The following is a 144,179-nucleotide window of genomic DNA, read 5'->3' on the forward strand; positions in this document are numbered from 1 at the left end:
AAAATACTAGTAGAGACCCAGAGGGACCATTACAGTTTCCATTAAAACCAATAGAATTCCCATTTTAACCAGTAAAACCATTACAAATTCTAGGAGGGTTTCTATTGGGGGTTTTTTTCAGCTGGGTAGCTCTTACGTGGTTTGATCGAGAGGTCCATGCTCATCACATACAGCCACTGTAATGGTGACAATCAACACTCTTAGTAATCTTTACTTCCAGGTGTTTGCTGTGCCTCGTGTTGCTATGTATATTATTATTATTATTATTATTATTATTATTATTATTATTATTGTTGTTGTTGTTGTTGTTTTTATTATTATTATTATTTAAATCAATATCAGTTTTTCATAATGCATGGCTTTTAGGTTGCCACTGCAACCCTTTATTCACTTCCACTTACATACGCTGTTATGTCATTTCTGCCCCTCCACACTGAATCAGAATCACTGTAACCAAGCAAGCGTTGCAGGATTTAAATATAGAAAATGCTTTACACATGGGGGGGGGGGGGGGGTTAAAAGTGAGCCCTGAAACAGTGACTTGAATTATTTAAGCATCTGTATTTAGGGAAGCCTCTGTTTTTGTCTTGGTCATAAATACTGTATGCTTTATACATGGTTTCAAGATACCTCTAGAGCTCAGGAGTTGCACCAGATCCTCTAGGGTCTCTATGCTAAATGCAGAAGCGGTACATTAGTCATTAGCACATATAGTACATTGGCCAAACTGCTGCATGTTAAAATAAAATAAAAAGTAGAATGATATAAAGATGAGATTATAACCAGCAGTGAGTGGACAGGACAGGATAAAGCAGATGCGTGGATGCAATGTAATGAATAAAACCCTTGGTGGTGTGCTGTTAGAGGAAAATAATCAATGTTCTGGAGGTGTGAAGCGAAGTTACTATACTATTACTGCAAAGGCTATACACTTATAAAAGCAGTGTTTAATACCACAAGGATTCACTCATTTTTAGCTGATTTATTATTAAAGAACACCACTTTGTGATTTTTATCCATTTATAGTTACACTTGTGGAAGATCCATGAGACAAGTCTGTACCTGTTATCACTTACGTTACAGCAGCTACAAACCTTCATTCTCTCTTTAATAAGGGAAACAGATGCAGCTTGGGATGTTACAGAGAAACCGTGAAACACAAAGACTGGCCTGTGTTGTAAAACTTTGGAACTGACTGTAACAAAGTGCTGACACGAGAGACTCCTTCCATCAATGTGAAATATACCGTATGTCTACTTACTGAAAACTTCCCCATATCAATGCTTATACGCTTTTCGTCGTCAAATAACGTTTTTTTATTTTTTTTTTATCTGTTTATTATTAGTCTTAGATTATGACGAGCGTCCAACATACAAGTCCCTGTGAATGAGTTGTTACTATAAAACGATAACGTGTTAGAGCGAGCGCATGAGTATAGACTGTGATTTGCCTTGTAGTGGTCGGCACTACTGTCAGAGCTGCTGTTCAATTGACCTTCAAATGAATCCAATCCTTCAGACCTTCAGATTCAAGAATTTAATGCTTGAAGACTGAATAATCTGTGAGAATAAATGTGTTTTTAAATGGAAAGCACTGCATGATGATTGCTAGTCTTGGGACAGCAACAAAAATGGCCTGATTGAACTTTCAAGATCAGTCAGTGCGTTTACACGGACAACAATAATCCGATATTAACCCGATTAAGACGATACTCTGATTAAGAAACTAGCATGTAAACAGCGATTATTGATGACCTTAATCCGATTAAAGTCATACTCGAAGTAAACACAAATGGAATTAAGACGTGTGGAGTACTCCTGTTTTAGTCGCGTTATCGACGTGTATAACAGACGTGTACACGCCTTAATCACGCTATTAACATCGTGTGAGAGTTTTCACCGCATTGTGCGACAGGACACGTACACACACGACAGCGCTCAACCGTTTGACGGCAAACAGTAGAGCACGACTGCGTCCCCCCGTACTTACCTACTATATAGTAGGAGGAATACACGTCTTTTTATATACTATATAGACAGAAGTACGCGGTTTGGGACGCAGCCCACGGCTTCAAGCAGTCGTCTATTTGCACGTACAGCACGACAAATAATTAACCGCACTTGAAGCGTTCGTAAGATTAAAAATGAAACACCCAGAACTGTATACGGTTCCATAACGAAGATCAACTGTATGTCGATACGTGAAATTCTGGAGGGACGTCGGACGGCGTGGCGCGGGGACGTAATGACGTGTGCCGTTAATCCATCTATGTTCTATAACATGTACAACGAGTACATGAAAGGAGTATTCTAAAAGCGACTCATGTAAACACCTCAATCAGAATACTGTCTTATTCAGAATAAGGTCAATCATTAGATTACTGCTGTCCATGTAAACGTAGTTTGAAGGTTTGAAGGTTAATGTGGAAATGGTTTTAAAAAAATTGCCTCGTTAGTAACCAGATAGTACAGATGTAATGATTTTAGAGGGAATGTGCTGTTCCCTATATTGGGCTAGCTCATTTGCTTTTTTCAAAAAATACTCCAAGCAACATTGAAAAAAAAAACAACAACAGTGAAGTAAAATCCCATTCTAAGTGCTAATTAATAATTGAACTTAATACTCCTTCCATTTAAAAAAAAAAAAAATTGTACTATTAGCTCACAACTCACAAAGTAACATTTTGGGATTTTGTAGATCACGTAGATGAATTTGGAGCAAAGAAAAAATTAACCACTACTTTCACGACTCATTCTCCAGTTTAGGCCACACCCACATCGGATTTATATCCAAATACAGACACAGATATTGTCACTGCTTTACACACAATTCTGCTTGTTTCGTGTGACCTGACTTTCATGCTAGTCCAATTGTATTCACGTTTGGTCTTCTTAACGGTTTAAACTTCAAGTCTGGTCAAAGATTTAGCTTGGTGCTGTCATGTCATGTCATGTAGAGCTTTCACTAAGCAACATTTGTTTTGTTTGTATTGCAGTCACTTACCTGAGCCAATAAACATGGAGCCATCCTCAAGCAGTCAGCAGTACGGCGCCAAGAAACGCGTCAAAATACACCCTGATACAGTCACTGTAAAATATGCCACGCACTTCCCTCAGCCGGGGGATGAGGGCTATGATGATGCACCCTCCTTTGAAGACTTTGGCTCCTTTATAGAAAGCAACCCCAGCAAGAGGCTGGTGACGGACTCTGGCCACGGGAGGACTTTCTTTGGAACTATGGATGTGCGTTCCAAATCATCAGCAGAGCCGAAGGATAAGGGAGTAGGCGGCCAGCTGGCTAGTTTTGGTGAGGCCTCTGTGTTAGCGTCACGGGTCACCTGGGGAGCGCTCTTCGGCGCTGCTGTGGCCCACGGGTGTGTAGCTCTGATCACACGTCTCGCAGCCGATCGCTCCAAAGTGCCCTCATTAGAGCTCATTTTCATCCGCTCTGTCATTCAAGTGTTGTCCATATTAGTGGTCTTGTACAACAAGGAAGCCCCGTTCGGTCCTAAGGGATACCGTTTGCGGCTCTTCTTCTACGGGGTTTGCAACGTCATTTCCATCACGTGCGCCTACACATCATTCGCTATTGTCCCACCTAGCAACGGGACCATCATGTGGAGAGCCACGACGACAGTGTTCAGCGCCATCTTGGCCTTCCTGCTTCTGGACGAGCGCCTCGGATACACGGATATAGTCACGGTGGTGGGTAGCCTCTTCGGGCTGTGCCTGGTCATGATCCCTAACATCGCCGATGAGGAGAAATCACCCCTGGGTTTCTGGAAGGAGGCGTTCGGCTACACCATGACGGTGATGGCCGGGCTCACGGCTGCTCTTTCGATGATCGTGTACCGCGCCATCAAAGAGCGCGTCAGCATGTGGACGGCGCTGTTCACATTCGGCTGGACGGGAACCGTGTGGGGAGCGTCCACCATGTTCGCCATGCAGGAGCCCATCATCCCTTTGGATGGCGAGACATGGGGCTACCTGATTGGCATCTGCATCTGCTCCACCGTGGCGTTTCTCGGGGTTTACTACGCCCTGAACAAGTTCCACCCTGCTCTAGTGAGCACCGTGCAGCACCTGGAGATTGTCGTGGCCATGTTCCTGCAGCTCGTCGTGCTGCACATGGTGCCATCCGCTTACGACATCTTTGGCGCGTTGGTCATCATGATCAGTGTGTTTGTTCTCACAGGCCTCAAGCTTTACTGGGTGGGGCGAGCCATTCGACAGGATTACCAGGAGATCTTGGACTCACCGATCAAATGAGAATGCCGTTGTTGTATCCGTGTTTGTTTGTTTGTTTGTACTTCCGTGTACAGCATGTAGGTATGCGACAGTGTGTAAGGCAGTGTGTGTGTGTGTGTGTGTGTGTGTGTGTGTGTGTGTGTGTGTATTACAATGTTTCCCGAGGCCCCCCCACGCTTCCTCAGGCACTCTAAATGTGCAATCGATGAATGTCTTAATATTCTATTTATTTTGTATAGTGTTGTTGAAAGAGTGCCAATGATATCATGTCTTCGCTAAGTGTTGATGTGTAAAATAAAGTTTCAAAAAGATCCATGGTGTCTCGCTCTGACGGCATCGATTTTTGTCCTGATTTCGATTTTCATATGGTTTTGTTTTAGACACTTTCAGATATTCTGCAGTTTTCCCCCGGATCACCAAATTTGCTGTTAAACCAATTAAAGTTCGCCAAATACAGTAGGATTCCTTCCTCCCTCCCTTCCTTCCATCTTCCAGTGATCTTAATGGATGTAAATCCCATTAAGAGGATTTTCCTGCGTATTTCAAAAGGCAGTGAGAACAACAACAACAAAAAAAAAAAAAGCCTGGCTGAAGCTTTAACCACCATTGATTTTTCCTCGCTGACATTGTCTTGTGAGACTTGCAAGGCAATCAGTAATCAGTGCATTCCCTGGGCGAGAGAAGGTGAAGAATAAATAAAGATTTGTCGATTGAGATGGAGGAACAGGTCATGAATATTTCCTACACCCTGGTGTTGCTCTTACAGAGTGCTAAGAAAAGAAGAAAAGAGTGCGAATAATGATGTTTTTGCACTTACAACTTGCAGAGACCCATTTAACAGTAAAATAAAAGAAAAAAGAAAAAAGCACAGACTCCTCAATACAGATTTATTCTTTCATTTATTTATTAATAGCTATTTAGATATTTGCTCAGACTGTAGAGCGCTTTATTCATGAACTCTCCGATCATTAGATCCAAGCTGACATTATTTACAGAGTGCTTATTTTTGTGCTGTTGTGATCGTGAGAAAATCCGTACGATTCACGTGATGAGTCAAACAGGATAATAACTGATAACGACACCTCCGGGGTTGGGGGTTCGATTCCTGTGTGCACTGGGTTTGCATGTTCTCCTCGTGCTTTGGGGGTTTCCTCCGGGTATGCTGGTTTCCTCACCCAGTCCACAGACATGCATTGTAGGCTGATTATTTCTAAAAATGTCTGCAGTGTGTGAACGTGTGTGTGAGGGTGCCCTGCGATGGGTTGGCACCCTGTCCAGGGTGTCCCCTGCCTTGTGCGCCGAGATCCCTGGGATCGGCTCCAGGCTCACTGCGACCCTGCGTAAGATGAGTGGTACGGAAACCGGATGGATGGATATATTTACAAACACCCTTCTTCTGTTGTTGTTTCCACTGTAAAAGAATTACAGTCGTTTTTCTGGAGAGCTGCACTGTTTGGTGATTTTCCCTGCTCTAATATAAACCTGGGCTTGGAGTTTAAAGTTAAACTGATCTTGACTGGGAGAGAGAGTGTTCATCGTGATGCTCGCTCTACCATTTAACAAGGATCTTTGTGCTGTGATGCTTTTGGGAAACTCTGCCCTGATGATCAAATAATGTGTATGTAACTAAACAATGTATATGTCTTGTCATGTTAGAGAGAAACCAGAAAGCACAAGCTCTTTCCCGTGACACTGGAGACTCCTTCCATGCGTGTCACATACACGTCACCTCCTTACAGGAAACGTTACCATATCAACATATGCATTTTATTTTGTTAACCAACAGCACATTTTATTAATCCATTTAGTATTAGTCTTAGATTATGTGGAATTCGTGGTTACTATAGAAACAATAATGTATTAGAATGAGTGCGTTGATATAAAGCCTCCTGACCAATCAGAATCGAGTATTCAACAGCACTGTGATATAATGGAGAATAATTATCCAGCAAAGAGTTGCACACTACTGACATAGGCGTTATCATCAATATTGAGTGAGTGTATATATATATATATATATATATATATATATATATATATATATATATATATATATAGTTGTGTATATATTTATCAAGTGTGTGTGTGTGTGTATATATATATATCTCCTTGGTGTGTGTGTTTGTGTGTGTGTACATATATATATACACACACACACACACACACACACACACACACACACACACACACACACAAAAGACAGCCTTCTTTGCTCATATGTACCAAGGATATATATATATATATATATATATATATATATATATATATATATATATATATATATATATATATATATATATATATATCACCTTGGTACATATATATTTTGTACAAAAATACTCTGATCTCATGGATATCAAACAATTCCAAATAAAACAAATATCTTTGTTAAATATAGGTGTTTGTTATGAATACAATTTTTCACACCCTTCTTTGCTCATATTTACCAAGGGTGCCAATATTAGTGGAGGGCGCTGTACACCTCAAAGCTGTAGAAGAAATGAAACATTTAAAATGAATACAAATTCCAGATGAATGATGCAGTGCCATCTGTGCCTTGAACCATAATGAAGCTCTAAACGTTGAATGAATCACAGATCCATGACGTGCTGGTCTTCCACTTCCTCAATGGTGCATTTGGGACAATCCCCCCCCCAATCAATACTGTCTCAAACGCTTGTGATTCGCTGAAACATTTGTCATTTTCCATTTGCAGAGAAATGAGTCACTTCAAGATTCCCCAAACATATTACAAACCATGTACGCTGGCAGAATCAGACTCTCACAGCCTGCTCATTAGCTCCAACTCAGATGATGGATGTTGCAGATGAAATTAGCAACTCGCTTTAATAAGCTGTTTGATAGTTTCTGTTGCAGTCCTAATGCCACTCGATGAGAAAATAAACTATTAATGATGTCTTTTTTTCGTTCTCAAATGGAAGTTGTACTTTGTTCTCAACAAACTCCAGTGATAACAAACTCCTAGCTAAGATTTCAAGGGGTTTTGCGTGGGTGCAGGCTTTGCCAAGAAACAAATTAGACTGTGTGAAGCATATTTTGAACCACCAAATGATAGACTGGATGCTGATGGCTTTGTGGAGGCTGTGGCTCAAGTGGTAGAGCAGGTTCTCCACCAAATGTAGGGTTGGCGGCTAGATTCCCGGCCCACATGCCGAAGTGTCCTTGGGCAAGACGCTGAACCCCAAGTTGCTCCCAATGGCAAGCTAGCACCTTGCACGGCAGGTCTGCTACCATTGGTGTGTGAGTGTGAGTGTGTGTGTGAATTAGACTGAGTGAAGACACTTGTAAGCACACATTTGAACCACCAAATGATGGAGAACCAGTGTGAAGCGCTTTGTAGAACCTCTAAGGTTTAAAAAAAAAAAAAAAGTGCCATATAAGTGCAGACCATTTACCATTTGTGGACATCATGAACACGTGCAGATGAGGACACCATGGGATGAGTTGGATAAAAAAAAAGTCAATATAAAGACAAAAAACATTCAGCTTTGCAAGCCTCTAAGGTAGAGCTTTTTAGTTCTACGAATGTCACAAAGGTTTCTTCAAAATGTGGTTAGTCTGCTTAGGCATTAAAATGTTCTTAAAAAACGGCCAAAATCCTGGTGTCTCCAAACTTTTGACCTACAGTGACAGTGAAAAACCCATGGAGATTTGATTTATTTGTTGTTGCAGTTTGAATACGGAAGAATGTATATATAGAACATACAGGACCATGTATATTGTCAGGAATATACACACAGTCACCGGGAAATTCCGTCACGACCAAACTAATAACTAAAAACCCACTGAAGACTTGACTATTTTAATAAAGAAAAACATCCATCCATCCATCTTCTATAGCCCTTTATCCTTTTCAGGCTCACGGGGAAACCTGGAGCCTATCCCACTGGGCATCGGGCACAAGGCAGGGTACACCCCAATAAAAAAAACAACTGCTTCCCTTTCTCACTATCTAACCAGACAAACAGAGGGTTTGTCTCAACCAGTTCCCTAGTTCAGCAACTCATGAATCAGTATATCGTGTACATGAGTTTGGGCACTGGTAAAGACCCTGGCTCACTACACATTGGGACACTGAATGTTATGTTATATAAAATTGTTAGCTTAATCACACGCACTTCTGTCATAACATGTCAAGCAGGATCATAGGGTAGCTAGAAGATCATTTTTTTAATCATTAAACACTTAAAGTGGTTAGACTCAAACAAACCGTATATAGAACGTCAAATAAAGTAAAAAAAAAAAATGTAAGTAATCATGTGAGAGCTATAGCAACGATAACAAGCTACTTACATTTGTAGACGAAGCTGGCTGAGAGTTCGTCCGCCATTATTTTTTTAGCCGAGAGGCTTCAGAAAAAATGACGTCATTTCCCGTAAAGGAACATAGTGAGCATCGATTTTTTGCGGTGCACTGTGGGATTTTTTAGGGAGTGAACATTCCGGTGAATTGGAAGGATTTTGCAATTGAGACAGCCCTTAAAATAGCCGCCTCCCTGATCGATGCCCTGACTAACTAGGGAGCTGATTGAGACGCACCCAGAGACAAACACCCAAACCCAATAAAAATGGCAGCCAAGCCCTGCACCCGGGTGACTCGGATAACAAACACGAATATTTACACTGTAGAAATATATACAAATATCCAGGACCAAATTGAAGGGGGCAGGCTAATGACAATATGCAATAAACAAGCTTAGGGTCATATATCAAGCAGTGAAAAAGTATTATAAATCACAAAGCACAATCTTAACACCCAAGCAAATGAGCCAAAGGCTAGGGTGTTCACTCCAGCGGTGAATTAAATGCTGTCACATTGATGACATCAGCACACATCCAGGTGGTGGGGGGAGATACATCGGGAATCTGAAACACACGGAGGAGACAGAAATACAGAAAGAACACAAACCAATGTGTGTGGAGAATAACAGCTCAAAATTTGGAAAGATTATGTCCCTAATAAGATTTGAATGATTTATTACTCCTTAAGCCTTAACAACATGGCAGGGTTGCACGGAGAAAGTCACCACTCTCCAAAAAGAACATTGCTGCCCATCTGCAGTTTGTTAAAGATCACGTGGGCAGGCCAGAAGGCTGTTGGAAAAATGTTTTGTGGATGGATGAGACCAAAGTAGAACTTTTTGGTTTAAATGAGAAGCGTTATGATTGGAGGAAGGAAAACACTGCATTCCAGCATAAGAACCTTATCCTATGGAGGTGGTAATATCATGGTTTGGGCCTGTTTTGCTGCATCTGGGCCAGGATGACTTGCCATCATTGATGGAACAATGAATTCTGAATTATACCAGCGAATTCTAAAGGAAAATGTCAGGGCATCTGTCTGTGAACTGAATGTCAGGAGAAAGTGGGTCATGCAGCCAAGTCGAAGACAGCGACCAAGTCGAAGACAACGACGCTAATCACACGAGTCGTTCTATCAAAGAACGGTTAAAGAAGAATAAAGGTAATGTTTTGGAATGGCCAAGTCAAAGTCCTGACCTTGATCCAGTAGAAATGTTGTGGAAGGACCTGAGGCAAGCAGTTCATGTGAGGAAACCCACCAACATCCCAGAGTTGAAGCTGTTCTGTACTGGGGAACGGGCTAAAAGTCCTCCAAGCCGACGTGCAGGACTGATCAACAGTTACCCCAAACGTTTATCTGCAGTTATTGCTGATCACGGGGTCGCACCAGCTACTGACATCAAAGCTTCACATACTTTTGCCACTCACAGATATGCAATATTGGATCATTTTCCTCAATAAATAAATGACCAAGTATAATATTTTTGTCTCATTTGTTTAACTGGGTTCCCTTTTATCTACTTTTAGGACTCGAGTGAAAATCTGATGAAGTTTTAGGTCACATTTACTATGCGGATATGTTGAAAATTCTAAAGGGTTCACAAACTTTCAAGCACCACTGTAAGTTACTATGAGATTATAAATTACGGTGAGACTATAAGGTAATGAAAGTCTGGAGTTGATATTTGACAGACTTAGTATCAGTCGTAAGGCAAATGTATGCTATGTCCTAAAAGTGCCTAATTAGCATATCTAGATTGTTTTATTTTTTATTTTTTTTAAGTTGAATTAAATACGTTAATACAGGGTTTATAATATAACCACAATTTTAGCAAGACTTGAATTGACATTTTAACAGTGTAACAGTTTAGGGATGTGTGAGTGGAAAATTCATGTATCGAATAATTGAACACTTAAATAACTTTTTTTTTAGCGTAGCGGTTACATGGCTACTAATTTTTACTAGTTAAGCAGTAACTCAGAAACGTAGTTGTCTAGTCAACTAGTTATCCTTTCAATAGCTGAAGCAAAAACTGTTTCAGGACATTACAATTTTGGGGGTCGTTTTATTTGTGCAGCAAAGCCCACGCCGAACACTTCAGTAAACAACCACACACTGACTCCACATCACACTTCTACCACCAGTTTCTGCTTTTTTCTGCTACAATGTTAATGACAAAGATAAATAAATCAGTGCAATAAATGTGAAAAAGGACAAATTTATGTATCATTTTATACTACTTAAGGACGTACCAATTTTTAAAATGCAGCTGATTAGCTGAAGCTAATCCCGGCTGAAATGACCGATTCTAAACCTGTCTGTAGCAGCTTCGGGGAGTTAGCTCTCCACCATGTTCAACCACAGCATAAGTAGCATCCACAAACGAGTCTGGATCGGCCTTCAGGCTCTAATCTAGCTGAGTGTGATCGGATAGTGATGTGCAACCCGCGGCTCCGAGAGTGCTCTTTCGCACATTACTCTGATATAATGCAAGGGCTTTTAGCTTTTTTTAAAAAAAATATTATTATTATTTAGCTTTAAAGGGATTAAAAACCATTTCAAGGACACCTCTTCAAAAAGTGCGAACAGTCCATTAAGGCAAAATAATAATAAAAGCCTTGTGCACATGACTGTAGAACTCCCTTCATCTAGTGTAAAATATTTTCAGACTAATTAAGTATATTTCGCCTGCTTTCTTTTGCATGTGTCTTGCTGTTCTCTCCACCACCCTGAGTAGTCGACATCCCCACGAATGACGACTAGCTTGTGTATTAATAGTCTATGCAACCACTACTATGTGATGGATCATATTTCTCCTAACATACAATACATACTATTCGAATATTTAAATATGCCAAATAATCTATGCTGTATTCATAGCCTTTTTTTTTTTTAACACTAAATGGCATTCTTTGTTGCATAAAGCTTAAGACTCCCTTGTTACCTCAGCTAATTTATTGTGCATGCTATCATCTACAGCCTACGAGCAGTGTTACAACCGCAATAATGAAAATTACCTAGTGTTGCTTTCTCAATCAAACTTTATTGAGTCGTTTCAAAACTCATTACAATGAGACCTTTACGTTTACAATTTAGAGATATACATATCTGTAACGGTAAATACACAAGATATGCAATTGATTCACACATATCATTTATTTACATGTATTTACAAAATATTTACCAAAACTTCAAATCTTTAATAAAGTCCATGGGTGCTCATTTTTTGTTCTTCTGTCCATTGTCTTTTGCTGTTTTGAATTCACTCACAATCTGTTTAAAATGATCTCAGCAGCGATATAACCCCCCCACATTTTTTGTCAGTTTTTCTTTAATCAAAAATCCCATACATTATCCTTTTTTGTTGTTGTTGTTTTTTGTTTTTTTATCTTCATTTATGTTTATGTCGAATCCTAGGTTTTTAATTTTTTTTTTTTTGCCCTGAGCGTGAGCATTGTATTAAAAGATGATGGATAGTTGACAGGGCAAGTTTTCCTACTCCACGCTGATGGGAATGCCATAGTGCTTCTCCACATGGTTCCTCCAGGTGGTGCTTCACAGCGCTCGGTCTGCTGTTGTGGTGAAACCAATCACTCAGCACAATGACGTGCTAAATACAGCAGCCTTCTTTCTATATCTAGAGCTCTCAGTTTCTCGCAGTATGAACAGATATTCGGATTGAATTTTAATGACCCGATTTATATTTTGAAGCATTACGTTCAGGATTCGGAAGCAGGAAGATGTCTGAGCAGTGGGTTTGTTTTCTCTAGTTTTCTGACAGTGAATGAAAGGTGTAATACAATTAGCATTTTTATGCACTAAACCACACACACTCAGCCTGTTGGTTTAAATTTAATGCTTATGTCTAGTGTGTAGCAGAGTGTATGAGTGTGTGTGTGTGTGTTTATGGTGAGCAGTATGAAAGGGAAAGGGAGGGGTGCTGTAGCACGAGTACAGTGGCTCCATCTGTTTGTGCAGGAAACAGATTGCATCCTGAAGTGTGTCATGCAGCCCTCCATTCAGCTCCCTCGACTGTGACTCAAAACAAATTACAGGAGTACATGTTTCCACTGAGGCATCCGTTAAACATGGACACAGTGCGTTACAAAGGAATCTGTTATATACTGGATAGGGTTTGAACACTGACGGTGAGGTCTCGGTTTGAGACCAGATACCACCACCCATCCATCCAGTTCATAAAAATAACAAATATCATCGCAGTTGTAAAGCGACCTCACTCTTTATATCCATTCAGGATGAATGTCGTCATATGTTAGCAGTTTAGATGTCTATTACCATCAGCAATGAGCAATTTAGCCATGATAACCAGCATTAACCAGTACAATATTTTTTTAATGATCAGATTTCACCCTTAATTTATCCCAGTTGATTTCTGATTTTCTTACAAATATTTTTTGTAGTGGAAATTTAAAAAAAAAAAAAAAAACATATTTCTGCATGTCAATCTGTCCTACCTTTCCTACCATTGCGCAGAATTATAGCTCTATCCATCGATCCATCCTACCATTTCGAAAAAATCCTACTGCTTCGCGTCTGTGACTACGTGAAATAATTCAGTGCAACTTTGAAGAAGATTCTTATTAAGCAATGGTAGGATGATTTTACAGTGCAAAACATCCTACTGGATTCCAAGTCCACGTGTGAGTAGTAAAAAATGATGGGCGTGTTGTTCAGCCTGACAAAAATTACGCAATCTCGATGTGCGCATACGAAGTAAGCCCTGGAAGGATGAAATGTCAGGACAGCAGACTTTCGCACTGGGAACTGCCTTGGGCCCCGAGAAGCCCAGGACTCCCTAAAAATTCAAATGTTATATATTTTTAATAATTAATGCTAAATAAAGCATGCTGAACATTTAAATATCGATGTTAAAACACTGAAATGAGGGCCTCGTTTCTATATTTTGCCAAGGGCCGCCAAGTCATTAAATACGCCTCGTCTGCAAATAGGCCTTCATATACAGTATAATCCAACAGATGTAAACGTACATACCGAATAGAACCAATATCGAAGCCTTTGGATGTTGTTAGAATTAAAATGTTTATTTCACCATGAAAACAGAAAAGCTTGTAGTAAAACTCAATTTTTTATTGTTTAACCAAAAGAAAAAATCATTGTTTTTGTCATATTCCAGAATAAAATCTGATGTAAATCCATCAGTAATCAACATTTTGAGAAATTCCTCTTTGATATCCTTCTAATTAGTGATATTTCATGAATAGATAGCGGGTCATCTATAAACCGACATTTTTGGTTTTAAATATAGAACATAGGAAACTGACATGCCTATCATAATAACATGTACAGTGACATACTGTATAGATCAGGAAATTAGCTTTGGACATTATGGATTTTCTGCGACCCCAAGCCCTGACCACTCAGCGTAGGACCACTGTAACAATTGAACATTTTATTAACATTCATCTGTTGAGTTTTGATATTTGTATTACTACAGGTTAAGAAAAGATCATTAGCAAGATTACCAAAATTCTGAGAAACGACTGAATAAAGCAGTGCATATGAGAATATAATCGTGGGTATCATCTTAAAACTTGGGTCAATCTTGATGGTCCCTATAATGAATCTCTTCTTTATTCGCTCATACCTGACAAAATTATCCAGGAAATTGTCTAACCTTCATATTTTTAAAAATATACTTGATGACGGTTAACCATGATTCTACCACGATGACTTCTTTACTGTAGAAATATCGTACCTCCATCTTTCCATCGTTCCAATGTTAGATGGAATAAACTTCTAACGTATAAATGTTCTCCTTGTATCAAGGATTTTTCCTGAAAAATAGAACAGCAATAAAATACAATAAACACGTTGTAGTGTTAACCAGTTTTTCCAGTGTCTTAACATCCGAAAAACACCACATACAGGGAACGACCCACTAAATTACGCAATGTCCGGTTGGGTGAGCTATTACATTAATAAGCGGTCTTTACTGTGTGCCAGAGTAAGACATTTCCAGAGATGACATTTAGAAAAACCCTTACCCCCCCCCCCCCCCTTTTTTCTTTCAATTCGGCCACAACTCCGAAAGAGAAAGGTTTCAGGGATTTTTTTTTTGGTTTAAAAAAAAAAAATTCCTCTTTCAGTATTAGGTTGTGGCTTTTGATGCACACAGAAGCAGCAGATATTAAATGATACGAAGTGTATCAAATCACATCAAATATTCCTGATATATTGCTTCTTTAAACTGAAACATGAAATGTTTACGTTAGATCTTCACAGAGGTGGGTCGAGTAGCCAAAATTGTACTCAAGTACAAGTAAAACTACTTATAAAAATAATTAACTTAAGTAAGAGAAGAAGTATTAATGTAAATAAAGACTTGAGTAAGAGTAATAAAGTATCCCATGAGAAGACTACTCAAGTAGCAAGTTACTAGTTACTTAGGACCGGATTAAAATAAAGGGAAAATCCTGAATCTCAGACTGCACATCTCTCCTTGAAAGTCAATCTGTTCTGTTTATATGATATAAAACCTGGGTTCAAGATGAAGCACCATATCCCAGTCCTATGATGGGTAGAATAACACAGAACCTGTCATTTTCAACATAAAATCTCTCTCACACACACACACCGCAAAAAAAATAAACATTTTCTCACCCGTTGACTGTCTTTATTTTCACAACATATCAAAAACACAAACATGTCAGCATCTGCATTTAAACAAGATATATATATATATAAATTCAGGATATAGATATTAAATGTATGAATTTATCCCTAATGAGTAAACCAGAGGCGACAGTGGTGAGGAAAAACTCTCACTCCGTGAGACGATATGAGGGAGCAACCTTGAGAGAAACCAGACTCTAAAGGGAATCCGTCCTCATCTGGGTGACACCGGATAGTGCGATTATAAATAAATACACCGCTTCTATAAATGTGCTAATACTACATGGTCAAATAGTGCAGGTGTGTAACCAGGAAATTCATTACAGTTTCTACATGAAGTCTGTTTTGTTCAACTTCTCCACTGATCACTGATGGAGACTTGAGTGCAAAACTGATTGTGGTAATTACAGTCCTAAAGCTATCGTAGTAATTGCAGTCCTTGCCATCATAGCATAACTGTTCATATGAATTGAGGTCCAAAGCCATGTTTATGGTTTTTGTGGTATCATCATCAGTAATCTCAATGATCTCTAGACTGCACCGTGTGGGACATCCTCAGCAGCAGCATGTGACTTCCAACTGATGAGAACTCCAACCAGAAGTAGGGCATCCGGATGGATCAGTCAGGTCCGGAGAGCAGAAGGGGTAAGGATCACTGGCATCTCAGGAGTATCATGTGTAGCTCGACAGAGAGAGAGAGAGAGAGAGGGAGGGAAAGACAGGGAGAGATTATTAGGTATGGTTATTGTCCTGTAACGGCTAAGGATAATGTACTTTGTTTGAGTGCAAGCAGGGACTCCATCAAGACTAGCTATGACAGTGTAACTAAAAGGGAGAGTCAGAAGGTAACACAGACATGAGGGCTCTCTGGGACATAAAGCAGCCAGCCCCTCCACCATCAACAAACCTGGGTGAAGGCGTGAAATTGGAGCCTATGTTTCCAGCCTGGACTTAAACACTGAGACTGTGTCTGAGTCCCGAACACTAATTGGAAGGCTGTTCCATAACTGTGGGGCTTTGTAAGAGAAAGCTCTTCCCCCTGCTGTAGCCTTCACTATTCCAGGTACTAACAAATAGCCTGCACCTTTTGATCGAAGTAGGCGTTGCGGCTCATAAAAGACCAAATGTTCGCTCAGGTACTGTGGCGCGAGACCATTCAGAGCTTTATAGGTCAATGGTGGTATTTTATAATCGATGTGAAATTTTACTGCTAGCCATTGCAGTGTGGATAAGATCAGGGTGATGTGGACATATCTTCTGGTTCTAGTAAGGACTCTTGCAGCAGCATTCTGGACTAACTGGAGCTTGTTTATGCTCCTATGGAACATCCAGACAGTAAGGAATTACAATAATAATAATAATAACATAGAGGTGATGAACGCATGAACTAATTTTCTGCATCATGTAGTGACATTATATTTCTTAACTTAGCAATATTTCTGAGATGAAAGAAGGCTATCCTAGTCTACATGAGCGTCAAGAAGGCTATCCTAGTCTACATGAGCGTCAAGAAGGTTATCCTAGTCTACATGAGCGTCAAATGAAAGACTGGAGTCGATAATCACACCAAGGTCTTTTACTGCTGCACATGATGAAACAGAAATACCATCCAGAGTTACTATTTAACCAGAAAGCTTACTTCTAGCTACACGTGGTCCTAGTACAAATACTTCTTTCTTATCAGAATTAAGTGAGAGGAAGTTAATAAGCATCCAGTGTCTAATGTCCTTTACACATTCCTTAACTTTTTAAAGCTGGTGTCTGGCATGTGGCTTTGCTGAAACATACAACTGTGCGTCATCAGTATAACAGCTGAAGCTAATTCCATGTTTACGAATAATTTGACCCATAGGTAGCATATATAAAGAAAAAAGCAGTGGGCCTAAAACGGAACCTTGTGGAACACCACAGTATTTGAGGGTTAAATGTGAGTTTTGCCCTAAATTGAAGAATTTCTTCACAATGTTGCACCAAGCTTACACAAATAAATACTTTATTATTATTGTTATTTATATTATTTATGCTATTTTCAATAGTTTAGCATCACCTATTTGTATAGCTTCAATAAATTTCAAATATTTAGATAAACAATCATTTTAATACGACTCTTTTATCATTTCGTCATACTGTCACAGCCCAAAAGCAACCTTTTACATGTTCATGGTTTTATTTTCTTCTAAACACATTGTTTTTAAAATAATATGCCTTTTTTAAACCTCACCATCACACCATTAAACACACCATTATCACGCAGTAAACAACTAAAAGTCTGCTGTGTGTCACCCTGTGACATGTAAATACATTTATAAATAACATTTAAACAAATACAAAAATCAAAAATCAAACCTAATCTTTTCCATTAGTAACAAAAAAGCATTTCAACGAAAGGCTATACTTTGACAGACGTACATTTCAGCCAATGAGAGTAACGAATCCTGATGGGCAACCAATGAGAATCGACAAGGACTGGTCTCTACTGGCAACGGAGGCGGAATTTCTCACGCTGAGATACTCTGGATACTGGAAAACCGTTTCTCTCAAGTCCCGCTTCCTGGGTTATATGACTGGCTATGGTGTCCGACTCTCTGTGATATGATTGGCTAAGACAATCCAGAGTGTGTGAATATAGCCTATCGTAATGCAAGAGGCGGGATTTGTCGTTCAGGGAAAATAACGTTGGAAAAGCTTCCCATAAAGGCGAACGGTGAGCGTTACTTCTACATCAGCGGAATGGTGCTAAATGTCTTATACACAGAATTGCTCAGATAAACCGGATAAATAACATATAAAACGATTTATCTTGCAGGTAAGGTGAGTGTTATTTAATTTTCTGCAAACCTTTATTTTGCTCTTTGGCTTGTTATTTTTTTTTACTTGCTAGCTCTGGAAAAGCGCTGGAATGCTAACAGGTAATCGGTATTGGCCGTATTACAAACGCGCTCCTTACTCTATGTTCGAGTGCACTACAGAGGGCGCGTCATAATGGTGTATGCGCCCTATCTAGTACACTATATATGTTAATCTCAGGCGTTTAGGATGCGGTTCGTGGAAATGTCTGTATTGCTAGGACAAACGATTGGAAATTGTATTGAGGGGAAAATGTGAGGAGTAAAATTGAGATGATTTTAATTCAGGCTTTTTGCTGAGAAATAGTTTGGTTTATTATTATTATTATTATTTTTTTTAGGACAAATTAGAGGTTTAAACAATGATGCTGAAGGAATAATTGAACTCGGAAGCTGAGATTTGTGTTAGCTAGGTTAAGTTAACCTGACTAGCTTTAAGGCATAAGGAAAATAATCATGTATAGTGTCCTAAATATCCTGAAAATGTTAAATAATTATAATAAATAATAAATAGCAAAAGCACAGATACTAAGTCTACGAAGGCTCAGCACACAATGTAGAAAAAACCCCCCCAGTACTTTCATTTCATCATCATGGCTGTAAATAATTCTTTTTAATTTGTAAATATATGTATGTAATAATAATAATAATAATAATAATAATAATAATCTGATCATCTTTAATCAGCACCCTTAACTAGGATATGTATTTCAATACTCAATTGATTTTGCTATTCAAGATGCCACAATGTGATTTATAAATCAATTCATTACGCATATTAATCTCAATTCTTTTTTTTCTTTTTTTTTTTTTTTTTTAAAAAAAAAAACCTATTCATATTTCTTTTAAAATGTAATTTCTCTCCATCACAAGAAACTAGTATCTTACGTCCATCCGGAAGGTTTAAACCTTAAGCCGAACCTAAACGTCCCTCGTAAAAGGTTCTGCCGTCGTCGTGATTGTCGTGATTGTCGTCATGATCCGCGTCTCAAATCAAAACCGTCTCGTCTTCCGTACTGCAGATACACTAAACAGAGCTGCGGATGAGTTTGAGGGGTTTTTATAAGTCAAAAACGAACCGCAGTAGGAAGATTGCTCCGTTTTCGTACTCGCTGACCGTCTAAAATTGTACACAGGTATGCGATCTGAGACAAAACGTTCGCTTCTCGAGTTATTTTGGCATCGTTGACTTGTTGTCCCCAGATTAAATTCGCCTCTAATATGTCCCGGTATGACGTGTAAATCCGAAAGTACGCTTCAGTTCTTACGCGTATGCTAGGAACGGATTTTGACGCAAATTTCGTCATCGGAAGCATACGATCTCCGCCCGATTTTTCCATGCACACATGCGCATTTAATTCTTTAGCACTATTTAGTTGTTCCACAAGATGGCGAGAGTGAGCCAGGGCCGTTGATTCTCAAGGTAGTCGGTGAAGAGATAAGGATTCGCATATGGGTGCTGATTGTGGCGAGAGATTGCCCAATCGTTGTTCTTCGTGTTGTTGTGATTCTTCTTCGTTGTCGTCCTTCACATCAGAAGATAAGATAAGATAAACTTTATTGATTTTTCCCTGGTTACAGCAGTTCAATTACACACACACACACACATACACACAAAAAAAAAAAAAACAGATAGGAAAGAATACACATTAAATAGGAATACAATTGAAAAAATGTCTAAAATATATATACGATAGGAATAGAAAAATAAGAATAAAAGTAGTAAACAATGATGATGATGATAATAATAATAATAATAATAATAATAATAATATGTACATTATGAACACCTCAATGTATGAAGACCTGTGTTACTGCTCTGTACTGACTCCTGTAGGTCAGGAGCGGTAGTGCAGGTTGTGGTTATGCATGTGTGTATACATTATGCTACGAGACTATACGACTGTGCGAATACGCTAGCGTACACGTTAAAAACAACTAAGTATACCAGAGGCTTAATACCGCTACTGGTTGTAGCCAAGCAGCTCCATACCACGATGCTCCCACCACCGTGCTTCGCTCTGGGCTTGATGTTCTTCTTCTTTCTCCAAACATGCCGTGCTGATTTACTGCCAGAGAGCTGTGTTTTCGTTTCGTCTTTTTTTTTTTTTTTTTTTGGCCCTCGTTCTAATTTTACACGTGCTTCAGTGATTGTAGCGGAGGAGGAGTGTCGTGTGAGGAATAGGAATGGAGATGATTCGTCACTTATCGTTCTCCGTCACCGTCAGTCCGAGAGCCTGTTGTGAAACTTCGCGCGGTTCACCTGAGACGGAGACGATCAGTCGTGAACTTTCATGCTGCGTATCGTCGAATTGATTGTACTCGCAGGGACGTGAGATTGCCGTCTTTTAATTGCTAAGGAACTGCGGCTTTTTCTCTCCGAGCGTCGTTTAATAGCCTTGTTCACGAGAACTTCTCCTTCAGCGTGATAGAAGCTTGTCATTATCTTCGTCACGTCGCTGATATCCGGAGTTGAAGAGGACGTTTAAGCGTAATCGTGTGAACTGAGATAGCGATTAGCGGCAGCTCGGTTTGTTCCGGTCGTCCTTTCGTCGAATGTACAGAGCCGTAAAACAGATGGTGGTTAAACCGAGAAGTTTAGTGATCGCGCTCGACTCATGAATCAGAAGTACCGAACCTTCGGTATGTTTTCCTGCGCTGAGCGTTTCAGCACCTTGTCTGTGTTCGGTACCATCTCTGAGACCCGTACGTTCGGCTCCAAACCGCACGTGTTACACCAAACCGTCCGTTCTTCCATCCGCGCTCCTGTTATTTCTTTTTACCGAGCACACGGTTATCCAGCTGATAAACCCGGTCACGTCTGTGTTTAGTCTGTCAACAGCGGTTTCTGTTCCATCTCTCCCTCCCTCTATCCCTCCCGCTCTCGCTATCCCTCTCTCTCTCTCTCTCTCTCTCTCTCCCTATCCCTCTCTCCCCCCCTCGCTCTCTTTCTCTACACCTCTCTCTCTCCCTATCCCTCTCTCCCCCCCCTCGCTCTTTCTCTCTCTACCCCTCTCTCTCTCCCTCTGTCTCCCCCCTTTCGCGCTCTCTCTCTCTATCCCTCCTGTGCTCTCTCTCTCTCTCTCTCTCTCTCTCTCTCTCTCTCTCTCTCTCTCCCCCTCCCTCTCTCTCGATCGATCTCTCTCTCTCCCTCCCTCTCTCTCGATCGATCTCTCTCTCTCCCCCTCCCTCTCTCTCGATCGATCTCTCTCTCTCTCCCTCCCTCTCTCTCTCTCTCGCTCGCTCTCTCTCTCTCTCTCTCTCTCTCTCTCTCTCTCTCTCTCTAACTGAAGCTGGCTCTCAGCAGGGCTTCCACACACACGTGCTCAGGTTTAGATGAGGCTCCGGTGGTTTGTACTCCGACCAGTGAACTCCACGTGTCAGTTACGCTGCTCACAGCGACACGAGCGCGTTTTCATCTGACTGATTTTGATGATAAGAAGATAAAATAGCGCTCAAGTCACTTTTTTTCTTTTCCTTTCCATGCCTCTACCATCCGAGAGCGCGTATATACAGTCCGTGCAGGGTTTCGATTTTTAAAAAATTATTTTATCTTTTTTTTTGGCGAATGTTGCTGCCAAAAACAATCGATTTTGCTGTGGTTTTTTTTTTTTCCGTTTTTTTTTTTTTTTTTTTTTAAATGTGTGAATTAATTATTTTTATTTTTGCAGAAAACTACTAGACAACACAATCTCCCACGAAAGATCACAATCTCCCAGGAAAAACGTTTCGCACGGCCTTGTAGCCGTACTCGCGTTCAACGCACGCGAATCGAAGACGGTTTTGGATGAACGGGCGTCGTGATGACGTCACGCATCTGCGGAAACTTTTAAAAATCGCAAGCTCCTCTGAACATTGCAGCGTTTACTCGATTTTACTGAACCTTTATTTAACCAGGAAACGCTCATGAGATCGCGGATCTCTTTTTCAAAAGCGCACTGCCCGAGATAGGCAGCAAGCGCGTCGTTTCAAACGTAAAACAAATTAAAAAGTCAAAAAGTACAGTCAACAATCAGCTTTCGTCATTAACGGAGGATCTGGTGTGTCCTGTTGCGTAAGTGATCAGTGGACAGATTCTGTCGAATGTTGTTTCATGACCATTAAAGCCATCAGGCACTGGTTAGCGGTGGATTTAATGCAGAATGTTGTTCACGTTATTGTTTTTTTTTTGTTGTTGTTGTCATGTCACGTGACTTGTTAATTATTCCAGTCTATTCTACACACCACCATTTCAGAAGTTTTAAACTCGTATTAAACCATCTCCTTTATGTTTTAGATGTAATGAGGCTGCTGCGTCATTACACTTCATGGTATTATATAAACCGTCATTCGGGGTTCATTTATCGCACGTCATCGGTTCTGTGTCTCTGTTCACGTCAGGGTTTATTCGTAATTGCTTGCTGTTGGCGTGTATAGAAACACAAATAATCCTGTTAAACACGTGCTGAATGAAGTAACACGCGGTACGTTTACACAGCCAATAATAATCCGATACGAACCCGATTAAGACGATACTCTGATTAAGAAACTAGCATGTAAACAGCGATTATTGATGACCTTAATCCGATTAAAGTCATACTCGAAGTAAACACAAATGGAATTAAGACGTGTGGAGTATTCCTGTTTTAGTCGCATTATCGACGTGCGTTACAGACGTGTACACACCTTAATCACACTATTATCGTTGTGTGAGAGTTTTCACCGCATTGTGCGACAGGACACGTACACACACGGCAGCGCTCGACCGTTTGACGGTAAACAAGAGAGTACGGCTGCGTCCCAAACCGCATACTTACCTAGTAGGAGAAATACATGTATCTATGCGACGATATAGACGGTAAGTACACGGTTTGGGACGCAGCCCACGGCTTGAAGCAGTCGTCTATTAGCACGTACAGCACGACGAATAATTAACCGCACTTGAAGCTTACGTCAAATTAAAAATGTATAAACTGTATACGGTTCCATAACGAAGACCAAGTGTATGTTGATACGTGAAATTCTGGAGGGATGGCGTGGCGTGGGGACGTAATGACGTGTGCTTTAATCCGTCTATGTTCTATAACACGTAAAACCTGAACAGGAAAGGGGTATTCTAAAAGCGACTCATGTAAACACCTTAATCAGAATACTGTCTTATTCAGAATAAGGTCAGTAATTAGATTACTGCTGTCCATGTAAATGTAGTCATTGAGAACAAACAAGTGCCTTCTGTGGAAGTGGAGACTTCGCTGTAGTTTCGCCCTTATTTCGCTGTTTAGTGCTGAGTGCCTGGGTCTTTATCTCGAGATGGCGTGTACGTGGACAGCTCCCTACTGAACGGACTGAGTGAATATTACACTGCCTTAACCCTCTTGGGCATGGAGTTCACCAGAGCTTCACGGGTTGCCACTGGAGTCCTCTTCCACTCCTCCATGACGACATCACGGAGCTGGTGGATGTCAGAGACCTTGTGCTGCTCCACCTTCCGTTTGAGGATGCCCCACAGATGCTCAATAGGGTTTCGGTCTGGAGACATGCTTGGCCAGTGCATCACCTTCACCCTCAGCTTCTTTAGCAAGGCAGTGGTCGTCTTGGAGGTGTGTTTGGGGTCGTTATCATGCTGGAATACTGCATACTGATCATGCTCTGCTTCAGTATGTCACAGTACATGTTGGCATTCATGGTTCCCTCAGTGAACTGTAGCTCCCCAGTGCCGGCAGCACTCATGCAGCCCCAGACCATGACACTCCCACCACCATGCCTGACTGTAGGCAAGACACACTTGTCTTTGTACTCCTCACCTGGTTGCTGCCACACACGCGTGACATCATCTGAACCAAATAAGTTTATCTTGGTCTCATCAGACCACAGGACACGGTTCCAGTAATCCATGTCCATAGTCTGCTTGTCTTCAGCAAACTGTTTGCGGGCTTTCTTGTGCATCATCTTTAGAAGAGGCTTCCTTCTGGGACGACAGCCATGCAGACCAATTTGATGCAGTGTGCGGCGTATGGTCTGAGCACTGACAGGCTGACCCCCTACCCCTTCAACCTCTGCAGCAATGCTGGCAGCACTCATACGTCTGTTTCCCAAAGACAACCTCTGGATATGACGCTGAGCACGTGCACTCAACTTCTTTGGTCGATGCAGACATGGCGAGGCCTGTTCTGAGTGGAACCTGTCCTGTTAAACCGCTGTATGGTCTTGGCCACCGTGCTGCAGCTCAGTGTCAGGCTCTTGGCAATCTTCTTATAGCCTAGGCCATCTTTATGCAGAGCAACATTTCTTTTTTTCAGATCCTCAGAGAGTTCTTTGCCATGAGGTGCCATGTTGAACTTCCAGTGACCAGTATGAGGGAGTGTGAGAGCGGTGACACCAAATTTAACACACCTGCTCCCCATTCACACCTGAGACCTTGTAACACTAACAAGTCACATGACACCGGGGAGGGAAAATGGCTAATTGGGCCCAATTTGGACATTTTCACTTAGGGGTGTACTCACTTTTGTTACCAGCGGTTTAGACATTAATGGCTGTGTGTTGAGTTATTTTGAGGGGACGGCAAATTTACACTGTTACACAAGCTGTACACTCACTACTTTACATTGTAGCAAAGTGTCATTTCTTCAGTGTTGTCACATGAAAAGATATAATCAAATATTTACAAACATGTGAGGGGTGTACTCACTTTTGTGAGGACGAACGAGCGCAGCCTACACGGAGGTTATTTTAGTACACCCCTCGTGTGCCGCACTACACACGGAACTTCCCCCGAAGCAGTAGAAATCCCACGTCCGTGTGCTCGTCAGGGGAGAGGAAGTCCACGCGCCTTCCTGGTAATTGAGTAACAGTCAGAATTCACACACTTTTTTCAGAAAATACACCCAGGTGGTGAAGGGCATGGCCAAGGTCACAGCATGATGACCGCACAGCTCTGTCTCTCCTGTCCTCTATATATCATGGTTCCAAGCTTTCAGACATCGTGTTTATATGTGTACCGTCAAGCACTTTAACGAGGTCTTAAAACACATCGGTGACATGTTCAGGCTGTAACGTTCCAGGAACGTCGGGCGTAATGACACGCACACCTGTCCTGCCGAGCTAGGACTGAGTGATCATTGTAAATGAGCGTTTATATATCTGTGTACGTACAGGTGCGTATCAGGAAGTTAGAATATCGTGGAAAAAAGAATTTTTGTTTCCTGTAATTGAATTCAAAAAGTGGAACTTTTTCATATTTTCTAGATTCATTACACAGGAAGTGAAATGTTTCAGGTCTATTTTTATGTTTTAATCTCGTTGATTATGGCTTGCAGCTCATGAAAATAAAAATCCAGTATCTCAAAATATTAGAGAGATGATGGTGGTGATAATAATAATAATAATAATAATAATAATAATAATAGCAGAGAGAGATGTGCGTGTATGAATTACGGCGTCTGTAGTAATAACGAAGCTGTGAGTTTAACTGTATGTTGCTATGGTTACAGTTGTTTATAGGTAGCACGTTCATTCAGAGCAGTGATTAGACTGACCGGAACTCCCTGTAGTATACACGGTTTTAACGCACACCTTCCAGCCAATCACGATCGAGTATTCGGACAGACCGTAGTTTAAATAAAGTCATTCCCTCGCCAGTGTTTTTCTTTTTTAAGTTAATAAGACACACGCACAAAAAAAAAAAAACCCGCACAAAAAAAACCCCAGAAAGTCCTGAGGACTTTCCCACGGTGGAAAACCTCCCGACCGTTATCAAGCGCCGACACTGGAGACTCCTTCCATAGGCACGCGTGTTCCTGTAAACCTGCTGCGGAATCAAAGAGGAAGAATTATTGTCCGAGCTACTGTTATAACACACGGATATCCCCACCTTCTGACCAATCAGAATCCAGAATTCCGCAGCGCTCTTTTCAAAAGGCGTTGTTTATTTGGGATTCGTGACGTCTCCGACCAGAATGAAGTGTTTATCGGCGGTGAATGATAAATAAACTGGTTTATAGTAAGACGTCGCGAGGCTCAGTGTAAAAGTGGAAATTCAGGTTCGGTAAAGAAATTTAATTTCCATCTGGATTGGGGGGGGATTTATTTCCTGAACTGCAGGTCTCTTTGATTTTAAATGTGACGGTGCGATAACGGTGGAAACATGTACGTGAAGCGTTACCATAGTGACATCACTGGGCTTAAGGCCAACCTTCAACGTACAATACAATACACTAATAACAACGTCGCTTTTGTGTACGGTTGGAAATGTGTGTGCGTGTGTGTGTGTGTGTGTGTGTGTGTGTGTGTGTGTGTAGGGGTGAGGCCTGTTGCAGCTGGTGAACATTGTAGTTTCTGTAATTATCCTCTCTCTGACAGGTCTCTCCACAACCTCTCATTAAGGTGAGAGAGACGGCCATGTTTCTTGAGGCCCCAAATCTGAGTTGAGAGGCCAAGGCAGGGGACAAAGGGATGAGGGGCGGGGCAAATATTCATACAGGCCCTGTTCCCTCTAGGGCAGAAATTTCATATCGTGATTTCAGGCTCACGATGGATTTTTTTTTTTTTTTTTTTTTTTTTTTTTCCATGTTGGTTTTTAGGAGTATTTTTGTAAAGTTACTGAACAGAATCACCAAGCTAATTTAATGAAAATATAGCTCTATTAGGAAACATAACCTCAAAGTAAAGTAATAAGACCCCTAAAGGCTTGGACCCCTAATAATAAGACCCCTAGGCTTGGACCCCTCAACCTATTAACATGGGCTAATGTGGGTTGTGATTTCCACCAGTGTAACGAAACGAAAAACAATTATAAATCTTGGACCCCCTGGCTGTGCTTCACAGAGCCCTCAGGGTTCCCCGGACCTCAGTTTGAGAACCAGTTCTATAGCATGTAGCTCTCCAACAACTTGATCAGTCGGTATCCGTGTTATTTTGGGTAAACAATGTTTGTCATCATAAAGATGGACGTCAAGTTATTATGTTTAAAATCAGATTTTTTGGGTTGTTTTCCGGAATTCAGTTGGACCGACCGCAACACATTTTTACTGACTGTCCTCATTATCAGTAGGTGTTGGTGCATTTACAAGTCTGTTGTTGGTACTCCTTTATTCTCCCTCCTCCTCCTCCTCCCTCCCTCTCTCCCTCCCTCTCTCTCTCTCTCTCTCTCTCTCTCTCTCTCATGTTTTATGCTGAACTCCACATCCTGTTCTGTTCAGCTGATCAGGACACTGCTGTGACGTGGCACTTGTTTCTCTCTCTGTCTCTCTCTCTCTGGGTTACAGTGCATATATTCACACACACACACACACACACACACACAAACAGCAACAAAAGAGAGAGCAAAAATATAAATGATCACTCTGTGCAGCAGTCAGTCAGCGCTGTGTGTGTTTTGTGTCACACGTTGCCTTTTATTGTTAAACATACGCTCATTATTCTCTGTGTTCTTGTTGTGACACTTGCGCTGCCTTATTCAGGCTTTTCCTGGCACCTGAATGAGGTGATGTAGAAGAGGGTGCGGTGAGATGTAGAAGGGGGTGTGTGGTGAGAGAGGTAGAAGGGGGTGTGGTGAGAGGTAGAAGGGGGTGTGGTGTGGTGAGAGAGGTAGAAGGGGGTGTGGTGAGAGAGGTAGAAGGGGGTGTGGTGCGTCGAGAGAGGTAGAAGGGGCGGGTGCGTCGAGAGAGGTAGAAGGGGCGGGTGCGTCGAGAGAGGTAGAAGGGGTGGGTGCGGCGAGAGAGGGGTTGAAGGGGGGGTGCGGCGAGAGAGAGGGGTTGAAGGGGGGTAAAAGAGGGTCCCTCCTTGGAGCACTGTCGGTAGGTACTCACCCCTGCTGATTGGGAACACTCCACAAGCCTTGCCATTTCAGAAATGCCCCGACCCAGAAATGCGCCGTCGTGTGGTCATTACGATCGGACCTTGTCAAAGACCTGTCCGGTTCTCCCGCATCCAACACGTAGACCATGAGAACCGACTGTCCGTGTACCGTCTAATATTTCCCAGACCTTGACATGCGCCATGGCAACTAACTAATAAACATTATTCACTTCATGTGTGAGTGGTCGTAATGTTTAGGCCCATCGGTATACTATGTCTTACACACATGGGATCCCATCTCTGAACACCACTGCAGAACATCTGTACGGAGCTGGATGAACAATTAACACCATTCTTGAATGATGGAAGATGACCTTTGTGTTTAATTGGTTGTCTGTAACACTTCTTTGAAATTATGAGTCAGTAATCAGTATATAATATAATAATATACAATATTATAATAGGGGTTTGCTGTTGATCACCGCTAGCTACTTTTTGCTTCTTTCAGGACGCCGCTGCCTCCGTTTCGCTCCTTTCAGGACGCCGCTGCCTCCGTTTCGCTCCTTTCAGGACGCCGCTGCCTCCGTTTCGTTCCTTTCAGGACGCCGCTGCCTCCGTTTCGTTCCTTTCAGGACGCCGCTACCTCCGTTTCGCTTCTTTCAGGACGCCGCTGCCTCCGTTTCGCTTCTTTCAGGATGCCGCTACCTCCGTTTCGCTTCTTTCAGGACGCCGCTGCCTCCGTTTCGCTCCTTTCAGGACGCCGCTACCTCCGTTTCGCTTCTTTCAGGACGCCGCTGCCTCCGTTTCGCTTCTTTCAGGATGCCGCTGCCTCCGTTTCGCTTCTTTCAGGACGCCGCTGCCTCCGTTTCGATGCTTTCTAGGATGCCGCTGCCTCCGTTTCGTTCCTTTCAGGACGCCGCTGCCTCCGTTTCGTTCCTTTCAGGACGCCGCTGCCTCCGTTTCGTTCCTTTCAGGACGCCGCTGCCTCCGTTTCGTTCCTTTCAGGACGCCGCTGCCTCCGTTTCGTTCCTTTCAGGACGCCGCTGCCTCCGTTTCGCTCCTTTCAGGACGCCGCTGCCTCCGTTTCGCTCCTTTCAGGACGCCGCTGCCTCCGTTTCGCTCCTTTCAGGACGCCGCTGCCTCCGTTTCGCTCCTTTCAGGACGCCGCTGCCTCCGTTTCGCTCCTTTCAGGACGCCGCTGCCTCAATTTGGCTACTCTTAACCACTTTTAGGACACCAGTGCCTTCAGTTAGCATATTTTACTCTCATTTTGGATACTGGTCTTTATTTTATTTTATTTTATTTTATTTTTATTTAAATTAAATTAATTAATTAATTTATTTAGGGCCTGGTTTAGGACACCAGTGCCTCTTTTAACACAGGTTCTTACTGTAGCTTGTAGGTGTTTTTAGTCATTTTTAGAATGACCGAAGTGGGGGAAAGACCAAGAAACCAAAACAGTTGTGGTTTCAGAGAGCTACTGCATTGCTTATGTAGTCTTGCTTCACATGCCGCTTGTTTCACTTCTCCATTTTTTGTTAATAATGTTCACTTTGTTTCGCTTGAAGTTACTCAGACGGACAAGACGGCGTCAAAGGAAGGGAGTACCATCGTTCTGCTGGATTTATACTCTCACTGGAACACAGGTAACTACTTTCTCTAGCACAAACTGCCATGTTGGCATCTTTTTACACCATGTGTGTGACTGATTTTATTTCATTAGCACCGTCTGTGTTGGATGTGAACAGATACGGAGTTATAATAATGCACGTGTGTGTGTGTGTGTGTGTGTGTGTGTGTGTGTTTACCCTGCCGCGGCACTGATTCACTTAGCGTAGCAGTAACGGGTCATTCACAGGGACTTGTACAGCAGACGCTCCACATAAACAGATTAAAAGCGCGTGTAATCATTGATTTGATGAAGTTTTCTGTAAGGAGATTAGCATTTAGCTAGCATTCATGGAAGGACTCTCGAGTGTCAGCACTTTGTAGCGATCAGCCGTGGTGGAAGAGGAATAAAACACTCCGTCAAATAAGTAATCCACCTCCGTGTGAGAACGGCGAGTCCACTCCGTGTCAGGGTCGTAACACACCGCTCTGTCGTTGATTTGTTTTATATTAACAGCTCACACACTTTTACGTTTAGCTTAATAACAGTGCCGTTTGGGGCGTGCAGTAATTGGACTATAACCGCTACGAGGAACAGTTTTGAGCAGGTATTTGTAAAGAACTTGGGAATTTAACGCTCAGACACCAGCGAATCTCCTCCCGAGTGCCGATCGATCAGCGCTGCACTCCTCGAACCCCCGTGATTTCAGGACATATTGAAGATGTTTGAATTATTTAGTTACCTATTGGTGTTCATAAAAAGGAGTGAATTTTAATTTGGCTCCAGAAATCTGAGTTTTGAGTCTTCCGTTATAGTTTTCCCTCTATTTTGGGTTTATTTCTTTATTCTTGCCCAATTATTTTGGTTTATTTCTTTATTCTTAGAGTCAGATTTCTGGTTTGGAGACAGCTGTGGTCAGGGTGTTTTTCTATGAGCGCAGATGGAGAGATGCACTCATTTCCTATATAAATGTTTAGACAAAACTTCTCTAGAAGTTCCCCTGAAATCAAAACTTGTGTTTCAGAGTGTGTGTTAGACACCAATATAACCTAGGGAAAAAATGATGTGTAGTTTTGGAGATGTTCTCATTTGAATGTTGCAGCTCGTCATTTCCAGGAAGTTTCGATGACTCATCCTGTACCTGTGCTCCGTTTGTCCAGTCAGACGCTTCCTAGAACGTATATGTCCTACCCACGGGGTCGTATCTAATTCTACAGTATTAGCACATATGGTTCACCTGTGCGTTTTTTTTTTGTCTCTGCCGTGTCGTGTCGGTGTACGTGGAGATAAATCATCCGTATTTAGCTGCTACTTCATACAGTGCCCTCCATTAATATTGGCACCCTTGGTAAATATGAGCAAAGAAAGCTGTGAAAAGTTGTGTTTATTGTTTAAACTTTTGATCTTTTATTAAATAGGATTCACAAAAATACTCTGCTCTCATTGATATCAAACAATAGCATACACTACACAGGTTTACCCCCCCCCCAAATATTGTTAAATATATGTGTGCAACAATTATTGGCGGTACTTTTCCATATGGCTACCGCTCTGTGTGCACCAAAACCACCGCTGGTGTTTATTACCAAAAAGCTCTATTTTGGTTTCATCTGCCCGTAGAACCCGATCCCATTTGAAGTTCCAGTAGTGTCGGCACACTGAAGACGCTCGAGTTTGTTTTTGGATGAGAGTAGAGGCTTTTTTCTTCAAACCCTTCCAAACAACTTGTAGTGATGTCGGTGACTTCAGATTGTAGTTTTGGAGACTTTCTGACCCCAAGACACAACTAACCTCTGCAGTTCTCCAGCTGTGATCCTTGGAGATTTTTCGGCCACTCGAACCGTCCTCTTCACGGTGCGTTGAGACGATATAGACACACGTCCATTTCCAGGTCGATTCAGAACGTTTCTAGTTGATTGGAACTTCTTAATTATTGCCCTGATGGTGAAATGGGCATTTTCAATGCTTGTGCTGTTTTCTTATAGACACGCCCCATTTTGTGAAGCTCAACAACCTTTTGCTGCACATCACAGCTATATTCCTTGGTCTTACCCATTGTTGTGAATGACTAAAGGAATTTGGCCTATGTGTTACCTCATATTGACTACGTTTACATGGACAGCAGTAATCTAATTATTGACCTTACTCTGAGTAAGATGATAATGTGATTAAGGTGTTTACATGAGTCGCTTTTAGAATACTCCTGTCATGTTCCCGTTTTACATGTTATAGAACATAATTAGATTAACAGCCCGCGTCATTACGTCACCGCGCCACGCCGTCCGACGTCCCTCCAGAATTTCACGTATCAACATACAGTTCGTGTACGTTATGGTACCTTATACGGTTTTGGGTGTTTTTATTTTATTTTTTGCGAACGCTTCAAGTGCGGTTAATTATTTGTCATGCTGTACGTGCAAATAGACGACTGCTTGAAGCCGTGGGCTGCGTCCCAAACCGCGTACTTACCGTCTATATAGTAGCCGAGATGCATGTATTTTTCCCCACTACAGGCCTATAGTAGGCAAGTACGCGATTTGGGACGCGGCCGAACTCTCTTGTTCGCCGTAAAACGTAAAACTGCCGTGTGTGATCGTGTCCTGTCGCAAAATGCGGTGAAAACTCACACGACGTTCAGAATGTGATTAAGGTGTGTACATGTCTGTAATACACGTCCATAACGCGACTAAAACAGGAGTACCCCACCTGTCTTAATTAGATTATTGCTTACTTAGATTATGACCTTAATTAGATTAAGGTAATTAAAAATTGCTGTTTACATGGTAGTTTCTTAATCAAAGTATGGTCTTAATCGGATTAAGAGTGGATTATTGTTGTCCATGTAAACGCAGCTATTTATACTGCTGTGTAACAGGAAGTCATGGTTGAACAATTTCCTGTTCCTAGTCAGCCAGGTGTATTAAAAAAATGTTAAATATCAATTGGAATATCCTTCAAATATATATTTCTCATATGAGTTCATCGGGGTGCCAATAATTGTTGCACGCCTATATTTAACAAATATTTTTTTCTAAATACAAACCTGTGTTGTGTTTGCAATAGTTTGATGTCCGCGAGAGCCGAGTATTTATGTGAACTTTTTTGAACAAAAGATTAAAAGGTTAAACGATAAAGACAATTTTCTCCAAAGCCGCCTTTGCTCATATTTACCAAGGGTGCCAATATTAATGGAGGGCTCCGCTAGTTCTCTGAGCTCCTTCCAAGTTCCTTTAGACTCTTGGTGTATCTCGAATGCTATTGGCCGTTGTGTAGGTCACTTTGACATTCAGAAGAAACCACTCCATCATGTAGAATCAAATCACGGCTCGCGAGACATTTCGTGGGGAATTTAAAGAGTCTTTCAGTTCCTTTTTCCATGGGAAATTTAGTTTGAATCTTACTCAATGGTCATATTTTTATCACACACACACACACACCGGTTTTCTCTCCTGATACTGTGTTAGCATATTGAATACCTGTAGTAGCGTATGAATCTGGAAGCGTATACCTCCTCTCTAACTCCGCAGTAGACGCCGTTTTATTTTGGGTAGTATTTTTCTGCCGTTATTAGGTTTGTGGTCACAGCTGTGGTTACTTTTACGCTTGAGCTCCTCACACCACCAGATGCTTGAACTGGATACTGTCTCGCTCGAGTTCACTACAAAGTGGGGGAAAAACATGGACGCCACTCTGAAAGAGAGGTCTTGTTTGTTCTGTCAGAGCACCAAAAGCTCAACGAGTTGACGTTCGAGATATAAGCGAAGGCGATACCGTGGCTGTAGGGCGGCATGCTGGTTCTGTGGGTCGCCTGGTCTCCTCCCAGCTCCCGGGTCCTCGGGGCATCTGTACTCAAATCCCAGGATAAACTCATCGAAAAGTACAAGCGGTTCTTTCTCTAACGTGGACAGTCCGAGCAGACATCTCGATCGAGCTCGGGTTTGAGGCGGACTGTGCGAGTCGTTTAGGGGCGTTCTCTGTCGGTCGCCAGAATGACTAGAAATCATCATCGATTGAAGTTGCTTGTTATTCTTAAAGAATTCTGACGTGGAGGCTGCATTGTTGATTCTTATTCTGAGCGCTACGATGGGAGAATGCGTAGTGAATGCGTAAGAGTGGCAACCAATGGAAAAGAAGCTTACTGCCCCCTTCAGGTAAATATACAGTGGTATAGAAATGAACCTAAATGACTAATATTAATGCTAACAACAGCTTTTAAATCCATAGCGCATGTATAATTTATCGTACATGAACACACCAAGGCAGATCGCTCTTACTTAACAAAATGTAATACTAAAGCAAGTCTAATAAATACATAAAAAAATTCATAAATTTAGTCACAAGATTGCTATCACAATCCCCCCCCCCTTACAAAAAAAAATGCTTATTGTAAGAATTGGATTAAACGATCCGCCAAATTACTGAATGTAAGAAATTCATGGTTTTCCTTCCTCCCTCCGTCCATCCCATCCCCCCCCAATTTGGTTTTGGCCGATTCCCACCCATCATCCAGCCCTCCTCTATCACACAACCGCTAGCATCCGGGGAGGCTGGAGGCTAAAGGTACGCTCACACACAGTTATTTTATCGCTGCAAGTCGCCAGTCGCTGTACTATGAAGTCGCCAGTAGGTGTTCCTATTACTGGTTGCCATAGTAACATTTATCAGTGGGTTGCGCGACCTGCATTGCACTACTGACAACAAACCAGCTTTCTTGCCGCTAAAATGAAACACTCTGGAGAGAGTGTATAAAACCCAGCAGTGTGTGTATATATCAAAATATATATATATGCATCATATCCATGAGATGAAGGAGAAGCAGCGTGAGCCATCTTCCTGGGTCCACGAAACAGTCCGGACTCGCAGGCAGCATCAGGTGCGCTCTTCCATCTTCAATCCCATCGGTACTCGCTGCACCAAGTCACTCGAAATTTGCATAAAGTTCAACTTCTCCGTGTCGCCGGACACGCTCGCATGTAGTCGCCAGCTCCGATTGAAAACGAACGGTCTCCGGTCGCTTCGTCACTGCGCCTCGCTGTATGTGTGAACGTACCTCATCGCGTGCTTCCTCCAAGACGCCACCGCCACCGTCGTTTCCACCCAGACAGCACGGACAGTTCTGCTCCGGAATCAGGAACCGAACTTGCTAAGGCTTTTCTGTCGCGCCACTTACGAGACGCCTTCAAAAACAAATCGTGGTTTTTACTGAGGAAAGTGCCATGTTTGTGTGGACGAGAGGGGAATTCGTGAGAGAATGCTTTTAAAGATCTTCATGAACTCATGTAAACAAATTTGTTCGCTTTTATACCAGTTCCAGTAGCTGCAGTGTGAAGTTTCTTAAATGTCGCTGTCGTGATGTAATTTATGACCGCCGTTTAACCCGACTTTTTAGGACGTGAAGTAGAAACTGAGCAACTGCTGGAGTTTCTGCGTAACGATACATCAGGACACCTGCGTGGCGAAATGTAGTGTAGAGTAGCTGCAGCTCTAGATTTGACAGGAAGTGTGCAGAGAGAGAGAGAGAGAGAGAGACTTTTTTTTTTTGTTGACTTTTTAAGACCCCTTTAATGCATCAGTTTTGGTATATTTACATATTGTCCTTTATCTTTTATTATTATTATTTTTGTAAAGAACTAGAGCTGCAACATCGAATCGATGAAAATCGATTATTAAAATCGTCGTCAACGAATCTCATAATCGATCAGTCGGTCTGCGCGCGGCCCGGGGGAGATTTACCCATCACGTTACTTCTGTTCAGAAAACACGCTTCAGAGAGTAAATAAACTAAAGTCGTGTCCCAAACGACGTGCTGTACACTTACACTATGCACTATGTACTCCACCGTCTAGCGTGTGGATTTTAGGAAGGTAGTATGATCTCGGATACATCACTAGCGGGTTTTTCACTAACCGGAAGTATAAGCCGCTTCTAGGCGTACGCACGCTAGCGTTAGCAGACACCCCGAATCACAGACCATGACTTTCTTCGGTTTACTTTCCGTCAGCGTTACCTTTTATTCCCAGCATGACCTCAGTCTCCATCAGACGGAGGAGAAATCGTCACGTGACTCTAAGGCAGGGAGCATTTTATATTAAACACCGCGGAGATCGAACGGTGCTGCACGAGCACAAACTTATGTTTATATCCAAAATGCCCCGCCGTGTGTAAGGGGCAGGGGGGACCGGTGCGAGTAGCTCAACAGGTTTAGTGTAATCCGAGTTTATCGTCATTATACGCTGTATTTGCGCGCTTGCAATATAACCGTTGTCGTTCATTATAACAGCAGTGAAGTGTTAGTGACGCGGCCGCGTTGCTGATCACGCGCGGTGCAGACGCGGCGATACACGGTGTAGCGCGAGTAAGATCTGTAACGTCTCATTAAAACACTGATCAAAAGTAAACAGAAGTCAAATAACATTCCTGAAGGCAGTGAAGTGAGGTTTTCTTATTAACTTAGGGCTGGAGTCTAATTCCGTGCTTTCTGTGCATCAATAAAAAAAAAATTACGCATAAATATTTACATACAATATAAACTAAAATAAGAAAATAAAATATGTGTGTGTATATATAATATAATTTATTCATTTATTTTGCACAGCTCTGCGTGGGCAGCTGAGCCGTTTATGCCTGATCTCCCCACACCCAGAACACCCCAGATGGTGGTGGCAAAAACGCTGTAGCTGCTGTCGCCATGTTTACACTTAAAATTTCTATCCAGTGTTTGGTTATGACACACAAACCTGTCTGCGGAAAGACAGGACGCGCTTCACCACAGAGCTTTTACAGCCGAGCGAAACATCCGCCGTGGGGCTGGCGAACGCTCCGAAGTGGGCCAGTTCCTTCATTATCAGCTGGTTTCTAATGAAGAGGGGCACGTCAGAAACGACGACCCGCGTCGCCGGGGAGGAAAGAGGGGTAACGTGCAGCATGACGCCTTTCAGCCATTTTCCATTTTTCAGGCAGCGCACTGGCGGATCTTTCCTCCTTTAGGAAGATCACCACCGCTTTGTTCATTCGGGATGCAGAGTAGACGTTCTCGCACCCGACCTGCTCTCCCACCGCCAGCAGAACCTCCTCCACCTGCTCCCCGTTCTCCGGCGCACACCCGGCGCCATGGCGGAGCGACAGCGTCCCGCTCACTCTCACCCGCTCCCAACTTTCACCGGCTACCCATACTCACAACTTACACGTTCGGTAATTTAAATGAACGAAAAGCAAAAAAGACACACTCGCTGAAAACTTTAAGACGCCACACCGTTCCCACGCGCTGCACACACCACGCTCACTCCCCCACCGCACACGTGCAGAGAGAGAGATGCATACCAGGAAAATAAACTCCGTGTACTCAAAGGTTTGAGGCGGACCGTACTCCAGTCGCGTCCACGTGAGAGCGGATCGATAAAAGCCCGAGCGCCGCCGCGACACCCGACTGAAAGCCACCGATGGCAGACCCCGACCTCACGGGACCGTTACGGATCCAGTAGCAGCCACGGGGACGCGTAAACACGGCACGCTAACGCAGAGAAAACCACGCGGGCTTGATGACGTAAGCAGAAAGAAATCATTGTTCTCACGTCGCGGATAAATCACATCATCTGAATTTCTTAAGTCTTGTCCATGTCCCATAATTCTAGTGGGAAGGATTATTATGATCTCTTTAACATAAAGTGTAAACGGGGCCGAAAGGCTGTCGAGGCGGTAATCGTGAAATCAAGGCGAGTGTACTCTGGTGCGTTCCTTTTGCTCAGCACACACACTTGTGCATCTTCTGACCTGAATTTTACATCACTTCAGGAGAGCAGGTGTGTGTGTGTGTGTGTGTGTGTGTGTGTGTGTGTGTGTGTGAAATATTCCGTTTTCACTTATGCTTCTTTGTTTCTCTTTCCCATTCGCTCCCTTGTGTCTTGAGCACACACTGACGATTATTTTTAGACAAACAGTTGTGAATTTCCACCCCCAGAAAATTTCATCGTTATTCATGTGGGTTTTCTTTTTTTTTTTTTTTTTTTTTTGCTGCATCTGCCTGTTTTTCATTGCAGTCAAAATCCTCCGAGTTCAGAGATCTTATGACCTGGAATCAGATGAGGAATGCGTCGGAAAGCACGTCATCGTGATAGCAGCGATGACTAACGCACGTGTAAGAATGGGACTCTTTAAATCGTACGCCGTCACTAAATCGCCTGCTCCACGGCTTTTACTTCCACGCCGTAGAAGCCTATACGCCGCGCCCGACCGAAGCCCGTAACCTCCGACTAGGAGACACCGAAGAAGAGCCTCCGTCTCTGTAGCTCGAACGTAATATCTACATCACCTCGAAGCGGCCTCATGGGCTCGACAGGATCGCCTCGCTCCCCGGCCGATGTGTGTGGTGCAGCGGGTGGAGGGATCGGGAAGATTCGAGTTCAAATCCCAGCTACGGATGGATGGGTGTATTGATTGGACAGGAAATGTGTTTGTCCATGGTGTCTGGACTGCTGATTTGTCCACGCCTCTTTTATTTATTTATTTATTTTGAAGTTTTCGGTGTTCAAGACTACGAGAAATCTGGTGCGTTACCGGTCCTGTAGCCCTGCCTCAGACTGGATTTGTCCTTTTATCGTAATTCATCTTGTTACACATGGTTGAACGTGTGTGTGTGTGTGAGAGAGAGAGAGATACAGTGTGGTCTCAGGTGAGTTGTGCACTCATGCTGCTGTAGAAGCAGTCTGAAGCAGCAGCTTGTCGGAGAGCATGACAGACAAAAGTCTGATAAAACTATCATGCCCTTTTCACAAACACCCAGTTCTCTGGAGCGTTATCTCTCGCTCTGTGTGTGTGTGTGTGTGTGTGTGTGTGTGTGTGTGTGTGTGTGTGTGTGTGTGTGTGTGTGTGTGTGGGTGGGCTTTTACATATGATCTGATATTTGGACCGTAACGGTGGTTGCATCCGGATAAAGCGAGGCAGAGAGGTGTAGCGCCTCGCAGTCCCGTTCTTCCTGGCACTGGACGCCGATTATAATCGCTTCCGTGTTTCCGGTAAGCTTCTCCGATCGACAGCTCGTGTTTCCTAATCACTCCGGTACGGATTTACGACTCGAGGTGCAACAGTACACCGCTGGTGTTTCGAATCGATTGACGTGACCGGAATCCCGGTGTCTGCATGCGCTCGAGTAGCTACCCGCTACAGTCGTGAGGAAAAACGATGTAAATGTACACACCGTTCCGTGCAGAATGGGTGAAAGGCTCGTGATCTCCATCGTGATGATCGGGCAGCCCTGCTGCAGGACTACAGTGCTCTGCTGCATGCACGAGACTAACACGAGACATGGCTAGCTCGGTGTCGCTAGCCAAGCGGAGGCACAGCTAAGCTATCACTGTATGGGTTTAGCTGCTTCAGTGCCATGCGAAGTACCTTCGCTTTTGTTCATTTACCGCCGTCCGGCTCCAGCTCACGCAGCTTAAGCAGCTCGATCCCCGACGTCATTGACCACGACCGGATTATTTCACACACCAAAGTTTTCTCTCTAGTTTCTCCTCCTTCAAAAAGACTCGTCAGTGCATCGTTAACACCTCGCGTGCCATTTTCTTTTTTCGACAGTGTTTTAAAATTAAAACCGGCGCCAATGCCCGCTGCACATCTTAAATTCGAACGCGCACAGCTTTTGCATCCGAAGGCGCGTTTTTATCTTAAACTCGAAGTTGGAGTTTTAACTCGACCGCCCTCGATCGCGAACGGCGAAAACGTCGGTGACGCTCATTCAAACACGGACGTAAACGCGACGGGCGATATGGAGGCCAGGAAAAGCGATCGAGGTCGTACGTCGATGGCGTAATCATCGCGACGGGCCCAGTAATGTTTAAGAGCGAGTGGAATAAGCATGGTTTGGGAGCTGTACGATTCACCGATACCGGTATTACTATCGACGCGTTCCTAGTAACGTCATCGCGGAGATCCGACTCGAAGTCTCACACCACGTGCGAGTGACGTAACAAAGCTAGCCCTAGCTCTCGGCGTCGCGAACAGCGTGGGTCGAACTGTTCAGTGATTTCCAGGAGCCCTGTCCGTGAAGAACTGGTTTCGCAACGAGTAGTAGAGCTTCACTTGTAGTGAGGTCACTCAAAGTCTTCCTGCTTGGGCTACAAAGTCAGATGCGGGCTCAAGTTTGAGCTTATTGTTCTCAGCGTACACTCGTATGAATTTTTAAAACGTCATTCCTGGGCATTTTGGCATTTCACAAGTCACAGCTTCGTGTATGGAATAACGCGTGACTTTATAGAGGCTTCTCAACCGGACGCAACTGGGAAAAACTACCGGTGTGGTTTATTTATTCCCCGAGCACGCATACGAAACACTTTTTTTATTTTCAGTCGGAGATCCAGTCAGGAATTTAGCCACAATCACGTGCATTTAATCAGTTTTACGTTATATTATATGACACTGTATTACATCACCAGACGTGCCAGCCTTTGCAGGTTTTTGTGTAGGAGGAACACGCAGCCTTTTCCACTCCAATAAATGAATCATTTGCACAAGTGTTTCGATATTAACCAATACAGTCCGGAAGCCTTGACCACTTCCTCGGTCTCACGTGCTCTCGGGTTCAGCCGTGGTAAACGACGTTTTGGGTTCATTAATGGGAGACGAAGTCCGTCAGCATCCGTGTTCAGCGTAGCTAACTTTAAACAAGTATATATTTAATGTCCGTTAGCGATATCTGTCAGGGCTGCCACCGGAGGAAAAAAGTAGAGACCGACATTTATAGTATAGTGTGAAATATAACGCTACAAATCATTTTAACGGTGAGGATCGCGAGTGCGAGGGGTTTCATACACGTGTGTGGAGGAACAGAAGAAGATATTTTGAAGCAAAGGCGGCAAATTGGTCGAACCGGTTAACGAACAAGCTCGAGGGAAAGAAGGTTATTTCCTGGAGCTTTCCGGGTGCGTTTTATCAGTTAACACTTTGAACAAAGCGTTTTTAAAGGACAGTGCTTCGGGGGGGGTTAAAGACCTATTCGGACGGGATTAGGGTTACACGTGGAGGTGGGGGTTATATAGTTATTACTGGTGAATCTCCGTCATTTTAGTCCGAATTTGTCATATCGTTTGTTTTTGTTTTTTTGTACCGACCGCACAGGTCATTGTCTGGAAAGATCACGCTGTGTTTTGCCTTCTGCTACATGGGCAGTAGAAATAACCACACGTAATACACCCTATGGCCAAAAGTAAGCGAACACCTGACCGTCACAGCCGTATGCGCTCGTTGAACATCCCATTCCAGATTTAGACCTCGTTTTATAATCGTTTTTTTTATTTTTATTTTTTTATAAAATATTCCACCTGCCATCTCACCCATAGCAGGGACACTTAATTCACACACTCGACTGTCTATGAACGTTTTTACCGTTGTGTTCATCGTGTACTCCTTATAAAAATTTGACCCACAGAATTATGCAGGAGAATTACAATGTGCTTGTATGGGTTTGTACCTGTGCGAAATCTGTCGAATCATCTATTTTTTTGCCGTTCTGATGCGCTCCACTCTTCTGGGAAGGCTTTTCACTAGGTCTTGGGGCGTGGCTGTGGGGGTTTGTGTTCATTCAGCCACAAGAGCATTAGTGAGGTCAGGCACTGATGTTGGACAGCAAGGTGTGGGGTGCAGTCGGCGGTTCGGTTCGTCCGGACGGTGTTCAGTGGGGTTGAGGTCAGGGCTCTGTGCAGGAGTTCTTCCACTCCATCCTCGGCAAGCCACGTCCTTCGTGCACAGGGGCGCGGTCGTGCGGGAGCAGGTTCGGGCCTCTCGGTTATTAGAAACTGCGTAACGTGTGCGAGGAACATTGTTTAGGTGTGCAGTGAAGGAGAGACTCTCAGTGCTATCTAAAATGACACCAAGGCTCTTAACCTGAGTGGAGCAGGGTACCTGGAGTCAGTGGAGAGGGTGAAGGCGACGATCTTTGCAAGTGCCGTACATCGAGTAGCTCAGTGTTCTGGACGATCCCAGGTTTGTACATGATGTTGCGTTCTTTGATGATGATGATGATGATGCGATGATTGATTTTCTGCAGCAGCAGCTCTGAGAGTCGTTCCGGCTACAAGTCAAATCACAGGGTTTATATCCGTGCACTCGGTCTAATAGGACCACAGGGATTTGTATCGCAGACAGTCTGCATCTGTCTGTCTGGTCTGTCTGTCTATGTATCTGTCTGTCTATCTTGCCTGTCTGTCTGCGTATCTATATCTCTTTTCTCTTTCTCTGTTTACCTGTCTGTCTCTCTTTGTATCTCCTATGTACCTCTCACTCTCTTGCACTGGACTCCAGTCTTCACTTGGACTTGACAGTGTTTCAGTCTGTGTGCTGCTGCTTGCTGAGCGGTTGCCATGGTAACGGGCGGCCCTGGAGTCGGAGCTGAGCAGTTTGCAGCACCGTGCTGAACGGATGTGGTGAGCTTCTCTCACTCACTATCTCTCCTATCTCTATATCTGTGTCTCTCTCTCTCTCTCACACTCACACACACACACACACACACACACACACACACACACACACATTGTCTTTTTTATGGTCTCTCACGCAATGTTTTTTTTTTTCCTTATCGTTTAGTCTCTCTCTCTCTCCATCTCTTTCTATCTGCTGTGAGGTCTATAAATATTTGTAAAGTACGGCCCTCCCTTTTTTATGGACGAATTGTAATCGGACAGTTGGCTGCTCAACTGTTCCCTGGCCAGGTGTGCGTGTTATTCCCCCGTTAGTTCACGTACAAGTAATCAGATAAAAGGTCTAGACTCGATTCCAAGGCTTTCGCATTTGGAATTTGTTCACTCTCAATATTAAGTCCAGAGAGCTGTCATTGTCCGTGAAGCAAGCCATACGTAGGCCGGTGAGTCCAAACAAAGCCATCAGAGAGATAGCAAAACATTAGGTGTGGCCAGATCGACTATTCGTTACGTCTTTTAAAGAGAAAGAACACACCGGTGAGCTCAGGGATACCGGAAGCCCCGGAAGACCACGGAGTATAGCCGTGGGGGATGACGGAAGAATTCACAGCGGTTGGCCAGATCGAGAACACCCTCCAGGAAGTAGGTGTCGAAGTCAGCAGTCAAGAGAAGGTTTACCGGCGTAAATACAGAGACTTTACCACAAGATGTAAACCGGCAAGGAGCGTCAACAACAGGAAGACCAGATTAGAGTTTACCAAAAACATCAAAGATAAACCCTGTTACAGTTCTGGAACAGCATCCTATGGACAGATGAGACCGGGATCGGACGGGAAGGGAAGATTACGGAGAAGGGAAGGAACTGTCCTTAAAAATAGTGCTGTAATTCCTCGACCATTCACCTGATTTGGATCCATCAGTCACCATCTCTCTCTCTCTCTCTCTCTCTCTCTCTCTCATGTGTGTACACACACCGGTCAGTCATAACACTAAAAACCACCTATTGTGTGTAGCTCTGACCCGTCGAGGCGTGGACTCCACAAGACCCCTGAAGGTGTGCTGTTGTATCCGGCACTAAGTCGTTAGCAGATCATTTATGTTCCGTAAGTTGCGAGGTCGGACCTCCATGGATCGGACTTGTTTGTCCAACACGTCCCACAGACGCTCGATGGGATCGAGATCCGGGGAATCTGAAGGCCGAGTCAACACCTTGAACTCTTCGTCTTGTTCCTCAAACCGTCCCTGAACAGTTTCTGCCGTGTAGCAGGGAGCGTGATCCTGCAGAAAGGGGCCACTCTGACCGGTCTGCAGTGATGCCCTGTGGGTCCTGACGCCTTTCTCTCATCACCGGCATTAACTTCTTTAGTAATTGGTGCTACAGTAGCTCTTCTGTGGGATCGGACCAGACCGCTATCCTTCACTCCCCACACACGTCATGCTGTTTTGGAGATGCTCTGACCCAGTCGTCTAGCCATCTCGATCTGACCCTGGTCAGAGTCATTCCGATCCTGATGCTTGCCCGTTTTTCCTGCTTCCAACACATGACCGTTCACTTGCTGTCTAATAAATATATCCCACCCCTTCACAGGAGCCTCTGTGACCAGATAATCACTGTTTTTCACTTCACCTGTCACTGTTTTTAATGTTATGGCAGATCGTTGATCATCTATATATATAATATATAATATATAATATATAACACGCACACAACGAGATATATATATATATATATATATATATATATATATATATATAAAACAACCATATCTGTAACCATCTTTCTCTCTGTCTTTATCTCGCGCTCTCTCTCTCTGTCTTTCTCTCGCTCTTTCTTTCTGTCCCTCTCTCTCTCTCTCTCTCTCCCCACATCCACCTTTTTAGTCTTTTGATGTTCTGTTCATCTTCAGCAGTCTGAGTGCAGCGATGGGAGGAGGAAGCCTTTGTGTGTGTGTGTGTGTGTGTGTGTGTGTGTGAACCAGGTGGAGTCAGGAGTTGTTGTGGTTAGTGTTGCAACACTGTGAATGCAGCTGTAGACCTCGATTGTTTCATTTTGCAAAAGCACATGCTTTTCCCAGCTCGTGTGTGTGTGTGTGTTTCTGTGTATATGAGTCACTTATAAGCAGGCTATTAAAAGAGGAGGAGCAGAAGTTGCATGTTCTGTGAAAGAGACATCGTGTCTATATGTGTGTGTGTGTGTGCTTGTTTGTAAAGGATCTCTAGAGTTTCGAGTAGCACTTGTGAGAGAGATAACGTCACAGGATGGCCAGATGACCTCTGACCTTCGGCCGGAGCCTCAGTCGGGATGCTGAGCTTCTCAGATAGGGTAGGACGCTTCCCGTAAGTGTGTGTGTGTGTGTGTGTGTGTGTGTGTGTGTGTGTGTTCTCGATCACTTCTGGACTATTAATACTGTACGCTTTTAATAGGAACGATGTACGAAGAGACTCCATCTCTAGTAACGAGCCACACAAGCGAAATATTTGATTGTGCTATGCTCGATGTTCTTTTACAGGCTGAACTTAAACCATAACGAGTCACAGGTTCACAGCCGTCTTGTCCAAATCATATGCCTTTTATTCATTATTTATACATTTATTATTATATTTGTCTTTTAATTGTTTAAAGACCGCTGTTTAAAAAAAAAAATTCTTATAACTATTTTTAATTTAATCATTTAAAAAAAAAATAGTGTTCTAAATTTTAATTAAAGCATGACATTTCTTTAGTCCCCCCCCCCCCCCCCCCCATTATATAGATTTAAAAAAAAAAAAAAAACACCTCGTCTGTGTTTTATGCACGTCGGTCTAGACACGCGCGAACCGTTCATTTAACACACCGGGTTTTAATTCAGCCCCGGGGATTTTACAGCGTAGGCCTAATATCCAAGAAACCACCGTACTCTTCTCGTAATCAAACAGAGGCGGCATCTCTCATTCATTACGTTCGAGCCGTGCTCCTGAAGGGCACCCGCACGTGTTAACGGACTTACAGAGGACCGTTCGGGAATAAACGCAGACCTGAACTCATCCTGCCGGGTAAAGTTATGTTGTAGTATGTCTAAAAGTCAAAGATTAATACCGTTTGTTTATTTATTTATTTATTCATAAATTTTTTTTACTCATCGAGTGCTGTTCAGTGTTAACGTTATAAGGTATGATTTTCTTGCAGTCAGTGGGCGTCGTTTGTTAAGCAGGAAGTAAACCGGCGTATCCGTAAGTCATTCGCAGGAGCGTTTATACAAGAAATGCGGTGTTCAGGAAAATCCAGTTAGTCGGTAGGGAAAATGTTCGTGTCCTGAGTTTCGCTCCTGTGTAAATTTGCATATCAGGAGACTCGCTAAGTCCGTCTCGCTATCCTGACACGCAGTAGTTCAGCGATACAAACAACGTAGGCCACTGTCGAGTACGAACGTTGACCGGTTTTTCTGTCACGGTTAGCGTTTGCATTTAAAAACCTCTCGAACCTAACGTAAGCTCCGTTTTGCGTGCGTTCTGGGTTTTCTAGATCAGATGAGACGCAGTTCAGGACGGCAGTCACAACGACTGCAGAACGTTTTAAGGGAAAACGTTCGGAATCGCTAAACGTTTTACGGTTTGACTCGGGGATGCTTAGGCTCTACATCTAGGGCGTGTTGTTTTTAAAGTGCACCTGTTATGGTTTTTCAGGTATTACCTTTCATGTAGTGTGTTTATAGAGCGGTTTGTGAATGTAAAAAAAGTCTGCAACGTTTCAAAAACCAAAGAGTTATAGACTCGGAAAAGAAAGAATCGATTCTGAACAGCTGAATCGAGTCGTTAGTGATTCCAGACTTTACTTCCTGTACTAACCTACGTAGGTTTGTAACAAAAAGTCCCGCCCTCCGGTCTTCATCGGCCGCTCGCTGACAGCCGTCGACCAATCAGAGCAGGATATGCTCTCTGTAAGGAGGAGTTCAGAACGAATCCTTTAGAATGAATCATTTAACGAGTCGTTTTGACACTGAGGGGAAAACGTAATGCTGCTGTTTAAATTATGAGCATTATTATTAGTGTTTTTTTTTTTTTTGACCTCGGATGCATGTAAATCTATCGTATGAGACCTTTAAAACAAAATCAGGCCCGTTTCAAAACCATAACAGGCGCGCTTTAAATTCTTCAGACGTTCGTAAGATACGCAGGCAAATATTTGAAAACTATTCGGAAGGGGGCGCAAATTGTTTTCAAGAAAACAAACACAGACAGGGCATCATTTGGGTACTCGGTGTATTTTATCGCTTTTCAAATAGAACGTGTATCAATGGAAAACCCCGCGTTCCCTCTCCCTCTGTGTTTTCTTTTTGCTGGGGAGAGGCGGGGCTCAGCCTGGCTTTTATCTAGCTGTCTGTGCAGACCAGTGGTGCTAACCTAGCGACAAACCTTAGCGACTTTCCAAATATCACCAGTTCTGTCGTGTAAGCGTGGGGGGTCGCTTTCCCGCTGCACTCGCACCTCTCTCTGCGTCTGCCCTGCTCAGTGAGGGGCCGAGACCCGGAGATTTAACAACGTCATGGGAACGGGACACGCCCTTCGTCCAATATGGCGGGGGTGCTACATGATTGGGGAGGCTCTACACGCTCTCTATGGAAATGCCGGAGCACGGAACCTCTGAGGAAACAGTACCGCCTCGTGTAAAGTATGCAAACTCTTCACGCTACACTACGCTGCTGGCCTTCGTGACGTGACCCGAGTCGTCCGTGGCCGACGTGAGGAGCGTCCCGTTGTATTGATCTAGTCCTCGCTTATTCGCTTTTCTAGCTGTATCGCACGTTTTCGGTCCTTTATCCGTCCTTTTAGAAACCTTCTCATGCTACTTTGGCCAAAAACGTCAATGGGTTGGGAAGAAGCTAGTCAAAAACACGACACGTCGTGACGTGTGAGCAGGCGAGCTATTCGAATCGATTAGCGTATGAGTAATGAGTAAAAAAAACTCTTTTTTTCTTCTTTTTTTTTGGAGAAATGCTACAATGTTTACAGTGTGTTTTTTTAATAGATGCCGTGTGTGAAGCAATCACATCTCCGTCCCGCTTTCTTTTCGGAGCGGATATCCGCGATGTAAGAGTATTCGAACACTTCAGGGCGTGCTGTTGTTGTAAAAGACAGTGCCGTGATGAACAGCGCATCCGCAGTACACAGACGTTCTGTCGTGTAAAGTGCAATCTGAACGTACTGCGCACCTCTGGGCGTTTCATGTCAGCGTGAGGTTTCCTGTCTGTATTCTACTCGAGCTACAGAAGCTAGAATGATGTCAAAGGCAGCGGCGGGTGGCTTTCGCTCCTCTGAGCGCGGACCGCTCCGAGAGCTCTCGGCAGTCGTTACAGTCTTTCTTCTTTTAACCCGAATCTCGCAGGCTTGTGTGTAAGCCGATACGAGCGTGACGTATTCCGGCGTCGGACTGAGAAGCCCGGTCACGCGGTAGAAGCCGGAGACGGGAAACGAGGGAAATTTCGTCCTCCCTTTCTGAAAACGTTTAGGGCGGGAGTCGCTGGTTATTATGTCGTGGAGACCCAGCTGAACGGGTAGCGCTAAACATCTGTACTAGTCAGAAGGTTGTAAGGTTGAATCCCATGACCCCCACAAAGCTGCCAAATTGCAGTTACATTTGCGGCATTCGGTAGACGCCCTTATCCAGAGAGACTTACGTTTATCTCATTTATACGACTGAGCGAAGGGTAAGGGCCTCGCTCAACCAACAGGGTTAGCCTGGCAGTGCTGGGGTTTGAACTCCTGACCTTCTGATCAGTTACCCAGAGCCTTTAACCACCGACCCACCACTGAGATACAGAGACACCAAGAGAGAGCGTGTGATAGTGAGATACCGAGACACAGAGAGAGAGAGACACACAGTGAGAGAGAGAAAGACACAGAGAGAGACACACGCGCACACAGAGAGCAATAGAGAGACACCGAGATACAGAGAGAGAGACAAACACACACACAAAGAGAGAGAGAGCAATAGAGAGAGACAGAGAGATGGAGAAAGACACAGAGAGAGAGAGACCCAGAGAGAGATACTGTGACACAGAGAGATACCAAGACATGGAGAGAGAGCGATAGAGAGATACTGAGACACAGGGAGAGAGAGAGATACCGAGACATAGAGAGAGAGAGCGATAGAGAGATACTGAGACACAGAGAGAGAGAGAGAGAGATACTGAGACACAGAGAGATACCAAGACATAGAGAGAGAGCGATAGAGAGATACTGAGACACAGAGAGAGAGAGAGAGATACCGAGACATAGAGAGAGAGTGATAGATACTGAGACACAGAGAGAGAGAGAGAGCGAGCGATAGAGAGATACTGAGACACAGAGAGAGAGATACCGAGACATAGAGAGAGAGAGACATACCAAGACATGGAGAGAGCGATAGAGAGATACTGAGACACAGAGAGAGAGAGAGAGAGAGAGAGATACTGAGACACAGAGAGAGAGAGAGAGAGAGATACCGAGACATAGAGAGAGAGTGATAGATACTGAGACACAGAGAGAGAGAGAGAGAGAGAGAGAGAGAGAGAGCGAGCGAGACATAGAGAGAGAGTGATAGATACTGAGACACAGAGAGAGAGAGAGAGAGAGAGAGAGAGAGAGAGCGAGCGAGACATAGAGAGAGAGTGATAGATACTGAGACACAGAGAGAGAGAGAGAGAGAGAGAGAGAGAGAGAGCGAGCGAGACATAGAGAGAGAGTGATAGATACTGAGACACAGAGAGAGAGAGAGAGAGAGAGAGAGAGAGAGCGAGCGAGCGAGCGATAGAGAGATACTGAGACACAGAGAGAGAGATACCGAGACATAGAGAGAGAGAGAGAGAGAGACATACCAAGACATGGAGAGAGCGATAGAGAGATACTGAGACACAGAGAGAGAGATACCGAGACATAGAGAGAGAGTGAAAGAGAGATACTGAGACACAGAGAGAGAGAGAGATCCCGAGACATAGAGAGAGAGTGAAAGAGAGATACTGAGACACAGAGAGAGAGTGAAAGAGAGATACTGAGACACAGAGAGAGAGAGAGATATACCGAGAGAGAGAGAGAGAGATACCAAGACATGGGGAGAGAGAGAGAGAGAGAGATACCAAGACATGGAGAGAGCAATGGAGAGATACCGAGACATAGAGAGAGAGCGATAGAGAGATACTGAGACACAGAGAGAGAGAGAGATATACCGAGAGAGAGAGAGAGAGATACCAAGACATGGGGAGAGAGAGAGAGAGAGAGATACCAAGACATGGAGAGAGCAATGGAGAGATACCGAGACATAGAGAGAGAGCGATAGAGAGATACTGAGACACAGAGAGAGAGAGAGAGATACTGAGACACAGAGAGAGAGAGAGAGAGAGAGATACTGAGACACAGAGAGAGAGAGAGAAAGAGAGAGATACTGAGACACAGAGAGAGAGAGAGAGAGAGATACCGAGACATAGAGAGAGAGTGATAGATACTGAGACACAGAGAGAGAGAGAGATCCCGAGACATAGAGAGAGAGCGATAGAGAGATACTGAGACACAGAGAGAGAGAGAGAGAGAGAGAGATACTGAGACACAGAGAGAGAGAGAGAGAGAGATACCGAGACATAGAGAGAGAGTGATAGATACTGAGACACAGAGAGAGAGAGAGATCCCGAGACATAGAGAGAGAGCGATAGAGAGATACTGAGACATGGAGAGAGAGAGAGAGAGATACCAAGACATGGAGAGAGAGAGAGAGAGATACCAAGACATGGAGAGAGAGAGAGAGAGATACCGAGACATAGAGAGAGAGCGATAGAGAGATACTGAGACACAGAGAGAGAGAGAGAGAGATACCGAGACATAGAGAGAGAGCGATAGAGAGAGAGCGATAGAGAGAGACAGAGAGAGAGAGAGAGAGAGAGAGAGAGAGAGAGCGATAGATACTGAGACACAGAGAGAGAGAGAGAGAGTGATACCAAGACATGGAGAGAGAGAGAGAGAGATAGAGAGAGAGAGAGAGAGAGAGAGAGAGAGAGAGAGAGAGAGATACTGAGACACAGAGAGAGAGAGAGAGTGATACCAAGACATAGAGAGAGAGCGAGAGAGAGAGCGATAGATACTGAGACACAGAGAGAGAGAGAGAGAGAGAGAGAGAGAGAGAGAGCGATAGATACTTAGACACAGAGAGAGAGAGAGACACGCACAGAGAGAGAAAGAAAGAGAGCAGTAGAGCTGAAGGCTGGCTGTAAAGTGACATGAATTCATCAGGAATTGGTTTTAAACGGATGTACAGAACACACGTTGTGATCCACGCAGCTGTCTGGTTGGTCATCAGGTCCCCTCTGCGTTCCCGTGTGAACTTACGGATTTAAAGCATTTATTCTGATCTTCAAGAGCTGCTTTTGTACATGCGGTTAGATTCACCAGAGCTGCAGTGCTAGGAGATCCTTACCGATACTCAGAGGTGGCGTGGGTAGACTGGGTAACACCAGAGGGTTGTCTTCGGGCGGGACAGACCTGTCTGATCTCTACAGATAACCAATGCTGCAGTTTATTGATTAGAAAAAAACTCCGACTAGGACAAACAAAAGAAAACACCCCCTCCGTTTGGAATTCCTACTCGGGATGGACTCCTCGGCCACAACACTGCTCGCAGCATCAAGTAGCATTTCTTATCTTTAAATGAGATGTAGTCCCCTCTGAAAGTATTGGAACAGCAAGGATTTATTTATTTATTTATATTGCTGTACACTGAATGTACACTGGTGTTTGGGTTTGAGATCCGAAGTTCATTTCCTGATATTTACACCTTAGTGAGCCCGTGATCCGGTTTGAAGTACCGCGACACACACACGTGTGATTTTAAGCGTGCACATTGATACGATGCATGTCAGAAAGATGTCGGTCCTGCCTGTTTGGTGACAAATGCCAGCGGTGACGTTTTACGACGCGAGTACGTAGTCTCGACGCCGGAAATCGAGTCGTCCGTGTCCCAGCGTGGGGTCCCAGCACTAGGGTCCTTTCCAGCGCTCCAACTCGTGTACACCATGTACTGATCGACTACATTCCGAGCTGATCGAGACGCACCCACGCAGCGCTATTACATGTTTAAACAATCACTCTAAAAACGGCACACCCGGGCAACGAGAAACAGTGTCGTGTGTGTTCCAATATTTTTGACCACTTGAAGAACTGGGTGAGTTCAGACAGGTAACCTCAAGCTCGAAGATCTTCCGTGTACCGTGTAGCAAAAACAAAACAAAAGAGCCGGCCTTGCCGTTCCAGTACTTTTACACGCAGACATATGTCAGTTGGGGAAACGTGTTGTGTCAGTTTGCCCGTGTGAAGGATTCTCGTAGGCTGCTCCACAGGAACGTGTTTACAGTGAGATGTGTGTAGGAGTGTGTGTGTGTGTCGGAAGTGCTGCAGGCCTCAGGGAGTGTTCAGTCTCACTGTTGCTTCTCTCTCTCTCTCTCTCTCTCTCTCTCTCTCTCTCTCTCTCTCTCTCTCTCTGGAGTTAATCAGCTCTTTGTTACTGAGCAGTCATGTTGTTAATGTTGCCTCCCAGCGTTCATTAATTTCATTAGTGTAGACTCTGTATATGTGCGAGAGAGAGAGAGAGAGAGAGAGAGAGAGAGAGAGAGAGTTCTCCTTTTCTAATTCTCCTATCTTGTCTAGATTGATGCTTTGGCAATACTGTATGTAAGCAATCATGCCAATAAAGTACTTTGAATTGAATTTTGCGAGAGAGAGAGATGTCAATTCCATGGCAGCAGATGACGAGTGCATTGTCACTGAGATCAAAGCAAACACACCCCACGAAGGAACGCTGATCCCCACGGTGTGATGTCAGCCATGTTACGGATATTAAGCGAGAGCACTAAAGTCGCAGGATCTCCAGCTCTAAGGCCCGAGATCACCTCCTGCTGGTGTTGAGCGTCGCCGACGAGGCGTACCCATCCAGGATGAGTAACTATAATCATTATAAATAAGCAGGGAAGCCAGACGCATCCATCAATCCCGTCTGAAGCAAGGTGCTAATCTGCGGTGTGTTTCTGTCCGCTCTGTCCTAATGAATAGCTTTAGAGAAGACATCTGATCTTAGATCTGCTCTCAGGATCCTGACACAGTTTTGCAGAGGTAATGGGGCAGATCTAGGATCAGTTCCTGGTCGATCAGGACTCGCAGGGAGGACTGAGGGTTTAAAAGAAATGGGCTAAAGCTCGCTCGTTACGATGTCTGATGGACAACCAGAGCACGGGTGTTGGTGATTTTGAGAGCACGAGAATGTTTTGCGCTGATTAAGGGTTTTTTTTTTTTTGTTGTTTTTTTTAAAAATTGAGGAAGAACTGTGGCGCATAGAAACTCAAATATTCCTGACCATGTTCTTGTTTCGCACATCCATACACGACGAGTAACGTGACTTTTGTTGAAAGTGAAAGTGTAATGTTGTAGAATCCTGGCAAAACAAGTGGTTCTTATTATTAGTTACTTTATGTTTCGAAGTTAAGATTAAAAATAAAATAAAAAAGCACCGCTCATCATATCAGATGTTACCGAGAAAACCAGAAAGAGTAAATTCCTCTGGCTTGTCCAATTGAAAGGGGTCGTATCGTGGTTCTTAAACGTTAATTATGTTGTTTATCGGGTGTTCTAGGACAGGTCAACATGCTTTAATGTTCAAAAGACGCGTTATTTGTGACGTACTGTACATTATTGCAGTAGCTCTATTCCCAGGCTGCCTGAAACACTCCGATTTCTCTAAAGCCCCTCCTTCCGAAAAGCCCAGAGTGCTCTGATTGGCTAGCTGACCCGTTGCGTTGTGATTGGCAGAAAGCCTCACGAGTGTGTCGGAAAAGTAACGCCCCTTAGATTTAACTTGAGCTTTAACCTCTAAGGCTTCTAAAGCAATTCTAAGCAACATGTCGTGGGTTTTACCGTGTAGAGTCCGAGTCCGATTCAGAAAATGCGTCTGATCAAGTGGAAGCAAGCTTGAAACCAAGACCTGGGCGGAACGTTTCAGAGTGGTACGGTTTTATTTCGTAACTCTCTTACCTTTCAGGTACGGCGTAAATTCCGACCCGCCGGCGGGAGTAACTTTTGCGATGTACCCAGCATCTGTGTGTACGTAGGTACTCGTGCGATATATCTTTGGAAAGCTAGGATTCTTGTGATTCGATTGATTATAAACCGTTTCCAGATTCAATCACAACAGCAGCTACAATCAACGTCTCTGTCAGACCACCAACATACAAACAAACATTTAACCAATAACTGAGGCAACTTAGCAAACTTTAGCTAGCGCGTTAGCAGAGGTCTACAACTGAGCCACAACACAAAAGTCTTTTCATTTTGAACAGTCAGTAGCACTTACTTCATAAAATAATCAAACGCACCTGCAGGTTCTGATTCAGAAGCGCGAGATTGTCCGAGGAAACTGGGAGTCGCCCGACTTTTCCGGAGGAGCCTTCGCGTGTAGCCTGCGTTGTACTCGCCCGTGTTCAGGAAGCTGTCCTTGTAAAATACGTTGTGCACAATCAAACGTCCGGGTCGTACTGCTCTGGAACAGCGTTATAAACGAACAGTAGCCACTGATTTCCCCCGTTTTCAGAAGGCTAAACAAAGGGGTTTTGCTTTCTCACCGAAACGCGCAGCGTCTCCGCGACATGGCGCCCGAATTCATTGAAGCCTCGCCTTCTTTCTTCGTGGCTGCCTTTGGGCGGGATTATTCTGCCGGTGCACGCTGTGATGTAGAGAAATTACTGAAATAAATCTGGACTTCGAACGCGGCGTTTTCAGGCAGGTCTGGAGGAGTGTCCTCTGTGCGATAGAATAAATCCCTTTGGGAGAAAATACAGCGGTGGAAATGAGCATTGAACGCGTCAACGTTTTTTTCAGTAAATACATTTGCAATGATGTTATTCACATGAAATTTTCACCAGACATCAGTATTAACTTAGGAAATCCACACAGATAAAGAATTCACATCATTAAAGTGCTTAAATAAAGTTATGTGTAATGAAGTGGAATGACACGGGGGGAAAAAGTAGTTCTCCAAGGCGAGGAACCAGCTGAAATCCGTAAGTAATTATACCCGCTATCTGTGCAGATTAATATCAGCTGGGTTAGTAAATCGATGGTCTATAAGAAGGCTTTTCGTTACTAAGGTGTCACAGAAGAAAGATCTCATGACGGGTAAACGCAAAGAGCTCTCCCAAGACCTTCACAACATTATTGTTGCGAAACATAACGATGCAATCCGTCACAGACGTATTTCAAAACTTCTGAGATACTTTGGAAATGTATTTAATGAAAAGAAATGTTGACGTATCCAGTACTTATTTCCCCCACGAGAATTTCCCCCCCGTGTGTTTTGGGACTTTACAGAGCATAAACTGATAGAGTGCACTCCCAGACAGAAGGAAAACATTCAGAATCATGTTCTGACCCCTTTAGATCTAATCACCTGGATTGGTTCAGAGATTGTTTGAAAAAAAAGAAAAGTGTGCCGTGAAACAGTTTACACAGGAAGTACACGGTCACGGCGCACGACTACAATTCGAACCCAAGTAAAATTCTCCCGAGTCGGCAAACTTCAACACTTTCGGTCTCCTCTGAAATCGGGCTTCTGCACCACACGTGGCGTGTTTTTTTAAGATTTACTGCTTTCTGCACTTCCTCTGTCTCGCTGCCCAAATTCCCAACACATGCTAGCTTGATTAAATTGCTGTACGTGGGGGGAAAAAAACAAAAAGTAGTTCCCCAAGCGCTGCTGTTCAGTCTCCATTACGATAGTTCTTTAGCAGGAAATAAATAAATAAACAATTTGAGCTGTGACTTTAAAATGTGACCAAAAATACTAACTTTTATTTTGAAAAATGTTCCAGCAAAGGATCTTCAGATTTTTAGTCGCATTGTGAATTTAGTATCTTGATCTATTGGGTATCTATCTATCTATCTATCTATCTATCTATTAATTATATATCTATCTATCTATCTATCTCAGACTTTAGACTTTACACAAATTTATCTGCATGTCTGCTGTGAGCTGTAGGAGTGCCGGACTTCTGTATCTGGCCACATGTTGGTCACATCTGGTGTGTGTAATTGATGGCCTCATCTAGCATGTCTGTATGACTCACTCCGCATTAGCACTGTGACCCAGAGGAGCGTGATGTGGAGCCTGATGAGTTCGTCCGGTTCATAATGCGACAGCACTTTTACGCCGCTGCGGTGCCTTTGATGATGCCGGCGTTCTTGAACAAGATAGATGTGTGTCGTCTTGAGTTTGGCACCGGAGAGAAATAAACACCGACAGATCGTAAGAAGGACGTGGCTTCCAGGCATCGGTGCCGTAAAGTCGCGCGAACGCGACCATCGCAGGAGCGTGTATTTATTTAGTAGTAGAGACACTGATCGTGGAATGAAGAAATGTTGGTGACGTGGAAGAAAAGGATTCAAGGCTTCGAAGGGGTGCGACTGATCCATAACGGCGCCGAACCGAACCGGACGGCGTGCTGATAAAATACTATACTCCACAGTGTGGTTGAATTCTCGAATCTGATTGGTCAGATGGTCCGCATTATGGAACAGTAGTAATATGATTGTTTCTATAGTAACGGCTCATGCGCAGGGATGTGTATGTTTTTTGTTTTGTTTTTTTTACACTGCTATAGAGATCACATCACATCACACTGATCAATGTCCCAAAAGTACACACTGTGTAGTTTTTAGCTACATTTTAGCAACTTTGGAATTTTGGCAGTGAAATATTTTCAGTTCAACTTATATTCATTCAACAAGAAGTCAATTTTTTTTTTTTTTTTCAACCAGCATTTCGTCCTCCGTGTTTTTAATTTGTGGCCTGATTGGTCAGGTGCTTGATGTGACTCAGCAGTTTTCTGAAACCTTTGGAAGCGCACCGAAATCTGTGAGCAATAAAAGCAGATAAGAGCGCATTTTAAAAGGGATACGTGTCAAATAAAGGGTGAATTTTTGATTTTTCAAGCTGTTTTTTTTTCTTTTCTTCTTCTTTTTTTTTTTAATTTTTAAAGATGATTTGTTCTTGTTCTTTTTTTTTAGGTGTCCATTAAGAAGTTTCATTATTGGAGTGGACAGCTTTGATGCAGCACAGGTGAGAATTCGTTTCATTCAGTATCCGCGATCAGATCTTTATGGAGTCGGCTCGTCCAGTGAAACCTAAACCTGAATTAGGCCGCAGTTTAGCTATTGAAAATTCAGGTTTAAAAATGCAAGTTAAAACGATTCAGGTAATAAAGATTTTAGGTGAAAATAATTCAGGTGTTAAAAATTCAAGTTAAATTCAAGCGGTCAAAAATTCAGGCTAAACTAATTAATGTATTAAAAATACTTGTATTAAAAAAAATCAAGCTATTTAAAGTTCAGATTCGAATATTTCCGGTAATAAAATAAAATGAGGCTAAAATAGTTTAGGTTTTAAGTTTTCAGAATAATTCAGGTAATAAAAAATTCAGGTTAAAATAATTCAGGTAATAAAAAAATCAGGTTAAAATAATTCAGGTAATAAAAAAAATCAGGTTAAAATAATTCAGGTAATAAAAAATTCAGGTTAAAATAATTCAGGTAATAAAAAAAATCAGGTTAAAATAATTCAGGTAATAAAAAAAATCAAGTTAAAATAATTCAGGTAATAAAAAAAATCAGGTTAAAATAATTCAGGTAATAAAAAAAATCAGGTTAAAATAATTCAGGTAATAAAAAATTCAGGTTAAAATAATTCAGGTAATAAAAAAAATCAGGTTAAAATAATTCAGGTAATAAAAAAAATCAAGTTAAAATAATTCAGGTAATAAAAAAAATCAGGTTAAAATAATTCAGGTAATAAAAAAATCAGGTTAAAATAATTCAGGTAATAAAAAAATCAGGTTAAAATAATTCAGGTAATAAAAAAATCAGGTTAAAATAATTCAGGTAATAAAAAAATCAGGTTAAAATAATTCAGGTAATAAAAAAATCAGGTTAAAATAATTCAGGTAATAAAAAAAATCAAGTTAAAATAATTCAGGTAATAAAAAAAATCAGGTTAAAATAATTCAGGCAGTACAAATATTCAAGTTAAAATAACTCAGGTTAAAATAATCCGTGTAATGCAAAAATTCAAGTTAAAATAATTCAGGCAATACAAAAATTCAGGTTAAAATAATTCAGGCAATACAAAAATTCAGGTTAAAATTATTCTGGTAATAAAAAAATCAAGTTAAAATTAGTCAGGTAATAAAAAAAAATCAGGTTAAAATAATTCAGTCATTAAAAATTTCAAGTTAAAATAATACAGATATTAAACTTATTAGGTAAAAAAAAATTATTATAATATAAAAATATATAGTAAAAAATACCTGCGTGGTTTTTAAAACTGTATTTGTATTACCTGAATTTTTTTTTTTTTTAACCTAAAATTTCAAATGAATTCCAAATAGTTGAATTCAGATCGAATATATTCAAATATCTTAAAATTCACACTGAAAATTTTAAGTAAGTTCACATTGCAAAAAAAATTCTCTCTAAAATAATTGAGATGTTAAAACGTTCATTTTAAAATAATTCGGGTAATAAAAAAAAAAAAAAAAAATCAGGTTAAAATATATTCCGACATTAAAAATTTCAAGTTAAAATAATCGAGGTATGAAACACATTGGGTGAGAAATAAATGAGTAAATAAATAAACGCAGTAAAAAAAACTTGAATTTATATTACCTGAATTTTTTTAACTTTTAGATATATCTTAGATATTTCCAATATCTTAAAATCCACATTGCACAAGTTTTTCTTTCAGGCGGTACAGGTTCAGGTTCAGGCTGTGTTGACTCTGATTTCACTCCATAGATCATGTGGTCATGTTTAGTCACGCTTGGGAGACGTTTCTTTTTCAATCCATCATCTGTGACCAGGAAGTGGCACTGCAGGGCATCAGGTACTGTTTTCTAGTCCTGGGTCTATTTCCACAGTCTGGAGCTGTCAGAATAAATTACGACTGGCCAGATGTTACAGCTGTGTGAGGGTTTTGAGGGCTGCCTTGACCTTTAAGAAGTCGACCCACAAACCTCCAGCAAGCACCCCTCTTCCCCACCCACCCACCCACAAGTTGGGCGGGAAGGTGCTGTAGGATGCTCCTTCTGTTTGGAGGCTTTGTTTTTAAGGAGGCGTACTCCTCCCCCAGATTTCCTTTTCACGTTCCTTTCCTTTGCGTTTTTACTTTTCCCAAATCCGTCGTGGGGAGGTGCCGACGCTTACGGTTTAGCTGGAGCAGTTATGAGTTATGAGCTGTTGCCATGGAGATACAGGAGACCCCCGACAACTACGCATTTTTCAGTGAAAGCAGCGGCCAGACCAAACCTAAATAACCTGGAGGAAAAAGACAACCCGCCACTTCTTAATCATCACCACCTTCTCCTCGTCATCGTTTCCTTAGTCTTTGTCATCTTTATCCTTATCATCATCTTCTTTGCCGTCTTCATCTTCTACCTCATCGTCTGTGTCTTTTGTTTTCGTTTCCATCATGTTCGCCGTCATCATCTTCATCGGCATTGTCTTCTGCATATTCGCCGTCTTCTTCATGTTTGTTGTCCATCCGCTTCATTTTCTTCTTTGTTGTCATCTTCGTCGTCGTCTTTTAGTCACCACGTCCGTTACCTTTGACTTCGTGTCCTCGTTTTTTTTTTTTTTGTCTCCTTTGTCGCGACGTTCTTCATTTTCGTCGTCGTGTTCATCTTCTTCGGTATCTTTGCCTTCTTCAGCTTTGTCCTCTTCATTTTCTTTTGCATCTCCATGAGCTTTGTCTTATTCTTCGTCTTCGTCATGTTCATCGCATTATTCTTCATCCAACGTTCAGAACCCAGACGCGGGGGGGATAAGTACACCCTGTAATTCAGTAACATGTAGGACCACCTTTAGCAAAATGAACTTGAAGTAAACGTTTTCTGTCGGAGTTTCGGTCTCTCACATCGTTTTGGAGACCTTCTGTCCCACTCTTCTTCACAGTAAGCATTGCTTCAGTTTATTTGTTGTTTGAGGGCATTTGCTTATGCACAGCTCTCTTAAGATCCTCCCACAGCACTTTGACCTTGACATCGCACTTTGACTCGGCCTTTCCGCCGGCCTGGTTTTTTTTCTTCTTCTTCTTCTTCTTCTTCTTTAACCGTTCATGCTGGTGAGCTTGGGATCATCGTCCTGTTTCGTGACCCAGTTTCAAAGGGCCTCACATTTATATCAAGAATAATCTGGTAATAATGAAAGTAGAGTTCATCGTTGTCTCGATGACTGCAAATTTTCCGGGTCCCGTGACTGCAAAACAAGGCCAAATCTTCACCCCTTCACCACCGTGCTATACAGGTGTTATGAGGTGTTTGTGGTGATACACTGATAAACGTGGTGCTGTGCATGATGACCAAACATCTCCACCTTGGTCTCATCAGTCCAAAGGATGTTGTTCCAGAACTTTTATGGTTTGCTCAGATGCAATCTTACAAACCTAAGTCATGCTGCCATGTACGTTTTAGAGAGAAGGGACTTTTTCCCTAGCCAGTCTGCCACGAAAGCCATAACGGTATAGTCTTCTGATTGTGCGGTCATAAACATATTACCTGCTTACCGGGGCCTGTAGGTCACACGACGTAGCTCTCGGGTTTTTCTTGATCTCGACTGAGCTTGGACTGTACTCGCATGGACACCCACTCCTGGGAAGTCTCGAAGGCTCTCCATTTGTAAACAAATCCTTCTCCCTATAGAATGGTGAATTTCAGATTGTTTGGAGATAGCCTTATAACCCTTCCCAGACTGATGAGCAGCAACCATTGCTTCTCCGAGGTCATCGCCGATGGTCTTTATTCTTTGCATGGTGTAGACACACACTCGAGTGCTCCAGAACACCAAACTGCTGAAAGTCCTGCCTTTTATAGAGGCGCTCACCCTTCTTGACGATGCTCTAATCTTCCGCATTTCATAAGTAATTCAGGAAGGGTGTACTTATTATTATTTTTATTATTATTATTATTATTATTATTATTATTTATTTTTATTTTTATTTTTTTTTTATTTTTTATTTTTTCCCATGTAGGTTTTTACTTTTTTTTTGGAAAACCAACCTACGTATCGAAGTCGTCTGTGTTTTTTGTCGTCACCTGCGGTCATTAGTTTGTCATTACCGCAGTCGTTATTCAGGCCCTGATTAAACAAAACCGTAGAATCGAAGGAGGGTGCACTTTCTTTTTCATGACCGTAGGTTGAAAAGGAGAAACGAACTACTTTCTAGTCTTGTTGCCGGTCCTGCTTGCGGTCTTTCTGACGGATGTTGCGGAAGGTCTATTTATTTATTTATTTATTTATTTATTTATTTATTTTCGGTGCCAAATCAGTTTTCCTTTCTCTAGTCTTTGGCAGTAATTCAAGCCAGTTCACTCGAGGGGAAACCGCGTGGGCCGTGAAACACATCTGCTCCTTGCGGTGGTTTGCTTTCACTTTGCGCCAACTCCGCTCGGCGCAACAGTGAGCCGTGAATTGAAACAAAAAACAGAATTCGGTAGTGTGATCTCTCTTCGGTTGGAGCTGCTGATTATTAAGTTAAGCAGCGCTCACACCGGACCGCTGCGCGTCTCTTTTCTTACAAATAACAATCGAAAATCAAAGTGTGGGTGTTTAGGAGGACGTTGCTATAAAACGAATGAAAAGAAATAAGGATAAATAAAATAAATGTTTAATCTCATGATGTCCGTGGTGCTAGGAATCCTCACCCCCTGGATCATAACAAGGCTCGACATGTTCCTCTCTCTCTCTCTCTCTCTCTCTCTCTCTCTCTCTCTCTCTCTCTCTCTCTCTCTCTCTCTCTCTCTCTGTGTGTCCTGTTGTACATTTTTATATTTACATTGATTCATTTAGCAGACGCTTTTATCCCAAGCGACTTACAAACGAGCAAACACAAGCGAAGTTGTAGCGTTCAATAACAGACATGTGATGTTTTCTCCGAGACCGATTGCTGACCCGTCGTTTGTTTTTCCGTGTCCTCTCCGTTCTCAGTGCTGAAGACAGGCCAAGATGACGGAAGAGGTGATCGTTATTGCCAAGTTCGATTACATGGCCCAGCAGGACCAGGAGCTGGACATTAAGAAGAACGAGCGGCTCTGGCTGCTGGACGATTCGAAGTCCTGGTGGCGCGTCCGCAACGCCACCAACAAAACCGGCTTCGTCCCGTCCAACTACGTGGAGCGGAAAAACAGCGCCAGGAAAGCCTCGATCGTCAAGAACCTCAAAGACACCCTAGGTAAAGCCGCGCCCCGTAACGAACGACACACTGCCGATTCACCCGGCCGAGAGACGAGCCGGGACACGACGGTTCAGTAACGGCTCGCTCGGCGTGTTCCATCGCTCTGTGCTGCTGCATGTAGGTCAGCTCCCCCTCCCTCTCGTGCAGCACTTCAGCGCATTTGTTTGCGACCACATGTGTACTAAGTGAAGAGATAAAAAAAAAAAAAAAACACGCACAGGAAGAGGTCTTCTCATGTAGCTGCAGAGAAAAGTCACACTTTAGCTCTAGTTCAAGCTAAAGCTGTGTAGAAGAGCTGCAGGTGTAGAGTGGTGTGTAACTGGAGCCTTGTGTTCATTATCCTGGTAAGAAACACATCTGCTGGGTTTAAATATAGTAAACTAGTGACATATGCCGGGCATAAGGACTTTATTTGGCTATAAACAACATCTGAGAGTTTTGGTGGCCGAAAGCGAGCACTTAATCAGAAACAGGGGCGGTTTGGTGGAACCGAAGTCCTCCGAAGGCTGAGATAACGTGTCGAGATTGATAAACTATTATTTATTCGTTTATAGAACTAGTACTGTTCACTAATATACAGTACAATATATATGTATAATACTATATATAATATACAGTATAATACAAATGTTTTATTATTTTTATTTTCATTACGCATCAGACCAGCGTACATAATTAAGGCGTCCAGTGTGCTTGCTTGCTTGTTTCTTTGTTTTCTCTTTCTCGAATCTTTGGTATTCACTTGGTCGATATAGATTAATATAAAACGCTCCAACGTTTACACGGAATACTAAACCTTCTTAACAGTCATCGTTTATAATATTACGTGTATTTTGAATTTTTATTTATTTTTTAAAAAATTATTATTTTTATATCCATCACACCAGCAGACCTAATTATGGAAGCCCTGTGTGTGTGTGTGTGTGTGTGTGTGTGTGTGTGTGTGTGTGTGTGTTTGTTTTTTGATTTATTTACTTATTTTTATTTATTTTTCTTTACTCTGCATTTGTTTTTGTTTGTTTACTTGTTTTTTTATTCCTTTAGTTTTTGTTTTCTCCTGAAGTGTTTTGTTTGTTGTTGTTTTCTTCTCAAATGTTTGTTTGTTTTGTTTTCTGCTGAAGTTTTGTTTCTTCGTTTTCTCCTGAAGCATTTTATTTGTTTTAAGTTTTTGCTTATTTCCTCCTGCTGTTTTTACTTGTTTTGTTTGTTTCTATGTTTTTTATTTTCTTCAGAAGTTTTGCGTTTTGTTTGTTTGTTTGTTTATTTCTCCGGGAGCCTGGACGTTCACTCGTTTTAAAGAATCTTCACCTTGGGTCACTAGGGCTTGGACTGAAGGTTTACGTGTGAGGAAGCTCTTTAGTGTGCGAGTGGGATGAAGATTTCTGAAGAGATTTTATAATTTGGCGGACTTCAGTGCGGTTAGTGTTATTACTCCGTAACGATGCACCTGAGCGCCGATAAATATCCGTCAGCGCTCGGTCGTGTTTCATACCCGCAGCTCGGGCCGTTTCCTCGCTGCTGTCATCGGCGTTATATTTACAACATTGTGAAAAACCTGCATCTTTCACAGGTGAAGTTTAATTGTATTTATAGAGTAGAGTAAAAGGATGAGATGAAACCTAGATGTGCTGTTAACATGAGGAAAAACACATTCTATTTGAAAATTAGATCATTAATAATTAGCTGATCTTAGTGCGTGTGTGTGTGTGTGTGTGTGTGTGTGTGTGTGTGTGTGTAAAGAAAATCCGCAAGTCCTTTTGCTAAAACACTAATCACTCTAACAGTTTTACCTTGTTCAGAATAATAATAATAATAATAGTAATAATAATAATAGTAGTAGTAGTAGTAATAATAATAATAATAATAATAATAATAAAAAGGTAAAGTGCTATCTTTTCATTTTGGTTTAAGCCTTGGACATTCTGCAAACCTTTACTAAACACATTCATTATCTAAATAAGTAAACAAGTAAATAAAAACAAAACTAGATAAATAAATAAATAATCCAAATAAGTAAACTAAAAATATCAAAATATATCACACAAACGTAAACAGGTAAATAAAAACAAAAATGGATCGATAAAATCCAAATAAATTTACTAAAAAAAATACTGAAATATAACTAACAAGTAAATAAAAATGGATAAATAAATCCAAATACATAAACTAAAAATATCAAAATAAATACAATATAAATAAGTAAACAAGTAAATAAATATATAGAGAAGAACTACACAAATTTAAATGTCGAAATAAATAAGAACTAGTCATTTCATATAATAATTTTTATTATTATAATAATTAAAGCTTTACTACGGTGCTTGCAATGGCAGCGTGTACACTGAGGATTGGTCCAAGTTCATTTAAAAACAAAATATTGTCAACATCTTTTGACTGTTTAGGAGGTTAATAATTTAGGACATTTATCATTTCTAACTATTAAATCTTTATATTATTTTATTAACACCCCTAAATGCTGCTTAAACACCCCCCCCACTTTTATATATATATATATATATATATATATATATATATATATATATATATATATATATATATATATATATATATATATATATATATATATATATATATATGATTTCTGTTCGATTCTCTTAGTGAAGATTGTGATTTTCGGACTTGGTTTAAAGTTCTGGATAGAACACTGTTCCCATCGCGGTCCTGCTGTCTGACCGTCTCCGGTCCGGAGGAAGGTCCTGGGGTGGAACACTGTATCCAAAAGAGCAGCTTTTATAAACAGCACTACACCAACACAAATGGACTCTCCAGCCTGACACATCTCCTGTAATCTAGCTATATTTATCTTCTGTTTCGTCGGCGCAGCATTGCTCAGTTTTGCTCCGAGTATTGAGAAATATCCGAGTTTCCAACAGAATTGAGACGACCGCTCTGGTGTTCTGCTTTTCAGTAAACGTTCTGGTTCTCCTTTTTACTTTTTGAACCACAAAAAAAAAAAAAAAAAAAAACAACCTTTACACAGGTCCTTCCAGAGTTAGTCTGAAGGTGAGGAACACGCACACCCTCACACACACACACACTCTACAGGACAGAGTTAGTTGGTGTTCGTCACAGATGAAAATACGAGACGTGTGTACAGTATTGAGCAATATTTATTTATTCCTTTTAGATTTAGATCGGACGCTCAGCTAGTCTTTTTAACTATATGAATGATAATTCCGGAATAAGCCGAAATGAAAAGTGTGTTATTGTTCTTTAACAGCAGGGTCTAGAGTGTGTTATTCCTCTTGTACCACAGCGACGATTATAACGTTTCATGTATTAACGAAAGACACGGCGCACTTTTTAACGGTGTATAGATGGATTAAATGTCGTGGAACGTCCGAGATACCAGTTAGTTCGTGTTATCACTTACGCTACCGCCAAAGATAATGAGACCAAAAAAAAAACCCCACACACACTGTTGTGACTGCGCATGAATGCTAAATAAATGTCTCCTAATAAATAAACATCGCCACATCCAGGCCTGATGATATTTTTCTTTGTTAAACAATGAAGGTAGGTTTTTGTTTGTTTTTGTTATATGAGGAAAGGTACTTATGTCAGTGCTTTTTTTTAAAAAAAAAAAAAAAACAAACAAAAAACTTTAAATAAACAATTTTAGTATTTATTTAAGATAAGATAAATGTCATTTCAAGACGAGATAAGCTTTATTTATTCAGCAGCGTGTTAGTAGGAAGCAAAACACAGGAAATTGAATATAAATAAATATAACGTGACGGTCGTGTGGTGTGTTAGTGTGATAAGTGTACTGATATGATGTAACTGTAGAACACGGAGGGTAAGTAGTGGTTGGTTTTGAGGGGGAAATGGAAGTAATGATCATTTCAAAAGAGTCCAAGTCCAATGGGGATCGTATTTTAATTGTTTTTTTTTTGTTGTTGTTGTCGTTTTGTTTTTTAGCGTGACCGGCTATGAAGCTCTTGGATTTTTTTTTGACACTTAAAATCATCCGTTTTCTTTTTTCATTTGTTAAATCAATTATTTTGTTTGTTGTTGAGTTTGTTGTTGAAACCATTGTGAAGTAAACATTAGTCAGCTGGATTATTCATCAGCGCTGAGGTAAGATCCAGTCTTGGCAGCGAGGGTCAACACTGAAAAGCTGAAAGGAAATGAAGTTTGTCTTGTGTAAATGGAGAAGTGTGAGAGAGGGAGGGAGAGAGGGGGAGAGGTACAGGGGATTGTTATGTTGCTAGTTTGTGACCTGGGGTTTTGTGTGTCATAAAAGTAAAGACACTGGCTCACAGGACTTGATTCAGTGAGTCATTCCGATGAATCAGTTGTTGATCTGACTCCCAGGATCATTACTTGAGGAACCGTGTGTGTGTAAGAGAGAGAGAGAGTAAGTAAGTGAGAAAGAGGTGTGAAGGGTTGAAGGTTTTCTACTTTGTGACTTGGTGAATCACAGGACTTGACTCAGTGAGTCATTGTGATGAATTGTTTGTTGATTTGGCTCCAAGAATCCCAGGGTAATTACTTGAGGAACTGTGTGTGTGTATGTGTGTATGTGTGTATGTGTATGTGTGTGTGTGTGTGTGTGTGTGTGTGTGTGTGCGCGCGCGAATGAGAGAGAGGTGTGAAGGGTTGGAGGTTTTCTACTTTGTGACTTGGTGAATCACATGACTCGATTCAGTGAGTCATTCTGATGAATCGTTTGTTGATTTGGCTCCAAGACTCCCAGGGTCATTACTTGAGAAAGTTTGTGTCTGTGTTTGCGTGTCTGTGTGTGTGTGGGACGAGCTGAGCACAGCCTTAGCCGCGTGTGATTGGCTGAGAGCGGTCACATGGGCGGGACTCCTGCTTGCTGTGCAGTCTTTCCTCCTGTGGGCGTTTCACATGGAATAACTGCACAGCTGCAGAAGGAAGAGTCGCCGGGAGAGCCCGAAATGGATATGGCTAACCTCTTTAAGCACTTCTTCCGTGAGTTTTCAACCTCTTCTCCTTTCCTCTTTTTGTCTTCACGTGGCTCTGAAATCACGGGTTTGTCAGGAATTTCACTCCAAACAGTCTTTGTGTAGTTCTTAGCTGAAGGATTAGTGGCTTTTTTTTTCCCCACTCACTTGGGTGGGAACTTGTCAGGAAGTTTTTTTCGTTTGTTTTTTTCCCCCCACTCTGTGCTGTATTTTTTCCTCAACGCTCAGTTGTAGTGTGTGTAGAACTAGAAGACATCTGAGAAGCATTCACACATGTTGGAAAAGAGAACAGATGTGTTTTCTATGTGAGTGAAAAGTCCTTTCACAGGGTTTTTTTTTTTTTTTTTTTTTTTTTTTTTTTTTTGTTCCTCTCCCCCTGGCTGTTAGCAAGGCTGCTAAAGCTGGGAGGGTTGGGTTCTGCGCCTGTAATTGCTCCTCACGCACTGCAATCAGTGGCGTGTGATGGAACTTCACCTTCCTCACCTACTGAAATCTGTACACTTCCTCTCAGACTGATCAGGGCGTTCGTTCATTCTCGATATCTACCAGCACAGCGTGTTCGTAATATTTTTATATACTTTTATCATGAATGTCGGCTTTATGTTTGCACCGCATCGCTTCTCCTGAGAGGTTTCCTGTCATAAGTGGGAGTGCAGTTGCGCAACGGCAGCGAGGCGAACACTACAGTCATTGTGTCATCCTAACTGTCGCGGGTGATTGACGAGGCCCGGGCGCGTATCTCTGCTGGAGGGGGAGATCTCCGAGGAATGTCATCACTTCTACACAATTAACAAAGTGTGAAGCGCTGGCTTGGTAGTTCGGGCTCTAGGATATTAATCAGAAGCTTGTGAGATCGTATCCCGGTACGGAATATAACCGAATATGTTATAAGCGCCCTTATTACGGTTTTTCAGATATTACCTTTCATGTAGTGTGTTAGAGCGGTTTGAGAATGTAAAACGTCCGCAATGCTTCAAAACTCAAAGACTCGGAAAAGAAGGAATCGATTCCGAACAGCCGAATCGAGTCGTTAGTGATTCCAGACTTTACTTCCTGTATTAACCTACGTAGGTCTGTAAGAAAAAGCCCCGCCCTCTGGTCTTCATCGGCCGCTCGCTGACAGCGGTAGACCAATCGCAACAGACTGGGACGTCTGACCAATCAGAGCAGAGTATGCCCTCTGAGAGGAGGAGTTCAGAACGAATCGTTTAGAACGGATCATTTAACGAGTCGTTTGTGACACTGCGGGAAGACGTAATGCTGCAGATTTGAATATGCGCATTATCATGAAAGTGTTTTTTTGAGCTTGTATGCGTGTGAATCTATCGTAGGAGACCTTTTAAAACAAAATTGGACGCGTTTCAAAACCATAACAGGCGCACTTTAAACAGGAAGCGTGTTAGAAAGGTTGACGGAGAGTCGGGGTTGAGACATCGGGACTGGGATCCCATATATACAACAGAAAGGTTGTGCACGCTTCTTCGATCGCAAAATCACTAAATCCCGGAGGGATCCAGCTCGTCCACTACGCTTCAGAGAAATGACGTGGTGTCCGTCCTCCGTGCGTTCGAGATACAGTCACGGACGCCTCCGTGTTCGTCAGTCCGGCCAGCTAACCGTGACGAGCGATGTGTTTATTTCCTCAAACAGCGAGCTGTGTAGCAAGCTAACGAGCTACCATGTGTTCAGCAGCTAATACCCGGTTATATACAGTGTAGCGTGTTTACGTGTGAAGAAGCGCCGCTCTTTTACTCTTGATGCCGTGAGCAGCCATGTTGATGTATATGTGGTGGTGGGGGGGGTGAGGAATTTGGAGTTGTGGGGGGAGAATAAATAAAGCCTTGTTCTGGATAAAAGCGTCTGCAAAATGAAGAATTGTAAATTCACGTCAGTTCAGAGCTCTACTGTTTATATTAAAAAGAACTTCCCTCGTCTGATTTCTGACCGTTTCAGCTTTAACTAAAGTTCTGGGCGAGTCTCTGAAACCGAACTGAACCCGACACACCCCTGCGATCCCTCTCTCTCTCTCTCTCTCTCTCTCTCTCTCTCTCTTTTCCTGTCGTTCAACCCTTGCTCGAGGAGGAAGTTTTTCTAATTCAGGACAGATTTCCCCGTAGCTCCTCTGAGGCAGCGAGAAAAGGAAATGAGGAAACGAGGACCACTGATTCACAAACGTCTGAGCGTCACTCAGTCTATCCGTCCATCCGTTTCTTTCCACTTCCCGCATTACCCCTCTCTCTCTCTCTCTCCCTCCCTCTCCCTCTCTTGCTCCTTCTCACTCTCTCTTGCTCTCTCTCACCCCCCCCCCCTCGCTCGCTCTTTCGCTCACGCTCTCTCTCTCATTCTCTCTCTCTCTCTTTCACTCCTCCTCTCTCTATCTCTTCCTCCCTCTCTCTCTCTATCTCTCTCACACCCTCTCTCTCGCGCCTTCTCTCTCCCTCTCTCTCTTTCTCTCATGCCCTCTCCCTGTCTCTCTCACACACTCTCACACTCTATCTCTAAGAAAGGCGCCATGAGATCTGGCAGGATTAGTGAGAGGAATGTCAAAGACACAAACACACACAAGCTTGAGGGTGCCCTCCCCCAAACACACACACACACACACACACACACACACACACACACACACACACACACTCTTTCAGCTCTATTCACACATTACATTTAGAGTTTCCTGTAGCTCTCTCTCTCTATCTCTCTCTCTCTGTCTCTCGCTGCTGTTCTGTGCAGCTGAGGGTTTTGCGAGACAGATGATTGAGTAAGAGGAAAATCTGGCAGATTCTGTGTGAAGTCACTTCAGTTTGTGTAAAACTGTAGTAGACACAGAGCATTGTGTGTATGAGGCTCATGGACGACACACCACCATATTTAATCGCCTTTTCGGTCGTTTCGCGAGGTACTCGTGTTCCTCGGGATATTAGTGAGAAGGAAAACGCTTAGGGGTGTGCCGTTGTAGGAAAATAATCAACCATAGCGTAGTGTAATGAAGTGGGGTTACTCATACCACCTACTTCCTATAACATCACGTCCCGTCATGTTTTATCCCTCTTTTAAACCACAGCAGTTCGCCAGCGATCGCGTTTTTATTTATTTATTTATTTATCTATTTATTTTTTATTAATAACGTATGACGTAGTACTTGTACACTAACCGCCACGTTCAATGCTCCAGAACGTCCACGAAACGAGCTCGTTCCTCTGCAGCTCACACTGCTAGCACACTGCAGCTGCTACACGCGCAAAAGGCGAGCTACGATCAGAGCGATCGCCAACAAATCTCATTCCAAGCGGCGTAAGCCCTACACGGAACACCGGATCGGACTAGCAACCAACTTCCTGTTTACACTCGTATGCGCGCATATACCCAGCGTGCACGAATGGTCATGTGACGTGTATTCGGTCGTGTAGTGTGGACGGAGATCGTTTCTGAAACACAGCGGAAACGCCAGCGTGGACGAGGATGGTTTTCCTTTTAAAACACTGTTCAGTAACGAAAAGGCGCTAGTGTAAACAGGGCCTCAGAGAAAACTTCATCTCCGTGATCCGACGGTTGATTACAGATTGTACAGATTTTAAAGGGAAATCAGCTGATGGTTGACTTGGAGAAAGTGAAGATTAAAGAGAGTGGGTTTGTGCACATGGGGGGGTGGGTGTGGGGGGGGGGTTATCACAGGTTTATGCATTAATACACTCGGCCTATATGCTCCCGTCGACGTAACCACTTCCTCAGGGATTTACTCCATCAAATATATATGTTATGTGGTGAGGTTTATGGAAGGAGACTCCAGCATCAGCACTTCATACCAGTCAGTGGTAAAGCTGTAACTTTTAAGACTTCCAGCACGAGAGGTTCTGCGCAACGGAGGATGTGGCACTTTGCGGTTTTTTTCTCTGTCATGACAAGCTGGCTTTTTTTTTTTTCTTTTTTTTGGGGGGGTCTCATTAGACACAGAGAGAGTCTGGTGAGGACGCACGCTGTTTATAGCGGTGACAACAGGAACGAACTTGTTTCCGGCACGTTCCACAATGTCGCATGTAACTACAAACTGATAAAAATAAAAAATAAAAAATAATTTTTTTTAAAAAATTGCGCAATTCTTCAATTAATACTACGTAATAAGAGGAATGAAGCACCTCGTTGTATTAAAATAACCCGAATTCCTCATCACGCCATCATTTCCTGTCACAGCACACCGTGGTTTGTTTTTATTCCTTACATAGTGTATCCGTCCATTTACGTTTACATGACCACACGAGTAACTTGATTATTAGCGTGAAGGTAAACACGCAGGACTTGGTCCTGTTCGCTAAACGTATTTAATAAGATACAAATAATCACGTTAAATCTACTTTTATTCGCACATTTATTGCGTAACTCAGACGAGACGTTTTTTTTTCTCCACTTGTCACATGTGGCGCCGAATAGTTCAGACTACCTGGACCACGGAGTGGCGTGACGACGGTCCTCGTCTCGCACCCTCGCTCCTCGCATTCCTAGCGTCGATGGCCGGAGCCGGGCACATCATGAGGGAGCTGTCGAACACGCTCTAGAGATAAAACCCGCTCGCTCATTCACCGTTTGAAGAGCGTCTTCACGTCGTTCAGGGAGAAATACTACAGAGAAGGCCTCGTCAGACCCCGTAGAGAATAGAACGCCGTTCTTCGCAGGGCGTTGAGATTTGAACACGACGCCGCTCAGAAGCTCTGCGGTTGAAAGGCAGTTTGTGCGCTGCTATCGGAAAGCCACAGAGAGCGAAGAGAAAGAGTTTTATCTTTGTGCTTTGTCTTCAAATGCAGCTCTCGTGTAGAAAGAGTTTGCAGAGGCGCTCGGCGCTATCAGTGTAACTGTGGATACTCCCTTGGATGTCTTTTCGTTTTTGAGCTTTTTTCAAAGGCTCACCACCTGCAAGGACTAGACTGCGTCTGTCCAGCTGCTTTAGCATGGTTTTTTCTCCACGTTTATTTGTCTCGTTCAGTCAGAGATCCTGGCTATTAAAATGCACATCATGCCTGTGTGTGTGTGTGTGTGTGTGTGTGTGTGTGGAGTCTGAGCTGTGCACACTACGGAGCCATATCAGAGAACAATAGGATGTTCAGCCCAGAGGAAGTGGCTAATCTGAGCAACTCTGCAGCATGCGCTGCTTTGCTAGGAGGAAAGACTGAAATGGAGGGGAAATCCAGACAGAAAGAACGCCGGAGAGAAAGAACAAAGAACCCCCGAAACGACGAGGGTGCCAGAATCGACACGGTCGCTCAGTGGCGGGTTTTAAAGCCGAGACGGTGATTAAAAACGAAGTCGAAGGGGAAGAGAGAACTGAGCGTACGTGGTGACGTACACTTCTGATTCACAGCCTTGTGAAGCAACATGGCTTCCTTCCTGACCATCCTCGCCTGAGGAAATGCAAAGGAAAGAACCCCTGACGTAGCCCGAAGTGCCTATAATGGCTCGTGTTTGTGTAAAAAATAAATAAATAAATAAATAATTTCTCTCTCTTTATGATGAGGAACAGCCGAGTTTTGCCTCAGGCCCTCCATCACTGCTGTGTAAATAAGCGAAACCTTATTTCAGATGCAACCATGATCCTTGAATAAATTTGAACGGTTCCCCTTCAGTTCACATTAGCAAGAGACCAAGCGACCGTTCGTTTTCTACAGAGGCCTGACCCCGGCACGCGTCGAAGCAGCAGCACGCCAAGCAGCGCTTGAAATACGCAAGTTAGGTACGACGTGGTCAAGTGACGAATCCAAACGACCGGGTCTGATACGTTCTCAAACGTGGTCCGATCGTTTCTTCAGTCCCCCTCTCACAACTGCAATTACTCCGCGTTTACTGTCCGACGTGCAAAAATGGAAGAAGACGTTCATAACGCATACGGTTAGCTTGCTTCGCTAGTCTGCAAACGTAGCCAGGACGAAATCAGGAATTAATCCCAATTGAGTGAGCCTGTGGTGAGGGGAGAATCTCCCTAAGATGATATGAGGAAGAAACCTCGAGAGGAACCAGACTCAGAAGGGAACCCGTCCTCATCTGGGTCACAACGGATAGTGCGAAAGTAAAAAAAAAAAAAAGTTCATGAGTTGGGAGTATTCCCAGGGATGTCCTCCAGACCCTCCACCACCCTGACCAGGATAAAGTGTTAGCCAAAATAGTTATGCTACAGCTAACTGTTATGTTTCTCATCAGAATAAAAAAAAAAATAAACTCTGGACCATGCGCGCCCATAAACAACAACCGTAACGCCGCATGGCTACACCACATGCAGCTTGTCGTTTGCTCTCGTCCACGTAGTGTTAAAGATGCGTCGGTGCGATACTCCAGCATACTCTCGAGTAAACCACCGCACTGACGAGCAGTACGATGTAGCAGCTTGCTTTCAGATAGTGTTACACTCAAGTTACCGCCATGGTCTTCCTTTTTCTTTGCATCTGCATGGCCATTTGTAAAAGATTAGCGGACAAGTGAGGCGGTCATGACTTTCGCTTGCGATGGAAGCGTGTTCGGTTTACTCATACAGTAAGAGTGTGGGCTGATAACGTGCATGTAGTCATAACCAAACCGCCGTCTTCGTCCTGCAGCTTACCACAGAGGGCTGATGATTTGAGCATCGGGGACCTCCGACACCTGACTGCACGGAGAAAACGCTCCGTGTCATTAACTGTACCCGACCTCTTTCTGTGGTATGAGACATTTCCCACGCACCGAGCCGTCCACGGCTGCGGGAAACCATCCTCTTATAAATCAAAGAATCTGTGCACGGTTTTATTTTGCTAACCGACCGACGTAAGGATTATTTCAGTTCGAACAGTAACCGATTTGAATTACAAATCAGGAATTGGGACGGTTTTGAGTAACGACACTTTTCTGAGATTCCGACGGATCGCGTTTACCTTTCGTTTGAAATGTTTGTGCATCATCGATGCGCTGAATGAAATGCCACAGCACTGCGAACTCTGACAGCCTGAACATTACCGGTCTTGAATGAGTTCCATCTCAGAAGGACTCTGTGATGATGATGATGATGATGATGATTATTGTTATTATTACCTGTGCTGCTCGAGTGGGCATCGGAACGTTTTTGTTCTTATGTGCAGAAAGGTTGCAGAGCGAAGAGAAACAGCACATAGTTGATGTTACCATTAATGAATAAAACAGTTGTAGTGATGTTTTCTTTCCACCGGAAAGAACAGGGCAGCGCTTGAGCTTTGTTTAATGAAAATGTGGCATGAAAGCTCACCTCAGTTAAGTTTTTTTTTGGCATTGTAACAGGTTTTTGTGTTTTAATTAAGTAAACGACCAGTTAAGGATCTATGAATTTCCGTTATCAATAGAGCATTCAGCTCGTGTGATATTCATTTACAACAGCCCCGTGTCCAAGGCAAACGCACCGCTTCAGGTGGATTTGTAATGCAAAGCAGTTTGTCACATACAGTCAGGAAACCGGAGCCGAGAATCGATTCCGTTGATCGCGACGCGTGATAAGCAACGGAACAGGAAGGACCCGTGCGCAAGCTCCGTTTTCCTTCGCTTGACGCTTAACCTTCGGAGTTAACCGCGTGCCCATTTCAGCCAGGATCGCACCTCTGTCTCCACGGTCGGGTTTACGTTCCCGACGGAGCGTTTTGACGCTTGAGGAACTACTTCCGAGTGGTAGTGTTTCAAGCGTTGCAGTGAGAAAGTGAACAACGGCGGCGAATGCAGCTCACAATCATGGCAGCCTCTCTAAATGCACAAAGAATTCAAACAAACTTCTGTACTTGTTTTTCACAAGGACATCCGTAAGGAAATGAGCGGAAACTCGTCTGTTAGGCGAAATGGTTTTTCTTGACGAGCTCTGAAACACCAGCGGTGTGTGTGTGTGGGGCGAACGTGAAGGCTTGCCACTAGGTTTTGAAGCGTGGCTGTGGGGATTTGTGTTCATTCAGCTACAAGAGCATAAGTGAGATCAGGTACCGATGTTGGGGTGCAGGCGGGGTGGGTCTGGGGTGCAGGCGGGGTTCCAAAGGTGGGGTTGAGGTCAGGGGTTTGTGTAGACCACTCCAAACTTGTCTTCGTGCTGGAACAGGTTCAGCCCTCTTAGTTCCAGTGGAAGGAAACTGTAAAGCTACAGCTCACAAAGACGTTCTATACAATTGTGTTCTTCCGACTTTGTGCCAACAGTTTCGGTGAAGAACCACATATAGTGTATATATCTATAGTTAGCTCACTTACCTCGGGGAGGAACAGGTGCATATTCGTGGACACACACTGCTGGATTTCCTAAGGTTGTCAGAAACATTTCGGACAACGGATGTTCAAGCTGTTAGTTCGGATTGAGAGGGGGTAGTACTATGTTTTTAGCATTTACGGCCAGTGGTTTTCAGATTGTTTGTAATGCTGGCTACAGTCGTCCTAAAAAGCCCACTTTCACCCCTAGCACACATCCATTTCTTTCTCACAAGCACATGAATGGAGGCTGGAGTATAAAAGTTTGCTTGAATTATTTCTGCATTTATGGACACCGCAAGCCGCCATTTGTTCATAATCTCATCGGAAGTATTGAAAGGATTCTACTTACACTTCTGCATTCGTAAATGGAAGTGGGAAAATATTTCTAGGAGTGCTAGAAGTGCTAAAATTTGCTGCTTTAGTTGCTCTCACCTGTTCGGCCGCATAGAGAGTTTTTTCAGAGTGGAGATCTTTACATTAAGATAGTTACTTGGTGTGGAACTCCCTTGATATATCGAAACGTAGCTCTTCCTGCATATCACCAGAGAAAAAGAAGAGAATGCGTTTCGTTTCTATCCCGGCTCTCATGTTCTCGACTTGGGCCGGGGAGCATCTCTGTGCCAAGTGGACATTCCTTCATGGTAACACCATTTGCAGACTCTTGCCAAAGCCAGCAGTGAGTTGTGGAAGCCCAGAGCTCTGCTCTTGGCCTGACCTAACTTGGTGTGACAGGTCAGAATCCTCATCATTGCTGAAGAACCCACGCATTCACTCCTCCTTACGTTTTCGTACCACTCCCTAAAATCTCCCCCTCAATCTTTCGCAGACAAAAGAACGACAGCGGGTGTGGTGATCATTCCAGCGACGTGCTTTGTTCGCAATCGATTCCCAGGGAAATTTTGCAACGCTGCAAAACCATAATTAGACCACGCCTTTGGCACTGAACTTGGAAGCAGATTGTAAGAACAATTAACAGAATTGTGCTGGCATCGTCATGGATTAATGGCTTTCTTGCTTGCTAGTCAGATCAAGTCATGCAGGACAACCACCACAGTTCCATGCTGGGTCTCTATCTGAGAGCTACAAAACGTGTCAAAGTCACAGCAGACCAAGAAGATAACGTCTTACCTTGTCAGCCTTGTTGCATGAGTGACAGAACCTCGTTCTCCGCCAGGATCTCAGACAGAACCCTGGCTTCTGCGGAGTAATGGTGATGAATTGGTTGGCGAGTTTAAAACGTGTCTGGTGTCTTTCCAAAGTTGACTCATCCCCGGAATAGGGAGAGACTTTCAGTTCTGGAGCGAGGGCAAGAACTTTTGCTTATGTACGCAGCTAGTGCGGAAAGAAAACACTCCTAAGTGCCACAAAACATTTGCTTGGACAAGTTCTCATTTCTCTCACGTTCTGCCTGCCAGAGCCTGTAACCGTACCCAGTGCAAATAATGATTTGTGTGTTTGAGGACGGACATTTCTCGAATGTCTGTCTGGAGATAGACGCGGGCATTCTTCAACATTGGGGGTTGTTTTGGAATCGAAGATGTGCTGATGGTGGACTATTGGTTTGTTTTCTTTGCTTCCTGGCGCACGGTATGTGCTATACGAACGTGGAATACCGCAAAGGATCGGTTGTGATAAGGTGATATCCAAGTGGTCGGAGAGCTATGACTGGATTTACTCCCAGCTGCAATGACGACTTTCAACAGCTTTCACCAGTGGTTAGTCATTGTTTGGTTGTACCTCAAGAGACTCGAGGGGACTATCCCGACAAGTATTTGACTACACGTTACGTGCGCTTTGTGTTTATGGGGACGTGCACCGACATGCTCGTACAAAGATGCCGCCACTAATTACACTCTCCCACTTCGAACTGTGCACCCAGTAACACGATACTTTGCAGATGAAGTAGTTCTGCTCTAAACACTAGCATAAGCACACACCGTCGAACGCTTTTGATGTTCCTGACTTTAAAGCATGCTGTAATTTCTGAAGGTGTCTTCAATCTGGTAGAGTTTCTTTGAACATGTAAATGTTTCTTAGTACATAAAATAATCTAATGACTCTAATCTAATCTAAGGCAAAACTTTATACCTTTTACTTAAAATCTAGAGTCTCATGGCTGCCCCGGAATTGGCTCTGTTTATAGTCCTGGAAAGTGTACATGTTGAACCGATTAGAAAGCGCCTTTAAGAGCCGATATATTGGGCTTAGTCTCAGGATTTGTTTAGGCTGTGCTGTATTTACATTACACCAGTAAAGATCCCAAGCACATGCAAGTATCAGCCGTCCGATCTGAACTTTTGGTTTTGAGTGATCCGTGTGTTTGTGTTTGCAGGGATCGGGAAGGTGAAACGGAAAACGGGAATGAGGGATACGGCATCAAACGCAGAGGCGGACTTTTACCCGGACAACGGGGAGAGGCTGTACGACCTGAACCTGCCGGCGCTGGTGAAGTTTAACTACACTGCCGAGCGGGAGGACGAGCTGTCTCTGGTCAAGGGCACCAGGGTCATCGTCATGGAAAAGTGCAGTGATGGCTGGTGGAGAGGCAGCTACAGCGGGCGCTCCGGCTGGTTCCCCTCCAACTACGTGACGGAAGACGCGGATGGCTCGGCCAGCAACGATATGATGGGCTTGTCGGAGAAGCTGGCCGCCGTGGTGCACAGCGCAAACGGCAATCGGGTGCTCCATACGGTTCAGGCTCTGTATCCGTTCAGCTCGGCCAACGACGAGGAGCTGAACTTTGAGAAAGGGGAGATGATGGACGTCCTGGAGAAGCCGGAAAACGACCCAGAGTGGTGGAAGTGCCGCAAAGCTGATGGGCAGGTCGGGCTCGTGCCCAAGAACTACGTCACCATACTGCAAGAGTCGCAGAATTCGGGGAGCATGGCCGGACCCCCTACGCCCGACTTTGACTACATCGAGCCTTCTGGAAGTGGGCGCTTCGCGGGTAAGGAGTGGTACTATGGCAAAGTGACCCGGCACCAGGCAGAGATGGCGCTCAACCAGAGGGGCACCGAGGGAGACTTCCTCATCAGAGACAGCGAGTCCTCGGTGAGCGGTTGCATGTGAGAACCTTGTGAAATGTCGGAAGGAACAATTTAATTATGAACTCGAGTGACGTAGCTGAGGTTGAGGAACTGTACAAGTTCAAATTTGTGTGAATTAATAGAGCTTGTTTTTTCCAGCTGCCATATTTTTCTCAACCTTAGTGTTGTAAGGTTAGACCACACCCACTTCTTGTTAGACCACACCCACTTCAGGTTTTAATGCAGATACAGATATTAATGTTGTAGCACTAAGAAATGTCACACCCCTATATTAATCGTTTTTTTAGTTTTTATTCACTTTGTGTACCAAAACCCGTTCTAAGCTCATCATATATTTCTTTTCCTGTGTAGCCCAACGATTTCTCCATATCACTGAAGGCCCAGACCAAAAACAAGCATTTCAAAGTGCAGTTGAAGGACAACCTGTATTGCATCGGACAACGCAAGTTCGGCTCCATGGAGGAGCTGGTGGAACACTACAAAAAGGCGCCGATCTTCACCAGCGAGCAGGGTGACAAACTGTACCTGATCAAGGCCCTGGCTGCCTCCTGATCCAGAACGTGACCCGCATTGGAAATCTAGAACCACATGGCAGGACTGAGAGACTCGAGAGGAAATTGGAGCATTCCAACTGTGGAGAGGAAGGGTTAAAGGGGGTGGGGGAGCGACGGACGGTTTTGGACTCCCGTGTTTATGCTCAGAGACAGCTTCACGGTTGGACGTGTATCAAAATACAGTTGTTTAGGGCCTAGGTGATGTATTTTGCTGTTAACATGTATTAGAATTACAACTTAGGTTTTCTCTTCTTAATATATATCTTTTTTTTGTTTGTTTGTTTGTTTGTTTTTTTGGACAGCTTCTTTCAGTAATCGTGTCGTCGGGTCACTACTCATCACCCGTTCGTCGAATTTCGGAAAAAAACCGATAAACCGTGCTGCACGTTTCCATGATTCTATACGTTTTTTCCGAATCGCTCAAATGACGCAACATAGCGAGCCGATTTAACATGCGATATTTATAGGGATCCAACATTTCTGCAGAATAAAAGTGGGCGGCCAGAGCGTATCGAGGTTTTAGCAGCGTTTCTTTTTTTTTCTTTCTTTCGATCTCTCTTTCTCGAAATCCAGCTCAGTGTTTACAAAGAATATCAGAAGAACGCAGGCGCTTGCAGCTTAACAGGATGTAGGGTTCTTCCTGTCCTCGTGGGGACAGGAAACTGTTCTATATTTAAAAGGTCCATCCCTTTTTGAGTGACGGACGTTTCCCGAGCATGCTAGAGTCGTGCGCTGGGATGCAGGTGACCCGAACCGGACTCCTGACCTTGATTCCGTATGCAGATTGGACCGTCTGCGATCTTTTTAAAAAATAAAATAAAATAAATTTTAAGTTTGGTGCAACTTTTTTTTTTTTTCGTGGCCGTACGTGTGTGTACGTTCGTCTTGCTGGCTGTCGACGTGGAAAGCGTCTGATTGGCAGACGCCATCGTACGGTCCGTACTCGAGTTTTCCGAAATACTTCCGCAATCATCATCCGCCATCCTTTTAGTGCATTTTATTATTTTTTTTTTATAAAAGATTTCAGTGTCGTATCTCGAGCGGCGACGTTCTTGCTCGGACGTACGGAGGTTTCCTGGCGTTCCGATCTCACCGTGTTTTCCGAGCGCTATCCGATGATGATCGCATTGTTAATGCGGGGTGTTGGACAGAGCCAAATCTTCCCTCGCGGGAGTTTCAGGATTCATCTTGCGGTCGTAAACGAGGCCGTTTTCATTCTCGCGCTTGGCGAACCAGGTGTTTTACATGTGCTGTAGGTGTTCTAGGTATTGCTTCGGAGCTTCCCCAGGTGTGTGCACGAGCCCCTGGAATACGTTCGTGGCGTCTGTTGTTTACACCAGGCTGCGTGAGAAACGGGGCAGGTTTAATGGCGCCGGTGGTGGTGTGTACAAGCCGAGCACACCGTAAAGGGATGTCGAGAGCTGTTGTATCGGAAGCACAGACTGGCTTAGGGCCATACATGGTCGTGCGTCTAGTTCCTGTTGTTGTTGTTTTGTGTTTAGTAAACTGTTCGAGGATGGTTAAGACGTTAAGGGGATTGATATTTAAAACCACAGCGAATAATAGGATGTTTTTTTTCTAACAAGGTTAGGGGTTGGAGCTCACCGAGGCCTTCTTCCTGGGGAACATCAGCACTCGCTGATGACTTCCCCAGCTGTGGGGAGTTGGATCTGTGGAAGGAGTGAGAAATGGGGGATTTTTTCATTATGGAAAAAGTGCTCACATAGGCGAGCAGAGATCTGAGTCAAGCGAGGGGTGAACCCGAGGTTCGCAGTGAAATCTGATCTGGTATATCGTTCCAAAAAAAAAAAAAAGGCCCAAGGCCTAAAGGTTGGGAATGAAGCAGATGGTGGTGCAGGTGGTCGTGGGGTTTTTTTTCTTTTTTTTTTTTTTTTTTCTTTTTTTTCTTCTTCTTCTCTATTTGTCAGTTTTTTTGTTTAGTTTTTTTTTTTTTAAAGAAAAAAAAAGAATCCAGAAAAGAAAAAAAAAAAGTGCCTTTATTGCTGCTGCTCCGAACCAAAAAGGCTTAGCGTTCCTCCGAGTGTCTGCCGTTTCCTTCTCGCAGCCGTCCACACCTTCTGTTATTTGAGTATGGCTTTGCATGTGTGTAATCCGTCTCCGGTGCGATTCTCGGCGTCCGACTCCTTCCCTGTTCCCCGGTCGTGCGCCGCGGCGTTCATGCGACACGTATCTGAGAACCTGGCTCGTCTGCATGGTCTGAAGTGACCTTATTTTACAGCTCTGAGCTCACTCGCCACGGTCAGCTGTTCTTCTTCAGCGGCCGCGCTCGTGCTTAGGACGGCATCGATGTACAGTTTTATTTATAAAGCGGGAGCGTCGGACGGTCCGTCGTTCATGGGGTTTTTCCGTTCCTTCTGTAGTCGTTAACGAATCACTCGGTCGTCTGATCTTGTCCGAAAGGATCTTCGACACTGACCGGATTTTATTCTCCTTTTTTTTTTTTTTTTTTTTTTTTTCTTCCTTTTTCTTTTTTCAATGCTGTCTAATCTACTAACATGCAAGAAATAAAGACGTGTAGAAGAGGCGGAGCCTCGCGAGGTAAAGCCGTGGGCGTTTCGACGAGGGAGAGATTTACAGACAGAGTCTTCATTTCCGTCTCGTTTTCATCGCGATGTACGATATTTCATGCTCGATTTGATTTGCTTGCCAACACGCGAGGCGCGAGAATTGTGACGATTACAGATCACTTATCGCACTTCACACAGTGTTGCTGCTCTAGATCAGATTTCGGCTCTTGTATACTAAATACCAATACGGTTGCATGGACAGGAGGCTGTTTTCTTTGGGGTGGGGGAGGGGGGGGAGGGGGCAACTGGTCAGATTATGTTTTAATTTAAATAAATCTCCGCACTAGGACTTTCTTTACGGTGCGAAATGTGATATTTTTTACTAAATTAACATTATCCTGATAAACCGCAGGTTCCCAACCTCGCCTAGCTGATCTCGAACAGTCCCCTCTGTAAACGAAAACGCCGCGATGTAAATCGGAAAGCCGTAGCGTTTAGAGAAGGCGGTTCTTCCCGACCCCTGAACCCACGGTCTGTTCGAGGAGGCGATTGAGAGACGATGCTGTGAAAAATCATTGTACTTATACTGTATGCTCACTATCTACATGGACTCGTCTTCATATCTAATAGAAGTTTATTAGACTGTGCAAAGGAAGTAATAAAGTACATAAACCAAACGGTTTCTCTTTTTGCGTCATGTATTATGTTGTTTACGTTGTTTTTTTTTTTCTTTTCTTTTTTTGTTTTTTTAAGCGAGAGAGATTCAGAGCGCTATTGGAGTCGCTCTGTCAAAGTGGATCCAGATGATGATTATTATTGTCTGGTTTTGAGGCAGAAATCACATCTGATCTGGACAATCAGACCGACAGTGCGCCGATGGAAAATAAACGAAATGCTTGTCTGGTTGTTGAACTGAAATCCCAGTCTTCGTTTACAGACGTCAAAATGAACGCCGGATACAACCCGTAAACTAAACCCCGACCGTGAACGTTTCTCCCGCAGTCCTCGCTCGTGTCGACCGTGTGTTTTTTTTTTTTTCTCCTGTTCATAAAATAAAATCCAGAAAACGTGCGATTCTTTTCCTGCAGAAGACTCCGCGTCGTGTCCCACAGGTTGCTCCGAGGGGTTCAGAGGTCACGGGAAGATCTCGGATGTTGATCTGTCCTGCCTGTCCGCAGAAACCTCTCTCCACGTGGTTTCACAGAGAGCGGTATTGATGGTACGTGACCTGCTCTCGACCTCCGCTTATCATGGCATCTAAGGTATTATTGGATACCTGGGGGAAACTCGGTATGTTAACCTCAGTTAAACTGCAGTAAGAAGACCATTCGATACGCGGACAAACGTGAAGCCTTGTCCATCGCGGTATTTCTGACCAATGAGTGGAAGAGTTTTACGAATACATTTTCAACCCTACGTGCCCCTTAGTGTGTGTTTTTTATTATTATTATTATTTATTTTATTCTTGTGTTATTAATAACGTGCAGGGTGAAACTAAACCAAACCCAATCTGATGAGTTTTTCTCTGATTTGGACTGTGTGTAAGAGTTACAGCTTCATCTCTGACGGTTACAAAGCGCTCACACTGGAGACTCCTTCCATAAACCTGTAATAAACATCTACCTTAGAGAAAACTTCACCGTATCCAAGATCGGAGACGTTTATTTACGTTAATCTGTTTGCGTGGAGCGTCCACTGTGCCATTCACTGTCTACGCTGTTACTGTAGAAACCACAACCGTCAGAGCTGCCGTTATAGAAAATGAATCGACACCTTCTAACCAATCGGAATGGAGAAAAGAGGATTACAGGAGCAACCTAACTCTGCAGAATCCCCTACAGCGTGTCCTAATGTTTCATTAGAGCTCTCCGTTTATACCGTTAGCAGAAGACCGGAGGTTTCCTTCGCTTGTAGTGCGATGTTAGCTTGCTTACTAGCACCGGCTAGCATAATAGCATAACGGTCCCTCCAGGATTCCGTGAAACTCTGCGATAATCCGAGGAGCTTGTAGATTTTTCTGAATGACAGATTTGGGCCCAGACGAGTCATGCGACGTCATCACAGTGCGCATTCAGCCAAATCCGTCTTTGAGTCTCATTTACCAACAAACATCACTGACGCAGTTCTTCACGAGTCCCTTGTTTTTCCCGAGCAGTTAAACTGCCCGCTGTTCTTCAGAAAAATCCTCCAGGTCCTGCACATTCTTTACTTTTACAGCACCTTATGCATATTTGAGCCCTTTCCAACAGCGTCCATATGATGTTCTGATCCGTCTTTTCACACCGAGGACGACCGAGGGACTCGTACACGACTATCACACGAGGTGCAAACGCTCACTGACACTCAAGAAGGCGACACGATACATTAAGATCCAGGGGGGTGTAAACTTTTGCACGGGATGATCGGCGTAAATGACTTTGTCTTCTGGGAAATGTAAATATCTTATATTTTTCATCTAGTCCTACCCTTTAGAAACTATATAACATCTTTAAATATCCTGTTCAAAAGTTTACACCCCCTCCCCCTGGCTCTTACTGTACAGTGTGTGTGTGTGTGTTAATGTAATCTCATGACTGCAGCTGTATTTATTTATTTATTTATTTATTTGCACTGTGCGGTACACGTTCAAACCTAACGATTGCAACGCTTCTAAAAACTGACGTCATGACGAAACGAGTCACCGTAACCAGCTTTGGAGCGAGCAGTGAAGCGGCTTTCCGCTTTAGCCGGAGTCGCTGTGTGACTACGGCCGAATCTAAAATGGCCTCCCGTGGTGTAGTGCTCTATATACGACGTGTGGCTTGAAATAATGCCATTTTAGTCCAATACGTTTCAAATTACACACAACTTAAGTTCTAACAATTATGTATGTGTGTATTCGGTTGCTAGGTAACACGTACGCCAGTTATCTGGTAGTTGAGGAATTTCCTAACGTTGAGGTAATGCAGTGTGAGCCGGTATTGCTAGATTTCCTTCTCCAGTATGAGTTCATGCCAAATCAGATCTTCAATTAGGACTTTTATTTTGTCATACAGACCCACTTTAGCAACTCCACGTACTGTCTAGATCGCGGTGTAGCTTCATATTTACACTCCATATATTATGCACAGTTTGGCAGCGCGCTTGGACCATCGCTGAGCGGATATTATTCACCTGGTGCTTCATTCTGTGTAGCAGAAGCGACAGATGGACGTGTGTGTGTGTGTGTGTGTGTGTGTGTGTGTGTGTGTGTGTGTGTTGAGATCTTTACACACCGTATACGTTTTATTACACGCACAGAAACAGATGGGTTACACTCGGTAATCGCGTACATAAAAAAAAATTAAACAAAAAATCATCCTATCTGATCAGGTCACATGACGAAACAGCTAATGAATGTAGCTGCAAGGGTATCGTTGTGCTCGATTCTGATTGGTCAGAAGGTGTTGATGAATTTTCTGTAACAGCAGCAGCTTCAATAGGAACCGCATTACATACGCTAAGACCGATTTAGTAAAACTAAATCCTTTAACGTAATCATATCGACGATTAGAAATAAGTTTTCTTTACGTACACATGCATTTAATATTGATGGAAGGAGTCTCCAGTGTCGGGACGGAGGAGTTTGTGTAACATCATGGACAAGCTGTTAATAATAATAATAATAATAATAATAATAATAATAATAATAATATTATTATTATTAACTTTAAATGGTAGAAAATGGCGTTGGCCCACAGGAACTAACTGACTCGACTCGTGTAACTAGAAACGGATAAAAACGTGTTGTTCGTTAATAAATAGAAATTTTGCAGAGGAATAAAACACTTACTGGAAAATAAATAACTTCAAGGCGGTAACTTTGACTCCGCTTTGCCCCGGGCCGCATCCCATCACACCCCATCGTTGATAATTTCCCCATAAGCGCATGACATCGACGTCGCTTCCTCTTCTTCCCTGATCTCAGGCTCTGCTTCAGCTTCAGGAATAGCATCACCTTAACGATTCAGGATTGATGTTGGGAATTGAATAAGATGCTCGACCTGTTCTCGAACCCGGACCTGGACGTACAAGCCTCCCCGTAACGACTAAACACGAATGAAGAGTGCAGCACTGTCTCTACGGCCTTTCATCGGAGAAGCCTGGTCGTGACGAGGGAACGAAACCAGTACTGTTGGATCATCCGAACGCGATAGGGTTTCTTCGGACTTCATTACCATCGCTTGGGCCACGCGTGTGTGTCAGATGAACCGTATTTGAGAAACCGGGTGCCTGTTTAAATAAAATGTACCACATCAGGTTGGACGTTTCGAACTCGAAAAGAACTGCTGGTTTGATACACTGGGGTTTAGATACGGATAACATTTTATCGGTGAAAAATTCTAACTAGTGTCACTGTTATCGGCAAAAATTTGAGACCAAATCCACGTTTCGAAGGGGTTTAAAGGCGACATGTCCTCCCTTGTTATATCAAACATGTCGCCGTGCTGTATGAGCTGCGTGAGAACAGTACAAGTGCGCCATCTACAGGGGACTTTTAAAGATGCAGTGATGACAGCATGATGGTTTTTTTTTTTTTTTTTTTTAAAGATTAGTAATTATAACGCTTGATACTAGATCCATTGTTCTTCTATTCCAGTAATCCTGCAGTATCACGGGGAACCTGGAGTCTATCCAGGGAACACGGGGCACAAGGTGGAGTACATCCTGGACAGGATGCCAATCACTCGCAGGGCACAATCTCATACACACTCACACACCCATTCATACACTATGAATACTATGGACAAGTCACTCAGCCTACCATGCATGTCTTTGGACTGGGGGAGGAAACCGGAGTACCCGGAGGAAACCCCCGCAGCACGGGGAGAACATGCAAACTCCACACACACACACGCGGCAGTGGCGGGAATATTAGTCCAATTCTATAACCCCTCCTTATCCCGGATCACATCAGTAATGGTTTGGCCGATGCTCTCGTCTCGACTCGATTCACCTGCTCCAAACACGCGCCGGTGTAGCGCTCTCGTCTGCAGAGGAGGGTTGGGGTTCATTCTTGTGAAATAAAATCGTACGTTCGACTTTTGACACTTTGAGAGAACGTTTCAGGGCTTCTATAACGGATATTCGACGAACTATTGGTGTAAGAAGGAATTTAACACCTGGGGGTGTGCTGTTTCTAGGAAAATAATCGACGACAGCATGCGGAGAGGCAAAGCAGAGTTAAAGTCCAATATTTTCCTCTAACGATACGACGTGAAGTGTTTTATTCCTTTATTCCACACACATCGTGTGTTTTATCCGTCTGTAGTCACGTTTATTGTTGTGGAACAGCCTCGAGGCAAGTTAGTTCCTGGTATCGCTCGCATTATAACCGATATAAACAGCCGTACTTTCACCAAACTCTTATTTCCGTCTCTGTAAGTCATTACAACGTTAAGACAAAACATACAGCGTATCTAGATCAATCATATTACAGAGAAACTCCTCTGTCCTGAAGACTTTCCTGTGGTGGGGAACGTGCTGCCTGTTACACAGCTCTGACACTACAGACTCCTCCCATAAATGTTGGAGACTCAAAACTTCACCATAGTAAAAATTATTTGTTGAGATTTTTGTTAAAACGTAGCCCCTCCCCTTTTGACGTCCATCAGCACGTTTCAGAGGGAAAACCCGTTTAGTTTAGACGCTGGCGGTTGAGGAAAAATCAACACCTCGTGTGAAAGCAGCAGCTGAAAACACACGACACACTTTCTCCAAAGCACTTTTATTGTCGCAACGCTCAAATATTCAAAAATCATAAATAATTTCCGTTTTCAAAAAACCCCCCTCAAAACTCCGAGTTGCCCAGCTGCTCCCTCTAGTGGCCAAAACCAGCAACACTTAAAACTTGGTTATAATAACTGGAGTAGCTTTTTTTTTTTCTTCCTCATAGAGAAAACGACACTGAACCTCGTTTATCGAAGCGATTATGAACGGCTTTATTCGTTAATCTCTGGAGCAGGAGCGTTAACACAAGAAATCATTTCAAATAAAAATCCAGCGAGTGTAGGAAAATGTGCGAGATCCTGCGAGAGCTACTGCGTTTAAGGACATAAAGACACTCACTATTGTGAACGTCGATTGATGGGATTCAAAGTGTGATTGTATATATGGATTACACTGTCGAGTTGAAATCGCTTATTTATTTATTAATCACACACACACACACACACACACACACACACACACACACACACACACGCGCGACTTCAATGAACGTTGTGTGAAACGCTGTCATTTCATATTAACGACTTGAAAGAAAGCAATCCAAAACAAGTCCAGAAAGACACACGAGATCTGCCATTCGATTAGGACAAAAGTAATGGCACCCGTACTAAAGTAAGACACACGGGTCGGTGTGTGTCTACGGTAAAGAACGCGCATCAGCGGAAGATTCGGAGGCCACAGGAGGCACCCTTCCACCGTTTAGTCGCCATTTTGACGATCTTGACCTTTTATGGAGTTTTGTGGGCGTGTCTAAAACGCATATCGAACACGCTGGGTAATTTACGGCTAATCTGCATTTTTAATCAACATACACGCTGAAAGAAAGAAAGCAAAAAAATTTTTTTGTGTGTGTAAATCTGCTGGGACATTTTAACTCGAGTTTGTCCTCGAAGCGTAAAAGTTTACGCGCTTTACTTCATAACGTTACCGAAAGGTCGATCGACGAGGTCCATCGTGTGATCCATCTCGTCGTACGCTCCTGCGCCACAAATTCATGTGACCCCGAAAGCGAGCCGTACAGACCGGTAATCACGTCGATACGCTTTATTTCCTCGACATGAACGCGGAGGATAACGCAGCAGTCTGTGAAGTCTGGACACGACCGCAGGCCTCCTCTTCTCCTCTCGTACCGAAAACGGTCCGAACTGAGGCTTGTGCTCTCAGCCTGACCACAGGTTCTCCACACACAAACACAACCTCGTACAACCAAGCGAGTCAAACGTCCCGGGTTTAACCCTTTATATGCTCAAAGTGTTATATGAAAATACATATCATTTTATATAATATATATATACACACACGTGTACACATAGAAAAAGAGAGAGAGAGAGAGAGAGAGAGAGAGAGAGAGAGAGTGTACATATCTTGATAATTATATCTAACACCGATGTGCTCTTTTTAAGTACATAAATTGACTGATAGTGCTGCCGTGATTAGTAAGTGATCCGTATAATTAGAAGTACAAAATGATCAAACTGATTAGTAATCGCTCTTACCGAAATCTGCATGTTCTAACAGTGGAGATGACGTTAAGAGAATACTCCAGCGTTTTTCCATCCACCACAGGCGTAGCGTACGGTGTGTGTGTGTAATATATATATATATACATACGATTCGTTTGAAATGTTTCCCCCGTGCTGAAATAAGAACAGACGCACCGTTTACGTTAAACTCACTGATTACGGAACTCTAGGGGGCAGATGTTCATCTCGGGCCTGGTTCTCTCAGTGATTTCTAAAGTTATATGTTTCAGACACGCGAGCAAGGAAACACGGCGCGCACAGCGTATCTGACCCGTGACCTTCACGTCACGTCCGCCATTTTGTTCGTTTTAGCTACTTCAGAGTAGTGCTTTCAGATTGATTCGATTGGAAAGATGTGTTTTTATATTTATTTGGGTTAGCGAGGACTAGGCTTTATTTAATTAACGTCCATGTTTTTTTTTTTTTTACGTGTCCGGGTTGTCCGTGCGTCTATCTGAGATTCCCGTTAGTGCGATATCTCGAGAACGTGTGCTTGAATGTCTGTAGGATTTATATGGAATTATCACTGTGACCGACAGATGAACGGTAAACAAACCAGACTCGTTTTATTTCTTTATCGCTCCGGGGTTTAGAAATGTTCTCGAACGGCTGTCGTGGTTTAAAATGTTTACTGGTTACAAATGAATTCAATCGTTCCTTTCTCAGAGCCAGGAAATGTGTCGGTTATCTCCCTAATTTAGTCCCGCCCACCAGTCAGCACTGTCCTATCATACAACAGCTACCGACCGGGAATGTCTCTGAAAGCTATCACGTGCTTCCTCTGAGACACGTGAAGCCAGCCGACCGCATCTTCTCTAACTGCTGCTCGGGCCGCGTCACTCGGAGGAGGAGAACGCTATTTGCTGTGTGTTTGTGCTACCTCGGCAGACCACGTGTCAAATCAGTTTCCTGTCCATGATAATCCCACATAGGGTCACATAGGATCAGGGTGAAAAAAACGCTGGAGTGATCAGATGTCACTCGAGTGTCAGGAATGTCCGAGTTTGCTTACAGAACTCATGAGAAATGTCACGGGGTTGTTATATAACCGTGAATTGTTCGATTTCCATGTGGAATAGGAGCATCAGCAGAGTGTTAAGGATGAATTGTAAGGAAAGTGTGATGATGATCATGTGTTATTGAAGTGCAATTAAGCCTCAGTCAGCGTGTGCAGAGAGAGAGTGAGAGAGAGAGATAGAGAGAGAGAGAGAGAGCGAGCAAGAGAGAGCGAGCGAGAGATAGAGCGAGAAAGGGAACGAGCGAGCGAGAGACAGAGAGAGAGATAGAGAGTGAGCAAGCGAGCGAGATAGAGCAAGAGTGAGAGAGAGAGTGAGCGAGAGAGACAAAGCGAGAGATAGAGAGTGAGAGAGAGACAGAGCGAGAGATAGAGAGTGAGTGAGCAAGCGAGAGAGATAGATAGAGAGTGAGTGAGCGAGCGAGAGAGATAGATAGTGAGTGAGCAAGCGAGAGAGATAGAGAGAGAGCAAGAAAGAGTGAGAGAGAGAGAGAGAACGCTTCAGAAATACAGGCGGTCTGAAATGGCTCCTGGGAGATGGCTCATGACCTGCATGCGAATCCACCAGTAAGGCTCCATGGGGTTGTAGCGCGTGTATGGCCGTTTGGATATGACGGCATCTGTGATGTCGTCCAAAACGGGCGTGAGGTCACGCTGGCCGCTGTTGCAGTAAGAGCGCATCAGGGCCATGTAGTGCTCGAAGTGGGGCTTCCCGTAGTCCTCCTGCACACCAGGGGGCGCCTCCTTCCACAGCTTCTCGGCCGTAGAGGCCACGATGTCGCGCGTCAGGATCCCCGTAGCCATGATGAAGTTCCCCGGCTCCACGACGGACACTTTGACCCCCCAGACCTTCATCTCGTACCTGAGGCAGTCGGAAAAGGCCTCCACGCCGTATTTAGAGACGCAGTACGGAGAGCGCAGAGCGTTTCCCATCCGGCCGTACATGCTGGCTATGTTCACCACACGCCCTGTAACAGAGGAGTAGCGTGCAGTGGACACTTTTTATTGCCTTTTATATTACAAAAAAAAAAAAACCAACAACAAAAGAAAACAACTGGTCAATGGCAAAAAGTAGTTTCGAAAGAGTAAAAATAAACCTTATGAATTAATTCTAGCGCTTTACACGAGATATATCATTTATATACATCATGTCAAAAATACATAACCTCGCATATCTCACAAAAATGACAAAGCGGGTTGTAAGTAAAGCCCTTTTTTTAAAGGTTACAAATCCTTAATTATCTAACGAACCCTTCAGAACCCATAAGAGTGCATCATGCACCGGGAGTTTTTCAAAAAGAGCTACAGGCTCTCGTTATTAAGCAGAAAACAACGACCAACAATCTGGAGTTTGTACCGCACGCTTCCCCACTTAATACACACGCATACATACAGTGAGGCAAAGAAGTATTTGATCCCCTGCTGATTTTGTACGTTTGCCCACTGACAAAGAAATGATCAGTCTATAATTTTAATGGTAGGTTTATTTGAACAGTGAGAGACAGAATAACAACAACAAAAAAAAAAAAAAAACGCATGTCAAAAATGTTATAAATTGATTTGCATTTTAATGAGGGAAATAAGTATTTGACCCCCTCTCAATCAGAAAGATTTCTGGCTCCCAGGTGTCTTTTATCCAGGTAACGAGCTGAGATTAGGAGCACACTCTTAAAGGGAGTGCTCCTAATATCAGTTTGTTACCTGTATAAAAGACACCTGTCCACAGAAGCAATCAATCAATCAGATTCCAAACTCTCCACCATGGCCAAGACCAAAGAGCTCTCCAAGGATGTCAGGGACAAGACTGTAGACCTACACAAGTCTGGAATGGGCTACAAGACCATTGCCAAGCAGCTTGGTGAGAAGGGGACAACAGTTGGTGCGATTATTAGCAAATGGAAGAACCACAAAAGAACTGTCAATCTCCCTGATAGTTTTTTCCCCTCACTGTACAATGAACCCTTAAAGAACCCCTCAAAAAGAGAGTCCCAAGACATAAGCTCTTAGAAAAGGGTTCTCCAAAGGTTCTTTAGGATGTTCTTTAGGGTGTTTATTGAATAATTAAGAGAGAGTTCTTGTGCTTGAAGAGTGTAAGGGTTCTCCAAGGATTCATTGGATAATTAAGAGTTCTTAGCATCAGAGAAAATGTTCTTCTTGGAACCATTTGTGATAGAACACTTTGTTGTAGGGTTCTACTTATAACCCTAAAGGTTTTCTGGTTGTTTCTACATCAGTGTTTTCTTTTCAGAGGCTAAGTACCCTTAAAGAACCTTTTGAAGAACCCTTTTTTCTAGCAGTGTGTCAAGTACCGAAACAGTTTTTTCTTAATTAGCTGAACATCTGACAGGTTCTTGGTATTCAGAAGAAAATAACTGCCAGTCATTTGGAGTGTACAGACGTACCCAGAACCCTTCCAAGTAGAACTGTTTAAGGTGACGAGAACCCTTAATTATCCAGTGAACCCTTAAAGAGCTCATTTTTTTTAGGGGTGTACCAAGTACCAAGACATACACTCTTAGAAAAAGTGGTTCTTCAAGGATTCATTGGAAAATCAAGCGTTCTTAGCTTCCAAACCTGGGTTCTACTTGGAATCTTTTGTGGTAGAATACATTGCTATAGGGTACATGGAACCTTTAAAGGTTCCTGGTTGTTTCTACAACAGTGGCATCAGAAAGGTGTCCAAGTAGAACTCTTTTGGAGTCTAAGATTAATTAAAGAACCCTTGAAAAACATTTTTCCCCCCAAAGAAAAGGGTTCTTCAAGGGTTCATTGGATAATTAAGGGTTCGTAGCTTCCAAGAAAGGGTTCTCTACTTGAAACACCTTACTGATAGGACAATCGGATTTGAGAACTGAACAGTCCCGATGGTGTAAAATAAATAAATGTATTCTTCTACATACAATTCGTTTTAGAGGTTAAAAATGGATTTTATTTATTTTTTTTTTTTTTAAATCACGATCTTTTGATTTCTGAACCTTCAGAATGACTTCCTGGAAACAAAATCTGAGAAATATTAAACCAGGTGGAGGTCAATATGGAAATCTAATAAACCTCTAAATGAAACACGTCAATCGGAACTCTCTACAGAGATTCCCCCTGAACTGGTCACCAGGTTACGTTCATGCATTGAGTAGAAATGGATCTTTCCTGCTAACAAGTGTATTACTCGCCGTGCCTCGTACCTTTCGCTCTACGGATGAGCGGGAGAACAGCTTTGGTCACTCGGATGGTTCCCCACAGGTTGACCTCTGAAACCTGCTTGTATGTGTCCATGGTGGTGAACTCCACCTCCCCGAACATGGAGACGCCGGCGTTGTTCACCACACCCCACAGACCTGCACCGAACAGCACACCATGACTGAATCTCAGACCTCAGCTCACTTCGTTATAAAGCGAGTGCGGTCTTGTACAGTAACCGAACCGATTCTGAGAGTCCCCAAGCCTGTTCGTGCAAAATACATAAATACACCAAGAATGAAACACTCGCGCTTTATTAAACGCAACCTATTAGAACGAGAGCATTAATATAAACCTGCGTTTGGAATTACAGCCGTCCGAGCTGCTGTTACAGAAAATGAATCGACACCTTCTGACCAATCAGAATCAAGAATTTAACAGCGTCGTGGTAGGAATACAGTATTTGCTGCTGCGCTTTCATGATGGAGGATAATAGTGGTGTTATTGTAGCTCCCGAGCCTGTTCATCCTAAATAAAGCCCAATGTTTTCACGTACCTACAGACCTGTACACACACACATGTATATTTATACTTAAATATTTATCACCCAGCTGTAATGCAATTAGCGTCAGGTAGTCGGCGTGCATTCCCACCTTTCTCTGGGTCTTCCAGGTTGGCCCTGATGAACTCCACAGCTTTAGAGACCTGCTCATCACTGCACACATCCAGCTGCAGCACCTTCAGTCTGTCAGAGTGCATGTTCTCCAGCTCCACCGCCCCCTCGCCAGCCTGATCCTGTGGGTCAACACCACTTCACACACTCAACACCATCACCTTCTCTCTTGTCTTCTTTGGATAGTTATGGGTTCTTGGGCTCTCTAAAACGGTGTTAAATTTGGTGTTTAAATGCTTAACAGCCAGTACGTGATGTATGTACACCCCGCTCGCCAAATATGTTATTAAAAATAAATACATAATACATTAAGTGACTATTTTTGCAATTGTTTATTTCATGTCATTAAAAAAACTTTTTTTTTTTTTTTTTTAGCACTTTAAACTAAAGTTTATTATTAAATATTATTCAGAAAAATCCTTTCAGCACCTGTAGTTTTGCCTATTATATCCATGGAAGAGGGACGAGGTGAAAACCACTGCTAACTCAGAAGAACATAAGATAAGGCTTGTCTGAATTTTGCCAAAACACACCTTGATGATCCTCAAACCTTTTGGGAGAATGTTATGTGGATTGAAGAGTCGAAAGTGGAACTGGTCCCATTACATCTGGCGTAAACCAAACACAGAATCCCACAAAGAGAACATCATAGCTACGGTCAAGCATGGTGGAGGTAGTGTGATGGTGTGGGGATGCGTTGCTGCTTCAGGATCTGGGCAACTTGTAATAATTGAGGGAAACCTGAATTCTGCTCTCTACTCGAAAATCCTAAAAGAGAATGCCTGGTCTTCAGTCTGTAAGTTCAGTCCGTAACTCAAGCGGAACTGGATTATGCAGCAAGACAATGATCCAAAGGCTAGGAGTAAGCCCACCTCTAAATGGCTCAAATAAAACAAAATTAAAGTTTTGGCGTGGCCTAGTCAAAGTCCCGACATGAACCCATTTGAGATGCTGTGGCAGGACCTTAAACAGAGAGTTCACGCTCTAAAAACCCTCCAGTGTGGCTGAACTAAAGCAGTTCTATAAAGAAGAGTGGGCCCAAATTCCACCACAGCGCTCTGAAAGACTGATCTCCAGATATCTGAAGCGTTTGGTTGCAGTTATTGCTGCTAAAGGTAGCACAACCAGATTTGAAGTTTAAGGGGCAATTAGTTTTTCACGTGATAGGTGTTGGATCACCTTTTTTTTTGTTGCTTCAATAAAAATAACAATAATTAATAAAATAAATAAATAAATAAAAACTGTAGTGTGTTTACTCAGGCTGCCTTTGTTTTATTTTGTTTGAAGATCTAAAACTATTTAGTATGAGATAGACACAGAAACAGAAGAAATCCCAGCACTGTATTACCTAAAAATGTGTAGTTTTACCTATTATATAATAATCTATAGCATTCATTCACACTGAAGGTTTGAGTCGCACGGTTTAATCACACCGAGCTAACTTGCTGTTCAAGAAGAATTGTGTGACTGTTGGTTAACGTTCTCACACCCCCCACCCCCCCACGCACTTCCTCTTGTTATGATTCACCCACACAGAAAGTGAAGCTCTGTGGTGTTCATCTGTAAAACGTTACCTTCAAAAAGCATCCGGCAAACACGGTGAAGCCCACTTTATGAAGGTGCTTGGCTAAATGGTGACCAAAGCCGCTGTCACATCCAGTAACGAACACCGCCTTCCCATCAACCTGCGGGGAAAATGACACAATAACATCACTTATTGAAAACTTCACTTACCTTCCTGTGCGGTTCATTTAGACCCCATTCACAGCACATTTGAGTATTTTATTGCAAAGCACTTTTTATGGAACTGATCTGAGCAGATGTGTTTAATCAGGTGGGTCAGTGCCAATACTTAATCCTCTGGTGTAAAAAAAAAAAAAAAAAAAAAAAAAAGTTCAACAGCTCAAGAATGCTAAGCTCTTTAGCTTGAACAATCAAGGGCCTATAAATGTCATTTAAATAAAGCTTACATCGTGCCTTACAGACAGTGAAGAGTTAAATTAATAAATAAATAAACAAACTATAATCAGCAAATAAATAAATAAAACATTATATAAAACATGGAAACAGTAACAAAGTTTTTTTTTTTTAGATACAGAAAATTAATTCACAAGCAATACACCTGAAACAAAAATGAAATAATAAAAAAAAAAAGCACTATATGTAAAAAAAAAAAAAAAAAAAAAAAAAAAATGTGTGAGACAACATGTGGTGTTTACAAACCAGACAGGTAATAAAAATGTTTTATTTATTTATTTATTTATTTATTTTTTAAACACCCACACCTGAAGTTCATGTGACTTTTCTGTGATTGTAAGTGCGTTTAAGTGAACAATATGAGATCACGTGAAAAAGTGTGAAAATATCACATCTGGATCAGGTGAGAATACCACATCTGGACCATGTGGGAATACCGCATCTGGACCACGTGGGAATGCCACATCTGGTTCACGTGAGAATACCACATCTGGACCACGTGGCTCAAGAAGGCAACACAATGCATCACAGCACCTAGACCACGTGGGAATACCGCATGTGGACCACGTGGGAATACCGCATGTGGACCACGTGGGAATACCGCAACTGGACCACGTGGGAGTACTGCATCTGGTTCACGTGAGAATACCACATCTGGACCACGTGGCTCAAGAAGGCAACACAATGCACTACAGCATCTAGATCGCATGGGAATACCACATTTGAAAATAATTTAATCCCGTGCAAAAAAAAGGTGAAAATAAACACACATATGAACATAAATGAAAACTCTTGCACTATGTGTGAAAAATATATGTTGTTGTACATGAACACTGTTGTGTTGCATTTAAATGAAAATATAAAGCGCATGAAGTGATTTTGTGCACTCGGTAAACAGGATGCTAACTGGTGGTCAGTCTTCCATTACTTATTAGCTACACGAGCTGCACTTTCCCCTCTCTCTGACTGGAACACGTTTTTGTCAGGCGCAATCGTGCTTTTTTTTCATAGCTTGTCCATCAAATAAGCCACGCCCACAGTGCATGAGGACAAGCATGGCATGAAAATAATTTTAAAGTTTAACACCAATTCACGGCATTGTTTAGGAGCAACACTGATAAAGGAACATTATTTAAAAAAAAATAAGAGCTAAGGTTTCAAATCCTGTTCTGCTTGTTACATTCGTCACTGATGTCATCTGTGGTTTTTCTTTAACTCTCTGTAACTGTTAAACCTGCTAAAGCTGGAAAACCTTCAAACTGTGACGGACTCTGACCCAGACACACCCACACACACGGTCTGAAACCGTCATCGTGGAAAAATACCGCCTCGAGAAGAAAAACACTAGCGTCAGGCTCACCTTTTCTCATGAGTATTAAACAGAATTAAAATGTGGCGTAAATCTGATTTTTCTCCCGTGCATGAGAGTGTGCCCATTTTATTAGGAACGCTCGTGCTTCTGTTCGTTCCACATAAATATCTAATCTAATATCAGCTAGCTCTCCCAAGCTGACATGGGGAGTGACCGTGCTTACTGCTCATGAAACAGCTTCAGTTTTAAAATGTGAGACATGATCTTACAAAAAAAATAAATAATAAATTAAAATTTTTAAAACACTCACTGATTTTGAGAACAAATTGCAACTATGTTCAGCTGTATAGTCTAATAAAGTCCAATATGCAGCCAGCTGTGGTTTTACTGAGCTAGAGAGGGATCTTTGACTTCATACAGCCGGATGAGAGATCATTAGCTGGGTGTTTGCAGATCAGACCTGCACTGGAAGAGACTTTAAAAATTATATTCGGATATTTTGCATAAAAATGTTGCTTCATGTCCTCTCTTTAATGCATCTTAAGTCATACATTTACATATGCCTTGCAGAATTTGCAAAGTGTTAATAATAACAATAAAAAAAAGAGGGACCATAATAATTAGTGTTTTTTTTTTATTTATTATTATTTAGTCCTGCTCTGAATACGCTATTTCACATAACAGATGTTTACATATACTCCACAGGGCACACTGATAACTGAATTTACACAAATGATCCAGTTCAAAAGTTTACACACGCTTGATTATTAATACCGTGTGTCGTTACCTGGATGATCAATGACATGATGTGTTTATGTTTTGTGAGAGTTGTTTACGAGTCCCTTGTTTGTCCTGAACAGTTAAAATGACCACTGTTCTTCAGAAAAATCCTCCAGGTCCTGAACATCATCTTCCGCATATTTGAGCCCTTTCCAACAGCGGCTATATGATGTTCAGATCCGTCTTTTCACACCGAGGACACCTGAGGGACTCGTACATGACTATTACAAAAGGTGCAAACATTCACTGATGCTCAAGAAGGCAACACGATACATTAAGAACCGGGGGGTGTTACCGCCCTTCAGAAGCTACATAAGGTATTAACATGTTTCCCAGAAGACAAAATAATAATTTACACCAGTCGTCCTGTTCAAAAGTTTACACCCCCTGACTCTTAATGTGTAGAGTCTTTGAGGGTTTTTTTTGTTTTGTTTTTTTTAAACAAAGCCTTTTTTCAGCCATTTCTTCTCAACCAAGCCATGACTGGAAAAAGCGTAGTGTTCAGAATAAAACACACCGATGAATCATGCGTACCACTAGCCAGCTGATACTGTTGAGCAAGACTTGGGTGAAGAGAGTATTTGAGATTATATATATATATATATATATATATATATATATATATATATATATATATATATATATATATATTTGATTTAATTTGATTTAAGGTTTGTTTTCAGTGTGTTTTAGATGGAGTAAAACTAAATAAGAACAGAAACATCATTTTAAAAGGACAGCAGGAATGTTTAGGGGTCATTCGAATATAAATGAGATTAAAATGTTCATTGTGAATAGGATTTGTGTCCTGTGCGTCCAACGGTGTGCGTTGTGGTGCTGTACATACACAGCACGCGACCTGTGGTAACTATGGTAACCGCTACGGTATATCGTTGACGCTGTGTTGAGAGGGCGTTTTTACGACCATTTACGGCACTTCGGTTTGCGGTTTAAAGATAACGTGTGCATGAATATAGAAATGTTTGTAAATCTGAGGCAGAACGGAGCTTACCGAGACAGATCCGCGCGGGATCCTGGGCATGGCCACGCACAGCACGAAGAGCGCGTAGAACAGCGCGAGACAGTGCGTGGCCCCAGCCTCCTCCTCGAAACCCGCACAGTGCGCGAGCCAGGTGAGAGCCGCGGGCAGCCCGAAGGCCAGGAGGAGCGTGAGGAAGACGGAGAAGGCGACGAGGAGCGCAGCGCGAACCAGCGGCAGTGAAGCCATCTTGCGATTTGATTGAGGGGGAGGGTTGGACTCGGACCGCGTCCCAAACACGCCGGCTTTTATTACACACGCAGTGCACTGCAGCCTTCAACGTGTATCTGATGTAGGCCGCCCAGAGAGGGAGGAGCGAGCGGATTGGGACGCGGCCCTGTAACTGCGCTTTACATATCAGGCAAGTTATGGAAATGTGTTTCAAAGGGAATGTGGGAAAGAACTTCAGGATTAACAACAACAAATCTTTGCTTGTATTTTTCTCATTTGTAAGTCGCTTTGGATGAAAGCGTCTGCTAAGTGAATAAATGTAAATGTAAACAACAACAATAATAATAATTATTATTATTATAATAACAATAATAATGATAACAATAACAACAATGATAACGATTATAATAATAATAATAGTAATTACAATAATAATAATAATAATGATAGTGATATAATAATAAGCAATTTAGTCATTTAAAAACACCAAGAACAATAAGGATATTTAGTAATAATAGTAAGTTATTTAGTAATTTTAAAACAACAACAATAATAAGTAATTTAGTAATTTAAAAATAATACTTCAATATTTTAATATAATATAAAATCAGTACTACTAATAATACTACTAAAACACGACTACTACTTCTACTAATAATAATAAATGATGATTATAATAACAATAACAATAAAAATGATAAAAAATAATAATGATAAGAATAACAATAATAACGATGATAATAATAATAATAATATTAATAATACCAATAGTAAGAACAATAATAATAGTAATTACAATAATAATAATGATAGTGTTATAATAATAAGTAATTTAGACATTTAAAAATAATACTTCAATATTTTAATATAATATAAAATCAGGATACTACTAAAAACACCTACTACTACTACTACTAATAATACTAATAATAATAAATGAAAGAGCTCTAGAGTATGAAAGGTGTCTGTGATACACATTGCTATTATTAATAACAGACTAGTTTGCTATTGCTATTATTTTAATCTACAGACTGTAGAATTTTGTCTGTAAACAACACATTGTAGAAAACCTTGACCTGCGGCCCTGATCATATCCACTGAGAGGCAGTGTTAAACCTCAGCATGCAGGCCGATTTACTGACTTAGTTGTCCTTAGGTCAAATGTAGTGTAAAGGGACGAAATGCTGTGCAACTTTCCTCACTTTCAGTCGCTTTTATAACAGTCCGTCACAACGTGAGGGTTCACAACGAACTCGGCGGGAGGATCTGCAAGTGAATGTAACGTTAGTGGTCAAAAACTGGAACTGACGTTAGCCTAGCTAACGTGCTCCGTGGGTGTGCAAATATCCAAAGTTAATTGACGTTCTTAAGAACAAACCAAGCCATGGTATGATGCCTTCTATACTAAGCTAAGGTTACCTACTATTTAGGTATTTAGTTACTCACTGTCTGAGAAAAAAAGCTTGTATGTTCTGCTGCACTTTTCTACACTTGGCTCCTGTCTCCATTTCTGACAGACTAAGTTTATAAAATACATCAACGAACTTGCGTTGAGTATGGGCGCAACCAAGTGTACAATTGGAGGGGGGGCGCACACCGATTTTCCTTAACAAACGGAAATATATTAAAACGGAATAGACGTAAATAAATAGAATAGATGAAGAAAGACAGATCCGTTGGCAGGGTTCATTAAATGGGGACATATAGAAAATATTTTGTACTGTATATTGGTGGGGGGACAGATTGGTATTTCCTCAACATGCCCCCCCCCTCCCCAAAGTGCGTGGTTACGCCCATGGTCTTTAAAATTAAGAAAACTCCAGTACCCTTTACATAGCTAACGTTTCAGGTTACCACTATATATTGTTGTACACTTTGTACACTTATTACATAGCAAGCTAAACAGCATGATGACATTAACATAATACATGACACCAGTTACACAAACAGAATATTCAGTTGATCAAATTAAAATGATCGTCTAAGTCAGTCATTGCTCTTCTGGGAAAATAATGGTACCTGGTCACGACGCAGGCAGCACAGCATTGCTTGGAAGCATCCATGGGGAAATTGTATTTACAACATATATAGTGTTGAATTTAGTTTCATAGGTAGCCGTCCATTCTGAAACTGGTTTTAAAGTCGTGATTGCGTGTTTAAATGTTAGCGTGTGTGGTTTGCCTGCACACATCTTAGCTCACGTCTACTTGGTGTGGTAGGGTTCATGGTAGGTTATGGAGCAGAGAATACATCTGCCCACAGGACGTCCACAGCACCCTACAATTTCCCCATGCTGTGGGAGGTTCTATCACTCAGAAATCACATGAATTCAAACGGTAACTGTAATCCTAAAACTATGTTCTAAATATGCAAATTTCCAGTATCAAACTTGGGGGTGGGGTTGGCTTGGACCCCCCAATGACCATACCATGGTTACGCCCTTGCCGCTCTGTTTCATGGCTGCTATTAGTTCAACTGGGAGACGACTAGGATACCAGAGTAGATTATTTAAATTAAAGGATGACTGATGACAGTCAAATGTGCCTCTTCAGGAGAATTAGAAGAGCTCTGTGAAATGAAAAAAAAAAACTCATAAGTAACATTATATTATGGTCTTATGATCTCCTTTGGGAAGGTGTAATCACTGAATGTTGCTAGACGCTTGAATGTTTGAAGGAGGTCATGCATGATTTCTAATGAGGACATGGAGCTTTTTTATTTTATTTATTTTTATTTATAACAAAGCAACCATTTTGGTATTTTTCAGACTGGCAATGGAGTACAACAGTTCAGGACAGGAAACAGGGAGATGGTGGTACACGCTGCGGCCAAGACGATCGTCTGTAACCTCCCACATCTTTGTTTCCTTCACGTTTATCGTGAAATCTTCTCCGACGTCCTCTCATACAGCAAACTGCTCTGCTACACGAGAGACGAAGGTCCATACGTTAAATCATTACTCGCCTTATTTTGCATGTTTATAGTGTTCTATAGCGTGCATCAAAGTGATGTCATGACAATCCTTGCTAATGCTAACTCTAGTTGAACCTCTGCTTTGTGCTTATTGGTTGGGGAAAAGGAAGGCGGGCTCAAAGACTAAAATAATAATAATAATTCAAATCTTATTCAGCTCTACCTACTGAAGTTTTGAGAAATCTTATCTAATGACCCTTTACATACACGAACAGCCTATAGATGCAGTGTGCTACTGTTCTCCCAGGGCTGGATACTTGGGAAGCTCAGCGATGGTCCTATATCTATATATATATCTATATATATATATATATACACACACACAGTGATTTCCCCCATTCTAACACACCTGACTGTTAAAGAGCAACACCAACTTAATTTCTGTTGTCATGCCGTCTTAGTCAAAGTCCTTTTGTGTCAATGTGACAATCACAGATGGGTCAACCACAGACACGCTCTGAGCACTCGTTTGCTGTTAAAAGAGCTAATCTGATAACACTGTGTGGGTTTACACATCCAAAATAATCTGCTAATGGGAAGAAAAGAATAGTGTAGTGATTTTCACAATTCACATGATCACAAAACTTCACAGAAATGCAGATATAGACCGCTATCTAAGGCAGTGGTTTTCAAAGTGGGGGCCGTCAGGGGGGCCTCAACAATTTGGTCAGAGCCACCAAGCCCACCCCTCCCACTAGTATGTTTTCTCTTTCTCACTCTCAGACAACCACACACACACAATCAATTCCTAATGTAATGTAAAGATGTAATTATTAATAATAAAAAAGGGGATATATTCAGAAGTCTGTATTTTTTTTTGTGTGTTTTCTTGCATCTCGGTCAAATGATAATGCCATTTCGGGGGCCTTGCCCTGGAAATGTTTGGGAACCCCTGATCTAAGGAACTAGTCAGAGGTGACGGTGGAGAGAGGACGAGAGGAAGAAACCTTCGAAACAAACCAGAATCAAAAGGGTATTTCTGTGTGACACTAGATAGTCTGATTATAAATCACTGCATGACCGGTGTAGAAGAGTAACGTGTGTGGAAAGGATGTTCAGTATGAACAAACTGTGTACAGGTGTCCTGGGATGAGCACAGGACAGGCTGTACGATTACATTAGAATTTGATCAACACATTTGTTATAGTTACATTTATATAGTGCTTTTCTACACACTCAAAGCTCTTTATGGAGATGGGAGAGTGAGATGTAGCCAATTTTGTACATGTGCACAAGTACATCTGTATTTTATTTAGAATAGCTAAGAATTGTGGTACAACTACATTACTTTTATTGCTTACAAAAGAAACAAACATGAACAACACACTTGGTTCAACCCACTGAAATTCTTTGCTGGGTCCACATTTGGATCACGCTCCAACAGCTGAAGAGACTCTGTTCAATGTTTGGAACTGCTTATAAAATAAATCTGCTACATTTACACACACACCAATATTTTCATATTAATCAGAATTTGGCAATATTCTAATTAGTATCGAGTCAAACCGATTGCCTGATTCAGATATTACTCAGACAATATTCTGATTCCCCACCCTGGAGTATGCCTGTTAATTGGAAATTTGTTGCATGTAAAAACACCTTATTCAGAAAAATCCACTGAAAGGAGATACATGTGCATGCTCAGCAAACAATGAATTGTGGGTGCTAACCAGAGATCGACCGTTAAGCATTTTTCCATAATCTGTTATCGTGTTTTTTTTTTTTTTTTAACATCAGCTCTCATGGGCACTTTGAGAATTGCACAAGACCACAATAACCGCCATTAAATGTCCAAATTAGATGTGTTCCATAAATGCTTGATCTGTAGTTTAAGCAGCTTGGCTCTGAGAAATAGACACCGTCACTTAAATCTGTTTACCTCAAAGCTTTTAAGAACATTTTAAGAACAGTGCACGTTATTTTTTTTTGCACTCTTTCAGACTCCTCTTTATTGGTGTATAAATAAGAGTTGTTTTGTATGCAAGGAGGAAGTGATCTTAACAAAACTGTTTTATTTATAACGGTTTGTTTAGTTCTGTGGTGCTCGTGTCAAAAACAGCAGTAAAACAATAAAGGGGTCGGCGTATTGTTTTTTTGGGCACGTAAACATGCAAATATCTGTATTGGTTTAAAAAAAGAAAAAAAAAAAAAAAAAAAAAAAGCGAACATCTATAGTGCTGACCTACACTTAAGCTAGGTATCTAGGAATAGCAACTCTGGCATACCAACAACCATGTATAGAGGAATATTCCGATCTGTGTATGCATATAAACATATTCCGAATATGGCTGCAACCCAAACACAGACCTTAAATGGAATTTGAGGTGCATGTAAAATTAGTATTGTTTTCAATTTACTTATGAAAAATAAGGATGGTGTAACCCTTTTAAAAACAAACACACAGCACCACATTGCAAGAGGGATTACATAGAGTCGAGACACAACATTTAACAATCTCAATGTTTATTGTGCAGATGAAAATGTAAGACACTTGCACTGAGAGAGAAGACAGCAGCAACAGGTGAGGTGAAGAGCATCCACCTCACACTATGTGGACACGGACTAATGCAGACATTCACTATGCGCAGAACTATAGACTTAAGTGCATGAAAGCTCAGATTTTACTGTGATCAACCGTAAACACTGGGCGAAACCAAGGCAACAGTTTGTGACCAAGCCCAAAAAAAACAAAACAAAAAAAAAATAAAAATAACCTAAGTTCAAGTCTAAGTGCTTTCTACTTAAAGTGCTTGAACAGATGTCACTACTGAGCTATGACGAGAGCGAGTCATGTGATGGGCGTCGTACTTAAAGACTTCTCATTGGTGTGTGCGCATGCGTGTGAGAATTAAAAACAACGCCGTCTCGGAAATCGGTGCCATTAAAGCGTCACCTCCTCGGTGTAAACAGCGGCATTCAGCTCCACTTATAAACATGACTACCTGGAATATAAAGAAAAGTTTATCTAGGGTTTTTTTTTTTTTTTGGTGAAGAGCATGAAGTCAAAAATGAATACCAGTTCTAGAGTGTACAAAAGTTTTAAGAAAGAAAAAATGGTGTCGAGGTTGGCACGCTGCAGTGACAGTTCTGCATAGCTGAAGGAAAACCAGTCAGGGTGACACTGTAGCCATGGGCTCTACTCACGTTTCAAAACCATCACTCCAAAACTGTAAAGAACCCTGTTACAATGTCGGTCCCCCACCCCCTCTTCTTTATTTAAGGAAAGCAGCAAGCTTTTTCTCGATGTTCTCAAAAGAGTCCATTCCCATGTAGTCGGCTTGGCCCTGTTCCCAGCGCTGTTTACGCTCGGCTGAGGAGAGAGGAGGCGGGCCGGGCAGGGCCTGAGGCTGAAACTCCTCCTGCTAGGACAGAATGAGTAATGAAGTGTGAAAACATGCTCATGTGCACAGATACAAAAACCCCATACATAACACATGCATCCATTTCTATTTGACATGTGCATGAGTTCTTGCGGTCCCAAATTTGGAAAAAAGTAAACAAATAAATAAAAAGTACGGGATCTCTTTTTTTTTTGGAAAATCTGCAGTAATTTGAAAAACTGCACACTTCTCCGAATATCGTGGAGTCATTTGTGATCGAAAACACACCCAACACACTGGAAAGTCTGATTTGACAGTCACACCATTTTCAAAACATTAATATTTGCATTTAATTTTATAGATAGCCTATAACAAAATGTGTTATCCCTTACATTATAGCAGCTATAAACAGTCATTCCTTCACTTTCTCTTACGACAAAAGATCGTCATGTTACTGAGAAACTGCATCATCAAGTTATAAGCCACCGATACTGGAGACTCCTTCCACAAGATAAAATACTGTAAATGTCTCGTTCCAGAAAAATTCACCAGATCAACATTCATAAGGTTTGTTTTCCTAAATAACGTATTTAAAATCCATCGATTATTAATCATTGTTCATGTGGAGCATCTGCCAGACAAGTCTGTGTAAGGTGTTACTATAGAAACGACAAGGGCTTATTAATATACAGTAAACCCAGCACTGCATACATACTGCCTTTCGAGGGAAGTGTAATCCAGACATGTTAAACTGCTAGCTATAAGCATTCTGTAAGAAGAAAATTACAATATATTCACTTCATAACTTCAGTGTGAAACTCAAACTTCACATATGAAGCATGTTTTGGTTCATCATATGCAGCTGGTGGGGGAACTGTATACGTTTTTGGGCCAAATTTAGCACTATGTTTCTAGTTTTCTAAGAAGTAAACCTTTCTTTCTATCAATTGTTGGAAATCTGCAGACTTGCATTATCGTGAGAGCAGTGTTCTGCATAATTTATGCCTTTACGTTTAGTGGTCTCTCTTTACGAAAATGTACAACACAGTGCTTGCCCTGTTCGGTCATGAAAATGCCAATGCTCAGTCAGAAAACGTATTTTTGTGAAGCCCCAGTGGATCAGCCATGTCATCCAGCTAGTGATTGCTGGCGTTTAAAGCTCACCTGAACACTGAACTCGAAAGGCTCTTCACCGTGTTCTTGGTGCTTCAGGGGAAGCACACAGCTGCTGTAAAGACTCCACCACTCCAGGAGATAGCCAGGGTGCGTCGAGGCCTCCTGCACGTTCCCCCGTACTCTCCTCTGATTAGTGTCGTAGGTGTAGCTCCACGGCTTCGTCTTACCAAGGAAGTGCACCACCTTGGCGTTTGCGCCATACCTGAGGAATGCATATAGATAACGCTGTAGAGTTTAACTAGATCCTGACTACTGAGATACTAAGAGATGTACAGTATGAAGGAACACTATACATTCATGCGAATGAACATGTTTTTTGTTCGTTCCTCCTGCCAGCCAGCTTCAGATCAAACCACTCGCGTATGCGGAAGTAAAAACCTCTCAATTGTATGATTGTTGCATTCCTTTGGATCACAATCCCAAAGGAGGAGGAGATCTCTAGTCTCAACCAGATGCCCTGTGAACCTTTCTGGCATGCCTAAAAATCCATATTCGAGTACATCCCCAAGACACTCCATGTGAATGAAGTAGGCAGCTTGTACTGGACATGTTCTCGAGTGGTGAATCCGATATTCAATATCGAGCCATAACACGAGCATAGTAACAACCAAACAGTTTACCGAGCCACAAAATCACCAGCCAACCAACACTTGAACATTCCTTTGCTAAAGCTTTAATCAGTTTGCCAGGCTGAGATCAGTTACTTTTAAAACACTAGGACAAAAATTCCCCCCAGTCCAAATCCATGGCATTAGGAATACAATACCCGGACCAGTCACGGAGTAAAACCAGACCGTCTGTAATTTGATTGGCTGCAAGTGGGTACATGTTTCCATCAGAGACAAGGTGATGGACTTTTAAATAGAAATTAGACCAAGCCCTTGATCTCTAGTTGTTAAAAGGGGTGTCCCACTTCCTCAAGCCCACACAGCTGCGGTTCTTTAATCAGCAACACCATTTTCAGCTGGTGGAGTCAGTCCTACACCATGGACATTTAATCTCTCCATCCCGTCGTCTGACAGAGCACGTGGCTCTACCTGAAACCTGATGATCCTGCCAGGATGTCGTCACAGGGTAGCGTTCATGTGACCCGTATTTCTTGTAACTCTGCACTCCGAGCTGGTCACGCTGATCCTCAAACTCGACAGAAACAAAGTCATATACTGTAGCGTTATAAATAATCCAGGACGTGGTACTTACTGTTTAAAGGCAGGAAGGTAAGTGTAGATTGCTATGCTGCTCATATTGTAGATAAACGGGAGGTGTTTTCTGATGTCCGCTGTGGCCCAGTCACTGAAGTACCCATTGAGAACTCCCTGATCTCCACCTGCAGAGCAGATAAGAGCACAGCTAGCAACCCGTCCTTTTCACACAGCCCTGGAATTCAAATTGTGCCGAGCGTTTAAAGAAAAGTTAATGAAGTAACGGGGGGGGGGGTTGGAATGATAGAGATGACAGGCAGCTCTGATATCAGGGGGCCAAAAATTCCATTTCAATGAAAGCTCGCTCCAACGACACGTCTGGTGTTTGCCAGGCCACTGAAACATAATTCACTACAGAGACAGTGTAGTGCAAATACAGGAACAGGAATAAACATGTATAACGGTTATTAGAACATTTAAAAAAAAAAAAAAAAACCTGGCAACGTTGGCGTAAAGCCTGACGGCGAGGCTCGGTGCTCCCAATCTTTACAAATGCAGACAGGATCTGGAATTTCTACAAGTCGGACATACAGCTACAACACTCCAACACCCAGACGTAGCTTTTTAAAGAAACGCGACCAAGAAAGATGGATTGTGAATGGCTAGATCAATACAGGCCAGTAATGATAGTGGGAATGTTTTCCTGGCATATGTACTCAAATCCCTGCTGACTTCATCCCTTCATGGCTACGGTTTATCCTCACTGACGCACACTTCCAGCATGCCAATGCATCACATCACAAAAGCATGAAGTGCTGTAATGGTCCTGGAATTATTTGGCGATCTGGGTTTACTGCTTTAGTGAACCGAGTCCATGGTTACAACCAAATCACATCTTTGAGGTTAGGTGAACAATGTTTGAAGCTACACTGCAATTGTAGAACACACGGGACTCGTAAGATGTACTGAAAACTAGGAAACTGTTGATGGTAGATTAAAAATAAATAAAAAGATATTTACCCCCCACAACTAAGCCAACAGGCACAATTGTTTTGCCCTCAAATTAGCTTTTACCAACACGTGTCCACATCAGCAGTTTCCTCTGGTTACTGCTACTCACCAAAATCCCATTGTTTCTAGTCAAGGTCATGCTCTCAAATCACTCATTCACTCAGTATAGTTTCTGTGCATCACCAGAGCTCAGGTCAGAGAAACTCAGGCATGTACAGTGATGAAGAATAAAAACTGGTGAACAAGTGCATGCGCACACAGCTGAACATACATTGAACAAGTTGCTGAAATCCCTTTAAGAATGAACACATTTGGCAAATGACAAGAGGGAAAACTAGCAACGTTACAGTCACAAAATTAGAGCCTTGCCGTCACAGCAACTGACGTTGGGAGTTAAATTATCAGAGACGTTGCTTCGATCTGGGATATCTAAACATAAAATCGCATGTTAGAGGGTAAAAACACAATCGTATCAATTTAGCGCAAGATGCATTATAATGATTACTGTACTTTAGCAAAATGTCTCCATGTTCTTGCCTCAAGTCACTTCTTAAGGAAAGGACTCAAAACCGAGCAACGCTTTGGTGATCAATTATGCTTTCCTATTGTGATTATGAAGACCAACATCTAGACTTATGACTCGTTTAAACAAACTACACCTTTCATTTTAACTTCATCGCAATAAATATTCAGTTACTATTCTTTTCCCCCTCTTAAAACATTGTATTAGCAACACTGTCCTTAATACCGACCCCACATTAACTCACAGACACGACCTACTGATTCCATTTTAAAATAGTCACATACATTTAGACTGGCTCGCTGCACATGTGCTATATAGGGAATAGTATGACATACTGTACAGGTCAGACAGCTGTACATTAGGTCACAACCTTGTGTAGGCTACAAAAGGAGTGTAAAAGGTTCAAGTGTCAACAGCTTGTGCGGTAAAAAATATTGCACAAGAGTAAAGAAATACTGAAAGTCTAAAGTGTAAAACTGACAACTACTAAAGGCCAGTAAGAATACTGCAAATAAGATGAGACTATTCTGTACTAGCATTAATTATTTGCTTTTTAGTGTAAGGTTTTTAGTCCTACTTGAGGCTATGCCCCAAAAACATCCAGGCCCACAACTCCTGTTTCCAAATAAAATTTTATTTATTTATTTATTTATTTATTTATTTTATATAAAGTCAGCCCTGCCAAACCAGGGGGCCTATAGTCCAACATTGACAACTACTGGAGGCTAGTCAGTATACAGCAAACAACAGACTGGCTATTCTCTACTATACACAAACCCTCCAGACATCCAACCCCCGCCCCCCCAAAAAAAAAAAAAAAAAAACACAAGGCCCGACAACACCATGCACTAATTTTTTTTGAACCTCCAGACCTAAAAACCTACAGGCTCAAAATATTCATGCCAGCAAATTGGGCATACAAAGTCTGCTACCAACCCCCCCACCACATGTCTAAAAGCCTTCGCAACCCCAAAACCTACAGACCTCTAAAACCAGCAGTCCATCAAAATCTTCTTTTAAACACCACCTCTAAAAAACCTCCAGCCTGCCCTCAAACACCCACAATCAATAAAAAGATCAGTACTGCTATGTTCTGCAGCAGGAGTCAACAGCTTCAACAAGGAGGCCATGTTGACTATTCATATTCAACAAACCTCTTGTATGAACCACTCACTCAAGGCTTCAACTGTAAGAAGGTGAGCCTTTTCCAGAGGTCATACCACTAGCACTCAAGAGGAATGCCCATGTACAACAGCTATATCTGTGTATGTTTGCTCTACTTAAGCTAATCATTCACTCAGTGAAGTGTACCCTGCAGTTTAAAATAGGCACGCTATCAGCAGATTTACACGGCTCAGAAAATCCCCTCTGGATCCCAGAGGCCTTAAAATGTTGCACTAGTTTCAGTCTTCATTTTGAGAGGATGAACAGGGCTCTGGAAGAATATACCGTGCCAACTGCTGCTTTAGTCTGGCAAAGGATGAGAGCAAGAGCTTGTGTCCACACGCAAATGGAGGGAATAAATAAATAAATAAATAAATAAATAAATAAATAAATAAATAAATAAATAAATAAGATCCCCTCCAGTTCACATTTACATGGATTTAACTGGTATTTCTACCCTGTATTAGATAATTCCTCATACCCAAGCCAACAGGACACCTACACATCTCTCCTAAAATCTTTAAAATGCACACCTGCTTTGTTTTTGGGGATTCTTAAGCAACAGATCCATTACACCTAGAATAATCCAGTTGAATTTTATACCCACTTCCATAGGATATTGTACAATTCCTATCAACCAAGCTATAAGCTTCATGCTGTACACCAAGTAAAAGGCAAAAATAGGAAGTGTTAAACGTTTAAAGTGGACATCTTGCATTCCACAGACCAATCCTACTAAAAACACCGTTACAATAGTTCACGTGCCTTCAGACTGTTTGGGAACGGGATATTACCAGATGCTTCAAAAGTCCTCCAGCAAACAAAGCTCTTCTGCAACAGCAACATGAAAATAGTCATTAAAACATGCAGAGTTCGTGCCAATTGTTAACAGGATCCAGTCTCGACAAGGCATTTCTTCTCCAGTTTGTCATTCAGCAAACTAATGAGGCTTTTTGTGAATCCATTCAAACTTCCAGAGATAGAAGGAACCCATGTGTAATCACACCAAATTAAACCAACCTTAAGTACATGCCAGTATAAATCAAGCCATCTTCTACACTTCTGATCAGAAACTTGTCAAAAGCAAGCATGTACCAAAAAAAACCCATTACATTTCTGCTATGCCTACTTTCAAGTAGTTTAGTCTAGTCACTGGGTACCACATTTAGGTACACATGCAGGGTGCCATTTTTGCTTGCAATAAGGTAGAGTGAAGAAATTTGGATGTCTTGAGAATAAAAGTGATGGAGAATCTAGAACTACACCAATCATAATGTCACGTCGAGTCATATGGTCCTATTTCACCTGAGAAACCTTGCATTCTTTCATAAACGTTAGCTCGGACTACCGCGAGGTGTTGCCGGCTGCCCGTTTTATTCAAGCTACGCCGACTGTAACCAAGGTGAAACTTAAGAGGCAAATTCCTGCTGATGCAGTTAAAAGCTCTGAACGGTTAAGCTCCCATCTTGCTGACCTCCAGAAGCAGTACAGCCCATCACTAGAACTTCACTAAGCTGAGGCAGGCCTGAGAAGCTCAAATCCAGATTTGAATAAAATGGCATGAAAAGGATTTTTGTCTGCACATGGCCCCTGTGCCAAACTCCCTGTGAGGAGTATGAACACTCGAGCGTGTCATGGACACACAAAACAAAAAAGGCTGTAACACCCACAGAGTGAGAAAAACAACTTCACACATTTATTTAACATAAAACATGACCGTGAAATTACACCTGTCAGCATTAGAAAGCACAAACGCATCAGGCCGCCAAGCGTAAAAGTTGTCTATCGGAGAGATTTCTGCTTGAACAGATGGCAGGAATGTAGAACACAGTTTGAGAAACCAGTCCATGGGGAGAATGGATCCATTCAGAACCGCCACACCCAGGCCGATAATAGATCTGGAGGGAAAAGATGGCCACGGGCCAAGACTGGACATGGGCACTGCAAAGCTGGGCAGAAGAGACTTGATTACACATAGGGAAAAACATATAAACACCACCATCATATACTTGTGAAGCCATGTTCATGTCTCACTCTTCAGGTGTTTCCAGGACATTTTGTACAACTGAATAATAATAATAATAATAATAATAATAATAATAATAATAATAATAATAATAATAATAATAATAATAGCAGCAGCAGCAACTCACAATTCCCTTTCACATCCTTGTTTGTTTTTTTGGCCATTTAGGCTATGTAGATCCGACCCATTACTGAGTAAAAAACAAACTCGATTGGTTGAAAGGTTTTGTTGGCACACAAGTGTAGAATAGTAACTTAGAACAACAAAAGGATAAATCTACCAAACCTCATGCCAAATATGCACAAACACACCCACCTTCCACCAAATATTTGACCACAAGTGACCGGCGAAGTTCAACCAGAGAGTCAAATTAAATTTTTTAAAATCCTGAACCTAACAAATTCTAGCCTCTTCCACAGATCTCTTCTAAAGATATTACCTCACAATGTCTGTTTACATGCACAACAAATTCCACTAAAAAAGGTCTATATTCGGGTTGTAGCCATACCCCGAATACCATGTTTATATGCGTACAGGTGTCGGAATATTCCCTGTATACATGGTTGTAGATATGCTGATCCACACGTGCACTTTTCCCTTTCCTGCGAGATTCAAGATGCTGCCGTTGCTACCCAGAATTCCTTGCGGACTGAGCTTGTGCATATACACCTCCTTTCAATTGATTTTCTGAATAAAAGGTGCTTACATGCAACAAATTTCTAATTAAAAATGGGCATATTTCAGGGGCGGGAATCAGAACACTGTCTTAATCTGAATCAGCAATCCAACTGCGGGATTTACATGACCAAATACTTATTCGAATATTTCCATTAATTTGAGATTAATATTGGAATATCTCAACATGCATGCATGTAAACATGGTCACTGTAGCAAAATAAAGAATAGAAATACATTCATGTGCATTTACTCTGATCAGAATCCAGGAAGAAACGATGGGAAAACATGCATCATTAAATCTTAACAGTATTTCTAAGACACAGTCACTTGCTCACTTTCAGGTGTCTTCCATGACTGGAAACCTGGAACCTTCCAGGAACTCTGGAAACCTCCCCCTCCCCTCTGAATCAATAGTGTGAATGCAAACTACCACCCAGAATTTTTATGAACATGTCTACATCTGACCGCAAACATTTTAATATTCTAGACAACCCCAACCTGGGTTCCTACAGCTTTAGGACTGGAATCAAATCTTAAGTAGGTTAACCTCGCTCAGCCCTCAGAGTAATAAAGCACATAAAAGCAAGATAAACTGTGGCTCTCCAGAGCTCATGTTCTAACCCATATTTACAACCCACAAAGAGCGAGTTCATTCCTGAGCAAACCAGCTTATGGTAAATACAGGGAGATGTAATGGATCAAACTTTAAACCCAAGCTTTTCTTCCCATCACACACACAAAAAAAAAGAAAAAGAAGATAGTTACTCACCGTCGAAACTGCCGTGCTCTGTACAGTACTCGAGGAGTTTGCCGTAGGTCTCGTTGGAGGGGCGGAAGACGAACACCCCGGAGTTGAAGCAGTCGGGCCATCCGGGATCTGGAGCTGCTGAGAACTCCTCTCTGTCAAACAGCTCATCAATGTTCGCTACCACCTAAACACAACACATTACACCGTAACTACAAACACTGGTGGATAAAGAGCAGTTTTTTTTTTGTTGTTTTTTTTAATAGCACAATCATCTCTTACACAGAGCTTTCCAATTCCATTACCTTTAATAGTCAAAGACGTTAATGTTCGGATAAGAACAATTTTATTCAACCTATGTAATGAGCACATGAAGAAAATTAAGTGGTAGAGATACCACACTTTCTTTACCCGATACGGATCATGAAACCGAGTGATCAGCCGATATCAAAATCCTTCAGAGTGTTTATTTTACAAGAAAATAAATACATTTTAATTTCCCAATGCCGATCTTTATTTGTTCCAGAATTTGAATCAAATCCATTCATACTGCTCACCATACACTGTAATTGGACAATTATATATTCAGAGCCACAAACACTGGGGCTGTGTCCCAAGGAGCATGCTACTGGAAGCAATATTTTTTTTTTCGGTACAGCTCTGGTATCACTACTATTTAGGCATACTACTTAGTGCACATTCCTCACTTTGGGACAGTCTTTATCTCAGGGTGGAATGACTCAGGACAGAGAACCCTCAAACATGGTCCTCCACAAAGCTTGCAAAAAACATGTCCCAGATAGAGCAAAATTTGTGATAGATAGATAAATAGATAGATAGATAGAAAAATAATAATCCACCCACCAACTGAATGAAGTTTTATGGTAAAGTATTTTCATGGTCTTTTTTTACTCGTTATATTTAGATCTAAAAATCTGCCATCTTGCATCATGATAAAGGCAGCAGACTGAATTCTGACTCACGGCATACGTGCGCTACATAAAGTCTAATGAACAAAGAAAAGGATCCATTTTGAAAAGCATTGTAAATATGAGCAGTCAAATAAACTGCATATGAGGATGTCACTCAAGATTGGCATGACTACAGAGCATTTATTCTAACGCTTCTACCCCCCTAATGATTAAACTCCCGACTAACTGCACTCTCTGCTGCTCCTGGCTGGAGGATGTACAGCGTTCCACACAAACCATACTAATCTCATGCAACGCCAGAACCCCGAACCGCTCTGCTCAGACGGCCACGCCTCGATCCGACTCTCACCATCGTGTCTGCGTCCATAAACACACATTTGGAGTAGTGTGTGAGCGTCCAGCAGTGGAGCTTAGTGAAGGTCACTCCCAGGTCTGGTCTCTGCATCATGACCAAGTGCGCGGTGTCCCCACTGTCCAACACGTCCACCAGCCTGACCTCATCATACAGCGTCTGAAGCACTGCCCTGAACAGGATGAGAAACTCTGGTCAACTCCTCACTGGTATCTTTCCCTTGCTCCTTGGTTAGGAAAACCTAATCATCATCATCATCATCATCATCATCATCATCATCATCATCGTGTGCATTGTTAAAGTACTCTTCACCTTTAAGTTAAGGTCACAGACCGACTGTATTACCAGAACCATGTACTAGGTTTGTGTGAAATTGATCTCTCCTTGCTCATGAGTTAAATATAAATATTGTGATAAATGATCTAAACATCCAGAACTGAAATACAGTAAAAATGAGCATTCCCACCATTTCAGGTGAAAGGAGAACATAAATGATCCTACAGCAATACAGTCAACAGTTTTTTATATATATAAAAAAAAAAAAAATTATATATATATATATATATATATAAAAAAAAAAAAAAAGCACATTAACACTTTTACAAAAAGGATATATTGTAGTAGCAAGCAGTCAAGCTAACCATTTAATTACTTTATAATTAGCATCACTATTACTCTTATAGACAAACTAAAAACCAGTGGAAAATCCTATTGGATTTTTGTAGAGGGAACACGAGTGATGCGAACTTCTGAGTTGGCCTACAAAAAAAAAAAAAAAAAAAATCATGTCATCCCTGCAGCACTCTATAGTCTAATGTCAACCAAGGTGAACATACACCCATAGATTTTATTTCACATTAAATGAACTGAACACATTCTGCATTTACTATGACCGTAAGTGAGGAAGCCTGCATGTATTCGAGAGCACACGAGATGATTCAAAAGATTCATATGTTGACTGGCTCGTCTCCCATTTTACTGGCATACTCTTATGCACAAATGAGTAAAGGCTGGCAGGTGTGGTAATACAATACCACACTTAGTAGTGCCTACTCAGCGTGGCTCAAGGTCCCTTTCCAGAACCTTCACACCAACTGTTCCTCAAAAGGTGGAATGAACTTCCAACCTCAATCGAGACAGCAGAATCAGTCACCATCTTCAGAAAACAGCTAAAGACCCACCTCTTCCGTGAGCACCTAACTAACCCCTTAAAATAAATAAATAAATAAAATAAATAAATAAATAAATTTCATATTCTTAACCTCCACACACACGCACCTTACTCTAGTACTTACACCTCGACTCTGCACACTTTTCTTCTAGAACTCAATTAAAAGATCTTGTATGGTAGCACTACTTGTATAGTTCTCTGCTCGATATCGCTTTGCTTGTATTTCCTCATTGGTAAGTCGCTCTAGATAAAAGCGTCTGCTAAAAGAGTAAATGTAATACAGAGACCACTAGACATCGTAGAAGTGTAATACTGAATAGGGACGAGAATAATCGCCGTCACAAGCCTGTTACGCACTCCAGAACTGCTCACAAACTTAATATGCATGTGAAATGGCTCGTAAATCATGATTTGATTGCGCATGTTGACTATGAACAACTCTCCCACACACACACACTGATATGTCCAAATGTTCACCCACTCTCCACTGCACACTTCCTGTATGTTAAACCGTGTCATGGATCATGCGTCATCACAATCTGTACATGTTGGGAGGTAAGATAGGGGATGTTGGAAAAGGAACAAGTGCACGTACATCTGCCTCCCAGCTTGAACACATTCAGCTTCGGAAGGAGAACATGCAGGAAGCTGCACAACCACAACCCATAGTCAACATTTCACTTGCTGCTACTCTAGTGTGATGTCTGTAGTTTGTTTTATGGGGACACAAATGGGTTCTAGAGAGAGCTGCACATTGGACAAGTACAAGAAGGATCAAAACCATCACAGTTTTCCTGGAAATAACGAACAATGACAATCAGCAGATACATGCTGGCTTGTGTGTCTACAGCACCAAGAGATTTGTCCAAGCAGCTTTAAAAACATCCATTGTGATTTCATGGGGACTTTCGGTGCTGGTCACACAAGTTATTACTTTTTAATAAGTTATAAAGGGTATGCTCTAGACTTAACATCCAAATGTTATAAACTTCTAAAATCTGGACACTGCAGAAAAAGCCATTTAGATTCAGAATACATATGTAATATCTTTGAAGGGGAACGTTCTACCAATTCACACTACACAGGTGTGTAATTTTTGGCATTACCTTGGTGTCTCGGCCCAAACTGCCAACCAAACCGGTAGAGCCAACCTTCTGTTGTTCATTCCAGCACTCTAGCTCACAATCCGCTCATCCTCAAGGTCCTTTCCACACCCATAGATATTTTCCCATAAATAAAAAACACATTTAGTAAACAAAAAGAAAGGCAGGATACCAAGAAGAAATTCAGCTACCGAGAAACAGTAAGTCGATGCAATAAAATAAGAATTACAGCTCATACCTACAATATACAAGGAAATGCAATACATCAATACTAACAGTCCCATTTCTCTTGACCTTAATATTGAAAGGATCATAGCCCAGATCAAATCAGAAACATTTGGGTTTCTGCTTCTAGCTTGAAAAGCGCTACACCTTGTTCCCTTTTACTGACACCTGTGCTGAAGGGTGAAGTTAGGATACTCCAACAGTTAGACTTACAAATTCTTACAAAAACACAGGAAAAAACAGTAAATATTTCAAACATTGGAGGGGGGGGGGGGGGGGGGGGGGACAAAACAAAACAAAAAAATAAACACCCCACACAACCCACTTAGTTCCTCCATTCAAACATTTTTTCAGTTGTAAAGAAAGTCAGCAAAAAGAGAACAGCTTTTTTTTTTTAAAAAAGCAAATACCACAATATTCTGAAGAGCACGCAATTTATCAAATACAGCAGATTTGGGCCAAGATGAGTCATGTGACATCACAACACACATTCAGCCAAAGCCCTCTTTGATTCACGTGTCGAACATTCATTGCGAAATCAGTGCGAAAAACTGCAAAACAATCACAATTCAAGTAGTTTACCACAAAAAACAAACTCAAATTGCGAATTTTGGAACGCAAATTCAGTGGACATAGCAAAAAATAAAAATAAAATAATTCATGAATATCACTTTATAAAATAATCTAAGCTCATCAGATGAAGGTGAAAAGGACAAAAGGGACAGCAACTTTACCAGAAGCACCTTTAAACGGGAACGGACAAGTCACGTGAGAGCCAGCCAGCCAATGGGGAGTAAAGAGCATAGCACCTTCAGGATCCATTTTCGCTAGCGGCACAAAAATAAGCCAAAGCATTTGGATAAATCGTGTCCAAAGTGTCGCTTACAGGATATTAATTTCTTGTTTATAGAGCCGTTGTGTAAAAGCAATATTGAACTTGTAATTGTGCGGTTATGCTGAATATTAGCACAGCTGTGAAGGTGTAGGCATGACGCCATAGCCTGAGTGTCACAGCTGATCACAGCGGTGCCAACTGTCAGTTTAACCACCCAACTGCGAGTGCAATAATGCTTAAATACAGCACTGAAGCATAACCTCAATATGCCAATAAATTGAGAGGAGAGAAAAAAAAAAAAAAAAAAAAAAAAAAAAAAAAAAAAAAACACGTCCATTGATAGACCAAATTTTCCACCACAGCCATACCTCGTTTTTTTTTTTTTTAAATCCTTTAAAATCACATGATCGAGCCAAACAGCTCGTCCAAAAATTACTTGCGTAAGAAACTAGGACAGTCCATGCGGGATTTGAGTTTCGAGATTGTTGCGGCCAAAAATGCTCGATTTGGCAGTGGCCTTGTTATTTGTGCGTGTTGGTGCTTTGTACTCGAGTTGTCTTTCGTGATGGTGAACGTTGGCAAATGAGACCTTTTAGCTGTATTTGTGTTTGACGCACGTGAATCGAGGAGGGCTTCGGCCGAGTGAGCGCTGTGACGTCACAAGATGCGTCTTGTTCCAAATCCGCGGTAAATTTTGCGTTAATTTCTGTGATCGCAAAATCCCAGAGGGACTGACGAGAAGACTACACAACAGCTACAGTATTTAACCAAAGCGTTGTTCCCACAGTGCATTAGTGAAGAATCCGAGGTTTAGCCAGGGATTCTAGAGAACGTTTCCTACGCTACACTTGAACATTCCCACCTTCCCAAATATTAATAAAAGCTAGTTCTTGTCCTCAAGAATCCCCTTCAAGTCATCTCTAGCTTATTGATAGGAAAAATCAAACGAGCTAGCCATGCTAAGTAAATCCACTATGCAAAAAATCACACTAATGAATGCTCGTTAATCCTCAGATCATGTTCTCAAAGCTTAAGATGATCAGTTTATAGACATCCAGATGAATGTTCTAGTTTAGCTGCAGTTAAATGCGGATTAAGTCATTAAATACAGATTAGTTGTGTGAAACAAAGCCAAGTTGGATAAAAGGTAGATGTGTTAACATCAGCAAACCCCCACATTGCAACAGCCTTCTTTGTTCCTGTCAAACCCAACAGCGGTAAACCATAATTCACCAAGAGAACCGAGAGGAAGTGATTATGAAAGTTACACAGGAATCAGCTCAGCAACATAAAAAGCAGAAAACCTTATTTAAAAAAAAAAAATAATAAAAAAAAAAAAAAAAAAAAAAAAAAAAAAAACCCAAACCAACATCTCAACACAGGTGATAAAAGCTGCCAATTAACAAAATCCTGACTCAGCATTGTAGCAGACCCGGCTCTCAGGACAGAGTACCATTGCAGACTAAAAGGCGACACTGGACACTCACCAGAACTGGCTCTCACATGCACTAATGTTGGCCCGGTGTCAATGCTCTTTTTAAATCACACCCTCCCTTGAGGGACTCCCTGACGCCAAAGGCAAGTAGACCTCTCAAGAGTGGTTTTATAACTCTAACTCTACTAGCTCAAGTGAATTTGGATAGATAGCCACTTACAGGGGCGAGGGAACGAGTCAAGGGAGGCATGGACTTTAAGAGCATAACTTGCCATTAAATCATCGCAACCCGGTGCATATTCATTTAAAAAAAAAAAAAAAAAAAAAAAAAAGCTGTTTGAGCAATAAAATTTCCATTTTAAAAACATACCATTAGATTTTCTACTTTCAAACTGGGCTTTATGCTCAAAACCACTCCATTTGTTTAGACTCGATGTACATTTGTTTACCAGTTAGAGTTAGTACCGAGTAACTAGCGAGTACCGTGTCTTTAGCAATTGTGACAGGAACACTGACCCGAATTATTTCAGAGTAAGTGCGAATCACAAAGGAAAGAATAATTAAGCGTGAAACGAACATCATATGCGTACTACCAAGGGCAAGTGTGTGTCAGTTTTAAAAGCCACACCTCTGGGTTGAACAGCACCGAAGTGTTGAACAGCACCGAAACGGAGCACACACTGGCTCAAGTTACAAAAACGAGCATGAAATGCACTTCCTCACACACCCAGTTACTGAGAGATCATGAGTTCAAATCCCGGCGATGCCGCAGCCAGCTGTGGCCAGGAGTCCAATAAAGAAAAAACGGTCCATGCTCCCTGGGTGGGTAGGAAGGCATTACTCTCACCCCTGTCAGACAGTACGACACTAGCCAACCGTGTGGGCATCGGTGAGCTCATGTACATGGAACGGATGTACGGATTGTGCTCGAGTGAGTTACACTGCCCTGTGAGGCAGGATGATTAAATGCGGTTGGCTGGCTTCACATGGCACGGCAGAAGCGTGTTAGTCTTCACCCTGGTTTCTAGCGGTTGTATGATGGGGAGAACTAGCTAGAGGGTGGGAATTGCCAAGTGACCAAATTGGGATAAAACAGGGTTACAAAAACAAAACTAGAAAAAGGCACCAGAAGATCCTATAACTGCATTATCCTGTATGCAGAGATCTCAAAGGGGTACTGCATTGCTTCTCTTACAGGTAAAGTGACTAAATTACTGAGCAAACCCACATTTAATATCAAACCCCATGATCCAGACTTTACTTTTTTTTTGTAAAAAGCCTGTCAGTCATCACCATTAAGTGCAAAATTACAGGAAAGACTTGTCCTTATTGACAGACTAGACATGGACAAGCCTCAAGCTTTTGCAGGTTGAGGAGCTTTAGGGCTACTATATTTATTATTATTTTTAAAACTTAACATAAAAAGCATGATTCAAGTTTCTCCAAAGTGAATCAATTTTAGTTAACATTTTTCAGAACCTAAACCATCTGGGGGGGGGTATATGATAACCTAGTTGATTTCAGAGTCAGCTTCGGCACCAGGACTCATTGGATTAAGGAGGCCCAAAACCTAATATTTCATGTAAAGGCTTTAGCTCAGAAATTATAACTACTACTAAGCAGACAATCCCAAATATGGTCCAAAAGATGCAAGATGAGTGAAATGCAAAGTGGAACATTCCGGCACAGTAGCTTAAAAAAGTCGCACCTTGATAATCGTACTCGATTACATGCAATTTCCTGCCAATTGCTCAATACTAGCTTACACATTCAGTCTAGAAACACTGAAATCCGCAACCGACACCCAATTATACGCAATGTTATGTTAAGGTCTCCTATTGGACCTTACACTGCCTCAATGCGGTATGAGTATTTCTACACACCAGTGCAACATTTTGTTAATGCCATATACATAACACTGGCATGTACACACAGAGGAACCAAACACCTGAAGTTACACTTGCTTAAAACAAATCTACACGTGCAGTTAATGCATCTGGAACAGGTCAGTTGTATTTAATCTTAAATAAATAAAAATGTTTCTGCTACATCATTAGGAAAACATTCCTAGGAAATGTAGGTAGCAGAATTTGCACAATCAACTCACCCCAAAAAGTGGGTCGTAGCTATACAGTTGGAGGACGTCTATAATATGACGATAGATACCCACGTTTCCCCCCCCCAATTGTGTTACTAAACCAGGTTTCCACAAAGCCTGTTCTGCCTCAGGAATAATTAGATCATTGCTTCGTGAACTGTCAAGCAACCACCATGAATTATATAACAGTCTTACACACGTTTGTGGTTATATGGTTGGGTTTTCTGTGTCCTTTCACAGTTGTACTGTATGTGATGCAGCATTGGTCAACAGGCCACTGTGCATATAAAGATTTTAAAGAAGCTCTGGAGACATGACAGGAAGAAACCTGACCAAACCAACACTCTTCACATCGGGTCAACACCTGTACTTTTAGTCTCTTGAAGCATCATTGAATCACTAGCCATTTCGTAGTGAACAATACGTTGTATTTTACACAAGTGATCAACTGTGGGAAATATCTAGGGGACAAAAACAATTTCTTTTCAGATTCTGAGGCAGAATACACAGACAGTTTTTCTTTTTTTTGCTTTAAGTTAATTAGCCAGCCAATCTGACCTCATTTCTATTGGTTATTTTGGCATACATTTGTAAAATACTGTAAATAAGTCCCCACGAAGTCAAAATGGACATTTTGCGGCTTTCAGCATGAATGTTAGCCTTAAAGTTCTCTATAAGCTAGTGTGAGCCAAAACAATGACTACATTCGAATTTAGAAGATATATGCATTCAGAATGTAGTTTCTCTCGACCTCCAATACAGACCAACTATTTTGATGACATCATTCTGCTAGCTTCTTAACGGATTTTCTGTCCAATTAAATGCACTCTAGAATCTGAAGTTCCCCCACTCACAACAGTATAAAAACCAATTGCACCAACTGTCGAGTTCGGCTTAGCCGGGGCTGTGAGGTTAGGTAAACACTATTGGCCATTTACAAAGAGGGAGGAGCCACTCAATAGGTCCCACCCTGACTTCCTGTTACAGAGGAAATTACATCAAATGCTGCACATTTCAAGGCACATCACAGGGATTTTAAAGTGAGAATAACCATTGATTAACTGACCGCATTATTCTGCCTTTCACAAATATTTGGGAGGTGTGATGTCCATGTTCCAGCTTCTCATAATTCCCAGCTTTATTGATGCGTACCTGGACGGTTCTGACACGTGGCGTCCGATGAGCACCACCAGCTTCTTGGAGGTCTTATGGTTCCTCAGGGACTTCCCCAGCACCATTGCTCCTTTAGCATATTTATCGTTTGTGGCCAAGGTGACGAATGCCTGGTCTGCAAAGAGAGAGATGAATTGATTCCAACACAAAACTTTTAGAACAGAAGACTTTTTGTAAGGTCTCATTTTGGTTAACTGAATGTTGCAGCCTGCTGTAAAAATTAATGGTGCAAATGTTTTCCATGACTAAAGGCAGCCCAAATACGTCTGAAATGTGCCAGTTTTCCGTACGCAACATCAACACCACATGCTGAGAATTAAACAAGGCTCACTTGTATCTAATACAAAGCTACAAGTAACAGCTGTAAGAGAGAAAGTTGTATATAAAAAAAAGGTAGTACTCTTAAAATTTAAGTGTTATTGCTAAAACAATATATTAGACCATGTATGGGGGAAGAAACCATATGCATGGTTGAGAGTTTACCGAGCACTAGATACACAGGGAGCTCAAAATAAACTTCAACACTCCAGTACAGTTATAGTTAATAAGACAAACCCTGCAGCTTGTCATGTTTCTGAGAAACCACAAAGCTCAACGTTCATTATTATATTCCCATTGTCCATCTATACTCATTTACTAGTATATACAGTCCACTCATCATATATACGTTGTTAGGATTTGTGATCTTCGGGTTATGATTCTGAAGAGAGAAAGCGAAAATGCACAGCCTGTGCCCCCGCGCCACCACACACTTCCCACACCAAGGCCGTAGGAGAGCTGCTAAATGACACCAACAATCCAACTGGCAAGATCACAGATTTATTCAAAGAAAGGCAGAGTATTATCCATCATGCCTGACACAGACAATGGGTTAACTATTGATTGGCTAGGAAGAACAGCATTTTTGAAGAAGACAGGAAGCATCATTGTAAGAGAGGAACAACTCCATATATGGTATTCAGGCAGTCGTAGGAATGAGAGAAAATAGTATTCGGGATGACGTGGTCAGAGGCTTTATCCTGGTTGAAACTGATTATGTGCAGTGGTGGAAGTGTTCAAGGAACAAAGAGGAAAACTGAAGACTTAAAGATACAGCTTTGTTACAAAGCTGTTACAAAGCACCGACACTGGAGACTCCTTCCATAAATAAGAGTCAAGTTTCTAATCCATTTGTTATTAGTCAGATTATGTAGAGCACCCAAATTACAAGCCCCTGTGAAATCATCCACTACCATGGAAATGCTAACATTAATATTAACTTGCGAGTTGCTTTGCAGCCGGACCAGTCAGAGGTACGGTTATAGCAAATTAATCAATGCCCTCTGACCAATCGGAATCCAGAAGTCAATAGCGCTGTGGTATAAAAACAAGAAAAACCCATTGTGTACTACATTACTGTCAAAATGTGACCAGGACTCCACAACCCAAGGCAGGAGTTGTGTTAACTCCAGAAGGCTCTAAACTCTCTCAGCGTTGCCATGGTGTGTTGTGTGTCGTCTAGGCGACCATAGAAGTGACTTTCACTACAATAGACCAGTGTGAGTTTAGCACGGAGTAAAAACACCCCCCCCAAAAAAAAGCATGGTTTGAATTCACTGCTAGTGTGCCAGTTACACCGGATCCTCATCTGCAGTGTGACTAAGCAGAGAGATCACAAACTGGAGTATAACTGTGCAAAATTGATCTACTGTAAGGGTTTAACACCAGTCTGGGACAGTAAAGTTTCCCCCCTACTACAGAAAAAAAAAGCCAACCTCCATATTAAATTATGTGAGACTTCAGGTGCCTAATCTGGTTTATAGACCAAGTACAAAAAGTTTCATCTATACACAAATCTTTAGAGTGAAGTGATCTCACTCGGATTATAAATGCTGTGCTGTAATCCACTTAATAATCCACTCAACTGAAGAACAGATCAACAGATTAGTTAGGAATCTTCTAAAATCAGATTACCTTCACAGTCAGAACCTTCAGAACCTTGCACATGTGTGCAATGACCAGGGGAGGAAAAAGTACCAAAGCGTCAGCCAAGTAAAAGTAATATAACTTCCCTAAATAATACATACTGCAAAGGGGGGGGGGGGGGGGGGGGGGGGGCGCACACACACACACACAATCAAAACACATACTATAATATGTATATATTCTGCAGATTATTTTTTTCACTTAATTGGATGGGGGGCATCATCAACACACACTGAGGATATTACTGAAATGATCCATCAGTCTGAGGACAGCAGTGACATGGAGATGGTAGCATGTGGACGAGTGGACCGAGAGTGTTGCTGAGGATTTTAAACACTGTTCACTTAATAAAGGATGTACAGGGTACACGTTTCATCCACATTCAACAACTGTACATCGTAAAATAATTGTTCTGGGAAGGTCTGAAGTTTTCTACAACCACTGCTCTGAAAGTAGTTCAGGCTGAAAGACAGAAATCACAGGTTTATTCGACACGCTTGTTTTAGTACGTTATGGTTTCTATAGCAACGACTCATTCACAGGGATTTCTGTGGCAGATCTACATCGTCTAATTGTAAACTGATTAAAATATATTATTTACCGCAGAAAAGTCATCAATATGGTGAAGTTTACTTTGAGGAGACATTTATCTATCATTTATAGGAGTTTTCGGTGTGAAGTTTGAAACCAGAGCACGAGAATTACCTGCCTCTGCACTCCACCTCTACTAATAATGAAGCTGCGAGTGCAACGGCAACTACGTTACTATGGTTACAGTGGTTTATAGGCAGCGTGTTAATTCAGAACAGTGATTACACTGACTGGAACTAGCTGTGCATTATACAGTTGGAGTACACCTTCCAGCCAATCAGAAGAGAGTATACATATACAGACCCTGGTATAAGAGGAACACACTTGGGAAGGTGCTACACTGTCGTGGATTAGTTTCCTATAGCGGCACATCATGTTTTATTCTTTACTTAACAACATTCATTGCAAGTGGATATGAAGTTGAGAAAACCCTTGGGGCATAATGACTTCTGAGAAAGTGCCATCCCCCGCCCCCCTTCATAATAAGCAGCATTAGCATGTTAGACAAGTCGTGTGAGGGAGTGTAGATAAAATTATTTGCGTTGTTTATTCAGGGAAAATTGACTGAACATAAAAGCTCTTACAGCAATGCTGAAATTCTGAAAAAGGACATACCATATACAATAAACAAATAAAACAATATAAATGACTGACAGGACAGTCAGTAAACACAAACATGCATTCCGGACCGGAAGACACTTTTCCAAACGGGTTTTCTCACAGCCACGTAACACTTTCCCCCCCCCCCCGAGCTCAGCTTAAACTAAATGTCTTTAAAGACGTTCTTGATGTTTTCCAGCTTATCCGTGTCATTAATAAGAAAACAAAAATCGACAATTACACCTTTAAAACTTCGCGTAAACTCTACGTGCAAAATAACACGTACTACCCGCAAAACGTCACTTCCGGATCTAACACGCATACAACATGCCTTAAATTATACATACAAACATATAGCTCCAAGTACTATTTAAGTGCACTAGTGTGCAGTTTGGGACAGAACCAGGTGCAGGATAAACAGTTTCCGTTTCAGTGTGTACAGCAGGCCCAGCTCACCGGAAAACACCGAAATAACAACAAACCCATGGCACTAAGGATCACTTCTAACTGCAAACGAAATAGAGAGAGAGAGAACTCCCAGCATGAGCATGCACTTAAAGTGTGGTTTCCAGTCCACAGACATTGCAGCAGTAACCGGAAGAGGCATTGCTGCTACAGTGTGTCGTTGCTGCACACTTCCTCTCCTGCACCTACCTGCCATGTCTCTTCCTCCTCACTTATTAAAGCCACACTGCCGCCGAGCTCTGACCCTCAGCACGCGCTCACATGTACACACGCTACACAGGAGGAGACACTGAGCGCGCACAAGCGCATTTATACACCCGCACGCGCGCGCCCTGATACAACCCCTCCTGCTGTCACGTGACCGGCCCGGCTCCTTCCTCTCGCGCACGCCTGCTCTCTTTCTGTGTATTCGGTTGTTTATGCACCAAACTTACACGTTTTTACACTTTTCCAGCACGAAGTGTCGCGTTCTGCTCGGATGTAGCATCAGGTTAGGACAGGCACCGTGCACAAGGCTAATGCAGCTAACAAGTAATGGAGGCATATGACTACCAATTAGCATCATGTGGGGGAGAGGGGGGGGGGGGTATCATTACACACTCCACTGTGCTTGGGGACAGTTAGTAACACAATGTTTTATTTTAATTTAAATACACAGTCCTCTCTGAAACTATTGGAACTGCAAGGCTAGATCATTTGTGCTGTACACCAAAGGCATTTGGGTTTAAGATCAAAAGCTGGGAATGAAGCCAGAGTTTAGGATTTCAGCTTTTATTCTTTCAGTTGTTGTTTGTTTCTCCCTTCAGTCTCCTCTTCAGGAGGTGAAATGCTGATCAGTCGGGTTAAGGTCCGGTGATTGACTTGTCCAGTCTAAAACCTTCCACTTTTCCCCCTTGATGAAGTCCTTTATTGAGTCTGCAGTGTGTTTTGGATCGTTGTCTTGCTGCATGATGGAGTTCCTCCTGATTAATTCGGATGCACTTCTCTGTAAATTATCACACAAAACGTTCCTGTAAACTTCTGAATTCATTCTGCTGCTACCATCCTGAGTTCAATAAAAATTAGTGAGAATGTTCCAGAAGCAGCCATGGAAGCCCAAGCCATGACACTACCTCCACCATGTTTCACAGATGAGCTTGTATGTTTTAGATCATGAGCAGATCCTTTCTTTCTCCACACTTTGGCCTTTCCATCACTTTGGTAGAGGTTCATCTTGGCTCCTGAACTTTTGTGGATCATCTCTGTATTTCTTTGTGAATTCCGGTCTGGCTTTCTGATTCTTACTGATGATGAGTGGGTTGCATCTTGTGTTATGGTCTCAATATTTCTGCTCTCGAAGACTTTTTCGAACGGTGGATTGTGATACCTTCACCTCTGCCCTGTGGAGGTTGTTGGTGGTCACTGACTCTTGTTTTGGGGGTTTCCTTCACAGCTCTCACAATGTTTTGGTAATTAATTAAGGTAAGTATTAGAAAAACAATTTAACAACAACATTAATAATAATAATCACATGTTTTATTTATTTTTCTCCTTCCTCCATATTATTATTATTTATTTTTATTATAATAATTTATTATTATAACACATTTACTTTTGCAATTGTACTTGTATGATTTTATATAGTTTTAATTAAAATAATATTATGAATACAATCTAATAAAATTATACCTGTATAATGTATACATAATGCCTTTTTCCTCTTCTACTTTTTATTATTATTATTAGTAGTAGTAGTAAATTGTATTTTTAATATTCTACAAAATAAAACACTATGTACTGTAAATCACAACATTTAAAATGACAAAATAATTTGTATACGAATCAATTACTCAAATTAAAACAAACAAACAAACAATCAAATAAATACATAATAATATATACAGGAATTTTCACAGAATTGTTTTCACACATTCACCTGTTTCACTGTTACACATTACAAAATACATTTTTAACCCGTGTGAGCCTGAAAACCTCACCTGATTATCTGTCAGGAGTTGTATTTTTATTCCTATTTATTATAAATTCAGCTGTAAACATACGGGTATTTTTTTATATTATTGAGAACTCTTGGTTCTTTTAAAGATTAGTTTCAGAGGCGAGCTATGTTTTGGCTCCACCTTCTGGCCAGTTTGCTGTATTACAAGTCGAATTGTTCAGAGAAGGCATTGACCCACATTACAGTGGACCGTTATACAACAGTCTGCTGATTCTGTCTCTTTCTATCCTGCTGATGTTTGTGTATTTCACAGTGTGTTGCTCCAAAACACTTCCTGCTGCCTGACAGCTGTCTTAGCAGGCATCTTTAACAGACACACTGTTATAAGGAGAAGTGTGTGTGTGTGTGTGTGTGTGTGTGTGTGTGTGTGTGTGTGTGTGTGTGGAGTGTGTACGATGCTACTGTCACGTAGCCTGCAGCAGGCCCACAGAGCACAGAGCACACACACACACATACACACACACACACACACACACACACACACACACACACACACACAAAAAAACAAAAAAACAAAACAAGAGACATTACTGTTCAGCCCAAAGACAGATGTTCACTCAGAAATGCTGCTATTTCCTGACTACTTTTCACTTCAGTCTTTGGTTATGAACTTAATTGGATTACTAGATCGGATTACTTGTTATGCTGGAAACAAATCTAGGATCATTAATCTATTTCTAGATATTTTCTAAGTTCAACATTGTGAAATTGTCCTATTTTATTAGCAGATCATTTTACCTACAGCATTTCAAAAAAATGTTTTGTCTAGAAATGATTATTTCCCAAAGTCTGCTGAAAATTTCATGTGAATAACCTCATTGGAAATATATTTACTGAAAAAAAAAATGTTGACGCGTTCAATACTTATTTCCCCCACTGAACACTGCCGGTCAGAAGTTTGTGGACACTCGACTGAAATGTTTCTCACGATCTTAAAAAGCTTTTGACCTGAAGGTGTGGGATTAAATGTGTGAAATCGGTGCCGTAGATAAAAAAAAATATAATCGTGCCGATGTATTCATTTCTTTCATTAGAAAACTAACATTTTATTTACAAAAAAAATATTTATTTTAAACGGACGACTCGGAGCGAAATATTCAGAAATAATTCAGCCGATGAGAGTCCGGCGTCGGTGTGAACTCCTTTAATCCTGTTTAAAAAGCATCTCGAGGAAATTCCTCAAGAAATCGGGTGAGAAAACGCCAAGAATATTAGAATTTCTGGAAATTCTAGGCGAAAAGGGCGTCTACTTTGAAGATGCTAAAATATTAAATTATTTCGATTTATTTGGGATTTTCCTACATAATTATCACAACATAATTCCCAGAGTTCCATTTGTGTTATTCCAGAGATTTTGATGACGTTATTATTATATAATGTGGGGGGAAAAAAATAAAATAAAGAATGAGGGTGTCTAAACTTTTGACCGGTAGTCTATATACTAGTCCTAGTTGTTGTTTTTTCCCCCTCTGATCTAATTTAACACAGGATAAGCAATTATTCCTTTAAACTTTAATTATTTTCTGCTTAAAAAAGTGGAAGTCGCTTCAGAAACAGTGTGCAAATGAATATGACCGGAGAGCAGGTATGAAATGTGTAAACACCCGTTTCCTGTATTGGACAAAAAAAAAAAAAAAATTCTCATCAGTGACATAATTTTTCTTTTTCTACTTCTTCCTGACAGAAACACAAACACTGCTGAATCTCTTGTATAATCGGTCCCTCCGGGATATTTTACGTCCGGAGAAATGAACGGAAAATCAAACAAACGACACAATATTCGGAGGAGCTCGGAGTTTTTTTTTTTTAAAACGACTGCAGATTTTCAGCAGATTTGTGACGTCATCGTGTGACATCCTCACAACGCGCGTTCGGTCAAAGCGCTCTTCGATTCGCGTGCGTCGAACAGGAGTACAGCTAAAAGGTCTCGTTTACCGACAAACATCGCGGTGAAAGAGCGCGAGGAGCTATTTTGCATCAGTTGCGATTTCGCCAATTTGAGTAGTTTTCTGCAAAAAAAAAAAAAAAAAAAGCACAAAAACGCTGCAAAATATCACAAATTTTGAAAAAAATCGAGCATTTTTGTTCACAAAGAACTCCTGTAGGGAAAATCTACAGGAGTACCGAAATCCTGTATGGACTGTATTACAGTGTAATCACAAACCTGCAACACAATTGACGTCTGATGATAAAGAATTAATGATAATAATAATAATAATAATAATAAAAGTGAAATGTTGTATCTAAAGAAACACTTGAAAGTGGAAGAAGAAATAAGCTTTTTAAGCCGCTCTAATTTAAATCACGACCAAATGACTCATTTCTATATTGTAATGATTTACATATATTATGTCCACACATATATTTCTCGTTTGTTAGCCCTTCCTGATCAGATCTTCTCAGTACAAATGGAAAGGACCAAGTAAAACATGTAAAAAGTCAAGAAATGCAATGTTACTCTTTCGATTTTTATTGTAATTATTTTCATGCATGCACTTCTTGCACATTTTTCTCTCACTACAGGTTCTTCAGCACGTGCGCGGCGATGGACTTGACGGCCAGCATGGTCTCCTCACACGTGGGCTTGATCTGAGACTCGGGCAGCAGGAAGCCGTAGCGGCCGGTGTCGCGGAGCTCGAACGTGAACGAGTATTTCACACCCAGATCATACGCCCAATCATCAGAACCTCCAGCAGCAGGGTCTACAGAGAAGAGAAGAGAAGCACGCGCGCACACACACGCACACACACACACACACACACACACACGCACACAGTATTAACAGTAAGAGTCAAGAGTGGCTCAGATTTGAATGATTATCTCGAACAGGACTCACTATTCACATGATTCACTGCCAGCAAGGCATGATGGGAAATGGATTGTCCGCTTATGTGCCGTCTAATCATGCAGAATGAATAAGATAACATTTACCAAACACTTAGAAGAATCAGATTGCTTGAGGACGGACAGCATTTTGTATTCTATATGTTAGAGATCAGGGTTGTTTCGTGTTAGAAGTGTATAAGTGCTCACTCAGGTGCAAGTGCTCACCAGACCACCAGGGGGTGCCATGATTTTTTTTTTTTTTTTTTTGTGTGTGAAAAAGCACACTTTTGCTATCATTTCCCGAATATGTTTGTTTATCAGGCAATCATTGTGGTGTGAAAAGAATAGCGATGACATAATTGAACCATTTTCATAACTAAATGAGGTGACTAATGTCAGAATATCACGAACAAGTCGTGGTCAGGAATCGCTCATTTCCATCTGGGCTGGAAAACACAAAAAAACAACATCCGCTCTGAGAAGGTTTAATTTAGCACGAGATGATTGATTAACCTCTTAAACTCCTCTTAAACACAGGTTTAGTGGAGTTTTGCATAAAAAGAAAGAAAGACAGGAAAGAACAAACTGAGAAAATGGTATTAAATGAGGTTAAAAGAGTGTAATTGAATATCCAGAAAGAACAGGACAGGATGTACCTGAAATATTCCTTTCCTTCTAGCCCTTTAATCTCTGAGGACACACCCGTGTGTCCAGATTTATAATCTACACTCTTGTACATCCACACGACATTTCTGTGTCACTGTACATACGGAATCATTCACAGTATGTGTTGTATAATATCCTTTAAGATGCACAATAACTAATAAACCACGAGTTTAAGGGTTAATGATCCCCATGCATGGAAACACACACGTCTGCAGCTAATATAATCTGTAACGATGGGTTCTTTTAACATATTTGGCACTCAGACGTCCACTGGAAATAAGCTTCGGGTGGAACTGGATACTCCTTTATGGAAAATAGAAACAATAAATAAAATCTAAATAATAATAATTAAAAAAAAAACACTCCGGTAATGAAGGTGGATTTGTTTTCTATGCCCCTAAACATGCACACAAGAAGAAACTCATGATAATGCACTTCTTATATATTATGGAGGGATGGAGAAGAGTGTGTGTTTGTGTGTGTGTGTGTGTGTGTGTGAGGTACTTACAGATAGTGGTTGCTCCAGGACCGCTGGTGTACTTAGTGCCATACAGACTGCGCAAAGCCTCTGATGCGGCCACTGCCACACTCATCTAACACACACACACACACACACACACACACACACACACACACACACAGAGAGAGAGAGAGCATTTCATTACAAGAGCAATTCCACAAATAATAAATTAAATTGTACACAAATTAAAATGTAATATTCCAATAATGTCTACATGTAAATGATTATTTAACAGAGATAAATAATTCATACTTATTAATATTATACCTATAACCTAAAAAAAATGCATACAGTATGTATATTTAATGAATACAAATGTAAATTCTTCTGCACTTTGTGTTCCAACCTGGAACTGAAATGGACTTAATGAGGATTCGGACTTAATCCGGGGGAAAAATCAATAGAGTTTGCCAAAACTATTTACAAATAATTCGAAAAGCAACGTTTCAGCATGTGCTTTAGTGTTTATTCGCAAATGTCCTAGTTACTAAGCAACGACAATACTTATTTTAATCCTGCCTGAAAATGAAATTCAGTAAATGCATCAGTGGTGGTACAGGACAGTGCTGCGTGCGCACCATGGCAGTGTAATGCAGGGAGGGACTGCAGGAAGAATTGTGAGCGAACCTGGAAATATTGCAAGGGAACGCATGAGTATTTTGAGGTGGTGGTGATGCAAAACTCCATCAATTTGTAGTGGCTAAGACGTTGGACTTCTGATCAGAGTTCAAATCTCAGCACCACCAAACTGCCACTGTTGGGCCCTTGAGCAAGGCCCTTAACCCTCAACTGCTCAGTTGTATAAATGTGGAAATATAAATAAAAAAAAGGTCGCTCTGGATAAGGACGTCTGCCAAATGCCGTAAATGTAAACGTGAGGGGACGGAAAACAATCGTAAGGGAACGCAAAATTTATTATAATTACACGCAAAACTGTTGATATGAAATGCAAAGCTATTGCTAGGAAACAGAAAACTACTGAGAGGGAACGCACAAATTACTGGGAGGGAACATCATTAGCGTATTTCGTCACCCTGAAATTATTGCTCTATTTTGCCCCCTAGTGGAATAACAGAGACTTTTTTTTTTCATGTGTGGTATATTTGACACCTGTATTCTAACCTGTAAACCTGTGTGAACTGACTGAAGTTATTATGTGTGCTGTAAGTAGTCAGGACAGCTGGAGTCAGCCTCATCTCTACTCCAGGGTGTACCAATCAAAACATTTCATCGAGGCATCAACACTTTCTGCTGCACCACTGAGCTGCCTCGCTGAATACGTCTATTTTCAGGAGCACAGGTGAGTTTGCACATGACTGAAAGTTTTCAGGTCAAAATTTCATTATTGTGTGTGTGTGTGTGCGTGTGTGTGAGAGAGAGAGGAGCACTACCAGCTCAGCATCATCTTTGGCCTTATCGTATTTGTAGGAGTACGGGAACAGGAGGAGCTGAGAGTACGAGTGGATGGTGAGGTAAGCCTTAATGATGGACTTGTTATTGCGGATGAAGTTTGCCACGTTCTGCACCTCGATCTCCGACTCGACAGAAGATCCACAGTAAGTGTCACTGCAGGGGTTGCTGGAGGCTCCCAGTGCTGTGTGTGTGTGTGTGTGTGTGTGTGTGTGTGTGTGTAAGAGAGAGTGAGAAACAATATCATATTACTCCAAGCTGTTCCTCCTTCGCATCTTCCTCTTACTGGTAATAACATTACCTCTATATACATAATTTATTTTAATATGTTTTAAAAGTCAGCTTTAATGTAAAAGAACAATAATAATAATAATAATAATAATAATAATAATAATAATAATAATAATAATAATAATTATTATTATTATAAATGAAATAAATTAAATGTTCTATTATTCCCTCATTTTCAGAGTTAATTTAAAATTTAATGTCAAAATGCACAAATAAATGAGTAAAAACAACGAGAAACAAATTAGCAAATAAACAAATAAATACCAAACAAATGAACAAACCCCAAAGAGTAACAAAAGCAAAATTAGATAAATAAAAACATCTTCCATGAAGTAAAATAGTGAAAATAAAAAAACATAAAAGTAAGCATAATCTTTCATTTACTGTACAACAGCAACAACATTAATAATTTGTTTATTATAATTAGTAATTAAATATTTAAAAATAAAATCTATCATTACCTCGGTGTCAAAGTTAGTTTACAATATAAGACAAAAAAAAAGATAATTAAATGAATAAAAATTACAACGAATAAATGTGCAAATAAAATAAATAAACAAATAAAAGTATATTTAATTGATGCAAAATGAATAAAAGTAAGGATAATCTATAATTCAATACACAGCAGCATCAACAATAATGCTTTGTTCATTATAATTCTTAGTAAAATTGTTTTTTTACAAATATCTATTTATCTGATTTATCTAATAAATATATGTAGCCTACAGTATGAAAATATCTAATGACATAAATAGGCTCAATAAATCCTCAAGAATAATAATAATAAAAAAAAACAGAAATAAAATGGGTTTTATTTTTTACTAGTGAAGTACAATAGTAAGGATGATGATGTTTACCAACATGATTAAATATAAGGAAAATGTTTACTTGTACAGTGCTGTGCAAAAGAAATGCTGTAGAGCAAAGATTCTTTCAAAAATATAGAAATTAAATGTTGCTACATTTAAAAAAAAATATTACTGTAAACTGCAGTAATAAATGAAGCAAAGGCAATATTTGGTGTGACGACCCTTTACTTAAAAAAAACTAGTCTCAGTTAGAATGAGTGCAGTTTCATAATGAAGTGAGCTGTAAGTGTTATCGAGCATCTTTGCAGAACCAGACACGGTTCTTCTGGAGACTTTGACTGTCGCACTCGCTTCTTATTTCTGCAGCGAATCCCGGCAGCCTTCATCGTGTTGTTTCGTAAGAAAAGTGTCTCTTACGAAATACGCTGCTTTCTTTACTTTACTTGTGCTGCTTGCACACATTTCTCTGTAACATTTCATTTTGTGCTGGAAAACTAATGTTTGGGAATCTAAAATGTTTTTGTACTGACTCCATAACGTAGAAGTCATGAAATAAAAATCTAAAACAAAGCTTGTACTAAAAAGAAAAAAAAAGAAAAAGAAAAATAGGGTGGCTAAAACTTTTGCACAGTACTGTATATCGGAGCTGTACTCACTGCACCAGCCAGCGTTGAAGTTCCTGTTGGGATCGGCACCGATGCAGCTGGATCCAGTCTTGCGAGAGCGAGTCTTCCTCCACATCCTGTCCTGCAGGAAACAATATCGCAATACCGCATTTTATTTCTTAGCCTCATATTAAAAAGTTTCCAGGTCATCAGTTAACACAAAGAAATAGACAAGCGCGCTCCATTCAAAAAAAACTGAGACACGTTTTAGTTGTAAAGTAGTCCTGACAAATAATTATATCAATCTTAAACAAATTAATGGAGCACGTATGCAACACGGTGTTCATTTGAACCACTAATAGATAATAGCTCTAGTCACATGGTTCCTTTTTTGATTTGTTTTTTTTTTAACAGAAAAACGTACAGAAATTACAATGGACCAGGGACTGTTGGCGCTAAAACATTTCATCACGATCGAAAAGGTTGCTAATTGATGAAGCATAGTTTCAGTTATTGGTATTGTTCTGAATTTTGAACCCTAGTGGAAGAGTAAGACACGTACGCTCTTCCACGTGTGCTCGTAACCGTCCACGTTAAACACAGGCAGCACGAAGATATCCATGGTGTTCAGCAGGCTGGTCATCTGAGGGTCGTTTCCGTAGCTGGTCACGGCCTAACCGCGAAGAAAATGACAGTGTCACAGATGACTTACAGTAATATTGTAATAAAACAACATTCACACGAGTACTGTGATTAAAAAGCATGCTTGGAACGGAGTGAGGGTGTTACGGTAATGCGTAAGGAGGTGAAAGAAACCAGAAGTGTTTGTTACAGGTGTGCACAAGCGGGCGTACGATGCGTAGTTATAGATTGCGAATCGTTGTATAGTATAATAGCAATAAAACACGACAGAATGTGCTGCTATTAGCGAATAATCAACGTCTCGCGGTAAGTGCGCTTCGCATTGAGATGCATCACACCACTCCATCGATGGTTATTTTCCGATCACGGCATGTTCCATCTGGAACGCTTTATGTCTTACTGAGCACCCCTTGATAAATATTAGGCTCTGAAGCTCTGTGAGTGAGTTTGGCTTCACCTCCTGGACGAACCACTGGCAGAAAGCGGGGCTGATCCACTCACGGGCGTGGATTCCACAGTCCATGAAGATGGCAGGCTTGGTGGAGCCGTTGCTCTTTCCGATCTGTGAGAAAAAAAAGTCAGTTCAGATTTTTAGCCAACGTTAAAGTGGTTAAGGAGGTCGGAAGGTTGGGGGTTCAAACATTGTTGGGCCCTTGAACAAGGTCCTTAACCCTCTATGCTCCAGGGGGCGCTGTATCACACCTGACCATGCGCTCTAACCCCAACTTCCTAACATGCTGGGGTATGCGAAGAAAAGGATTTCACTGTGCTGGAATGTATACGTGACCAATAATGTCTCATTATCACTATGTATGGCTGCACTGACCATTTTAAGAAACGCATTCTTAAACATCATTAAATTATATGTAAACTGTAAACGTGAACCTAAATATGAGCTTGCGAGAGTGAAAAAAAATACTTTTTGACCTTAACATCAGCTTCATGTAGGGTTTGTATACAGCACCTTACACAAAATAGCCCCTACAGTAATATTAATGTGGGTGGTATTGATAATATATGAAATATTGATCATTTACATAATTATTAACAAATAAAAATGTTAAAGATGCAAAAGATGTAGTTGCATAAGTATTCACCCCATTGAACTTTTTTTTTTAACCATATATATTTTTCATATTAGCCAATTCGCTCCCCAGCACACAGTTGAAGAACGAGTCTAATGTGCTTCCTCTGAGACACCAGAAGCCAGCCAGCTGCATCGTTTCGCCCACGATTGGCGAGTGACACTGTGATTGACAAGGGACACTGAGTATTTCGTCCCTCCCGCTCAGACAGCACGGCCGAGTTTGATCCCTAGACTCCAGGTCACGGATGGTTGCGTCTTTGAATGTCTGGGATTCAAACTCGTGATGTCTGGAGGATAGGACAAATGCTTTTTCATTCAAATTCATTCCATGTTTCAACAATGAATTTAATGGCACTCTGTGAGATGTTCAAAGTTTAGGAGCTCCTCCACTCTAATGGCATTACCCAGAACCTTTGGCATTTTGATAGCTCCATGATCTTCATGATGCTGTATGTTTAGGTATGTTTGCTAACAAACTCTGGGTTCTTCCAGAGATACACAGTATTGAACCCACAGACATTTAATTGTACACAGGTCGAGTACCAATGTATACGATCCTATGAAGTTTGTTAAGTTTGTTGATTCTCACGTAGAACTTTCACAAAGTGTGGATATTAACCAAAGCCATAGCACGCACTTTTGCAGTAGGCTACAGCCTGGACTATAACCCATGTGCTCTGGACACATTTCATGACACATGGTGGTGTAAAATGGGTTTAAGAGGAGCTCCAAACTGAATGAAGGCTAATAAAAACTGAAGAACAACAAGACTAATAATTTAAATATTAATTTAAATCATTCTACAATGTGTGTAGAACTGCATCATAAATAACGCTGAGTAAATATCTCCTCTGACCCCTTCTGTATATCAGTTTGTGAAGCTATGACATAATACTGTATGTCATGTGCATCTAAGGAGTGTTGTTGCAATGTTGTCTCACAATATTCTGGCAGATTTACGCGGTGGTCCGTTCATCTATTCGCTAAAAAAGGTCCAATTTCCGATTCTGATGTGAAACTCAATGTCCACCTTTTCGAAAGCCGAGAACTCACCTTGAGCAGGTGCATGCTACGGCCTTCGTATGATTTCCCAAGCGTGGACTTGCTGATCAGTGCAGGGTTGCCCGAGGTCATGGAGCTGACCCAGGCCTCGATCTGTCCATCACACCAGTATGCAATTAGAACACACACTGTACTGTACACAAACTGAGAACATCAGCTAGGTGTGAAGAGAAAAAATACACACATCTGCCCAGCTGTTGTACTTGATATAGCTGTGGGCTTTGGTATGCATGTTGTTGTCAAACTGTTGTCTCACAGCCGTCTGCACATCCTCAATCAGCACTCTGCAACACACACACACCCACACCCACACACACACACACGCCACTCTACAACGTGCTCATAGCATTCTTAATAAAGCTTGTCTTCAGAATCCAGATCTCTTTATTTCTCCAAGTATGTTACATATACAAGGAATTTGACATGGTGTGTACACACATGTAATATACTAAACAGACCAGATAAATGCATGGACTATTACCAGAGACATATCTCCCTGCAGTTCTCACCTGGTTTCCCACTGAAACTAAGCAGGTTTGAGCCTGGACAGTACCTGGATGGTTGCTGCGGGAAGTAGTATTAGTGAGACCAGCAGGGGGCGCTCACCCTGTGGTCTGTGTGGGGCCTAATGCTCCGGGGACACTATACTGTCAAAACGGCACTGTCTTTTGGATGAGACATTAAACCGAGGACCTGACTCTCTGTGGTCATTAAAAATCCCAGGACACTTAGCGTAAAAGTCCTGGTGAAATTCCCCCATTGGTCCTTATCGATCATGGAACACTAATAATCTCCATCTCTGAATGGGCTACATCACTCTCCTCTCCTCTCCACTAATAGCTGATGTATGGTGGTGTTCTGGAGCACTATGGCTGCCTTCGCATCATCCAGGTGGATGCTACACACTAGTGGTGGTTGAGGAGATCAACCATAGGAATATGGTTCCTATGGAATAGGAATATTAAAAAATAGACATTTAACTAAGGTAATTTTTTTTATGTAAACAATTGGATGTAAAGAAGCAATTGTGAAAGTCACCGAAAGATGAAGAAGGGAAAATATATACATGTACATGTTTTGTTTATATTTGGCATTGTGAGAAACGATAGTAACGCTGTAAATACGGAATTTATCAGTGTATAGTCTATGTTATTCTAGTTAGTATGGCCTAGAAGCATGTACTGTCAGTCTTCAACACTAGCCTGAATCTACCAGTGAGCAATGTTTTTGTTTCTAAATTGAAATGTGATCTATTTTTGCCTCGTTTACTTTCAGATCCATTCTGCTATCTCTGTCGATAGGTAATGATCGTCGCTTTCTCAGTCAGACTCACCGGTAGTCCATGCCGCTCTGTTGCAGCATGACGGAAACCATGTCAGTGTGAGAAGCAGGGATATGGACATCGACTTCGCTGAAAACTGTGACCAAGTCATCGCTGTCAGGGCTCCAGAAGTCCACCTGCCGAGGGCATAACACACACCACACTGTCATAACTCTCTCATTCACGTCTCTTCCAAAGAGATCTAGCTAAACATGCTAAAGAAGGACACACCTCCTGAGAGTGTTATCGTTTTAGACCTGAGGGCTAACTTAAATAAGCAAGTACGCACCTCCTGACAGCGTGATCATTTCAGAGCCTTGACTGTGACGATAATTATGTGTCATGGCTGTTGTCAAATTGCAGTATATGTATATATATATATATATATATATATATATATATATATATGTAATGAAAGCATGTCTTGTATGGAATTCAATTTGTGTCCAAAGTATTAAGCATAACTTTTCAAGAAAGGAACAAAAATATACGATGAAAAAGAAGAAAAACTATTTATATTATAGAATTCGGGCAATTGTACTGGGGTTATCTCATACAGTGTGGTAAGTAATAATCTGGAAAGACCTTTGTAATATCACAGTCTAAAACTGGATTTAAAGAGAAGCAAATCAGTAAATGAATCACATGAAAATGAATCACATGAATATGAATCGCATGTAAATGAATCACATGTAAATGTATCATATGAAAATGAATAAATAAATTAAAATGAAAAGGAAGAAAAACACTCTTAACTGACTAATTAAGTGAGTCATTTCCACTACAAAATATTCTAGTATTCAGAAGCATTTCACTATGAATTCTTTAAATGGAAAGAATCGTGTTATTTTGCATCAGAGATAATGTAATCGTGTCTTTCAATACTGCTCGGCTTGGATCTCATGGCGTTCGACTGTTTTTCACTTAAAGACGAAGATGAAACGAACTTGACTTCTGAATATGAGGTACTGATTGACTTAATGAGTGCTTTTATAACTTCTAATCAGTAATAACTAAAACTCCACTTTAGAATATGGGGCACATATTGTAGTATCGGTGACATATTTAGCTTTTATAAGCTCTTACACTGATACTACTGTAGTATCTCAGTGCACAAGCATTATCACAGGAAACCATACCTCATTGAATCCTCACTCAGTAGACACTGAGGAGTCACTTCATTACTGCCTGTGTGCACCTGCCTTATCCCAGCTATCTTGCAACAATAGGGCAAATGTTAGATAAATCCCTGACCCAGGGTGAACCAGGCAGTGAGGAAAGAAACAGGAGAAATAAGGACAATGAGCCACATTCCACCTTGGGGACCTGAACCTACATGCTTGGACCATCCAAGCCATAAATCCAAGATTTTGTACCAGCTAGTCTGGGTTGTGGATAAACAAGCAACACCGTTGAGTAACACTAATGGCCTTGGAAGAAGGCATCTGGCTGAAGGAGTCACACTAAAACCATAATTCACGCCCTGGAGAACCAAACCAATACCCCGGACTGCAGGATGCAAGTGCAGGATCACTGGACTTTGAGATCATTTCACACCATATAAGACACAGACCTTCCCTGACCTTATTTCTCTGGCTCACCTACTGGAGTACGTGCCACCACCACTTCAGATTAACTACACACCTTTTAATGGTAAGTTAGACAAAGTACCAGGACAAAATGGCCGGACAAAAGGATAGCTCATCATGACCCTGCGTTAACCCTCATGGACTAGAACAGAGAGAAGAGAAGGAGGGGGGAACCCCTGATTGTGAAATGGAACAGGCCTCCTTTGTTGAAGCAGCTCTTCACAACACCCACAGGGCAGAGGACAGAAACAGTTAACTTTTGGTTACATGAAGTCTATTGCAATATATCATGCTTTTATACAAGGGCTATAACTCTAAATTGATAACCATCATGCTGTTGTGAATCTGTGTTCAATACCACATACATCACAAGTTGATTATTATTATCTGTAGTATCTGTTGATTATTATTATGCAACTGATGTCGCCTATGCCTATAATCCAAAACTGTAATCCTTATATATATACTAGTATTTACTATGGACACTTTGGACATGCCAATCAGCCTACCATCATGACTGGAGGAGGAAACCAGAGTACCCGGAGGAAATCCCTGCAGCACGGGCATAACAGCGGCGGGAATCGAACCCCCAACCCTGGAGGTGTGAGGCGAACGTGCTAACCACCCAGTATGTGTTCCATAAAATACAGTGTTATTGATTCATATTTCTGGATGAGGAATGAATGGAATGCTATGATGTTCATTGGTCTTTGATCAGAACCATGGTATTTGCTTCTTCATCATACAAAATGGTTAGTCATAATAAATAAAGCTAATATATACCTGCACTTTGCTGGCAAGCTCCTTGATGAACGATACGTGTGTTTCGCTCACAGGCCAAAGACGGAAAACTTTATCCCTGTAAGAAAAAGGCAAAAGAGATGTTATTGTGTGTTTTTTTCCCCTTCATTTCCTTTGTTTTAAATCAATGAAATAATTGTATTCAAAAATCCCTACGATTACCCAACATAGCGGTTTGGCTCACAGAGAGCCACTGCTACCAATCCCAAAAACAGAAGAACCTTCATCATGCCTGATCGACTGTCAGTGGCGTTCCATCTCTTGCTTTTATAAGATGGGATCACCAGGAGCTGTCCAATCCCTGAGGACCTTTTCACCAATGTATCAGGTCGTTTTAAGCTGTGAGCTCGTACAGTTGTAACAAGAGTTATCATTCAATGATTAACATGTGAACGAGTATATTTATAGATGCTCTAAAAAAGACAGATAGAGAGACGCGGGTTTTAAGCCAAGGACACTTGTTTGATAGCGAGAGAACAGTAGAGGTACATTTCAAGCTGTTCGTTTGAAAAGGATTTGAAGATGTTATGTTTTTTTTTAAAAAATTGTTGTTAAAATGATGTCCATAAGAAGCAGAGGAATAGGAGAAGAACTTTCATAAAACATCAACGTTATTTATTTGCCTCAATATTACAATGTGTACAATGATGCATTTATCACTTTTCTCAACAAACTCTTCTAATGTACAGTGCCCTACACTAATATTGGCACCCTTGGTAAATATGAGCAAAGTAGGCTGTAAAAAATTGTCTTTAATGTTTAACCTTTTGATCTTTTATTTTATATATATATATATATATATATATATATATATATATATATATATATATATATATATATATATATATATATATATAGGAATATAGCTGTGATGTGCAGCAAAAGGTTGTTGAGCTTCAAAAAAGGGGAAGTGGAAATGCATTGAAAATGGCCATTTCCACCATCAGGGCAATAATTAAGAAGTTCCAGTCAACTGGAAATGTTATGAATTACTCGGAATTGGACGTGTGTCTGTATCGTCTCAACACACTGTGAAGAGGACGGTTCGAGTGGCTGTAAAATCTCCAAGGATCACAGCTGGAGAACTGCAGAAGTGAGTTGTGTCTTGGGGTCAGAAAGTCTCCAAAACTACAATCTGAAGTCACCGACATCACCACAAGCTGTTTGGAAGGGTTTCAAGAGAAAAAGCCTCTACTCTCATCCAAAAACAAACTCGAGAGTCTTCAGTTTGCCGACACTACTGGAACTTCAAATGGGATCGGGTTCTATAGTCAGATGAAATCAAAATAGAGCTTTTTGGTAATAAACACAGGTGGTTTTGGAGCACACAGAGAGGTAGCCATATGGAAAAGTACCTCATGCCCACAGTTAAATATGGAGGTGGATCTTTAATGTTTTGGGGCTGTTTTTCTGCCAGAGGACCTGGACATTTTGTTAGGATACGTGGCATCATGGACTCTATCAAATATCAACAGATATTAAATGAAAACCTGACTGCCTCTGACAGAAAGATTCAAATGGGCCGTGGTTGGATCTTCCAGCAGGACAATGATCCAAAACATCATCAAAATCAACACAAAAATGGTTTACTGACCTCAAAATCAAGGTCCTGCCATGACCATCCCAGTCCCCTGACCTGAACCCCATAGTAAACCTGTGGGGTGAACTGAAGAGGAGACTCCACCAGCGTGGACCTCGAGATGTGAAGGATCTGGAGAGATTCTGTATGGAGGAACGCTCTCAGATCCCTCACCATGTATTCTCCAACCTCATCAGGGATTGTAGCAGAAGACTCCGAGCGGTTATGTTGCAAAGGGAAGTAGCACAAAGTATTGACTAAAAGTGTGCCAATAATTGTTGCACACCTATACGTAACAAAGATTTTTTTTGGCTAAACCTGTGTTGTGTGTGCAATTGTTTGATATCCATGAGAGCAGAGTATTTTGTTTTGTTTTTTAACAAAAAATCAAAAGGTTAAACAATAAAGACAATTTTTCACAGCCGTCTCTGCTCCTATTTACCATGAGTGCCAATATTACTGGATGGCACTGTATAGTTTTTAAGGAAGAACTTAAAACTTAAGGAAACTTTCAGCGACAACAGTAGGAGTTTCATAATTATCAGGAAATATGACAGTTTCTATATATACATGTTTAAATGTCTGGCAGTCTGGGAAAACAAAAACAAAACAACAACAACAAAAAAAACAAACACAAAATCAGGTTTCTGCCCGTAACATACGTTAACTTCTCAGATAACGAGGCCTTAACAAAGCATTACTTTGCACATTATCACAATTAATAATGGATTTATTTGTAATTTTCACACAACAGATCCCTGATTATCACCCAATACATGTGTTTGTGAATAAAATCTAATTCATACTGAATAAACTAATAAACCCCTAATAAATAAATACAAGTGTCCTATTTGGGCTTTACCGAACAATGAACAAGACCTCAATTAACCCCTAATAAATATTCCTTAAAATAAAAGTGTAGCAGTCTGAGAAAACTTCAAGTTTCTGCCTGTAGCATACTTTGACTTCTCAGATCATAGAAACATGGACATATTTCCAGAAATGACAGAAATATTTATCATTTTAAATAAAATAAAAAAAATTGTCTTGGCATCTTCCTGCTAAGATCATATTGGGTAAAGGTACAATGGTGGTACAAACAGTGTAATTACTATGATGTACTCACATAGTGCTTTGTTGGATAAGTGCAACAATAAATTCAGTTTTGAAATAAAAAAGTAGCTGTCAAAATGTCCCACGTGATTCTTCTGCGAAATCTTTAAATGCAATTTTCTCCCTTTCCACCTGTTAGAACTTCACTTGTCATTGAGATACCGTACAAACACATTTAACTTTAGGAAAGTCTATAGTATTCAGAACTATAGTAAAAAAAAAAAAAAGTCTAAATTTCACCATGTGTATGGTTTTCCCAGCCTGCCACACAGATATTCTTAAAAAACAAAACAAAAACAAAAACCAAGAAAGAAGCACGACTAATGTA

At 41.8% G+C, this 144,179-nt stretch overlaps 6 protein-coding genes across 15 annotated transcripts in view; 2 read left to right on the forward strand and 4 right to left on the reverse strand.

Annotated features, from left to right (window-relative positions):
• Positions 1–4,836, forward strand: part of slc35g2b (solute carrier family 35 member G2b) — a 6,218-nt gene extending 1,382 nt beyond the window's left edge. Inside the window, exon 2 of the mRNA XM_017463684.3 lies at positions 2,996–4,836. Within this exon, the coding sequence (XP_017319173.1) occupies positions 3,018–4,268 (1,251 nt within the window). The 5' untranslated portion in view covers positions 2,996–3,017 and the 3' untranslated portion in view covers positions 4,269–4,836. The remainder of the gene's footprint in view (positions 1–2,995) is intronic.
• A 13,065-nt stretch (positions 4,837–17,901) lies between these two features.
• On the forward strand, positions 17,902–81,093 carry nck1b (NCK adaptor protein 1b). 8 transcript variants are annotated; one of them, XM_053684031.1, is made up of 7 exons: positions 17,902–18,035; positions 29,416–29,493; positions 41,751–41,872; positions 55,916–55,967; positions 60,884–61,127; positions 76,620–77,338; positions 77,686–81,093. In XM_053684031.1, the coding sequence occupies exons 5-7, from the start codon at positions 60,902–60,904 to the stop codon at positions 77,884–77,886; spliced, it is 1,146 nt and encodes a 381-aa protein (XP_053540006.1). In that variant the 5' UTR covers positions 17,902–18,035; positions 29,416–29,493; positions 41,751–41,872; positions 55,916–55,967; positions 60,884–60,901; the 3' UTR covers positions 77,887–81,093. The 8 variants fall into 8 exon arrangements, with proteins under 8 accessions (XP_053540006.1, XP_047014415.1, XP_017336359.1 ...); XM_047158459.2 differs by having other exon boundaries at positions 17,902–18,030; XM_017480870.3 differs by lacking the exon at positions 41,751–41,872.
• A 7,136-nt stretch (positions 81,094–88,229) lies between these two features.
• Positions 88,230–98,034, reverse strand: bdh1 (3-hydroxybutyrate dehydrogenase, type 1). The gene is made up of 5 exons (XM_017480933.3): positions 97,634–98,034; positions 94,127–94,237; positions 92,533–92,674; positions 91,885–92,037; positions 88,230–89,670 (listed from the first exon to the last, which is right to left on the reverse strand). The coding sequence occupies exons 1-5, from the start codon at positions 97,847–97,849 to the stop codon at positions 89,204–89,206; spliced, it is 1,089 nt and encodes a 362-aa protein (XP_017336422.1). The 5' UTR covers positions 97,850–98,034; the 3' UTR covers positions 88,230–89,203.
• Positions 98,035–103,250: 5,216 nt separating this feature from the next.
• gyg1b (glycogenin 1b) lies at positions 103,251–125,807 on the reverse strand. 3 transcript variants are annotated; one of them, XM_017467204.2, is made up of 7 exons: positions 125,724–125,807; positions 121,893–122,028; positions 113,871–114,045; positions 112,614–112,776; positions 106,501–106,627; positions 105,289–105,502; positions 103,251–104,163 (listed from the first exon to the last, which is right to left on the reverse strand). In XM_017467204.2, the coding sequence occupies exons 1-7, from the start codon at positions 125,728–125,730 to the stop codon at positions 104,017–104,019; spliced, it is 969 nt and encodes a 322-aa protein (XP_017322693.1). In that variant the 5' UTR covers positions 125,731–125,807; the 3' UTR covers positions 103,251–104,016.
• A 4,177-nt stretch (positions 125,808–129,984) lies between these two features.
• Positions 129,985–141,475, reverse strand: cpb1 (carboxypeptidase B1 (tissue)). Its single transcript, XM_017480955.3, has 11 exons — positions 141,322–141,475; positions 141,142–141,217; positions 138,782–138,906; positions 137,633–137,732; positions 137,440–137,541; positions 135,757–135,861; positions 135,220–135,330; positions 134,709–134,799; positions 132,934–133,136; positions 131,531–131,615; positions 129,985–130,232 (listed from the first exon to the last, which is right to left on the reverse strand). Exons 1-11 carry the CDS (start codon positions 141,387–141,389, stop codon positions 130,048–130,050), a joined length of 1,251 nt encoding a protein of 416 aa, XP_017336444.2. The 5' UTR covers positions 141,390–141,475; the 3' UTR covers positions 129,985–130,047.
• A 1,977-nt stretch (positions 141,476–143,452) lies between these two features.
• The window catches only part of agtr1b (angiotensin II receptor, type 1b), a 19,113-nt gene continuing 18,386 nt past the window's right edge, over positions 143,453–144,179 (reverse strand). The window contains exon 2 of the mRNA XM_017483497.3: positions 143,453–144,179. This exon is cut by the window's right edge and continues 5,426 nt beyond it. The gene's annotated coding sequence lies outside the window, so the exon portion shown is untranslated.

This window comes from Ictalurus punctatus, chromosome 1, assembly GCF_001660625.3.
Source record: "Ictalurus punctatus breed USDA103 chromosome 1, Coco_2.0, whole genome shotgun sequence".
Lineage (NCBI taxonomy): Eukaryota > Metazoa > Chordata > Actinopteri > Siluriformes > Ictaluridae > Ictalurus > Ictalurus punctatus.

Coding starts and splice junctions, on each gene's coding strand:
- nck1b (XM_053684031.1), top strand. CDS start 60,902: ATGACGGAAGAGGTGATCGTTATTGCCAAGTTCGATTACATGGCCCAG. Junction 61,128..76,619: donor GAACCTCAAAGACACCCTAG/GTAAAGCCGCGC, acceptor TTGTGTTTGCAG/GGATCGGGAAGGTGAAACGG. Junction 77,339..77,685: donor TCAGAGACAGCGAGTCCTCG/GTGAGCGGTTGC, acceptor TTTCCTGTGTAG/CCCAACGATTTCTCCATATC.
- gyg1b (XM_017467204.2), bottom strand. Junction 114,046..121,892: donor CACGTGTCAGAACCGTCCAG/GTACGCATCAAT, acceptor CATCCTGTTCAG/GGCAGTGCTTCAGACGCTGT. Junction 106,628..112,613: donor AGAGCACGGCAGTTTCGACG/GTGAGTAACTAT, acceptor TCTGCTCTGCAG/GTGGAGATCAGGGAGTTCTC.
- cpb1 (XM_017480955.3), bottom strand. CDS start 141,389: ATGATGAAGGTTCTTCTGTTTTTGGGATTGGTAGCAGTGGCTCTCTGT. Junction 137,542..137,632: donor AGTACAACAGCTGGGCAGAT/GTGTGTATTTTT, acceptor TGTGATGGACAG/ATCGAGGCCTGGGTCAGCTC. Junction 131,616..132,933: donor CCAAAGATGATGCTGAGCTG/GTAGTGCTCCTC, acceptor TGTGTGTGTTAG/ATGAGTGTGGCAGTGGCCGC.
- bdh1 (XM_017480933.3), bottom strand. CDS start 97,849: ATGGCTTCACTGCCGCTGGTTCGCGCTGCGCTCCTCGTCGCCTTCTCC. Junction 92,038..92,532: donor CCTGGAAGACCCAGAGAAAG/GTGGGAATGCAC, acceptor TGTTCGGTGCAG/GTCTGTGGGGTGTGGTGAAC. Junction 89,671..91,884: donor GCTCATCCGTAGAGCGAAAG/GTACGAGGCACG, acceptor CCTCTGTTACAG/GGCGTGTGGTGAACATAGCC.